This window comes from Ictidomys tridecemlineatus, chromosome 12 (assembly GCF_052094955.1).
Source record: "Ictidomys tridecemlineatus isolate mIctTri1 chromosome 12, mIctTri1.hap1, whole genome shotgun sequence".
NCBI classification, from domain to species: domain Eukaryota; kingdom Metazoa; phylum Chordata; class Mammalia; order Rodentia; family Sciuridae; genus Ictidomys; species Ictidomys tridecemlineatus.
The window spans coordinates 97,152,371-97,268,233 of record NC_135488.1 but is presented as its reverse complement, the minus strand read 5'-3'; the positions used below and the strand labels follow the sequence as shown (position 1 = coordinate 97,268,233).

Here is a 115,863-nt window from a genome sequence, read left to right as displayed (position 1 = left end):
ATCTAAGGTCTGACTGTCACCTTTCTGGATCTTTCTCTATCCATTAAACAATTCCTTTCACCTTCCTGCTACCATCAACCCTTCCCTCCACCTTTTTTCTTATGTACCACTGTATAATTTGCTTCCTTGAATGGGATTTGTATCTTTGCATTTCAAAAGCCTGCTTCTTCCGTTAGTTTGAAATGCCCCAAACTTTCTTTGTTCCTCACCCAAATGCCAAGTGTAAAAACTTAACAACTGCTACAATGATAGGTCTTTGCTGGTTGTGGAGAGTGGTTTGATCTTCAGCGATGGTATCCTGCCTAGGGATCTGAGACAGTGTTCCTCCACCCAGACAGAAAATGCAAAGTTCTAGCATAAAGGAATGACCCAATTAGCTTAACAAAAAGTGAAAGAAAATTCTTTTTTTTTTTTAGAAAGAGTGAGAAAGAGGGAGAGAGAGAGAGAATTTTTTAATATTTATTTTTTAGTATTTGGCAGACATAACATCTTTTGTCTGTATGTGGTGCTGAGGATCGAACCCGGGCCACACGCATGCCAGGCGAGCGCACTACCGCTTGAGCCACATCCCCAGCCCCAGAAAGAAAATTCTTTAACCTGAATTATCTAGGGGGGAGACTCTGAAAGAGCAGAGCACAAGCAGAAGAAGAAATAGAGGGATCTGATGACGGAAGTCATGCCCCGGGTCCCCCATGTCAGATGACCAAGTCTAACAGCCTCTGCATTGTCTCTGGTGGTCCAAGGCAGTTCTTCTTGGTAGGCTTCCACATGGAGGCCTGAGTCAAAGGAGAAAGAAAAATTGAAGTCCCAGAAGGAACAAAATGGCTCAGGGACCTTGCCAATCTAACTGGAACTGCATCCAAAAATGAGACCAAATGACAAAATAGATAATGACAAAACCAGGACAAAGTAGATAATGACAAAACCAAGACAACTTCTGGAAGCCAATGACACCTTTTGTATCATGTCACAAGTAGGTGTTACAGATGGAGCAGGGTAACCCCATGCCCAAGTTTGCTTGGGACCCTCCTGGTTTCTGCTCATTATTAATAATGCCCCTTTCACTTTCAAGAAACTCCTATTTTAGACAATAAGTTAGATGGTCGCTCTAACAGGAGGACTCCCAGTGATGTTTCTAGAAGGAAGATTGCTTTCCTTAGATGATTGAAAATATGACTCTTTGCTGTTCGTGTTATATTTGTGCTGAGTTTGGGGGTGTGCTAAGTGTTCATGTGGGACAGTAATCTGAGTAAATGATGTAAATGTCTCTTCAAAAAAGAGACAATGTGGACACCTTAAGGCAGGTTTAAATAAAGGAATAACTCTGTAGCGCACGTGAGTCAATGGTAATCTGATCCCACCCCACTCAGCTGAAGATATTTCACTCATGTAGCAGATCACCCAGCCATGGAAGCAACTGATTGTCTTCAGAGATGAGGGACTCCTGATCTCCCAACACCACTTCCTCTCACCCCCGTGCCTGCATGGGCTATGGAAGAAACGTGAATGAATGAAATGGAGCATCATCAAGGAGCCAACAACATAACCACAGCAAAAACAAAGGACCTGGGTACTCTGTCTTCATGTTGAGGACACAGTAGGGAGGGCTAGAGTCCATGTAGGACTAGCAAGAAATCAGCTCCAACTTATCATTGCCATTGGCGATCAAGTGTTCCAGAGTTTTCCACCTTCCCAAAAGACAGAAAAGTCCAGATGATGCTATGGAATCTTCTAGATTTTAAATGTTGTTAACTAATTCAATCACCTCTCCCCTTTCCTCCTCAAATGGGTAGACTAAACTAAATAAGTCCACAATCTGGATCCAACCTGCTGCTTCCCAGTTTACAAACTATATTCAGCTACACATGGTTTAACAAGCACTAAGATAGTCTTGGATACCATATCCGACCTTGGGAACAGATGCGCCTAGCTGGGGACAAAGAGGAAAGTGGACCAGGTTATCTTAGGCTCCAAGGAGGGACCTTGAGATCATCTAGTTCAAGTTCCTCATCTTGTATTTGAGAAGCATACAGACATGTGATGTGCCACAGCAAGATAAATTCATGGTAGAGCTTGGATTGTACCCAATCTATCTTATCCCCCAATGTTCCCGAGTGACATCCCTCCCTGGGTTTCACTGGCCAAGTAGAACAGGGAGCTGAGACATTTCAGGGAAAGGGAGGCTACTAAGCCCAGAAATTTCCAGATAGTCAGCAAAACAATCAACAGAGACATTATGCGCACACACTCGGAGCAATTTGCTGCAAATAAATATACGGCTTGCCCCCAGCTCTTCCAGAAAGTAGAAGCTGGAAATTTGAAAGAAAGCTTGGGTGTTAAAGATCTTTGTTCCTCTTCTTGTGTTTCTGTTGCGTGATGTTATCACTAGGTGGAGGTGCTTCAGTCCACCTGAGAAATAGCTACATTGCAACAGGAAAGTCATTTTTGGAGCCATACCCTGCACCTGTTTTCCATTTCCCTCTCTAAGTGCAATACAAATATTAATTAAACATAAGATTATTTGAAAAGTGCTTTTAGCATTTGAACTCAACGGGGCTGCATCAGAAAATGATATTAATATCATCCCCATGTTTGGCAGAATGCTGTGATTTTTTTTTTTTAAAATAAAAACGCCTTCCCTTTTGCAGTTTCCTTCATGCAGACAATTTATTTTGCCCATCCTCTGGCTATCTCACCTTTTGTGTCATCATTTTCATGAGACAAGTGAAAATAATATTTCTCTTGTGCTCCAAAGAGCCCAAATCCCTTTTTCTGGTTTGATCCAATGAAGGCTGGTTTGAGCTGTAATGGAAAGAAGCCTCATGGACAGTCAGGCACAAATCCTCAGAGAGAAATAACGCATCTCTTTGGGGGAAAGAAATCGCTTATACTTATGTGGTAGGAGATTTTCAATTTATAAAGGTTTCCTATGTCTTTTGATTACCAGGAAAACTGCATTCCAGAAAGGTTAGACTTCCCTTGTATAAGACATAACTGCCTCTTGGGTCTGGGTTGTAGATTCAAAAATGATGAGTGATAGGCATCCCTCTCCATGCCCTGACCACCACTACCCTGGGGGATTTTGAAGCAGTGCAGATCAAAGGGTTAAAATCCATTACCCAGAGAGATGGGAAAGTTCCTTTCAGTGATTTCTTCCCCCATCACTGCTCTCAGGCCTGAATTCCAAATTGATTTCCTTAATAACTATTAAAGATCTTTTTAATTAAACCAGGCATCCTCTTCCTTGGCAAACTTTTCTTGATGACATCTCTGGTTAATTAAAGGTTTAAGCTGCAAAGACGTATTACATAAGAACAAGGGAGACTACTTCACGGCAGGCCAGCCAAGGCCCCCACTGATTCCTGCAGCAGAAACCAGGCTATGCCTACAAGCTGCTCTTGTCTTCCTTACAGCATGAAAGGCCCTAGAAAGTATTAGCAATAAAGATGATGGCAGGGAGTAATTTTTTCTGTTTCCTGAGGTTCGATTTCTCCTTTTATGGTTGCCTGGTAAGTGTTCATCAAGTATTTCTCATTAAAAACATCACTCATCTTGATCACGATTCACTGATGCTGACAAAACATTTTTACCTTTTCATCCAAAATTCCTGAGGTAGTTGATACATTTGTAATCAGAGAAGAAAGAATAAAAGCTTCTTTTCACCCATCAATAACATGCGGTCACTGCTACAAGAGAATGTACCAGCTTCTCACAAGGAGAAAAAAAAATATTTTTCTTATAATAACATAAATACATATGGTATGATTGCCCTGATGCATTAGTCCATGGCTCTGATTCTTTTTGCCTTTTTTCTCCCGGTTCCCATTTCCACCAGGAACCCCATTTTGAATTGAAAGATAGGGTAAAAAATGTCACCAAGGAATAAAGCTTTTCTTCACATAGAGTTAAATAGCTCTGAAATTCGGGATGAAACCCATGACCTTGGCTTTGTCGTCACCGTGATCTAAGTAATCCATCTAATCCATCGCAAACCTAGTTGTACATTGGAATTATCTCTGTGTGTGTTAAGAATCACGTGCCTCCGTCTCACCCGAAGCTCACTGAAATTTTATGGGTGACATTCCCTAGCACCCCAGTGTGGGAACCACTGGTCTAATTGACACCTTCAAGTTGAGTAAGTAGGCTCTAGAAATGGGGAGATGGTCTACTGTTTCATCATTTTAGTGTGACCGACAACTCAGGGAGAACAAAACAAAGGGAAACAAAAACTCATTGCTAAGAAAAAGTGTTTCCAACTCTGATGAGACACAAAGGCAGAGATTTCAAAGATTTTTCTATCTTCTTTTTAAACTAGAACCAGGAGTATAGACAATCACATTTCATGATCAGTTGTATGGAAGGGGACCACTCACAGATTGCCATTGGTCAGTGGCTCACCGCTCTGCATCAGAGATTCTCAAATCATCAGAATTAGAATCACCTGGGGAACTTATTTTACTGGACATTTTATTTTAAAGTTTTTCAAGCATATATGTGGAAGAATAGAATAGTAGTACACTCAGACACACGCATAATATACCTCCAACCCAGACTCACAAATTATCGGCATTTGGCAGATATGTATGTGCCCACACATGCATGTGTATGTAATTTCTGAATTATTAAAAGGTAATTATAGCTGGGTGTGGTGGTGCACACCTGTAATCCCAGCACCTCAGGAGGCTGAGGTTGGAGGATTATGAGTTCAAAGCCAGCCTCAGCAAAAGTGAAGCGCTAAGCAACTCAGTGAGAACAGTGAGACCCTGTTTCTAGATAAAACACAAAGTAGGCTAGGGATGTGGCTCAGTGGTCAAGTGCCTCTGAGTTCAATCCCCAATACCCCCCACCAAAAAAAAAATAAAGACAATTACAGGCATTAAGGTACATAACACCTTTGTTAGCTTTCCATTACTATAACAAAGATCTAAGATAACTGACTTATAGAGAAAAGTTTTATTGTGGCTAAAAGTTTAGAAGTTCCAGTCTATGATAAATTGGCCTCAGTGCTTTGGGCCTGCAGTGAGGTAGCACATGGTGGTGGAAGCCTATAGCAGAGCAAAACCATTCACCTCATGTCCAGGAAGCAAAAGAGAGAGAAAGAGGAAGGGGCCAGGGTCTCATAATATCCTCACTTGGCATGCCCCTAGTGACCTAAAGACCTCTCACCACCTAAAGATTCTGCCATCTTTCAATAGCACCACACTGGCATACTGGGGCCTGTGGTGGATATTCCACATGCAAGCTATAGCAACACATGAACAAAAAATAACCCTAAACAACCCAGAAATATCTCAGCATGTTTTACTTAAGATTAATGACACCCTCCAACCCAACCCCTATCCCCTTATTACAGTTTACTTAATTAAAAGCAATGCCTAAAGATCATATAACACCTCGTCCATAATCAAGTTTCTAGGGAACTCAAAAACAAACAAAAAAAAAATTCAGAGCTCCCTGGGCCAGATTCTCCCAAATTTTGATTCAGTGAAGTGATGACTGTGCTTTGAGAAACACTGCCCTAGATGACTAAGAATATTTGTTTTCCCAATAACTGAAAGTGCACCTTTTGTGCTTGAAAATTGTTTGGCTATTGGCGTGGCACTTAGCAGTTATTACTTCTTCTGATGCTCTTTGTGATGGCCCCCTAAGGAATAGGAGTGAGGAGGAAATTGGAGCCAAGAATTGTTGTCACCTCCCTAGGTCCTCCAGGTAGCTCACAGTGGCAGCTTGGATCCCAACTCTGGTGCCATGGAAAGATAGCGGGGCTGGGTGTTTTTACTATGCTTGTAACGCTGCTGGTGTGATTTGCAGCAAGAGATCAAATGGTTCTGTAGATTTCAATGTCTTCATCTGTAAAGCAAAGAACTAAATCAGTGGCCTCTAAGATCCTTTCCATCTCGATCTTTCATTCAATGCATTTCTGACTCCTTTTCTAAAACTCTTTATCCATCTCCATTTGGATCCAGAGCGAATTTATATAGGAGCTTATTGAGTCAAAAGGTAAATACCTGCTATGAGAATGTTATTGAGGAAGAGATGAATTTGACAATAACCTTCCCACTTGCTATGGCCAAATATGGCCAGAATGCCAAGCATCTGCCTCCAGTGCTCATTGCCTTAAAGATGAGAGAGAGGGATCTGGAGGCTTATGCCTCCTTTTCTCCACTCCTTTGGAAGAAAACGAAGAATTAAGATTGCATTACCAAAAAAGTCACAACAATTTAGTCAGCAGGAAGGAAAAGTTCTGCAAAAACTCCCCCTTTATCTCCCAAGTAACCCCAGCTTCCCCAACCTTTCCCCATACATAAGCTTTCTGTCTCCATAAACCCCTGCCAGGTTCACTGACTTTCCACAGCTGTGCTGAGGGCTGACAGGTGAGGACCAGAGCTAGTTAAAATTCTTCACCTAGGGAGACTTTCATTTTATATGTACTGTGTGAATTTTTTACTACCAGAGCATATTCATGCATTGCTTGTGTAATTAAAAATAAATAATTAAAATCCTTGACGGCTGATGGGTTTTTCTTTCCGGTCTCTCAAAGACAAAGCAATCTCCAGGGTGCTGCAAATGGCTCTGAAGTTTTCATGGGTGATGTGCGTATGTGTATTTGAGAGAGAGTGTGTATTAGGGGAAGAGAGGTGATGTGGATCCCATTTATAGGAGCCAAATGATAATGGTCCATTGATACCAATACAACAACAATAATAATATTTAAGCTCTTAAATATAGACCAGGTGCATATTAAGGGAGAGTATGAAAACTAAGGTTGGATAACCAGGGGAAAACCTTGGCCAGTGGTGGAAGGCAGGGGAGAAACATCTGAAATGAAACTTAACTCCACTAATTCATTCATATTCTGTCTCTGCCCCCTTTCTCTTCCTCCTCTTCCTCCCTTCTCCTTCCCCCTCCCATCTAACCTATTTCTGCTGGCCACGGGTGACCTCTTTCAGAACACTGTCTTTCCTGCCAGACACTTCTGAAATGCGTCCTCTCATAATGTCCCTTATAATACTCCTATCAAGTGACAATAATGTGCTCCTTGAGCAAGTTCCTTCCTTGAAAGTCCATTTCCTTCATGAGGAGGCTAATTACCAGTAGTAGACTCTCTGTGTCCTTTAGGGAAAGAAGTTGCCAGAAGCAGGGTGACCAGCCTGAGATCATAAAACCCAGCAGCAGGTTCACAGAGGGAAATCAAAATCCTGAGGTTTCTCTCCATGACCCACACGCCTAGGTTCGCCTCCTCATGGAGAGGCAGGCATTTGAGGTCAGCTGGCTGAGAACCTCCTCTCTCTTACCTGACGCTGTGGGTCTCTGGGTGCTCTAACTTTAGTGACACCCCACTCCTCAGAATCAGCTGAGGTGAACACCATCCCTCAAAAAGATGGATCCAGAAAGACAGATTTTAAAACATTAGGACCAAATAGGAGGCTTTCAGAACAATGAAGGCAAGAAGGGGCAGGCGAGCGCCACACGAATCAGGGGAGGGACACCCAGGGTGTAGAATGGGTTTAGCTCAGTATCTGAGCTCATGGGCACCAGACTCAGAGGACTGGGTTCCAGGCTAAGCCCTGCCACCACCCACAGGATTTCCCCAAGCCACTGGATTCTCGTTTCTCAAGTTAGGAGTTGATCACACAGACCTCGGGTTCTTGGCCGGTATCTGACCTTTATTAACTGTGTGACTTGATATGTCGTGTACCTTTATGAGCCTCAGTTTCATGATCTGTGGGGGAAATGACCCTGGGAACCTTTCCTGGTAGGTTTGCTGTCAGAATTTAGAGATAATGTCCAGGAAGCACCTGACGCAGAAATCATCATAGACTAGTCACCCTTACTCTTGCTCAGGATAGGTGAGGATGAACAGGCTGTCACCGGGTGGGCAAGGACCATGTCTTTTGCATCTTTATACCCCATCGCTTAGTGATGTCAGGCCCATTGAAAATATTGGACAATATGCTCGAGGAATAGTTTGGTTTTTTTGTGGGGGTGAGTGGGGATACCAGAGATTGAACCCAGGGGCACTCAACCACTGAGCCACATCCCCAGCCCTATTTTGTATTTTATTTAGAGATAGGGTCTCACTGAGTTGCTTAATGCCTTGCTTTTGCTGAGGCTGACTTTGAACTTGTGATCTTCCTGCTTCAGCCTTCCCACTGCTGGGAATACAGGCATGCACCACTGCACATGGCAAGGAATAGTTTTAAAACAAGAATCTCCTTCTATTTCAGTGGCCCCACAGAGGGAAGTATGAAGAGGAATGATTGGGAAATCAACTCTTCCCTTCACTGGACATGTTGATGTTGGCAACTCTGGTGGGCATGTGACACTTTTTTGGCTGCTGACATCTAAACAGCTTCCTATCTCAAAAATCGCCCATCCTTAATGAGGGGCTCACACAGCCTCTCCCAGCAGAGTTGAGAAGGCTAGCTACTTCCTGTCCAGCCTCCCTTGCAGCTAGAGCCCAGATTCACACCCTGCTAATCAGAGCAATTCTGCAGTGCAGCGTTAGAAACTTAGCCCTGATTCTCGTGAGCTCCCCCAAATCCTTTTAATATTCTTCTCCTGCTTTATCAGCCAGATTAATTCTCAGTAGCTTTCAATCCAGAAGTGTTTTGCTCCATCACAGAACTTTATTTCTCTGCAGTTTAGTTTCCTCATCTTCAGAATGAAGTTCATCCCTTGAGTGTATGTCCAGGGTCTGGTACCAGGGTACTCAATAAATATTTCCCTGAAACACAAGCTAGGCAACAATCATAACCTCAGGCTGCAGTGCTACTTATATTCTTTGCTGATGTTTGTGTACCTCAAGGATTCATATATTTCTAGAGACAACCCACTTTATTGGTTTGTTTTTTAATGAAAGGAACATGAGAAGAGCAGGAATAAAGCATTCCCCAGGATTACAAGTAGAATTGCTCAGAAGTGTACGACAGTCAACTGTATAAATTGAAGTCAGGATAGGGACCAGTTCTGGCCCCTGATTCAAGAAATTGCAACTCATTTCTCCAAGATTCCCTGAACCTTCCAGCTGGAATGGAATAAGCTTGGCACAAATGCATGCTATTTGAACACTTTTGAGAATATAATTCCTTTCTATTTCAAATTTTGTTAAAACTGGAATAAGAAATAGTCGCAGAATTATTATCTCCTGTCATCTCCTTTGCCAGGCTGGGTTTTGCCCTTGTTACAGGCCCTGCACTTTAAGGATATGGCCATCGGGTGGTGATAAAGAGTCACATGCACTGATAAGGAAGCCTTGGCTGAAATTCTAGATAGCTTATAACTGCTTTAGATTTTCCTTGTCGACTGAAAAATGAAATCTGTTAACAGCAAGAAAAGGAAAACCCCTCAAACTGACTTAATCAAAAAGGAGAAATTTATTAAATGTATAGCAGGATATCTCTCACACACACATACACACACACACACACACACACACACACACACACACACACACACTCAAACAAAACAGAAACCATAGACTACACATATATATGCATGTCTTTCTTCCTGAATTCCCAATGTTCCTATAAAAGCCCTTCTAAGTGGCTCTTCTCAGGATCCCTGATTAGATGGTCAGTGTTGAAGTGAATCTGCATCTGAATTCAGCAATTGAGCTTTGCCCTTGACAGACCTTTTGATGCTGGGGTTTCCTTCTTTCCTAAGAGAATGATTGAATTTTTTGCTGCTGGTCATCTGCTTCCTTATAACATGAACTCTTTTCATCCATAACTTCCTCCACACTAGTTTTTTCTGTGTCTTTTTTTTCTAATAGGTTTAAAATGAGACCCAGACTCTTAAATTGTGCTTATCTTTAACCCATCCCTTACCAAGAAGAAAGTTATTTCCACCCATTTCCTCTTGTGTTTAGCTAGGGTTGGGTGCAACTGCTATAGCATTAATTAGTTACTAGACTCTTGGCCTGGTTGCCCTGGCAATGCCCACCAAAGCGTCAGAACCCTTCCAAGAGAACAGCACACCGAGCAGTCAACTGTTTTCTTCACACATAAAGCCAATTCCTGCAGAAATGAGCACCCAGGGGATGTTTAGCAAACTACTTTCTGACCAGCTAGCAACACCCAGACCAATGAGGTAGGTGCTGAGTCTGCAGTCTTGAACTACTGAGGGCATTTAGCTGGTGGCTGAGACTTCATCCACAGAGAAGAGCAGCCAGTGTGACTTGAGTCCCAATCTGTCCTAACCCCTTGAAAACAATCTAAAAAAGCAGGGAAGGAATCACAAGATCTTTGCTTGGCCAGGTCGCCACTTGGGGAGAGAGGGAAAAGCTGGAACTGTCCTTTTCCAGCTGGTCACTTCCACTACCAACTCTCAAGGCCACAGAGATGATTCTCCACTTTGGACCCCAGTCCTGGGGCCACTGCCACAGCATGGCTCCTCCCTCCCAGGACAGTAGGTCAACGACTGCTGGGTCAGATGTCCAATCAGGACCACCTCCTTCACTCAAAAGCACCAGACCTAACTTTCAGCTGAGTAACAGACAAGCATGATAGTTTTACCTCCTTTCTTTTAAGGCTGTGTTCTTAGCACTAGACTTTGGCAAATTTGGGTCCTCCCAAGAACATCCCAAATCCAAAGTGAAACGAAGTAGTTTCTTACTGCCTACATAATCACTGATGGCTTCTCAAATCTTTTGACTATAAGAACACAGAGAGGCCCACCTGAGTTGGACCATGCAAAGGAGGGCTTATCAAAGAGATATAGCATCAGTGACCTGACCCAGGCAGGTCTCCTGCAAATGGAATCCAAGGAATTAGAAAGCAGCTATTGTGCCCAATGCACGTAAGCCAGCACCTCTGCCTCTCTGACTTGTGCCAGCCTCTCTCTTCTGCAGAACTGTTTCCTCTTGTGGTTTATGCTCCCATAATTTCAATTTTGGCTTGCCTGGAGCTGACTCTGGCCCAGGCCCAGATTCTCTGATGAATAACTCTCTCAGTCCCTTGATAGTCCAATTTCATACTTCAGGAGAGGGGCCTGATTGACTCCACTCTGCTCAGGAACCTGCTCTAGACCAGGGGCCCAGAGCAGGTCGCAGTTAGGACTGCTTTCAACAATCCCCTGAGAAGGAAGTTTGTGGGTGAGGGCAGGCACCCCAATCTATTTCACCTGCAGGTTACATGATCAGACCCTCCTGACCCATTCCATTACCTGTCGTTTCTGTGCACGGCTGTCCTTCATTCAACACCCCTTCTTATTCTTCCACATTTTCTTTATACAACTTGAACTTTCCCTAAACTTTCCCATTACCCATGCCAGCCATATCTCCTCTTGCATTATTTTGCTAGATCTCAGAGTTGAATGCAGGGTATGAGATTTTAATCCAGAGACTCCACGTCTTTCCTCCACCACACACACACACACACACAGTCACACACAGTTACACACACCCCTAATCACAGCTGTCACCATCTCTTTCAAACATTTGTCTCCAAAATTCACATTGTCATAGTACTCTGTAGCCATCTGTCTACCAAATTCTGTTCCTTAAGTCATTTAGTCATCAAAATATAATTTCTTAGAGAATTTGAGGGCTTCAACGCAGTGAAGATTGTCTTATCACAATTACTCAGAGTAGTTACTCAGAGTCTAAGTTAAGCCATATACTAATTTTCGCAAAAATTTCAAGTCTGTCTTATAAACTAGAGGCCAACTGCCTAATTTTGATTCCCAGGACTTAGTGAAACCAGGAGCTTTCTGGGTGGATTCAGAGAAACTGGTTAGAAGAGAGGGCAGGGCCATTCTCACTAGGGAAGTTTTCATAGAGAACATGATATTTAGACTGAGATTCACAGAAAGATGGTTAGATTTGGACCTGCTATAAAGTGGGAGAAGGGGACCTTTAGCTAACCCTTAGGAAGATGTTACAAAGTTCAAATGATGGGTAACTGCACTAGTGTATTTTATGCATAGTCTTCCAATTATCCAGTTGAGGAGCAAAATTTGAAGAAATAAGTCAGGTAATATTGAAAGTGCACAGAGATACTCATTTGACATTAGTCAAGATAGATCATCTCCTCCATGACAGGCATTGTGACGATACATAGGTAACCCTACACAGGTGCTACCTTAAAAATTCTTATGGTTCAAGCTCACCCACTTCGGAGCCCATGAAACTGTTTCTAAAAGTACAGTCTGATGATCAGCAACATCAATGTGCCCCAGGCAGCTTGCTCAGATTGCACATCACCAGCCTTCTCTGCAAACCAATGGATCTTGCCTCTCTGTCCAGAGATTCCATAGTCTTCCTCAACCCCCAGGGTGGTGGTGGTGCATATACCTTCTCAAAGATGAAGATTGGAGTGAGGGGCAGAGGAGGGAACAAGCATTTTCAGAGCAACTGTCTTCAGTATGTGACAAGCATTTTGAATATTCATTCATTCAATCCTCCCTATGACTCTCCCATGTTCACATTTTCTCACTTTACAGAAAGAAAACAAAAATGCAGAGAGGCTAAGGGATTTACTAACAATACAGCTCATGTGTTATTAAGTGCAGTCTCCAAAAGAGAAATCTCTTATCTGACATTGGAAAAAAAAATCAAGTCCTCTAGCAGTCAAAAACTGAGGGCAGATTATCATAATTCAGTTCATGAAGAGGACCATATTGGTCTATCTTATAAAAAAGCCCCCATGGAGATCCACCATGATTTTCCCAACACAAACCAGCAGGTAGAGTTCCTATGGGCTCCTCTCACCTCTAGAGAAGGAGCAGAGAGCAGAGGGGGATGGACTTCCAGACTGATAAACAGAGCCAGGTGGAACTGAAAGTCACCACAAGGGCCACATGGGAAATTCCCATGCCATCAGTTGGCAAAGCCACGGATTTGCTGATAAAGCTGCCTCTCTAGCACTGAGACACAGCTGGAGTTCAGTGGGCCGGAAGCAGAGTCCCAACAAAGCCATTTCCAACAGGGAGAAACAGCAAGTGAAAGTGTTAAAACCTTTTCTTCCCCCTCTCCTGCCATTTAAATATCAGCTCCTGGGTCAGATCATGCCTTTTCCTTCCTAGATCACAGACCATTACCAGCAAAGCAGACATGAGCCTAGAGAACCAAATCTTCAATCATTGGGAGTTATAAGGAGAAAATTGCCAGGTCAAATAAACAGGCACTGGGAGTAGAGCAGATGAGAGTGGAGGTTTAATTCCATTGTGCAGGGGAAGATTGGCAAGTGCATCCCAAGTGGAGCAGATTATTGCAATGGAGTTGAAATATTTCATAGGATATTTTCAGAGGGAGATGCATGCAGAGGAAACCGTTCCAAATATACATATATTTAGAATTATCTTTGCAGTAACAAGCTAGGTAGGAGCATGTGGGTAATTGATGCATATGCATGAGTACATAATTAAGAACTATAAGACCTGGAAGAGTTTCAAGCTCTATGGCAATTATAAACTATGAAAAAATATCCCTCCTTGAGGTGTAGGGCTATTATTTAAGCATCTCCCCCTCATTATGGTAGCTGGAACTTACACAGCAATGTGCAGAAATGGAATAAACAAGGGGTGAGCTGTCATAAACTAATAATGGTTGCTGGCTTTGTGTTTTTCCAAGAGTCTTCCCACACTTTATCTTATTTGATCTCTACATGTATTAGTTTCCGGTTGCTGCTGTAACAAATTACAGCAAATTTAGAGACTTAAGATGATATAGCTGTTTTCTCTTGTAATTCCAGAGATAGAAAGCCCCAAATGGATCCTACAGGGCTAAATCAAAATGTTAGCAGAATGGTTCCTTCTGAAGGCTCAAGGGGGAGATTCTTCCTCTTCCATTCTGCAGCCTTTCTCTCTTGGCCTCTTCCTTCACCTCTAAGGTCATTCGTGTATCTTCTAGTCTCTACTTCTGCCATGACGCTGCCTCTGTCTCTATAATCTCCTGCCTCCCTCTTAGAAGGTCACCTGAGATTACATCAGATCCACCCAGATAACCCAGGAGAAGCTTCTACCTCAAGATCCTTCATGTCGTCACATCTGCAGAGTCTCTTTTACCATGGAAGGTAATGTATTCATGGGTTCTAGAGATTAGGATAGGAACCTTTTTGGGGGGGGAGGGGGGTGTTGTTCAGCCTACCATGGTACAGAAACTATGGAGTAGAAACTTAAATCCCACTGATAGATGAAGAAATTGGGATTCAGAGGGTTCCTTAACTTGCTTTTGCATGTAATTTTATTCATGTGTCCCACTCCTATTTGCTGAGCGTTCTCTGTGTGGCAGACACTGTAGTTGACAGAGTAGAGGAGCTCCTAGGCTAGTGGGGAAAGGAAACAGGTACTTAAAAATTCACACAGTTACAGATCTACTTGTGTTGTAAAAGAAAGGAATAAGATATTAGAGAAAATACAGAGGAATCATCACTTAGATCTGGGGAGGGAGGTCAGGGGAAGCCTCTTCGGGAAAATGGGGGTGATGACAAAATCCAAAGATACGTGGGAGTGTCCAAGGAGGAGGGACAGCATTTGATACTGAATCAACAGCAAGCACAGATGCCCTGAAGGGGGAAGAACGTGCAATTTTCAGGTGAGCAGTGTGGCTGCTTTATAGAGAGTCAACATCACCTCCTCCTGGGAGTTCTCCTGCATTAGGGTCCCTCCTTGGATTTGCATAGCTATTCACATTCTCCTCTCACCAGACACTGCACCAGCTTTAATCCCGGGAGGGTTTGGGTCTTCTTGACTTAGACTGAATCATGGACAGCAAAGACTGTGTCTGTTTCTCTCTACATACCCAGTCTTACACAACTCTTGGCATAAAGTAGGTGCTCAATAAATTCTCACTGACCTGATATATAAGTGAATAATGTATACATCCCTCCTTCCATAAAACTGCCTGAGCTCAAGTGTGATCTGGCCAAAAAGCTACTGACATTACAACTCTACTACACAAAAAAACACGTCCATCCTTCATCTCTCTGAGGCTGAGCTGATTCTCCTCACAAGCCCCCTCCCCTTTTCAATCCTGCCCTCTGTCTATTAGATAGTGAAGGAAAGATATTAGTTCATTTCATTCAAATTGTAGTTGATCTGTTAGCAGCCTCCTTATGTAGTGCAATGCCCTTGGGTTCATCAAGCTTTCAGATTTCTGACCCTTTTCCCCCAAGTTGGCAGCCAGGTGAAAGGAAGGGTTCCTCAGGAGATGATCCAGTAGCTCTCCCAAACCCCAGTCCAGTGAAAATTGAAATCTTCATGTTGGAATGGAAGCTGTTTGGAAACAAGGATGGATCCCATCAGATACTAAGGACAGTCAAGAAAGTCTGAAGCGAATCTCCCGTGGTTAGTTCAGTATGTTATCAGCATTATTAATAATTAGAACTGAGGGTGATAGACCACATCCCAGGAGGGTCATCCCGTAACAGATCAAATGACTCATGACGATGACACACCTCCTGGTCTCGTTTTCCTTATCTATAGAACGTAGAGAATAAGTTCCGTCCTGTCCTATAGGTTGATATTCTCCTGGGGCTCAGTTTATAAAATCAAAGTAAAAAACATGGGGTGGAGGGAAGGTGAAAGATCTAGAAGAGAAAGCACGGCATCTTCCCCCACCTCAAACCTCTAATCTGTTCATTCTAGATCAAGATCCTAAAGGAGTAATGTTCCAGCTACAGTCGTCCCTCTGTGTCCGTGGGGCATCTGTTCCAGGATCTCCCACAGATGCCAAACCCTGGATGCTGAAGACCCTCTTGTCAATGGCACAGTGTTTGCATGTAACCTACATGCTCCCGTGTCCTTTAAACCATCTCTGAATTACTTACAATACCTAATACATTGTAGGGAGTTGGTAGGCTATGTTGTTTAGGGAATAATGACAAGAAAAAAAATCAATACATGTTCAGTACAGGTGAAAATTTTCCCTAAGTATTTTCTGTCCTGGTTCAATCTAAGGTCGTGGAACCCGTGGATATGGAGGGCTGACTGTACTCCTAGATTTCTAGGACTTCTTCTGATTCTGCTGACGTTTCCAACGTCGTCTCTCAGCCTTCCTGGTTTGGGTACCTCAGGCTATCCAAGTTAACTTCTACTCCAACTTCTCCCTGCCTACCTCACTGTTAGCAGAGAACCAAGCAAACCTAACAGGTCATGGGTCAGAGGGCTGTTGTGCAGTACCCTCAGTTCCTTCCAGACTGAGAGAGGCAGGCCTTGCTATGTTAATTCCTTCCTCCAGCCTCTGCTGGGGGCCAGCACACCCTTCCCCTGGGAGGCCCCCCAGGTATCCTGCCCATCTTCAGCAGAGCAGGCAGGACGTGTTGCTTTCCAGGAAGACACCTCAGAACTCTTAGGCCATGCTTCTGTCTTCTTTCTGTCTTCTTTGCTGAGTACTCACTGTGCTAATTCTAAACAGAACTACACCTTTTAGGCTTTAATTACCTTCCATTTGTTCCATTTCACTTGTTTCCTCAACTAGCTGTGAAACCCTTGAGGACCCAGACACCTTAGTTGCAGAGAAGCACCAGAGAACCTAATTCCCACCCTCTGGCTGAAGGCAGAGAGGGCCCTCCTGTCCCAGGACCCCCAGCCCAGACCACAGGCTGAGCAAGTCAGAGCCCAGAGACTGTCCAGACACTTGGGCTCCTGCGACAGTTGGAGGCCTCTCTCAAACGGAGAAGGTGGTAAGAAAGCTGATTTGCCCAGAAGTAAATAACTGTTGTAATTATGGAAGATTATTCTCAACAGACCAGCAGACGGAAACCAATTTGCATAACAGACGTGGTTATTCATGGAAATGTTTGTGATTTGTCTACCAAAGCAGATGAAGACCCTAAAATTAATATGTGTATGCAAGCACCCGTAAACCCAACGCCACTCCTCCTCCTTCCCTCTCTTCTCCATAATGCACACGCCTTGCCCTCAGGTCAGATTCAGCATCTTGGGATCCGTTTTCAGGGGTGGGCTGGGGAGTCCTGGAGAAAATGCAAGTCCAAGAGAAGCAGAGCAGGAAGAAGAATGCCGAGGTACACAACTTACTTGGTGCTTTGCATTACTCCAAGAGGATAGGATTGCCAGTGCTCACCTGCTAGGTACCTTACAGAAGTCACATCCTGGAAACCTATGGCTGCAGCCCATCTTGGAGAGGGATAGAAGAAAGGAGAACGAACAAAGAAAAGTTGTCTGGTGGTTCCTGAAGCATTGTCCGGGTTCTGCGTGCATCAGAATCATTCAGGAGCTTTTTGCGAATTAGGGTGCCTCCCTGCACACCCAGGGAACAAGCCCCTTTAAAATTCAGCCACCATAACATCATCTGAAAACCTGAGGAATGCAACATGCCATGGAAGTGCAGCGTGTTCAGATGAAAAGGTGATCTATGGGACCCGGGAAGCTATTTAAAACCTTCCCAAGGATTTTGGTTTTTGTTACCACTGGGGAAACCCAATAAGGCATTTGGGTTTCCGACAAAATGGTACTCATCCAGACCCACTGAGCCAACTCTTTTTTTTTTTTTTAATTAGAGCATTGTAGTTATACATAGTAATTGGGTTCATTTTGATAAAATCATACATACAAGAGATTTGATTCATTACCCATTCTCCTCCCCCACATATTTTTCTTTCTCTACTCTATCCATCTTCCTTTCACTCTTTTATTTATCTATTATTTTTGATTGGCACTTCCTACATATACATAAAGGTGATCTTCTGTGATATATTCATATTTGTATAGAGCATGATTTTGTTAAATTCACTCCACATTTCCTCCCCTTTCCTCTCCTTCCTCCCTCCCTCTCAGTCTCCTTCCTCTACTCCACTGGATCTCCCTTATATCTTGATGGTATCTGATCACCCCCAACACACACACAGACATCTTTCCCTTACTTTGCTCGAGCTTCCACACCTGAAAGAACATTCGATCCTTGACTTTTCAAGCCTGGCTTACTTCTCCTAGCACGATGTTCTTCATTTTCATCCCTTTAGGGCAACTCTTTAAAACCAAGTAATCCATTAAGTCAGGAGCTCCCATTTCTAAATCACTTGCCTTATGAATGGGATGCTACAGTGAAAACTCTTACAAACAATTCAAACACTAAGCTACAGGGAGCAGACAGACCATCCTCAAAAGAATCTTTTTTAAATATGGGAGGATAATTCACACTGAAAGACAAAGTCCTGGGGTTTATCACAAAAGTTTTGTTTCTTCTAAAGATTAGCTCTTAAGGAGCTGGGGTTGTGGCTCAGCGGTATAGTGCTCACCTAGCACATGTGAGGCCCTGGATTCGATCCTCATCATCACATAAAAATACACAAATAAAATAAAAGTATTGTGTCCAACTACAATTGAAAAATAAATATTAAAAAAAAGATTAGCTCTTAAATACCTATTTTCAACGTTTAATTGTTTGCTTACCTTTTCAACAAGTCTATGAAAAGGATAGGAAACTGTTTTAAAACCTCAAACTCTTAAACTCAAAGGATTGGTTCTGATTAAGCCCCCTGAATTCTATCTGTTGTTTTTGACTTAAAAGACATTTATATTCCCCTGGGCTCCTAGCACCATTCAAGGCAGCAGCTATTAGTTAAATAAGTCAACAGTTGTGGCACATGAAGGAAGAGCAGGGTGAGGGAAGCTCTTTGATCAGGCCTAATGGGAACCCACGCTCCTGATAGGGATTAACTGTCTAAAAGGAAGCTCTCCTGGGAGTCAATCATGCTGGGGGGAGCGGGGAGGGGGGACTGCGGACTGGGAGAGAGCCACTAGGAAGCAGCCACCGGAAGATGCAGTCAACATGAAATGATCCGAAGGGCGGCCTGCCGTGGAAGCCCCCTGTGTTCCAGTGAAGGAGGCAACGTCACAGAGAGCACAGGCAGACGGAGGGAAGCTACTGACAGCCCATCGCCGTGCAGTCTTGGAAAGCAGAGCTCACTGCTGCTGCTGCGGAGGGCTGTCCAGAGGGACCAGGGCAGCGCGCATCTGGCAGCACAAATGTTTAATCACTAGAAAGGCCAGTTCTGCCCCGATCACTCCCAAGGCTTTAAGTCTGCTTAGCCATCTAATGATTTGTTTACTTTTCCAGGTGCCCAGAGGTGGCTCTTCTTAGCAGGAGATGTAAACATTTGGTCACTCCAAAGCAGCAGCATCCATTGACAACTGATGGACCAAATGCCCAGGATGCATTACAAGGATGGGAACAGGACAGGTGGGGACCCAGTTTTCCAAAGACTGGTCATTTCTGGTGCCCTAACCTAGGCATATCTGACCAGCTAAGCCTGGAGCTGTGAAGTCCCCCATCACAGGTTGGCCCCTTGAAGGCCCATCTGGGCACTGGCCTGCTTCTCTTTCCCATCTCGCCACTATCTCTCACTGAGGGTGGGATTGTCTGTGGCCTTCCGATGTCTTTTATCTGTCCAAACAAGCATGTGATCATTTTAAACTGATGAAATCAAAAGCTGCAAAAAGAAGAGAAAGGATGCTGAACATCTCTAAGAAATGACTGGGACATTTTTTTTGGGGGGGGCCAGGCAGGATGGGGATACAGAGGTGAAGTTAAGGAAACACTTAAATATGGCAAGTGAGGACATTTGGAAAGTGAAGCATCTATTCAAAGTCTGAGTTTCCTTCTGTATTTTGTGAAGGAGGAGAGACTTATCCAATTCAGGAACAACAGACCGTGCTCAGCTCTGCCCCCTACCTCCTGGGCGTGAGCAGCTGCAGAGAGGCCCAGTTCTGCTTGGCCTCTCTGGGGCCTTGCTCCTCCCCAGCCCCTCTCCTCATCCCAGGCCAGTGCTGCTGACGGATGGAGCTTTGAAATAATCAGCCCACATGCCCACTTGATTAGCAGACTGATGCTACATCCTCCAGCTAGGTCTCTTCAAGATATAAGAATGATGTTAACTTGTTAATGTCAGCTTACTAAGCATTTGGATAAGCAAGAGAGAGCTATGTATTGAGGATTCCAACAGGTTTGATGGCAAGATCCCAGGGTTTGAAGCTAGGAGTCCAATGACTGAATTGTTGTTTGGTTGCTTCCTGATGTGGGAGTCTGGACAAGTCATTTAACTCAGTCATTTAAGGGTGGTGCTTGAACCTCTGGGACTTCAGGATTCTTTCAGGGGGACTGAAGTATCACAACTATTTCACTAATAGTTCTGAGATGCTATTTTGCTTTCTCATAGTGTTGACATTTATGCTGATGGTGCAGGTCACAGTGGGTTACACTGCAGATGTCTTATCTCAAGTCAAGGCAGCAGCACAGACCCAATGACTAGTCACCATGATCCTCACGGCCACACATTCGCAGTAAAAAAGAAGGGGGAAAAAAGCCAATTTCACTTAAGAATGTCTCCGATGAAGCAGTAAAAATGATTAATTTTATTAAATCCCAACCCTTGAATACGTGTCTTTTCAATATTTTCTGTGAGGAAATGACACTTTATAAAGCAAGCTGTTTAGTAACAGAGTACCTCTGGTGAAATGTCTTTCCTTGAACAGCTTCCCCGGGTGCCTGAGGGCAGATTTCCAGCAAGTTCTGCAGCATGGCACCACAGTGACTTCTCTGCCTTTCAGTGAGCTGCAGCTGTGCCCTTTCGGAAAAGGTCTGTATTGCTCTGGGTGGCCAGAGGGTCCTCATCCACGGTGGCCTATCCCAGGGTTACCTATGCCTAATGAATGGCCCTCATACCTGCTATTACGTCTATTGTTTATCTCCCTCCTTTCATCTTACTACCTACATCCTCATTACCCTGATACTCTGTTTTAGTTTAAAGCCTTTATATTAGATTTCCCTGTTCAGCTTCCTGCGTAGCATGTCTCTCCCGGTTAGATTCAGATTGATTGTACTGGAGCCTCTAGAGCATCCCTGGTCCTTTGTCCAAAAGCCCATCAAATGTTCACTAATCTTCCATGGTAAGCCAGGCACAGTGGCCCATTCCTGTAATCCCAGTGGCTCAGGAAGCTGAGGCAGGAGGATTGCAAGTTCAAAGCCAGCCTCAGCAACTTAGTGAGGTCCTAAAGCAACCCTGCAAGACCCCATCTCTAAATAAAAATATAAAAAAGGGGGGCTGGGGATGTGGTTCAGTGGTTATGCACCCCTGGGTTCAATCCCTGGTTAAAAAAAGAAAAAAAAAATTCCATGGTAGTGGAAAGGGTGTTTTAGGTTCCTGCCCTGAGGGACTGGTCTTGTATTGGGTTAGTCCAGGTAGAAATGTCTAGTCCAGCTCATTGAATGCTCCATTTGTTTCTGGGATTGAATCCATAGTATCTGGCTTTTTTTTCCCCACAAGATGGATAGAACAAAAATACAAAAACTGCCTCTCTACGAGTGGAGGGAGCTAGAGCTGAACAGGGCTCCTCTTCCTTCCTCTTCCTTCCCTCTTGCCCTCGGGTCCCTCCTGACGTAAGCCGAGCTCAGGACACCGACTCTGCACCCACTGTGCTCGAGCTGCCTCTTCCCCATCACTCTGTCAACCTAAGCTTTGTCTGGTCTCTGGTGGTGCGACAGGGGGATGTACAATCCCGAATATAGGAACTGACGGCAGACCTGACCACAAGGACACCTATGGGGCCTCTGGGTTCTAACAAGCCTGAGGGGGGAGTCTGGGAGTGACTCATGAGGACCTGCCACTCCCTACAGTGGGTCCCTTATACTCCCTGAACTTCTTCCCATTTCTACGTTTGCTGGTATTTCCTCAGCTAAGCTACCAGAGTGACTTCTCCAAAGCGCTCTATATCCTGTTACAACTGCTTGTCATTACAACCACTTGTCCTTCTCCTGGTGAATCCTGCTGTCTAAAGCCCTGAGACTTTCCCACACTCTGCCTTCTTCCCAGAGCACCCTTCTTGTCCTGAATCTGCCTTTAGTCTTGAGTATCAGGTGCTTCCAGAAGTTTCTCCAGACTTCTCTGGCTGATGTGAGGACCCTGACCCTGGTTTTATTCCTCACTCCCTATTCTGTGCTGATTTTTTTGTATTTTTCCCCAACCACACAGCTAGCTCCCTAAGGACAGGAACTGGATTTTCATCTCTGCATCCTAGATCTAACCCAGAGCTTGTGTGTCTATTTTTTTCTTAACTGAAAAAGTATACAAATAATGAAAATAAAGTAAGGCCTATCTGTCGTGACTGTGCTTGTCTCTACTCAATAAACATCTGCTGTTACTGAATCTAGATTGATGCCATTTTGACTGATGAAGAAACCAAAGCATAAGGGGTCCAGGTGACTTGATGAAGTCACACGGCTAGTAAGTGACAGAAACTGTGCTCTGACATCAACCTCTCTCATGAATGGCCTTTGGAGAGGTCACAGGAAAATAATGGCCAGAGTACCCTTGGAATCTGGCAAGAAGGGCATGACCATCTTCCAGTTGCCTGCTGAGCCCACTTTTCTCTGCATCTTCAGGATTGGGAAGGCAGCAGGGGTCACTGGGAAGCTCTCCACAGTGTGTGGTCAGAAGCTCTGTTCTGTTTCTGTGGTCGTGGTCCACACTGATGAGGACTAGAGAGGAAGAAGGCTGAGGTGTCTCACCAGAGAAGCTGCAGAGCCCCTCAATCCCCTGCAGATATAGCGCCCACATCTCAGGAGCCAAGCTGGGCTGTTTGAAACCAAGGGTTCTCCTGCTCCAGCTCTGCCTCTGCTGATCTGCCTCCGTGTCCCAGGGGAAGTTACTTTGCTGCAATGGCAGATCCCAAGTCCACCACAGGCCCATTGTCCCAGACACCAACCGAAAGGACTTAAGACCAAAGTAAGTGACTCAAATGACATGGCTAACTAAGTCCACTTAGAACAGCAAGAAGCAAGGGGAGAGAAACGGGTGGGGACACCCTTACAGTACTGTGACGGAGGGATGGAAGGACCACCTATGGAATCCTGGGTTGCACGATGTTCCTGCATCCCGTCCCTCTGCCATGTCAGCTCCTCCTGCAGCTGGTGTGGTTATGAGAAGTAGCTGAGGTTTGAGAAAAAGCTACAAATGACAGAAAGTGCTTGAGGCCCAATCACATATATGCTCCATCTGAGAGACAAAGGACAAATACAATGACTGGACACAATTTAGTTTATTGATTCATCTGCTGAAAGCTGTGTTTGTCTGCATTTCCAGGGGCATTGCCAGTGGGTGGTTGATTGACTATTGGGTGCCCCAAGGGTCTGTGGGTGGTTGAAGTATTCTGAATATGTGTTGCTTCATGTGTCTCATGTATATTTAGTGTGGCTCATGAATATTCAGTGCCTACTCAGCTCCTTCATCCCTTCCTATCTACGTTCACACACATGTGCTTCACATTCTTTATCTAGGTCTGACATACCTCACAAGCCATTGGCTTCTACCTTTGGTTTTAACTATCCTTTTTTTTTTCTTTTCTTTCTTTCCTTTGTGGTGCTGGAGATTGAACCCAGGGCCTTGTACATGTGAGGCAAGCACTCTACCAACTGAGCTATATCCACAGCCCTTTAAATATCCTTCTTGCTTGTTTGTTTCTCTTAGTTACGAGAGAGAATTCAACAACCTCAAACAGTCCAGGGAAGGCACATTGCACCAGACCCGTCCACTAGAACAACTTGGAACCCCACTTACTACATGAGAAGGTCTTTGTCAGACTCAATCTTATTTCACCTTTGCCCCCATCCTGAAGCGGGAGTTAACACCCCAACTCAGAAGAAACCTGAGACTCAGAGGTTAAACGATTTCCCCCAAGGTCATAGCCACACACTCAGTGGGGGCACAGAGGACATAAGCTGAAGTCCTCTGGATTCTGGTCAATGTGCTTTCTGTTTCACCAGCCCACCCCGGACTCCCAAATCTCATTGCAGAGTTCACAAAATTCAGATTTCTTCTTCTAACTCCAAACCTGGGTGATCTGAGGAAACCATCATTCTGGAACCTTGGCTATCAATCTCTCTCTCTCTCTCTCTCTCTCTCTCTCTCTCTCTCTCTCTCTCTCTCCAAGCCCCCTTCCCTTCTTGCTCTCTTTCTCTTCATGGAGAGGGAGATGGGATTTGCTTCTGTGAGCAGGTCTGAGCAGCAATATCAAGGACCATTCCCAGGCCAGGCCTGCAAGCCTACTGCCTGGTCATTCTTCTATGATAGGAGTCCACAGGAAGTCCCCTGGGGCTCAGCACCCCTGAAGTTAAGGTGCTCCTGCAGAGGGGCATTGGGTGTTCCTGTAGAGGCCTGTAGCAGTTTGGGAAAAGGAGCAGCTGCACTCTGAGGTTACTACAGTCCTCTTGCACCTGCCCCTGGCCTGGGCACTCTCACAATTTCTGATTCCTCCCTTGTCAAGAAAGCCAAGCAGCAGGGGGAGATGTTCTGCATGAGTCCCACCAAGCTGCACCCAGAGAACCCACCAACATAAATGGGAGTGTGTGTAAGTGCACAGACCAGCCTTGCCATGACGCCTGACCAGGCCCAGGCCTCCTTGTGTGCAATGCCAAATGAGTGAGAGGAGGAGCTGGCCGGGTCCCTTAGCCTGCCCCACTGGGTCTGCTTGAGTGTGTTGCAGCTGGCTGGGCCACCTGGCAGGGCTGTGGCTGCTGATGAACAAATGGGTCCCCATAGCTAGATGAAGAGACAAAGACTAACAACTCAGCCTCACCTCAATCTGGGTCTGGCCCAGGACTTCCCACTATAGCCAGGGCATCCATTCTGCAACCCCCAACCTAAAAGCAACAGGCTCCAGAACTTGACCCAACTAGTCAAGCCTCCAGGGAGGATGAATTCTAGAAGTATAAGAGCAAATGATGCTCAAGTTATGAAGAATGTCATCAGATGGAGACTGTGAGGGTCTGGGGTACCCCCTCAGCCAGGGCCTAGTGTCTACACACCCAACCCTACATAACACTGGAGGGGGCTTTTCAGAGAAATGTTACATGTGTCCTTCAGCAATCACATAAGCTGATGTTTTCAGTTAGCAACTTAATAGAGACTGATTTTATTTATTTATCATTTTTTTATTTATATGGTTTTAAAAATCTATTTATTTATTTATTTTTGGTACTAGAAATGGAACCCAGGTGTGCTTAAGCACTGAGCTGCATCTCCAGCCCTTTTTATTTTATTTCTTATTTTGAGATGAGGTCTTGTTAAGTTGCTTAGAGCCTCACTTAGTTGCCGAGGCTTCCCCTGAACTTGAAATATTCCTGCTCATCTTCCCAAGCCATCAGGATTACAGGCGTACACTACCACGCCTCGCAAGACTGATTTTTAAAATGACAGGATTTACTTAAATTACCTTAAAAATCTTTCATTTAATAAATTCATAAGCACTAAACATGAGCTAAGCACTCAACCATCCCTGGGACTCAAGAGTACAACCTGGGTGACGCTGTAAGCCCCCAAGAAAATGTTCTTTAAAAGAATGATTAAATAAATGGTTTACTTTTTCTCAGAAACAAAAATGCAGGGCATAAAATACAGTACATCAACTGAAAACTAGGCAGAAGAAAAGGGCAAGAAAAAGAGAGGGAGTCCCCGTGGGGCCCAGTCAGGCTGGCAGGGAACTGAGTTAGCTAGGGTTTCCCAGGCTGACCCTGGCTGAAGCTGTCATCTCTTGTCCCACCGTCGTGAAGGAGCCCTTGTGTGTGGATCGTGCGCCATCTAGCGGTGGCATCAGCCCCGGCAGGAGCCAGTAGTGTAGAGAGGAAGGCGCTCCGTCCCCCACCCCCGCCCCGAGAAATGGGTGGAGCTCAATCAAGTTGTTCAGCGCCAAAGGCCATAAGTGCTCACGGAGGTTAAATTGTCTAGACATCACGTGAGCCCCGCGAGATGGACTCTGTTATCACCATTTTATGGATGAGGCTGAGAGATCAAGAAAGGTTAAATCACTTGATCAAAGGCCCGTGAACCAAAGATAGGGATTTGACTCAGCTCACCCTGTGCCCGGCTGAGAGGAAAGGCTGGTGCGGGCAACGCTCAGCCCCTTAGAATAGAGTCCAGATGCTATGACAAGGCGTGCAGGAGTGAGCCGCTGCCTGCCTGAGTGGCCCAGCTCATTCTGCTGTCCCCAATACCTAGCACAGTGTCTGACCCACTGTAGGAGCTTGACAAACATTTCCAAATGAATGGATGCATGCATGGACAGCAGGATGGATGGACAGAGTGTTGAGGTGAAACTCACTGCCCAACCGCTTAGCCCTTCCAGGACCTGGCCAGCGCCACATACTGACCAGCTGAGTTCATGAGGTGTCCATCAGGAGAGAGGACCTTCCTGCCCACAGAAGCCTACCAAGAGCAACTGAGTTCCAGGTTGCCTAACTTCCTTCCTGCCACTAATGTCACTTCAGTTCTAGGAAACCACATTGCCCAACAGAATTTCTGGAAAAACACCCGGTCAGTACTCAGTCTCCTCAAGTTGGTTGGTCTGTATGGTCCAGGAAACCCCTAGTTGGCAACATGGGGCTCTGAAGTCTATAGAGACCTGCTGCATCTCAGGTTAGGAGGCATGGGCCTCCTCTGACTTGCGAAGCACTATAATAAGAGATGGCCACTTTCCCAGAGGTCTCTGCAGCTGAACTTCTTCAATGGCCTGATGCCGCACTCAAGAAAGTGGTTTCATACATTCAGAGAGGGAATGTGGAGGAGGAAGAAGAGGAAAGATGTTGCATGAAAGCTTGGGTGTTTCAGAGAATGATCATTGTGAGTGACCATGTCCTTTAAAAACAGCAGTTGTAAAAATACTTTTACTGCCCAACAGGGAAAAAAATAGTAGCTTCATTTCCTGAGGGCTGCATCATGCTGGTGTTATATAATCTTCAAAATGACCCAGTGATGTGGGCGTTCTGGGCTTCATTTTACCAACGAATGAACTAAGGTTCCGTGTCCCACAGCCAGACTGTTCCTTCACAGACTCTCTTCCTTTTCATTCCTGTTAGATTTTGTACCCCTCTGTCCTAAGGACACTGGAGGAGAGATGGTAACTTAGGATCTGAGGCCAGAGATCCTAGTGGGTCCTCTTTCCAGAGCTCCCTATGACCTGGACACATGGCCTGTTCCTCCACGAAGCCAGGCAGGGCTGGCCTACTTTTACCTACTCACAGTCACAACATTCTCTCTCCCTTTTTTCCCATTATAAACACATATATTTCATTTGGGAAACACCAGATTGAAAGTCCTGGAGGCTGAAACCATTTCTCTAACCCAGCATGGTGACAGCAGGAAAGCAGTTCTATTTAGTCAGCGGCTGACGACCCTGCCCAGGCCCCACCTGGCATTTAGAAGGTTCTCTTTGGTGACTGAGCTTTTATATAAAATACGAAATAAAGACAGAAGAAAACAAAGAATAAAGAAACGATAGCTATTTTAACGGCCTCTTCTATTCCTTTTCCTTTCTACTCCTCTTCTTTTACCAGAGTCATGTATTTCCCCCTGAGATTTCTGACAGCCAGTAATGGGTATGTGCTCTGTCTGTTTGGACGGACTTGCAGACAACCTGACCTCTGGATTCGCTGACCTCCCCCACCCACCCGGCCTCAGCATGGGAGGACTGACATTTGTCCCTCATGGGCTGGCTGCACACTTGTCACTTGTTCTTGGTCACAGTAAACTAGGCTTTCAGCTTTACAGACTGTTGATGTCCACCTCCCATAGCTTCCACCTGATCCTGGTCACCTATCTTCACCCAGATCTCTGCTTGCCCCGGAATGACAGAAGATGGGGAGAGGGCCTGGCTCTGCTCCTGATCAGCTTTGAGGAACACTGGGGATAAGTAGCAGAGCACAGGTCATCTTTGAGTTGCCTTGGTGATGCATGGACTCAGGGGAGTGAGGGTGACACATGAGAGGTATAGGAGGGCAGTGCAGACCACCAAAAAGCTCTCTGACTTTACTTGGAAGTAGATCCATCCACGCAGAACACAACCAGCACATTGTCACCTGAATGTCACAAATGGAAAAATGCTATCTTCTTCCCATCACCTAAAATCTCCAAGATGTCATTCATGGATCAAGTCAATGACTACTTGACTAAGACAATATTTACAATGGCTGAATCTGAGGACAAATACACCAATAAATGAAAGGACAAAAAAATTTTAAACTATAAGTACATGATCATCATTTATAAAATCAGTGACACCTCACGTATCTTGCACTTTATGGCAAGACATACATATTATCATTTGGAATAAATGAAGATTTTTTTTTAACTAAGTAAAATACTTTTCTACCTCCTTGAAATTCGCTTTTAAAGTGTTCCATGCTTCTAGTACACTGCTCATCTATCAGGCTGTCAAATCTCCTTAGTTCTGCAAGTGACACACTCTTAGCTCCTCGTTCAGCTGCTTCCTTTAGTCCACTGTGGACTTGAAGACCCGGTAGACATGTTTATTAGACTCATTTGTATATTAAGAACAAATAGAATAGTAATGAATGGTGCTGGGATGCTAATCTGTGAGTGAAACGTGTGGGCTTTGGAAAACAGCCTTTGTTCTGGTTTTGCATTTGGGTTTGGGGTTGGTAGGGATGCCACACGTAATGACATATCATAGTAGCTGGAAAAAAAATAGATATGCCAACCATCCACTGACAAACTCTATAATTTAGCAGGGATTTGTCATTCTTCTTTGAAGGAGGAACATTGATTTCAAATGGATCCAATAGTCCCTAGGTTAAGAAAATAGACTGATGCCTGTTACAAGCAAGAAGGCCTTTGAGAACTCAGGTATCTTAAATCCACAGTGGCCCCAAATCCGGTCATCCAAAGAGATTGTCAGCAGAAGTCAAGAGTGGTCCCAGGGGCCAGAGCCAGCACATTCCACCTGGATCCAGTCAATTCTCTTATTTTCTATGTTCATGAAAGCCTGCTATGTCCCTAACTCCACCCAAAGAGTAGAAACTTAGCCTATACCTCTACCAATTTACAGATATCGAAGGATACGGCATTCCTTCTTCAAACCTTGAAACCTAGAGTGTTATCTCAAGTGTGATGATACCTGGTGCATGTAAGGTCATTTAAGTGGGACAGCCATGAAGTGTCCCATAGAGACTAAGCCCACCAGGCCCACAGTTGTATTGCTCAGGTCATGTCAGGTAACGTCTCTGATGGTGGTGGCAAGGTTATGGTCACAGGGAAGGACAGCTGGACTTAACAAATCCAATGCAATCTTTGCCACCTTCCTTTCCTTTCAGCATGTTGACCATCCAAAGGGGAGAGCTGCAGGAGAGAAATCTTCCCAGCTGAGCAGGTGACGGCTGGTGCACAGTCCTGAAGAACAGTAACTGGGGTGAGTGAGGGTTAGTTTCGGCCAAAGGTACCGGTGGCCCATATGCAGAGTCTGTAGTGAGGGCAGACAAGGTTCCAGGCTTCTCAGGAATACAGAGTCATCATCAGCCACTGGACACGAAGGGAAAACAAATCATGATCAGTTCACCCCCACCTGACTTGAGGCCCCTTTCCCTGACACCTGGGGAGTCATGGAGATGGGACATTAATGGATGGTTTAGCCCGAGGGACCACACCACCTGGTAGTAAGTATAAATCAACCTGAAATATAATCAACCTTGACTTCTCACGGTGCCTGTGAATGATGACTGTCAAGATCCGGACTGATTTTGTATTCAATTTTCAATGCATTTTTCCCCCTTGAGAACTGTGGCATGCTCACACACCGCAGGTATACAAGCCGATGGGGTAGCAGACATCATTAAAGCATTTTCTATGTGTTTACAATTAAGGTCCCTCTGATCTCTCATTGAGGGGATCTCTGGAGAAACCAAAGCAGTGCATCAAAATGACACTGCTGCTGATGAAGGTGACATTAATGAAAGGACCAGTGGTGTCAGAGAAAGCTTCACGGGGCAATGAAGCTGCACCCCACATACACATCAATTACTGGAGTGACTGTAAGGACACGTATGCTTAGGACCTCTCTATATCTTTGAATATAGGATATAAAGTAGACATTTGAGATCAAGGAAGAAATCTCAGCTTTTACTGGGGCCTTTCTAAGCAGCTCATATGGAAAAAGTGTTGCAGAATAAAAAGAACAGGTGACTCAACTCCAGACTCCAACATCCTTGCAGTGAACACTAGCTAGGACCAGCTCATAGCAGGTCCTTGATAAAGCAGAGCATTTTGAAGGATCAGAGGAGATAATTGGTGTCATGCATTTGTTTGTCTTCTCCTAAACATATCACCTTCTTCATTCAACAAACATTTGTCAAGCACCTACTGTGTGTGAAGCACTAAATGAGATTCAGAAAAAGGTCACAAGGACAGTGAATGCAGTGCTTGAACTTGGTGTAGAGCAGTTCCAGCTCTTCAGTGAGATTTATTTCTGGCCTTCAAGTTTTGCCTGATCTGACCCTGACTTTGAGACTCACCTTGAGCCAGTTCCTCTCACTCTCTTCTCTACCCAGAATTCCACACACTGATCCATTCAGCCAACGCCGCCTTTCCTTGCCAGAATACTCCCTGGCTGGCTCCTTCTTGTAAACACATAGAATATGCTTTAATCATGTTCAGCTTCAATGCCACCTCCTCCAGAGAGGCCTCGTGGAGTGCTCCATGGAGACTAGATCTCTCATTACTGTCTGTGCTAGAGTTTACTGCTAGACCCAGTTCCTCACCCATCTCTGGGTTCATGGCCTGCTATCTGCAATGTGGCATGAAAGAGGAGGAGGCTATTTGCCGGTCTGTTGAAATGGACTTGGCCATGTGACTTGCTTTGATTGACAGAAGGAGCTGCCAGGAGGGGTGTGTCAGATCAGAGCCTTGGTCTTGGAGCCTTGCGTGTTAAGCTCTCTTTCTTGTACGTCTGTCTTTGTCCTCAGAAGGCCAAGCCTGGTCAAGTTTCCCCAATTAAAGTGTCCCAGCAAAGCTCCCAGCCAGCCTACAGAAGTATGAACAAGCCAGCTGAGACCCACTGGCTCCCACTCATGTGGCTTGGGAGCTAAATAAATGATTGTCCTACATTGTTGAAAATTTATGGGGTTATCACATGGCATTGTTGTGATCAGAGCTAGTCACTCCCCGGTCCCTTCAGACATACCGGACACTAAGTGGGTACTCTGTAAATATTTCATAAATGAATGAATAAGTCCATAAATGCAGTGCCCAATCTCCAACACAATAGAATGAAGGGCCCCCAGAACCCTTCTACTTCATAAGAGCCTGGGCCTGCAAGGGCCACCTTTACCTAACCAATGACAGCTGGCTTCTTGGGGGAAGACTTACCTCGGGCTTCTGGAGGTATATCCCTTTGCCATCTTTGGTTAAGTTTTGGAAGACATCTGTGAAAAATACAGCAGAAAGGAACACAGCTACTTTGTATGTGCATGTGTGTGTGTGTGTGTGTGAAACATTATAAACTAGTTCCTTCCATACCTCCCCATACCTTAACCACATCCATGCTGAAAATGCAAGGGAAACCAATTTCCACCTCCATGTACCCACCCATGGCCACACTTCTTATAAATGAAATACCTCAAACCTCTGCCTCTGGAGCAAGGCAGGGTGTGAATTAGTTTAGACTGGCACATGACCCACAGTCCCCAGGGCTCCCCAGCCTCTTGTTTCTGGACTGGCACTAAGCTCTCTTGAGCTTGAACTAGGGGCAAGCGGGCAATCACGGGACATGAAGAGAAAGCCCCTGGTCCCCCACTCACTTACTCTCCATGTTCACTGCACGCAGCATCAAGAGGACAAAGCTGACAAAATCAATCTGAAGTCTGGGGCCACCATAGCGGAGGAGCATCAGCTGGCAGACGTCGTCCCCAAGCACGATTCCTGCATTAAGCACAGGCTCCCGTGCTGAGTGCTGGCGCTCTGGGACCCGTGTCCCCACCCATCCCTTCACTTAAGGGACTTGAATCCTGATAGCGTGGAGATCTTTTTTTAATGTCATTCATTTCAAATCTTCTAATTATCTAATCAATTCATTTCATCTCCATTCCCCATGCCTGCCCCTTTAGGCCACCAGCATGGAAATCTTTTTATCAAGTGGTCATTGGCCTCCAAGGCAGGAGGCAGACTGCTTAGTACTCAGACTTGGTGCTCAGTGCTTGACTTGGCAATCCCGGGGCCCAGTATTCCTGCATTAAAACCCCAAGCAAGTTCTTTAACTTCTCTGATCTTTAATTTCTTCCTCTGTAGGGTGGACTGAACAGGGTGTTGTTGACGATTAAATGAGAGACCAGATGTGCCAATCCTTGATAAATCTTAGCTACGATCATAACAATCAGAATACTCAATGTTTTTGATACCTGAAGATCCACACCTGTGAGCCTCTGCATTTGGGGAGCCACTTCAGAATGTCATGGGACCCCTCCTCCCTGCCCGGGGAGTGGGCACCTGTCCCGGCACCAGCTCCTCCATTCCTCTGCTTACCTGCCTCCATCACGGCAGCCTGCAGCTGCACCCAGTCCAGGAGTCCTGACCTGCTACTGTCTTGCTTGTGGAAAACTTCCTGCAAAGAACCAAAACCAAAGGCTAAGGAAGGCAGGCACGCCCAAGCACCATCTGAGCCCCTACGTGTGCAGTGTCATAGCCGTGGGGGGACCGCTGGTGGATTAAGGATTCAGCAGAGGGTCCAGGCTAGGCTCCTATCATCTCACATTATCTACAGGTTCTGAGAAAGACCAAGGTCTTCTCATGGGGTATGGATAGTCTGGGTGTGGGTCAATGTGCTTGATTTAAGTACATTTTCCATACTTTGAAGTGCTTCTAACTTCATGACTCAAGGAAAAAGTGGGAGAGTTTTAAGTAATGACTGAAAGAGTAGGAGAAGCCAGTTTCGGAAGAACTTTAAATGCACACCTTGCTAAGGATGTTGGACTGGCTCTGAAAGCAAACAGGGGTCTTTAAAAGATTTTTGCAAAGAAGCAAGCTGATCAGATGTGTGTCTTAGAAACTCAGGAGACCGCTGCAGCAGGCTGTCTGAGTTTGGGAGAGAGGAAGAGCAAGCACTCACTGCAGGAAGAGCAGAGAAGATGTGGCAAGTGGTCAGGTATAAAGGGGAGAGAGATATCTTACGTAGTGTTGAAGAATTGCCATTTCTGTACCATTCCTCAGAGGATTATGGCTAGGGCTTGTCCTTACCTGGTACAGCATCAGCTGCTTCCACAGGCTCCTGAACTCCTGGATGCTCACAGTCCCGGATGCATTAAGCTGATAACAGGTCAAGGTGAACTCTGGCAGGACAGCACTGCATCCTTGATTCTGGAAGCACTAATGGGCCCTCTATAAGCAGTGTACAATTTGTGGATGGCCCCGTTCAAGGTCCGATGTCCCTACCTGGCCTCCCTTCACTGGCCAGTCCAGCCTAGCTCTCCCTTGCCCTTGCTAGGAAAGGACAGAATGAGCCATAGCACAGTGGCTTTGGAAGAAGTGATGATGTCGAAAGTGATGACAACAGCCATCATTTAGTGAAGCAGGATATTTTATCATGGCCAATTGGATGTGATTTAAATAAAATCCAGTAACTTTTTCTCGTTAGAGTTAAAATCAATGTACGGAAGAGCTTAGGCACAAGGTGGCTAAGGCTGCTTCTTTTACTTACTCGTTTTTTGAAAAGTTAAAAGCAAAATGGGTGACCTTGTAGACAATGTCAAAATACCCAGGCATCAGAGAGACTGGGTCAAAACACCACCATGCACCTTCTCTGGGCCCTCCCGTGGCTGGCACTGAGTTGCATGCTTTCCCTGTGTTATGCGCTTTACGCCTTGTAGCATTAGCTCCCCCATAGTCTAGAAATGAGCTCCTCCTTTTCCCCTGAGCTGGGGACAAGGATGGAACCTGTCCTGTTGCCTGTACCATCCTGTACCACCTCTGAGTGTCTGCAAAGACGACTGTTTTTCACAAAATTCCTCAGATGATCCGTTCTCTGCCTCTCTGCAGTACAGATAATCAAACTTTGATTTAACTGTCCACTTGGAAAGTCAGAATGTTTGCTAGGAAAATCACAGGGTTCGGAACGAGGAAAGCCGAGGTCCTGCATGTCTTTGACTTCCCTGAGCTCTGGTTTCCTGATATGTAAATAGGGCAACCATTGCCCATCATCAGAGGAAAGACTCAGAGCCCTGTGGCTCTTGCCTTCTCTTATGAATGCTGGAGAATGACTTCTAGGCAGCACTCTGCAGATGCCTCAACCTTACTCTCAGGAAAATAAGATATGTTGGGGGGGGTTGTTGGTACTAGGAATTGAACCCAAGACCTTGCATTTGCTAGGCAAGTAGTCTACCATTGAGCTACACCCCCAGCCTATTTTATTTTACTTTTTAAAAAATTTCATTTGCTAAGTTGCCCAGGCCGGTCTTGAACTTGTAATCCTCCTGCTTCAGCCTCCTGAGGGTTAGGATCACGGGCATGGGCCACTGCACCCAGCAGATTATTGTTATTGATAGTTAACAGACGGCAGTTCTGACCTCAGCACATTACCTGAGTTATCTATTTGCATTTTTACACCAACCCTACAGAAGAGGTTTTAATACTCTCTTCACTGTATCAGATGTGTACCTGATGTGCAGGCATGATGAGGTTCAGTGATTGTCCAAGATCAAACAACTAGCAAGGGCCTGGGTGGGGATCCAAACCTGGACAGGATGAGCCAAGATCTTGACCAGCAGCACACACCCACCCACAAACCTGAAAAGATACGTCCAGGAGGGCCAGGATCCCCTGGCAGGCATCAAAGCTGAAGAAGGGCTGTCTGTTCCCCAGACCTGCAGGAAGCAAAGGAGTTTGTATAGTGGAGGGCTGGCCTAGGACTGCAGCCCCTGTTCTGAACAGAAGGAGGCAGCACTGCCCAGGGCAGACAGAGATTATGTTGACACCGTGTATGTAGGGTGGAAAGAGTAAGGAGGGAGCAGTGGAGAGACAGGGGACCTGATGGTGGCTCCTACACCCTAGAGAGGACACCCACTCCTGGCTGGGCTTTGTTCACACAGTGGGAGAAATGAACACACGCTCTGCGTCTAGGGAGGGCCAGGATCATTGCCACAGACTCCCAGTCCTGAAGGAGAACTGCGAGGCCTGCTGGTTCAAGTTCCCACCCAAACTGGGGGATTTTCTCCTCAGGCTTCACGATGGCTGCTCCGTCATTGATGAGTGCTCACCCTTCCACATAGACAGAGCTTCCAGAGAAACTTTTTGAATTTTTTTGATTCCAAAGGATCCTCCTGTAATATTCACTCACTGGCCCAGTTCTGTCTCCAGAAAAGCATAAAAATGATGTTTGTCTCCTCTGTGACTTCTCCCATCCCTCTACATAGGATCATATCCCCAACTATTGCTCAAATGGAATGGTTTCTAAACCCTTGTCGTCCCTTTCTGGAGCCTAGGCTTTGCCAGTGCTCGTCTAAAATATGACACCAAGACTTGAACATATTCCTCTGATGCAATTTGATTACGGTGGGCCTATCGCTTCCAAAGTTCTCAGTTAGCATTTCCCAAATTATTTTCCAAGGGAGATGTTCTGCAGAGAGTTTTGTGATCCTATATATAATTTGTGTCTATAGCCCCTTTCCTCCCTTCACCAAGCACCTTGGCCAATATTGAAATTATGTGTTTATTGTCCTTAAAGAAAAAGGAGATAGTAAAACATCATGTCCCTGAATGCCCCCTTTCTGCTCCCAAAAAACCTAGCCAAGTTAAGGGAATAGTGAGGGAGACCCTGGGCTGGAACATCCAGATCCATGTTATCCTGAAGGACATTGGTTTCTCTTGTACACACTGGGAACTAGGGTGAGTTAGTGTTATCTCTAGAAAGCTACTTTCTTGCTTGTATGCCAGGACAATTGCTCCTTGGGATGCTGATCATGTAAGCAAACTAAGAAAACTAATGCTGATGGTATCAGTGCTTCTGCAGCCTAACATACAAAACCCCTCTCTCATTGGCGAACTGTGGGAACTATGGAGCGGATACCTGTCACTCACACAGGTGCTGCCACTGGAAAAAGCATCATGAGGGACAGAGGCACTCTTTTCTGGACCTATGTCATGAGGGATGGAGGCACTGTGCTTGGCAAGGCACCTAGAGGGACAGAGATGCTACCTGTTCAGCCTGATTGAACTCCTCTTGGAGCAGTCACTGATCTCTTGTAAACGTTCCCCAATAAATCATAAATCTCTCATGTCACATGCAGGTACTTTCTTGGGCCTTGAAGCAGCCTACCCCACTGGTCTGACACACCTGAGCTGTGGACATGATAGTGTGATACAGAATTTCCCAAGTGTCACTGACCACAGAAATGAACTCCTTTCACTTCCTAGAATATTTACTAAAATCACTTAGTCTAATGTTACTTGGAGAACAATTTCATAAACACAGATCTAAATGCTTCCATTAAATGGAGCTGAATTTGCATTAGCTTATTTAGCAGCAAGTTGAGATTATTAGTTCAAAAGTTGAAAGTCAACTAAATTAACCAAATATCTCTCACATAAATTGTCACATACACAAAAGAAAAAAAAAGAGGTCTTTAAAAAGTTAGAAACCTGTGCAACTAATTTTTTAAAAAATAACAATGGCAGTGTTTTATGATCATCCTAATTACATTTCATCTTTTTTGCTTTGGGCCCAGATTATTGAAAACATTCTGGATTTTTATTCTTCTGTCTATTATTTAGGTGATTCTTCCCAGCTTGGTGCCATCTGCAGATGCACTGACCCTACATCCTATGTCTTCTTCTAAGCCATTGATTAAAGTTAGGGAAATAAAAGGAATTAAGGACTAAGTCTAGGATCCTCCTCTAGACACTTAAAATATACATAAATTTTCACTAATAATCAAGAATTATTTCTCTTGTTGTATATTTGCATAGCTGTGGGAATGGTGTTAAGACTTCTGAATATGTCTAATATTACTCTTTTCCAACTCACATTGTGGGAGATTTTACCAAATATTTTGTCAAAATTTATAGTAGTTCTCTGACAGAAGTTCCAGAAATCCTCACATAAGCCTAAACAAAAGCAATATGTCCACACATTTTTAGGAAAAGTGTCTTGTATACTTGCAATCGAGAAACTTAAAAATGGCACAAGCCATTTCTTTGAGATAAATTTTCTAGAATCAGCATAGAATTTTTTTCAGGTGTCTCTGATGTTCTAGAACACCTAGAGTCTTCCTTTTTGGATCTTTCACTGATAAGTAAATTAGACTTTGAGAAAACATCTGGAAACTATTTCAAACCTTGAGACATACCCTGGACTGTAATTTGTATAGGTTCAGAACCTTGGCTTCATATAAAGAGGCAATCAAATATCTTAGATAGAAAATACTCATTAATCATTTGTTTTATCTTTCTTACTCTGAAGTTCAATTGCCTCCCTGCAGAAATCAGTGTATTTCCTCCATGGTCTTCTTGTTCCAAATATGTACATGCAATGTTTTTATATGGACTTTAAGCTTTCCTAATAGTTTATCCTAGACATCATATGAAAGCTCCCATCTGCAATCCTCCTAGATGATATGCTGTATTATTCCAGATTTTTGTAGCTTGCTTAATTTAAATATAAGTTTATCAGAGAGTTCCCTGGTAGTCTAGTCAATAATTAAAATTTATAACCCAGGTTGAAGAAATGGAATTGATATGCCAAGAAAGGAGTTCTTCTTTTCAAACTAGCAAAATGGGGAAAGGTCTTCATTTTCTTAGCCATATACCTCTACACACCCAAACCAAGCAAAAAATAAGTACTTCAAAGCTCTACTGCTTTGCCAGACCACAAAACCCATCCTGGTGTCAAACATGGTTGCCAGGTGAGACCGGCTTTCACTGATTCACATATCCCACCAAGCCAAGAGAAACAGAGATGGAATATTGAAAATGTGTGTCCCCTTGTGAGTCCTACTGAATAACTCTAAGATACTTACTTGACCAGGTCATTCGGTTCAGGATCTTCTGCAGTTGAATGGCATTTATTTCTGGATACTGAATGGAAAGCAGAATGGAGAGAGAAAACCATTGTTCCTGAACATTCATTAGCAGAGGGGTCACAAGCTATTGGGGCTGGGAACATCCTGTCCTGCATAGGTTCAACATGGTATATGTGCCATTTCTGAGCAGAAATAAGTGACACCATTATATCGTACACAAGGATTGTGGCCAGACATGTAATTAAATCTGAGATTTTATAAAGACTTTACAATGCTCTTTGACTGGTTGCCAAGTCCAGAGCACACCAGCAGGGTAGAACCCTTAAGAAGCAGGTTTATAGGGAGAAGTGATTCTCTGTGGAAGTATCTTAGAATGTCAGCAATTTGCTTTGAATTTTGTTCTTCACAAAAGCTCATCAGCCAAAATTTTAGAGTTTTTATTAAAATTTGACTTTATAAAATATCAATGAAATGTATCATACACTTGAATTCATAAAATTTATACATAGTCATAATGTACAATGTTTACTCTGTGTGTGTGTGTGTGTGTGTGTGTGTGTGTGTTATATGTTTGGATTCACTATTAGATTTCATTTGATTAAAGCACTGCAGCGCAAAATGTTTAGAAACCCTGGGTATGGAGGAAAACCTTTATAAACACTACATATAAGATTCCAATTAATCTTCTTTGCTTTGCCTGTGACTAATTGATATAGCTTCCGAGAATAGATAATCATCTTAACTACTTCTAGAGACAATGCCTCTTCACACTCATCTAAAATGTGAAGACTTTAATAGAAAGTAGCAGCCGAGGGATGTTATGGTTTAGAGATGAGGTGTTCCCCAAAAGCTCATGTGTGCAACATACAAGAAGATTCAGAGGTGAAATGATTGGGTTATGACAGCCTTGATCTAATCATTGCATTATTCCATTGATCTGAATTAACTGGGCAATAACTGTAGGCAGGTGGAGAGTGATTGGAGGGGGTGGGTCACTGCCTTTGGGGTTTATATTTGCTCCTGGTGAGTGCAGCGCTCTCTCTCTCTCTCTCTCTCTCTCTCTCTCTCTCTCTCTCTCTCTCTCTCTCTCTCCTTTTGCCATGTCCTGAGCTGCTTTCCTCTACCCCACTCATCTGCCATATTGTTCTGCCTCACCCCCAGGCTCAGAACAATAGAGGCAGCCATCTATGGACAGAAGCTCCAAATAAACTTTTCCTCCCTTAAATTGTTCTTGTCAGGTGTGTTTTGGTCAAGGTGAGACAAAAGCTGACTACAACAGGGAAAGAGGAAGCCTTAAATCACATTTTACATACAGCATCAAACAAATGCAAGCCCACATTTCATAAAATTTTATGCTCTACTTTATCCCCCCCTCCCCCTCCTTCCACCCCTGCCCAACACCACCAGTCAACTAACCTTGGCAAAGAATTTGGTGAAGAATTCATTCTGCTCTTCATTTTGTTCTACTATTTCCTGTAGGAACAGAAAAACAAAAAGAGCTGTCTAAATAGACTCTCCTGCAAACGTTATTGCCTCAGGGCTCCCAGGCCTCTGAAATTGACCTTGCATTGTCTTAAATTTTGCAACACAGCATTCACAAACATCTCTGTTTCTCTGGTTCTCCCTGATGCTGGGGGAAGTAACAAATAGCAAAATGAGCCAAGGAAACACCAGGGAGAGAGAAGCAGAAGCAGAGCAAGTATAGGTATCTCCCATGCCCCTGGAGCGCTGGGCCCTGGATGATGAGAACCCAACCAGAAGGACAATTATCTATACTTTCCTGGTACAAAAACAGCTGACATGGGCACTTTGAGAGCACAACAGATGACACGTACCTTTGCCATAGAGCAGGGAAGCAGGGTACACAGATATTTGCTGACACTTTACCAGGATGAGAGGTGCCCACCACCCTGACACTGAAATAGGCCCCGTCGTGTGGACTTCCAACCAGACCTCTCACCTTGGAGTAGACCACCCTGGAATCGTTGCCAAGTTCACTGAGGAAAGAAAAAGACAGAGAGTTTCTTCTGGGGAATCATCTTGGGAACCTCTGAACCAATATTGACCCTCCTGGGGGAGCTCATGTTCTAAGTTCTGTAGCTGACGTGCCATGCAGTCCTACCGGGCTCACATCTCTCACCTCCCACGTCCCCTGGAAGTGTCCAGTCCAGCCACAGGGCATAGTTCCCCTCTCCTAACTCCCCTAAGCTCCTCTGACTACCCCTACTTAGAGTTCAAAACTCAATGGTCTGGTCTGGCAGTGAGGCCTGAGATCAACTCAAACTATTATGGCCACAACATAAAAAACAAACCAAAACAAAGCACCTGCTATTGAAAGGCCATCACATTAAATCAATCCCAGGCAAAATATTAAGTTGGGTTGGGATGAATCTATGTAGATTCAACTGCATACTAGTGGCAGCTGAGTCAGCTAACGAATGACAACCACCCTTCATCTGAACAAGCCCTGTGCCTCTCTCAGGAATCACCCCTCCCTGAAGCCATCCCTGCTCCCCCAGGACTGTGGAGTTCAGCTCACATACCTTTCTCTGATACTCCTCTAGCCTCTGGACATAGAAATGTTTATACTCAATATATTGCAATATCCACGACGGCCTATATGTCTGTGTCCTTACCACATCTTCAACTTTACAAGGGCATGGGCTATGTCTGCTCTATCCTTTTATCTCTGACATTTAAGCATGGCTCTCATCCCGTTCTCTTCCAGGGTTGGTGGAAGGAGAGTGGAAAGGGATGGCCTCTAAATAGAGAGCCACCGTGGTCCCCAGCTTTCCTTATCTCTCTCTCATCCTAGCAGCAGAGACTCCCCATTCACCATCCCCAGCCTTGTCCTCTTTGCCTGCAATGGCCCTCGCAGGCCCCAACCTGAGTCCTTACTACAAGATGTGCTTCCTGGAGAAGAGTCTGAGGAGAAACTCCGACTCCTGGTGGGCCTCGGATGCACAGGGCACGATGAGGTATGTGCCTGGTTCCAGCCACAGCTCCCGATTCACTTCCTTTTCTTTAAGGAACGCCTCAGGCCAGCTCAGGGGAGCATTTGCCCAGAAGAACTCAGCGGGCAGTTTCCTCCTGTCATTATAGTGCTGTGGGTGGGGAACAGAAGGACACCAGTGGAGGTGATCACCCAGGGCTGGTGACCAGGCCTGGGGCCCTCTTTCAGGAGCCAGGACTGAAGTGGCCTTTGATCAGGCAAATCCCATTACCCCCGTGGAGGATGAGGCTGAGGGGTGAGGGGGATGAGAACTAGAACGTGCTGGGGCACCTCTGCTGGAACTCCAGCAGGGGCTGACGTGAGTTGATTTGTCCCCGTGCCTGCAGGCTCCATTTCACCACCCAGGAGCTCAGGCTCAGCCAAGGTAAGTCATCTGTCCTGGAGAGTCCCATACAGAACTGGAATTCAGGACAGCTGAGTTCCAACGTTCTCTGTACACTCTATGTTGCCTCCATGTATGTGACATAATCTCAGGGTGACCGAGATATGACTAGGGGTCACAGGTGCATCTGGACCATCACCATTCCTCCACCTGCAGCACAGCAGCTACGTACAGATAGCGGCGGGACATGGCAGGGTCCCCCCAGCCGAAACAGTTCCCATGAGTTTCCGCATGGGAACTCAGGCCTGAAGCAGCTCTCTGCATCTCACATTGCCTGGGCATATGCTTTGTTATCTGCTTTTCTTTCTTCTTCCCTTACCTCTCTTTATTTTTATTTTTTACTTCCTCTCCCCTTTGTCCTCACTCAAGGCTATGGAGAAAGAAGAGGTCCAGGATCATGCCTTTGGTTTACATATAACTGCTAACAAAGACATCACCCATCAACACAGACCCGTTCAGCAGATTTCACCTGGGGCTGGGGAAACAAAATACATCACTTTATGATACATGTTTTCTTTTTCAGATAATGAGAACTAGAGAACCATCCAGTTGCCCTCTTTGCTTTATCTGCTAGGAATCTCAGAGCTTAATTTTATGACCCGCCCTCATCACTGTTCTGGGTTTAGTTTTTCTAAAACTAAACCTGCCTTCCTTCATTCCCTTATGACTTTTTTCTGGCCTTTTTATTTTTATAACTGGTTTGCAGTTTTCATTTGCTTACACTTTTTATTGTAAATTGACCCAAATTCCATTTAGACTGTAAGTTTAATATAAATAGGCAACTTTTTAAGTTTAATAGGCAACTTTGGGAGTACTCAGTGTTCCGGCAGGAGGGCAAAACAAACAGAAAACCAAAAACACGACCCAATGCATAATGGGTTCTTTATAAAAGTCCTTTTGCTTGATTCAATCCAATAGGAGAAAATGAGGGCTTCACTCGTTTTTCTTGGAAAACAAAATAATAGCTGTCTGTTCGCCCGCCCACCCCCCCCCCCGCTGGAATCCCTCAGGCTTCTTCTCTGGTGCCTCCACACTGGCTCCAGATGGTTCTTGTCCCCCTGCCCATTTCCCAAAGCTGCTGCTATTGTTGTTGTTGTTGTTATTATTATTATTATTAGGTACCAAGGATTGATCCCAGGGGCACTCGACCACTGAGCCACATCCCCAGCCCTTTTTTAATTTTATTTAGAGACAGGGTCTCACTGAGTTGCTTAGCACCTCACTAAGTTTCTGAGGCTGGCTTTGAACTCACCATCCTCCTGTCTCAGCCTCCAAGCTTCTGGGATTAGAAGCATGCGCCACCACACCCAGCTCCCCAAGCTTTTATCCCTTGTCCCTGAGTAGGTGGGCTGTGTGGTTCTCCTGATGTTCCGTATGTTTTAGGTCTATTTTATTATGGGCTTTATAGCTCAGGCAAGGTTGTCATTTATCATCCTTCCTATGCTGTGACAGCCTTCAATATTAGTACTAGATATTTATGCAGAGATTTAATGAATTCTGAAATTTATTGGTTCTGTGCTGGGCGAGATCTCCTTAAAGAAGTGTAAGGATTTTTCAGGATCCTCAGACAAAAAAAAAATAGCAGATGCTCTTTACTTACTCACACATGTGCGCGCGCGCGCGCACACACACACATACACACACACACACACACACACACACACACACACACACACACGGCATTATCCAGACATTCTCACAGCTCCTTGCATAGGATGCTACAGTCAAAACCAATCTCATAGTGGCTTAGTCACAAAAAATGGCATCAGTCCAAACTAGGGCTTCTGGTCAAGGTCAAGTGTGGACCTCACCTTGCTCACCTGGAAAACAAAGAAAGATTTGGTTAGGCAGTGAAGGACCCCAAACCCTGATGAAATCTGACACAGAAGACACCCCTCAAGGGTCCCTTCTCTTCCTTGGGCACTCCGATCCCTGGTGGGAAATTGGGGGGAAGCCTTGGGGAAGGAACCCCAGGCTGCTTGGGAGAGGAAAGGAGCCAACATTGTCTGCACCATCTATGAGCCAGGCACTGTGAAAAGTGCGGCCACACGGTCTTCTTTTATGCAACCTTCGCATTAACTTTGGCAGGTGGAGAAACTGATGTTCAAGTGCGAGGAGGTGACTTGTTCTAGATGGCATATTACTAAGTAAAGCGCCAAGACTTAAACCCAGTCCCAAGGACAGGGACAAATAGCTAAAAGGACAAGGACCAGAAAAAAAGTGGTATCTGTTGGAGACCCCACGCTGGACCTCACACTCTAGGCCCCAGAGGCCACCTACTCTGAACACGTAGAAGCCAATGGCCAGGCGAGACTTCCAGTTGCGGCACCTGTGCCTGGGCTTCTGCAGCAGGGACACTAGCAGGCTGCAGGTTCCCGGGGATTGCCTCCCCTCCTCAGGCTTCCAGATAGACAGCAGGAACTGTGGATTTTTCCAAAATGTATCTGGGCAAAACACAGCAAGGTGAGAACAGGACTCTGGTTCTGCTGGCATCTGGCTTCCCAAACCACTGAGAGGTGCACGGTCTGAGGACACCTTTACCAGGCTTCACACCTGAGGTCCATCTGGACAGAGTGGAGACCCTTTGTCCTCAGCTCTATGTCCCATTTACCTCCTGTTCTGCTACCTCAGGTTCTCCTACACATACCTGCCCAGAGTTGTTCCTATGCTGTCGCCCCTTTGCCCAGCAAAGCCTGGCCCAGATATCCTGCCCAAGAACAACTGCTGCTTAAATGAGTGACAGTGTTAACTTGCTCAGAGCCTTCATGCTTTAGCAAGGGTGAAGCCTGAGCATAAGGGCAGATTTAATCATTGCGAATATGGTGGCGGGAAGGGAACATCAGAGCTAAGGCCACCCTGCCCCTCTGAGATCAGACTCAGAGGTCTTTTCTTCAAAAAGGAGGCTCGCCACTTCCATCATAGAAGAAGGGACATGGTCACCAACCTCCCATCTCAAGAATTTAGGCACATTTTTCTCCTCTAACTGGAGAGTCCGGGAGTCCTGGTTGTGTGTTGCCTACCAGACTCTAGTGGGGAGATACCTGGCTGTGATTACTGTTCCAGTCCTGCCCTTCCTGGAGCGGTTACTTTGATGCATCAGTGTTCTTATCCAAAAACCGAAGAAAGATTTCACCCACTCAGTGACCACGCCTGTGTGCCTGTGTCCCCTTGGTGTGGATTAGAGGGGGCACTACTTGGGAAAGATGCAGACCCAGAGTTGAGAGCTTGCAGAGAGGACTGTACATCTGTGCAAACTGGGACCAAAGGTGGCCCCTCTTCCCTGAGGACATAGGCCAGGACTAGAGTGGGCAGCTGACAAGCACAGCCCCCTCCTCCTCAGCCACACATACAGGGCTCAGTCTACGGGACCATCTGGATGGGCTCCCCCACATGGCATCCCCAATCCTAGAGCCCAATGTGTGCCCACCTTGCCACGAGGACTTCATCCGGCCTCCAGCTGTGCTCCCTTTCTCCCATCTCCCTTCCTGCATGGTGTACATCCACTTTTGGCCCACCTCGAAGCTCAACAGGCCTGGGGTCAGTTTACAGATGACCAGAAGCACAAAATGTGCTTTAAAGTCCTGCAGAGACATCCTGGAGAAGAAGAGGAAACAGCACAGACAAGTGAGATGATGCCCTGTCCTAAGGACACACATCAGGAATGGGGCCGTGGTCTGGGCACCCCACCCTCTCTCAGACCAAGGCCCTGTCCTCCAGGCTCTGTGCAGAGCCCAGCTGGCCTTGGAGGCAGGAATGGGGTGAGCCTGATCCATGTGATGGTCCATCAGGGGAAGTGGAGCCCCAAGAAGCCCATGCCCTCTGGCTTTTAGCATTGTTAATATTGAAGATGCTGGTCCCGCTTCTGTGTGAAAGTGACTAAAGCCAAACTGAGGTGTTCTCAACTAGTCAATTGACTGATGATGTTCAATAGGCACTATGTGGGTGAGTGCCCAGTTATTAATTAAGATCTTCACCCCCACATGATAACTGTGAGCTGAGTCCTGCTACATAGGCTCTCTGGGGCTCAGTTTGCTCATCTGGAGGGTAGAAAGACAGGATTTGCAGGGCTCTAGAGTTCAGCAAAAGACTTTCGGCAGTGAGGGCCCCACAGCAGTGTGGACGGGTAAGGGGAGAACACCAGTCCACGGGACATGAGTGAGGTAAATAGAAAGGGTGGGAAACAAAGGTGGAGGGAGCAGAGGGGGCTCTGTGGGACTCCAGCAGCAGCAGGGTCCACTTGGGCTATCTTGGGAGGTAGCTTTGGGGTGACAAGGCGTAGTGTGACTCTGCTCGGCAGGGCCCAGATCAGGGGGCCTGTCATTTGACGAGACTCTGTAGTCCATTCCGTCTTCATCTCCTTTTTCAGGACAGGAAAGATAAACCTTGTGTTGAGTGTACTGAGCAGAGAGCAAAATGGAGGCCCGAGAGGCCGCTGCCTCCCAGCCCTGCTTGGAGCACACGTTGGGCTCCATGTCAAAGATCCTTCCCTCAAAATGGCATCTTCACCTGTTCCTGAAAAAGTTCAAGCTTTTTTTTTTTTTTTCCCAAAATGTAGGTGCCCTAAAATGACCTTAGAACCAAAGTCTCCAAGGGAACATAATGGAATCTGAGGAAGGAGAGCAGTGCCTGCTAGGCCTAGAGCAGAAGGGAGGGGTGCCGTCAACAGTCACAGGACAGAGCAAAATTATCATCACCTTCCACCTGGACCTGCATACAAGACTCTGGCTGCAACCTGTCAACCCCGTTTCCCTTAACCTTGGGATGCTTAAATTCCTCCCCTACTTGTGGATCAGGGAGATGAACTTGCTACCTGCCCCCTTGTTTGGTGGCCTCCAGTGAAAGGTCTTGTTATAAAAACTGGGGACCACAGAGTTGGCTTCTAGGTGTGTTGGGCACTGAGCCGTTGTTGAGTGTTGGTTCTGATCCCAGGGACTGTGACAGTGTATTTCCCTTTTGGCCCTGCTGGACTGGCAGCCCGTTAAGGGAGTGTGCCTTACTGACCTCTTTATATGAGATGCCTGGCATATATGAGGCACCCAGAAAATATTTGCTGAATGTAAGCCAGGGCATGTGTCCCAAAATCCCCAAGTCAAATACCAGAATTCTCCATCATTATCTTTCCTCAGAAGCAGAAGCTTCTCCTTGGGGCTCAGCAGCTCCCATTTTCTCGAACTGAAAATAGAAAAGATACATTTTCATGAGGAATGACAAGATTGTGAAGAACATGCCAGAAATTCTTTAGTAAATGCTCAGTGGAGTCATTATTTAGTATTATTTTCAGACTGTTTTGCAGACAACTAAATCTTACAGTCTGCACTATGAGATCAACATGTAACATTAGTCAATCACTTACTCTAAGCCCAGCACCAGGCGAGGCTCTTGATGTACTTTATTTCATTTAAGGCTAGCATCACTTAAGGCTAACAACAACTTTGACAGAGAGACATTGATCTCCATTTTGGAGATCAGGCAACTGAGATTAAGAGCGATCAAGTCACTGGCTTGAAGTCACAAAACTCTTCAATGTCACAGCTGGCATTTGAGTCTGGAATTGCTTATTTTCAGAGCTCGTCATATTAAACTTCTACTTCTGGCTATGAAGGAGTAAAACTGTCCTATATTAGCCTCCTGCCACAAGCAACCAAAAGTGGGACAAAATATAAGAAATGATTCTCAGACACTGGGCAGTGTTCAGCACAGGACTGTGATCCTGGGAGGAAGGAAGCCCTGGGCTGAGCCCTCACATCACCTGGGCTTCTTCCTGAGGGAGTTTCCGGGATAGTGATACAGGAAGTGGAATACAAAAAGAACCTGTCAGTCCTGCCGAATGGAGAAGATAGAGTCCGGAGTTCCAGGAAACCAAGGCAGCTAAAATGTACTGGGCCAAGTGCCTGGGGGGAGTGGGGTGGGGGCGCTCCATAAAGAAGCTCCAGAAAACTTCACAGGGGTTCCCTTGAGCCTGTGCCTGAAATTTTATCTGTGCTTTCTTCAAATGAAACTGCATAAGGCTGGTCTATAGACAGAACAATACTCAGAGGTGAGCCAGAGCTGGGAATCATGTGAACTTCCAACAGCTAGAGTTCAAAGACCCTTTAGAATACATAAAGTCTTCACTAGAGATCCCAGAGGGTCTTCAGGTTAGTAGTGGAGTCAAATTATCACTGAAATAAAAGTTTCTCTTAACCTGCCCTACAAGTGCTTGAAAACTTCAAAGTATCCAAACCATCCCTAAACAATGTGACGACCTGGCAGGAAAAGCCTAACTTTTTAAAAGAATACAATAGAATTCCACATTCAGAAAATAAAATTTACAATGTCTAGCACCCAATTTTTTTAAAAAAAATTACTGGTCACATGAAGAAGCAGAAAAGTGATCCATGACCAGGAATAAAAACAGTCAGTAGAAACCAATATAGATAAAGTTAACAGATAATTAAGATGGAAATAACAGGTAAGCATGTGAAGATAGCTTTTATAACCATACTCCGTATTCTCAAGGATGTAAAAGGAAATACAGACATATTGGGAGATGAAATGGGAGATTTGGAAAAGGAATTTCTAGAATTGAAAAATATAGTATTTGAAATGGAAAATACACTGGATGGGATTAGCAGCAGATAAAACATTATAGAATAAAAGTCCCTATTTTTATTTATTTTTATTTTTTTTTAAGAGAGAGGGAGAGAGAGAGAGAGAGAGAGAATTTTTTAATATTTATTTTTTTAGTATTTGGCGGTCACAACATCTTTGTATGTATGTGGTGCTGAGGATCGAACCCGGGGCTGCACGCATGCCAGGCAAGCGCACTATGGCTTGAGCCACATCCCCAGCCTATCCCTATTTTTATTTAATCTTCACCACACCTCTAGTTCAGAAAAATTATGAAACTTGCCTTAGATGATATAGATAGAAAGTAACAAAACGATAATTTGACTCATCGCCTATCTCTAATGTTAGTACTTGTCCTAGGAAGTGAACAGTCACCACCAACACTATGATGATATATTTCTGTAGCACTTTAGAATTTAAGCATTTTGGGAGGGTGACATTTTTCCACATAGACTCAGTTCTTCTGTCACCTCTGTCAATTTATTCAAAGCAGCACATACTATTGGGGCAAAATTCAACCTGCTTTTCCAAGTCTTAATTTATTCATCTACAAAAATGGTCAAGTATAATGTAGATGTGGACATATTTGTGTACTCTGTAGTGTTACACAGGGTTAAAAATGGCAACTCTTCATAATGAGCAGAAAGACTCTCACACTTGGCCTCTCTTCCTATCTATGCCCTATACCCAGTCTGTTCCCTGTAAAACCCACATCTCTTTTAAGCTTCCTTAAGGCAAAAACAACCTAAATGTAGGCTTTCAGTCAGAATGCCCAGAGGTCACTAAGGTAACTAGACAGCAGCTATCAATTCAAATTTCTCTAACTTTGACTCAACAAGCGCAAGAATGCATTGGACACTCCAGAGATAGAACACTAGACTGAGGTACGGTAGACCTTCATTGAGTCATGCTATGTGACCGGAAGCAAATCTTCATCTAAGCATCTGTTTTTTTCCATTAGTAAAGTGGAAATGCAGCTACAGACCTTATATCGCACTGTCTGGGGAAACTGAATAGGTAGTAAAAGATCAAAGGATTTAGCATATCTCTAGCAAGTCCTCAATAAACATTGACTTTAATTATTCTAACAAAACAGAATGTGATGGGGGTGGGGGGTGCAGGCTGGGGTTGTGGCTCAGTGGCAGAGCACTTGCCTGGCATGTGTAAGGCACTGAGTTCAATCCTCAGCACCACATATAAACAAATAAAAATTAGAGGTACATCAACAACTGAAAAATATTTTTAAAAAAGAGAAAGTGATCTATATACCATAAAGCATCTTTTAAATTGTGAGAGATGGAGCTTCACACTCTGAAAGCTTTCTAAATCCAGCCTAAGGCCAAAGGAAGCACACATCTGAATTTGTGTGCAAATGGCAGCCTCCTTTTTCACCTGATTCTTCCCATTCCCCAGCAGTCCAAACCTGTCACTCCAGTCTCCTTGCCATTCTACCTTCCCCCAGGGGTTCCGTAGTTTCACTAGATATTCGGGTCCATATTTGCAGGTCACCTACATAAAATGAGAAGCAGTTTAGTGGTTTCACTAGATATTCGGGTCCATATTTGCAGGTCACCTACATAAAATGAGAAGCAGTTTAGTGGCTTGGCTAAGTGCCAAGTTTTCCGGATATCTGGGTGAGACTCAGACCTGCAGCTGAGAACTTCCAAAGGAAAATCAAAGACCTGAAGAGTGGGTACGGTAGAAAGTGGCCCTGCTACTTGCACTTGCTAGCTGCGGGACCCAGAACAGATGATTTAACCTCCTGTCTCTCAGTTTCTGGATCTATAAAATGAAGCTAACCGTCACGGCTATGGTAGTGGCTTACATGGTGGATCCCCAAAGCATCTGACCACCTAGAACATGTGAATGTGATCCTGTTTGGAAGGATCTTGAGATGAGAGCATCCTGGATTAGGAAGTGGGTCCTAAATCCAAAGATTATCATCATTCTTGCAAGATAAGAGAAAGGGAGAAGACACCGAAGGAGAAGGTCACGTAAAAACAGAGGCAGAAATTAATGTAGCCCAACACCTAAAATAGTACTTAGCACACAGCAAGTGCTATATGAATTTGTTAAATAAATATGAAAATAAATGAAAGTTGATGGCTGTTGGAGATCAAGAAGTATGAAGTTACAAAAGAGTTGATTGCAAGAAATTTGAAACAGTTAAAGGAAAGTTTTGGGGGACTCTGGCTCTCAAGGGAATGTCAGAGGATCTTAAAGATTTCTTACCTCCATGCTTTGCCCATGCAGCATCCCTGCCCCACTAGAATGCCCTTCTCTTTCTTAGGGATCTACCCATCTTGTGGGAGCCCATCCATGCCATCTCTTCTGTGGAGCCTTTTCTGACTTCTCCCCAAGCCAACTGGTGAATGTCTTCTCTTCTACTTCTGGGCCCTCAAAGTCTTCCCTGTATGCTCTCCTCTCTCCATTTTTACTTTGCTTCTTTAGCCTTCTCAAGGTGTCCATATTTGACACTAAGCAATTTGTGGGCAGAGTGCCTGTCTGATCCTTCTTCTCAGTGCACTGTGAAGCTTAAAAGATGAATATCAATTGGAGGAACCTGAGAGACTATTGGAGAGTAGCATGAGAGAGAGAAGCGGTAACCTGGGAGGGAAGAACCGGGCCAAAGGCTGCCATCAGCCATCCAGTGAAGTGAAGCACAGCAGGGCTGATTAGCTAAGGGGTGACCCATTAGGAGAGGCTGAAATGATGCATTGGGAGTGGCAAAGCTTAGGCCCAACACTTTATCCCCCAAAATAGGTACAGAGTTACTGGAAGTCCACCACCAGTTTTGGCAGGCCCTGGAGGATCCTTGATTACTTTAATACAAGACTGGGCACAAATAGCATTCACCAAGATGAGCCAAGGCTTTGGTAAGAAGCCTTGGGAAAGGAGGAGGCTGAGAGGGATATGAGAAACCTAGTTAACCCCACCTTCCTGATTGCTGTGAGAGTATAGGCATGGCCATCCACCAGCCCATTCTCCTGCACTCTCTCCTCCTGAAAAGACAAAAGAGAGACCCCAGTCAGTCATTAGTTGCGTGCAGCTCATTCCAGGAATTGTGGGAGGCCTGGAATGAACTTGGAGGGAGCAGCGGTTTTTGGAGAGAGAAGTAGAAGAGAATCAAAATGATGTGGTACCTCACAGCTTTCAAAACTCTTCACCATCCATAGTCTCATTTGACCTTTTCAACAACAAATGAGCCACTTGGAAGTGATTGTAACCTACGTTTTACAGAGGACAAACTCCGATCAATTGCTAAGTCACTGTGTGAGGTTACAGGGATCATTGAGGTAGGTCTGAACTGAGGGCTCTCTATGCTGGTTCTCAGTTCTTTGTTGTAGTTGAATTGGACGTGGATGTTGCATGTAGTTGATATTTAATACCTCTCTTCTCTACACACCATTTTTATTCTACCATGCCCTGAAGACTTAGCTCCACTGCCCTGGCTTGAAGATCAGGACTCTAGGTGGTATTGGATGGAAGCCCTGGGTCCCACGCAGGAGAGAGCAGCAGCAGGCAGATGAAGGGAGCTGGTGGGAGCAGGAGAGGCTGCCCTGTGCCACCTCACATCCCACTCTCACCCCTATACGAGTCTGGCAGCCAATGAGGGTTCTGCTGTAGGTGGTTTTGTTTAGGATGCCCCAGAGGTTGATAGGGTCTTCTACCAGGTTGATGGTCATTGTCACCCCTCCAGTGAAGTCCACAAAGGCTTCAGACACCTGTCCACATTGCAAGTCTTCATAGGAACCAGAAAGCCTGCCCAGAGAAGGAATTAACGTGAGAAGGAAAGGCAAAGGGTATTTATAAATAGATGGGAGGGCCCAAATGAGCAGGGAACCCATTCCTGGGTTGCTCTTTGGCACGTATCTGCCAAGCCTTCCTTCCAGCCCAGGATCAAAAGAAAGAATGCATACTAAGAGTTCCTGTCCCTCGTAAACCCCTCTATCCATTAGAGAAAGGTAAAATTCCTGACTACTTCTTCAGCTGACTCCTACAGAAAACACCTGAAGATGTTCTCACTTCTCCATTGGCTGAGCATCACACTTCATTAGCTTTACCTGATTCCACTCTCCGCCCTCAACACTGAGAGAGAGAAAAAAAAAAAAAGAGAGGGGAGGGGGAATACTTGTAGTGGTTTTCTTACTTAGCGTAGGCCTTTTCCAGAAGAGCTCCCCAGAACAAGTTCTTGTAAGTAGAGGAGACAAACACCAGCTGGCCAGCCTCATTCACGGGCAATCGGTCATCTATCACCACAGGAACCCATTTCCCAAAGTGCCAGAACTGGAGGGAGAGAGCGCCCACTGGTGAATGAGGACTGCCGAGGAAGATAGCCCAGAGGCAAAGACATGGCCCTTCTATGAGCCCTGTTTTCCAAAGGCCCTCTTCAGGCTGAGGAACCAGGGAGACACTCACCCAGAACTGGAAGATGCCAGCATAGTTCTCAGTGAAACTCTGATTCAGGGGAACAACCCGGCTCAAGATGTCCTGGTGCAAAGTCAGCGCATGCACAGCAGCCAAGAACCAGCAGTCTCCTGCACCAGAGAGCACGCTGTGGCTGCGGGAATCTGTGCACGCATGCACATTCTGCCAGCATCTCCGTGCGCCTACTGAGGATGTCTTGCGTGCAACAAAAACACCTAGTTCCAATTGCTATCCTCCCTGGGCTTAGCCTAGTTTAGGAGACGGGAATTATACACTAGGAAGGGGTACAGCGAAGGACCAGAGCAGGGGGTAAGGAACATTGCCTGTAATCTAAACTTGACACCAATAATTGAACCACATTATTGGATCAGCTTTCAGCTTCCTAAATGTGCCATCCTCAGGAATTTGGACCCAAACACAACCAACTTTTTCTAAATCCTACTGGTGATTGATCTATGTTCTTCTGAGAAAGTCTCACTTCTCCAGGACCCAATTTCCCATCTGCAAAATGGGTAACAATGTATGTGTGCCTTCCCTGAGGGCCAACAGTTGTTTCCGTTTACTATTTTAAAAAGCCAAGTTGATGATAGCCCTGCTAGAACCTAATCTAGAGAGTCTAATAACTGGCGTCCCAAGGACTCACTATGGGGAGTGAAATAAAAGGCTCATTTTTCTCAAACAAAATTTAGACCTATAAACTGACACTGAGGATGATCTGGGGTCCTGGGCAAAGTTTGAGTTTTCCACACATCCTGAGAGGAAGTTTCTATAAACTTCCAGCAAAGGACAGAGCTCATCCAGGTACAGTTAGGTAGAGTCGCTGCTGAGTGACATTTGCAACCTGCCTGCCCCTGTGCTGTTGGGATCTCTGGAGTCCCCTGCTTACCACCCCTGGCTTGGTGGAGCCAGGCTCGCAGGTGGCCAGGGCTGGGTGCAGACTTACCTACAACTCCCTGGCACAAATCCATCCTTTTAGCCTTGGTAGAATAGAACTGGGGGTTGCTGTGCAGCTCCTAAAGGGATAGACAGAATTGTCATCATGTTCGAGAACAAGGAAACTCAGGAGCTACAATGACCATATTTTCTCATTTCCTACAACTGAACTTCACAGGACAAAGATGAAGAATCTATGTGAAATCAGTGCTGTCCCAGAAAAATCTGGGATATAGACTCTGTCCATTTTATTTCTAAGTCCTTCTTACAGCTCATAAAATTCAGAGTCCTGGAGAACTCTGTGTAGTCAGGGCCTGAGAGATAAGCTACCTCTTAGACCACTCTCAGGTTCACCTGGTCCCGTCAACTGGAAAAGGGGAATGTGAGAACTTACCCAATACCCATCTCTTGGGGATTAATGACAGCAAGTAAAACCTGGTGTGATAGTGTGAAGTATACACTTGGTCTCCCTCCTCTTTCACAACATTTAGTTCCTAAAACCATTGAAATCACCATCAGGATGATGACTGTCTTTTGTATGCTAATGAGAAGACTGGAGTAGATTCAGGATGGGGGATGATCTCTGGGAAAGACTAAGGGCTCATCAGCCTTACTCTCCTGGACTTCTAGGGAGTGAAGAGGGGCTGAAGGTTGAGTTGATCACCAAATGTAATGATCTACTCAATTGTGCCTTTGTAATGAAGTCTCTATAACCCCCCAACCCTACCCCATACCCTGAAAGTCAGAGTTTGTGGAGCCTCTGGACAGCTGAACCATGAAGGTTCCCAGAGTGGGCACAGAAGCTCCATGACTCCTTCCTACATCCTCTCCCTATCTCTTCCATCTGGCTGTTCATCAGTATCCTTTATAATATCCTTAATAATAAACACTGTGTTTCCCTGAGATCCATGAATCTCTCTAGCAAATGAAGAGAACCCAAAGAGTGGATCATGGTAATACTGAGCTGTAGTCCAGGGTCAAAAGCACAGGTTATCCAAGGTGGGTGCCAACCTTACAAGACTGAGCCCTCCAGTTCCCAGAAAAGTCACAGATTCTGCCATGTCTGCCATGCTTCAAGAGTGTGTGAGGCACCCTCTCAGAGACCTGGAATCTTGCACACATCACGATCACTGACTACAAGTGGGGGTCCATAAGTGGGGTCTGCCTTACAGACGAGTCGCCAGGCTCCATGGACTAGAAGGTGTGTCAGGCAGTCCCTGCATTAGACAGATCCACATCTCTGTATACCAAAACCAAGTACTTTAGGGTGAGTTTTCCTCTGCAACTTGCAAAGTTCCCTCCGGCATTCTCTGGGTGGGGTTGGGGAGCAAGGAACAGAGGAGCTCAGCTTGTGTGTTCCACTAACAGGGCAGTCTGTGTTTGGGCTAAAGCAGATAAGGAAACAGCTAGATGAGAATTGCTTACTTCCCCGAAACCCCCCAAAGCTATATGTTTCTAAAATTAGAAATCCTGGACATTTCCATTTCCATTACATTCGTATAAGGGAAGTCTGGAGGGGGTGGGGGGGACTGAGCCCTCATCCTGTGAGATCCGATGCAAGGGCAGCGTAGATAATGTCAGAACTGGACTGAATCAGAGGACACTCAGCTGGTGACCACTGAAGAACTATCTGGTGGGAGGGGGGTCTTCCCCATAATTTGGTGTCAGAAGCATTTGCTGTGTTGAGTGGAGAGGAGAGAGTAGGAAAAGCCCTTTTATCCTGTGTTTCTTAGACCTGTTCTCCACTAGCCCCGAGCCCTGGGCACTGCCACATCGTGTGGCTGTTCATGGGCCCTGCCGTCCTTACGGGGGGCCTCCTCCACTGCAGGTGCGGTGGCAGCTTCTGGAGCAGAGGCCCGCTGCCGATGGAGCTCTGGGTGGCCGGGAAGCTGCTGTCTTCAAAGAGACAGTGGTCCTTCAGGCAGCGGTCCCGCAGGGCCTCGTAGTCCTCTTGGGGTTGCTGCAAAGAGCCCCCCGTGGAGTCCTTCCACCCCTGCTTCCATCTGCCTCGGATAGATGGCCACACAGACATGGCAAAGGCCCCCGCGCGTCTTCAAGAAGTGTCTCTGCTGAAACAAAGTGTGGACACTCAGTTTACTCCCTCCTGGGGAGGATGGAAAGAATGCGACAGAAGAAAAGAGCCCGTGGGAAAGGCTGGAGCAGCTGGTTGCATTCTTGCCCCCGGAAGTGGGTGTCCTTGAGCATTGACTCAGGTGCTTAGGTCCTGGTGGGGGACCTGGAATCATAGAGCAGCAGCCTCTGTGAAGGGCAGGGTCTCAACAGCCTGGGCCACCGCCTGGGCTAATGTCGCAGGGGCAGCTTGGAGCTAGAAAGCAGGGAGAAGAGAAACAAGAAGCTGAAGCTCAGCTCTGGGGCTCAGGGCCCAGGTGCCATGGGCCCCCGGCAGCGGGCAGCAATGGTGGTTGCCTGGTCAGTCCCACACACAGGGTGGTTGGCACACGTGGTCCCTCCGACTCCAATATCTTCTTCATTTTTCTGGGCAAAGCCTCCTACATTTTTTTAAAGTGAGCTCCTTCTGTAAAGGGTTTTTGTTTGTTTGTTTTTGCAAGGTAAAATGAAACACACAGGGGCATTATGGTAAATATCAACAGTTACCTATTCTATGATTTTCCTTATTCACAAAACTAGAGTTTCAATCACACAGTTATGAAATTTGATTTCTTGGTCTTTGTCCAGGATACACTGAGCACACAATATAATTCTAGCCAATGAAACAAAGTGCTAAGGCCTTTGAAAAACTGATTTTTCCAGCAAAAAAAAAAAAAAATCAGACTCTACTGGCACCACCCTGATTTTCCCTTCCACCAGCACCCCCCGCCCCCAACTCCTAATCCCTCACCACTCACACCATTTTCCCTTGCTGAAAAGCAGATGCAATGTCCAGGATGGAGCAACTGTCTTAGGACCTTAAAGAAAAAAGCCACATGCTAGAAGCAGATTGGATCTTGATGGCTTTTTTGAACAAATGCCCCAGCCTTGGGTCCTCTTCCTCTAGACTTCTTGTTACAGGACAGACCATTTACTTACTTGAATCACTGAAATGGCTAGACTTTCCTGTAGTGTTCTTTCTGTCTGTCACCACATGCATGTCTGCTAAGCAAAGCCGTTAGCTCTCTTAACTGAGAAACAATGACACGTAAAATTACATACAACTTGAGAGGACAAGGGGTCCCTCTTCTAAAGTCTTCTCGTGAGCTTTGTATTAAGAATTCTGTAAGCCAGCTTGGCCCTGCGGACCCCAATACTGTAGCATCAATTTATTGTTCAGCAGGGATTGGTTAAGTCAACAACTTTATAGCCTCTATTATGTGCATTTTTATCTACTTAGAATAAATAGAAGTCAGAGTTAGAAGAGGCCTTAGAAACCATCTAGTTTAGTATTTCTCAAAATAGCCTTGGAATTCTTTCATCATCCTACAGAGACTCATGGTAGAGGCTTGAGTTTATAAGTTGGACCACAGGGCAACTTCACAAAGTTTCTCATTGTATAATTTGGAAGCCACCTATCTATCCTGTGCCCTCAGGTTTTTTAGACGTTAAAACTGAAAAACCTATTCCTTCGTTTATTCACCAAAACTTTTGTTGGGAGTTACCTTCTGCCAGGCTTGAGCTGGGTATCATTCACCAGAGACTGTCCCTGTCCTCATTGCCCTTTCAGTCTAAGGGGAGAGAAAATATTCTTCTGGGTGCCATAAAGGTAGATTTCATCAGAGCCAGAATGCCGGGCTCTGACTCCTGTAACAGTACTCAGTGCTCAGTCCTCAGTGCCAACATCTGCCTATTGTGCCTAGTGCAGAGATGGGGGCAGAATGTCTCAAACAAGTTTATACCAAGAGTGAGTACTCTCTCATAGCTGTAGGAGTGATCTGAGGATCCTCCGCATTTGTTAAGATTTTACACATCCTCCAAAGATCAACCTGAGTACCTCCCTCAGGAAGCTGTCCTTGCAAACCTGGGCCCCACTGAGTCCCACTCATCCTGCAAATTGACCCATTGCACTCAGAGATCCTGCTGTTCTTGAAGGGAGGGTGCTTCTCGAATTATCACCCGAGGAGGATCTGTATTTTTAACTTTTTATTTCTGATTTGTCACAGAAACACAATGAAAATGAACTAGGAGAAATAAAATTTTGAAAAATATAGAAAATGGAGCCCTTTCTTTTAAGTATTTTCAGATTCAACAGAAATGAAATTATTTGATTCCATCTCTGTACACGTATCTAATACCCGCAGTTTCATTTTTGGGCCACGGTGTGCTGCTAACAACCAGTTGTGAGATGGCCCTGTCTTCAGATCCATGTTGGTTTCTGCTCTGAGTTATTCATGCACAAAACCTTCCTCTGTCCAGTGCTATTTCTTTGTTGTTGTTGTTTGTTTGTTTTGTTTTGTTTATCCCCCATGGAGTTGGAATGGTGCCTGCCTAAAACCTTATCACTCTGTGTGTTTAGGAAAGCCTATTGGAGGCTACTCTTTGTTACAGTGGGTGCACACTTCCTGGGGGAAGACCCAGCACTTCTAACCCAGGTTACAAAGACCCAAAAGCTGTTGCTCCCCTCTTCTGTTTCTTCCTGTTAAAGACAATGGACAACTAGGCGAAGCTTCCTCCAGCCCCACCCCATTTTCTTCCCAACAAGTTTCTCCACCGCATGTACATTTATAAACAAACTCAAGAATATACAAAGGCAAGGTCTTACTTTTTTGTCCCTCTAAGCCTGAACATCAGGCTTTACTGCTTGTGATGCTTGTAACAAATGATAGAAGGTCCCTTGGCTTCAAAACTGACTCAGGCTCCTGTCCTCCTCAACAAGTCCTGGGTCACACTCAGGTTCCTCTCCGAGCCTGAAAACATGTCAAGTGTGCCTCAGAGGACAAAATGTTCTTCACAAGATCCTCTCATTTTCTAAATTTCAACATACACTAATATCTTATTTTTAAATAAACATTCCTAAGTCATTTTAAAGACACTCTAGGCCCAGATGTGGGTGGCTGGCAGTTCTTGTGTGTCTCATGTGTGTTATAAGCTGTGAATGAAACTGACTCATGCCCAGATTGGCACACCTCTCTGCAAAGCACCGATGGGTCAGGGTCATATTTGGAAATTCATTTTGACTATTGTAAGTGAAGAGTGTTGGAGCAAGCACATGAAATATGACTGTGCAGACGGAAAGGGGAAGGCCAACTAGCGCAAGATATTTGAATATGCATCCTGCCGGGGCCTGAGAGCTCTTTGCTTGGCTCCCCAAAGGGGCTAGCCTGCTCTGCAGTGTGCTTCAGGTCGGGATTCCTTTGCATTCAGGGAACAGAGCGTCAGAGCCTCAATCTTCACTTTTCCCATGTTGACTATTCTCACCTTGGCTATAGATGTTGGGTGCCAGGGAGCAGGTTGTGATGGTGAGGGGGATTCCTGGTGCCTGCGAGCCTCGGCTCCTTGATCCAGAGAACTAATACTTATTTAAAATAAATACCCGCTAAATCACTTTAAAGAGAATCTAGACCCAGATGTGGGTGGTTGACAGTTCTTGTGTGTTTCCTGTGCTGCTAGCTGAACATCAATAGAGCATCACCAAGCAAGACTTCTGCAGGTATACTCAGCCCGCAGTGCAATTCCTGTCTCCCAGCTCCCGAGTGCAGGAGCGGTTTTCTCATCTCTCTAACAATGCTCTGTCTACTTGACATGTTAGCGTTTATGGTACAGGTAACGGGACATTTTTAAATGGGGAAAACTGAGGTTACACTTTTTTTGTTAAAATTTACCTCTTGGGGTTGATGAGCTCAGTGGTATTTCAGTAGCTGGTATGTATAGGACCATAAGCCAGTTTTGCATCTCTTTCCAAGCCTGCTTTCAGGGATGTTATATTAGTAGTTTGTAACTGGTCACGATGGGGATATTTTTACTCAGAATTGGCAAATTGGAGCTACTTTGCTTTTGAAAAAAATATTTTAGAGCTGTTTGTTACCAACACAACACTGGTAAGAGAGCAGATGGCCTGCTCCTGTGAGCCTGGCCTCTGAGCATTTCCCTGAGCCCCAGGAACAGAGAGAGTCCACAGCCTTGTGGTGAGAATCCTGGAAGGGTTTACTGATGGTGGTGTCTCAATGCTCTTGGGAGGAGGGGTCAACCTCTGACAAGGTGGACAGAGGTAATTATATCCCTACTGTGTAATGTTTAGTCAGACTATAGGTCTTTATATATCCATCCTAAAGATTTTAAATGCAGAATAACTTTTCACTTTGCAATGAGTTTTTTTTTCCAAAACACAAATATGTATTGTAGGAACATTAGGAGAAAAATATAAAATAAAATTATCCATATTTCTACTACTCAGAGATAGCCATGACTAACATTTTAACTTTTAGAAAAATGTTTTCTATGCTTAATTACACATTTTTAAAGTGAGATAATATTATCCATTTTGTGGTACACCGTTTTTTAAACTTGACACTACCTAAATCAACTATTTTGGGAATTTCATGTTTTTGCCAGTTTTCCATTGCCCTATATAGCACCAGAATTACTACCTCTTAACTATGTAGTTGAGCACATCTTTAATTGTTTTCCTAAGACAAATTAGAAATGTAGTGAAATTTCTTTATCCTTTTATAGTATGTGCATGTATGTATCATCATATTGACTCTGGATAATGTGACTCCCTGAGGTTTTATTTTTCTCTGTTGTATTTTTAAAATATTTCTGAACTCTGCAATTAGCATGAATTGCTTTTATCATGAGGGAGAAATGGGCTTAACAAAAATGCAATAATATAATATAGATGCAGAACTGACTGGGCAGAGGTATAGGGGAACTTTCAGGGTAGTGGAAATGTTCTATATTGTTTGTGGTGATGGCTGGACAGGGATATACAGGTTAAAATTCATCAAGTCATACACAACATACTTAAAAACCCCACAGTACAATTAATTATACATAATTATAGAATAAAGTTAATTGGAATTGAAATTTTTAAAGCTAATATAGAAAAAAACAAGGAATCAGTTTTCCATTGTAGAAGAATGAGACTAGATTCTTATCTCTCATCCACATAAACGTCAACTCAAAATAGATCAAAGACCTAAGAATTAGACCAGAAATTATGCAACTCCTTGAAGTAAATGTAGAGGTCCACACTCCAACATATAGACACAGGCAATGATTTTCTCAATATAGGACCCTAAAGCTCAGTAAATAATTCCAAGTGTTATTAAATGGTACAGCACCAAATTAAAAAGCTTCTACACAGCAAAGAAAACAATTAAAAATGTGAAGAGAGAACCCACAGAATGGGAGAAAATCTTTGCTAGCTAGTCTTCTGACAGAGGATTAACATCAAGAATATTTAAGAGCTCAAAAAACACAAATAGCCCAACCAATAAATGGGCAAATGAATTAAGCAGACATTTTTCAAGAAAGAGATACAAACAGCCCACCAATATATTTTTTAAAAGTTCAGCATCTTTGCAATTAGGAAAATGCAAATCAAAACTACACTGAGATTTCATCCCACTCCATTCAGAATGGCAGTCATCAAGAATACAAACAATAATCAATGCTGGAGAAAATGTGGAAAGAAAAAAGCACTTTTACCCTGTTGGTGGGATTGCAAATTAATATGAGCACTATGGAAATAGGTATGAAGTTTCCTCAAAAGATTAGGCATGGAACCACCTATAACCCAGCTATACTACTCCTCAGTATTTATTAGAAGTGAAGTCATCATACACGCATACCCGTGTTTATAGAGGCACTTTACACAGTAGTCAAACTGTGGAATCAGCCTATGTGTCCATCATTGGATGAATGGATAGAGAAATGAGGTATATATGCACAATGGAGTTGCATTCAGTTGTAAGGCAAAACGGAATTTTATTGTTTGCATGAAAATTTTGATGGAAGTTAAGAAGTTGATGTTAAGTGAAATAAGCCAAACTCAGAAAGTCAAGGGTCATATGTTTTCTCTCATTCATATGTAGAAGCTAGGGAGGAAGGGGGGTGGTTGTGGGGAAGGTGGTGGTGATGGGAGAGGGGGAAGTCTCATGAAAACTGAAGGTAGATCAGTGGAGCAGAGGAAAAGGACTAGGGGAGAGAGCAGAGGAGGGAAAGATAAATCACTGGAGAATGATATTGGCCAAATTATATTGCTATATTGTGTGAATGTAGGAATATGTAATAACAAATCCCACCATTAAGGACAACCATAATGCACAAATTTAAAAAATATGGGAAACAAAAAAAAAAAAGGAATCATTTTGACACCTGTTCCATCGGCATCATTATGGTAAACAATTGTCTTAATTTTGATTAAGAACATCTGGCATTTGTTTGTGGTGGCTACTTGTACAACCACCTCTGAAGCATTTGAGAATTGTGAGCTCCATTTTAAATCTGAGGAAACTGAGATTCAAAGAAATAAAAACAAATTTTCCCAAATCTCAATAGAGTAAAAAATAAATAAAAAGATAAATCCCCGGAATGTAGCCCATGTTTGGAGTCCCTGTGCTGATGATCAATTTATTTGGATGTTAACGAAACACCTACTATATGCTAGATATTGTGCTCTAGGCTGAGCATCAACATAGGCCCTTGTTTCACCTCTAAGGGTAAAGCTAGGTCACTGAAACGGAAACAAAAGAAGTAAGTACCACACCTTTTCCTCCCAGGTACTGTGACCTATAGAGTCCTCCTAGGGGATGATGGATTTCTAAAGAAGTCTGGCATCTTGCCCCAACACACTGTATTGTTGAAGGTGAAATTGGAATAGAAATCCAAGCCCCTCGCACAGTGCCTCTGTCTGCATGATAAAAAGCTCTAGATTGGAAAAAATGATTAATTCCCTGCTCTTGAGAGTTGGAACAAAAGAACAAGACTAACTATGTGCTCCGCCTGATTTATCTTGAGTGGGGACTGTGTTTCTTCTGTTATAAGCAGTACATAGCAATCACAGAGGGCGAGGTTTGGAATTAGAAAACCCAGGAGGCAGTTGGGTTTTCTACGTACTTACCTTGCAAACGTGAGCCCCCTCTGATCCTATGTCCTCACCATAATTACGGGGTGCGGCTGACCGCGTCTACTCTCAGAACTCAGAAGAGATAATGTATGAAAGGGCTTAATAAAACTCTGAAGTCGGAGTCGACAAATTGGGCCAAATCTGGCAGCAGTGCGACTTGTAAATGAAGTTTTGTGAAACAGAGCCACATCTGCCTGTTTAAGATGGTCTGTGGCTGTGTTTGGATAACAACTACAGCAGCTAGTAGATGCCACCGGGATCTTATGGCCAGCAAGATTAAAACGTTTATTCTCTAGCATTTTGCAAATGTTGCAGATCCCTCCTTTAAAGCACTGTCAACCCTGGGGCCGACTGCACAGGGCTACACGCAGAGGCAGGCTGCAGGGAGAAGCTCAGGATCAAATGTGGTTGGTAGAAATCATCACCAAGAATTTAATCTTAGTGAAGCAGAATTTTATCTGTCATTGATTCATTGACTTTTTATACTTTTAACATTTACAGTTACATTCATGTCTCAAAACACTTGAAGGTGTGGCCTGCTATTTCTGTAAAGTTTGTCTTTAACCAAGTTTTTTTTTTTTTAACCTGCAGTGACTACAGTCATTCCTGGGCAGTTTCCAGATGGTTCTGTGCTTACTCATTATAAACAGGAAAACTCACATTTCTACATCCACATCATCACCTGGGCATAGAAGGGGAAATGGTTTGAAAAGCCTCCATCTCATTTATTTATTTGTTTGTTTGTTTGTTTATACTATTAACACATCTGTCAGTGTTTAGACTGAGTTTCTTTTTTAAAAAATATTTTTATAGTAGATGGACACAATACCTTTATTTTATTTTGATGTGGTGCTGAGGATAGAACCCAGTGTCTCACACATGCTAGGCAAGCGCTCTACTACTGAGCTTCAGCCCCAGCCCTAGTCTGAGTTTCTAACAGAAGACGCCAAAAGCATTCTTCATTAATCAGAGCAGACATTTGCCTTTCAGGAAACCCTGAAGAATGTGGCCTAGGAACTCCAGAAGGCAAGCATGGTGACTCTTGGGGCGATGCGCACAGCCTGGCGTCGTATCATGAACACATAGATGCTTGCCGGCTGGCCAGCTGAATGCATGGATGTTTCCTCGTTGGTAAAACGTAAAGAGACATCAAGCCTTCCCTGTCCTGACTGCCCTGCCCTGCCCTGCCCTCCTATGGTGAAGCTGAAAGGAGACAGAGGATGTGTAAGGTTGTGTGGACTGTTAGCCCTTTGACTCCTCTGCTCAGAGACCACATCTCTGAGAACTGATCCAGGCCAAGGGCCTCCTTTGCCCTCCAGGTTTACCTTAAGGACTCCTTGTCATAGGAAGGGGAGATCCAGGGCAAGGCACCCCGAGGAAGTATAATCAAAGTCAACCCGAGTCCAGAGTCATTTCCTATTCTCAGTTCTCCATCATCTCCCACACTTTGGGGTCCAACCCTTTCCTTTTCACCCTTCTAACCATGTGAAAATGCAATTGGACAGGAAAGAGTTTTAACAGATGTAAATTAATACTTCTTGTCTGACACGGGTATTTGTGCCTTAAATGAGTCATGGAATTTGAGCTGCATTATGTGGTCAGATATAATGGGGTAGCTATTCTCCCCACCCTAATCTGGCAGTCTCCTCCTGACTGACCTCTCATTGCTCCCCTCAGAACCACACAGCCCACAGGGTAAGCCTCCCTTTCTGTGTAAACAGCTTCCAGGAACTCACCCTCTGCCTGTCCAGACACCTGAAAACACATTTGGACAATGAAGAAACATTAACCTATAAAGTGTTTCTTCCTTCTTAGCCTCTGTCCCTGGTCATGCATCCTTCAAAGCTCAGCATATATTTCCGCTCCAGGGAACCTTCTCTGGCCACTTCTTACCTTCTCCTCATGGTGAATTCCTCACGACTACCCAGATGTTTTCACAGAAAAGGTATTGTGAGGACTAGTGAGCTCGTGTGATATTGGGGGGTCTGATGTAAAAGGAGCCGCCAGGAAGAAAGAGCCTTGTATCTGCTGTGACCATGAGCAGGTCCCCTGGGCCAGCTCACAGACTGCAGAGGGGGCTGCCAGGTAATGGCACGCCCCACTCTGAGGCTCACTCCTGGGCTGGAGAAATCCACGGCCTCTCATTTTAACCTACCACGTATACTACTCCAGAATATCAAGCCATGCATCTAGAAAGGAAGTCAATCAAAAACATCTTGTAGGAGAAATGACAGTAAAGACTAAAGCTAACCATAGGTATACCCTATGACACAGGAACTCCATTCCTGGATATTGACCCACAGAAGTGCTTGAATTTATGCACAAAAAGACATGTAGAAGAACATTCAAAATAGAACTATTCAAAATAGCTCTGGCCTGGAAACTACCCAAGTCCTCACGAACAGGAGTATACAATTTTGAGGTACATTCACACAATAGAATGATACACTGAATCAAGAATGAACAGACAAGAACTAGACACTACAAAAGCAATCAGATTCACAAACATAATACCGAGTGGGAGGGTGGGGGAAATAGACACAAAACCTATAATTCCATTTACGAAACTTCCAAAAATAGGCTAAACCAATGTATGTGTTACAAATCAGCTTAGTGGTTACCTTTGAAGTAGAGTGATTTATCACCAAACCAATTATACCACTAATTGTTAAATCAGTTCTATTATTTTTCTATTGATTGTTTTGATGATCAGGAGAGATATTCATAAGGGAATTTGAAAAATGGTAGATTCTATTGATTTAATCAAAGGTTTATGGGTACCTCCCTCCCCGCAACCAGGGGTTGTCCTAGATGGGAAAGGTGCAGGATGATTTAGGCAGAGCTTCTAGACTCAGGGAAGTCACTGTCCAGTGCTGGGCTCCCACATTAGAGGTGCCCCTCTTTCTTCACTCTGTATAATGACCAATACCCAACTTACCCAAGAATCTTAAAAATCCAGAAAGCCAAAGATACTCTCATCCTGTCAGACCTGGAAGGTGTCCCCCAGTCTGAAGAACCTAGGTTCACTTCTCTGGCTCAAGCTAGGATTCACAGCTAGGCTTCTAGCCACGAGCACCTGTAGATGGGATTTGACATTTCTGGAACACAAAGGTCTAACCCAAGCCCAGGCTGCATCCCACACCAGCATCGTTACCTCCTGCCTCCCTAAGAGAGAGAGTCAGAAGCACACCTGAGACCTGGCTGCCATGCTCCATAGTAATATCCAGTGTCCAGAGACCAGCAAAGGGCTCAGACAATGGCAATTTCTAGTTGAGGTGAAGGCAGCCCCCAGTACTACACTGAAAACTGTCCTACCAGGAATACTTCACTCTTACAGAATGTGGTCATCGTCCTCAGCATCTTCATCTTGTCTCATTAAAGAACTCAAGCCAGGCTTGCTTCCCTACAGAATGAACCAGAGAGCAGCCTGTTCCTTTGACCTTGGAAATCCTAAAGACCATGGGCAGGAGTTAGCCACCTCCAGATCATTCCCAACTAGGAGCTCACAGAAATCCGCTGGACCGGTCTAGGACTGGAAAATGACAGCACCTAGCAGCATCAGCAACTCTACAAAGTAGCATCAACAGAAATCACACCTGCAAGGGACATCAGAGATAGGCACAAAGATACTTCCATTTTTTTTTTTTACCTTTTTTTCTGTACCTTTTAAGAATAGACTGAAACCAAAGGACTGAAGTTTATTCCTTAGGATCATATTAATATATAAGCTGAGCCCAAAATTTGGATCCCCATAATCTGCAGCTCTTTCCACGTACACTCTGACCAGCAAAGTTCAAACCAGGAGAACAAAGACCTTCCCTTCACCTTCTGAACCCAGACTTTGTGGAGGCCCACAGGGGCTCTGGGCCCAAGTAGACACATACTTGGAACTAAAGAAATTTACCTGCACAAGAGATCTTGCTTCTTTAAGCAACGGTCAGGATACAGTCCTGAGGCAGCCAGAAGCCTGCTTCCTGACACCTCCTCTTATATGTGGGTCCTTTCCACATGGGTGCTTGGCAGAGATCTCACCTGGAGCCTTGGCTCCTCCCACTGTAAGTTCTCTGGAAGGGAGGGGAGCACCAGGGCTTTGTAAAGTTATGATACAAACCCATTTCTTTACACACTCTACAAATAGAATTTCTTTCCGTAATGCCTTAACGAGAGAGACAGAGAATTAGTCATCCTCTCATTTACAATCCTAGGGAGGGCATCAGGAGATGGGACTTGGAGCATTATTTAGTTGCAGGAGGACATCATCCCACTTGCTCACGTTCTCACTCACAGGCTGCCAAAAAGCAAAGACGGAGATTCCCAAGTATTCCTGTGTTTAGAGTAGACACCAGCAGAAGACAGGCAAGCATCACCAAGGGGAAACTCTGGGTTTTCTTTTGCGATCTTCCGAGTCTGATGTATCTATCCCTCAGGGAAGTTTCCCTAAGGAGGGTTTTTGCGACTCTTTGGGGCTGTTAAGAGATCTCCTTCTTCCTTCTCTCACCTGCCTCTTCTAAATCCCTCCATTTGGGCTGATTTTATCTTCATGTCTTTTGGCCACTCAGCTAGAAACAAGGGCCCTTCTTGATGGTGTCCTCACATTTCATCCTGAGTTAAGTTGCTTCAGTCTGATGATTTCCCCTTCATAACACCTTGCATTCAGGTGCCACTCTAGTGTGACGACCTCTCGACTCTTCCAGGATTCTTCTCCTAGTCTCCACCACCACATTATCGTTACGGCAATTAAGTCAGTTCTAGCTTGCCTGCCTCCATGACTACACACTTTGGATCCAGGACTTAGAGCCACCCTTGGTCCCCAGTAGGTGCTCCATCCACGTCCGTGGAGTCAGAGTCCTTACCCCTGGAACTCCTCCATTCACTCCCTCCCCACCCGCTCCTCTGCCTTTTCTGTTTCTGATCTCTCTTGCCTTGATCTTTTTGTATGACTGACACTTCACTCATTTTCATAGTGCTACCAATAAGTGATATTGATGAAGTAACCAACATCTATTAAGCCCTTATAACATGCCAGGTACACAGTGGAGCATACGTGTGAGAAACAAGCTCACTGCTCAAACCCAAAGACAGGACTAAAAGAGACACAGAAGGTAAAGCAAAAAGCAAGGTTTTTAATAATGGTTTTGCAGTATCAGGTGTGTGAAGAGCAGGCACATTCAGGGCAGTCACAATCAGCATTTTGTCAGCAGACAGTTCCTCCCTGGTTTCTCATTGGTTGAGTACTATGGGATGTACGATCTTCCCAAACATGGCCTAGGTTATACTGTCTCCGATCGGGTTATTTAAAGAAATGTGCTTTAGTTATCCCCATCTCTCTTCTTTGTTCTCTTGTGGTGGGAAGGCCTTCTTGGGTTGTGGGTGCATTTTTGGCACATACTTGGTTTGTTTCTTTTTCTTACAACATGCATGCTGTATCTCATCGAATCTTTTCAATTTTGAGAGGTGGTCCTATTATTATCCCCATTTTATAGAAAGGAAACTAAGATACTGAATATCACTTGCTCAAGATAATCACAGCTAACAAAGAGCAGAAATGGGACCAAGCCCCAAGCATATCATATTCCATGAACTTTTGGTCAAGAAATTAAGTCTTCCTATCACGAAGTCAAATCCAAAGCATTCCTCCAAAGTCCAAAGCTCTTGGATCCTTGTCCCTACCTCTCCTTGTGTTGTTTTGCTTCAGAAAATTATGGTAATGGAAAGAGACAAATGATACTTGGAGATGCCTAAGAGCAAGGTTTATGCAGCCCTGGTGTGGGCTCAGCGGAGTCTTTTCAAAAGACTGAGCACCGCCCTTTGGTCTCAGTATCTTTTATTTAGTACAGAATTAACCCTGACCCCTTCCCCTTTCCCCAGGCAGCTCTGGTTCCTGCCACAGCTGCTGAGTAAGCAAGATTACCGAGGCAGAAGCTATCAGGCTGTAGCTGTTAACAGGGATAAAAAGAAACATCTTAGGAAGGAGTTGCCACTTCATTTTGTCTCCGGTGGTGTGGGGATAGCATAAGCCAATTTGAGAATCAAGAGACTAAGAGTAAAAATCTGCTTAGTTTAGCAATTTTCAAACTTTCTTTTCTGAAGAACTGGAATAATAATTCATCTCTAACTTGAGGCTCACATCAAGTCACGAATGTGAAAGCATTCTGTAAAAACTCGAACAAAGCTGTCTACACCCAGGTAAGGCTCATTGTTATTATTGATCTCTGTCTCACGGACATAAGGTTCTCATTTTCATCTTCTCATCTTGACATTTCATTATCTTCCTTCTGTTCTTTATTATGTCTGAACATTTGGTGGTGGGGAGGGCTCCATCTTGTTCCTTGGGATACCACCCCACACCTAAGGCGGGGCTGGGATGCACTCTGTGGCTGAGTCATTTTGCATTGTGGTCATCATTGGGTTTACCCTGGGTTGTCCCAAGGATCCGCAGATCCCAAGGTTCATTTCCTCCCATGACAACTCTTGGAATGATTGTCCCGGGTGACAGGAAACAGGCGGTTAGGGAGGCTCACTGGCCTCTCACACCAGCCCTGTGAACTTTTAACATTTCAGAAATCATCCAACCCCTCCCCAGGCTTCCATTTCTCACCCAGGACAGACTGGTATTCCTGAGATGAAGTAAGTCCACATGGGAGCAGCCTTCTGTCTCCGTAGGCAGAGGCAGTCTCCAACCCACCGGTGGGCTGTGGAACAAAAGTGGATTGAAAGTTTGTGATTGATGACCAAGAATCCACTTCCCGTGGAAACAAGCCAAGAGGAGTGGTGACGTTCCCACGAGGGCTCCAGCAGTCTGCATGAGCTCTGGGGAAGCTTGCTGGGCTCTGGATCCTGGGGCAGGGCAGAGGGAGAAAGGAAGTAACTTCTCAGCAGGGTGGTGCAGCAGAGGCTTGAAGAAAGAGCATTGGATCAGGGTCAAGAAATAGGAATTCGGGTCCACAGACCACAGGAGGTAGGTAAGCCATCCTCTTTCTGGACCTCAATGGAATAGGGAAGTTGTGTTCATCATCTCCGAACTTTCTATTATGACTTTCTGTTTGGGGACCAGTCTTGTGAAAATATTCAAAAAAGGTCATGAGTATCAGGAATTGAGCTCATGAATCCTCAACCACTGAGCCACATCCCCAGCCCTATTTTGTTTTATTTAGAGACAGGGTCTCACTGAGTTGCTTAGTGCCTCACTTTTGCTGAGGCTGACTTTGAACTCTCTAACCTCCTATTTCCCATTTCCAGATACTTCTCCTCCAGGAGAGTCTAAGTGCCCTAAGCAACTAGCCCTCCCACCAACTAGGTGCACACTCCCAGGTGTCTCCTTCTGTTCCTCCAATATAAATTCCCGTTCCTTCCAAGCACTGGAAAGCAATCTGTTTAAACTCGTTCTCATTGGTGTGTGAGTGGCTCACAAGTGCTTTACCAGAAGTTTGCACTTAAAAATAATCCCTTAGGGGCTGGGGTTGTGGATTAGTGGTAGAGCACTTGCCTGGTATGTGTAAGGCACTGAGTTCGATCCCCAGCACCAAATAAAAATAAATTAAATAAAAATAATGTGTCACATTATAACTAAATAAGAAAAATTTAAAAAAATCCCTGATTGTTAGAATTTCAGCAGTGAAATAAGGAATCAAAACTTCTAGTTGAGGAATAAATTAAAGTATCAGGTATAATAAACAATACTCACTCAAAGGTATTCATTCATGCTCACATAGTCCTTTATGTCATTTTATTAGATTCAGAATAAAAGTCAAGTAAAGCACTTATGTGCCCAACACAACTGTAAATGGGAAATCTATTGACATACTTATGCGTGAGCTCTAAACACTAAATCTCCTTGTTTTGCAGAGATAAGAATAAAGCATCAAAGCTGTGGGATACCACTGCTCTACAAAGGGTCACTTTGTGCAGTGCTGTTGGTGGATTTCAGGCTCTGGTGAAATTCCACAGCACCAGAACTTCATAAGATCAACTGACAAGTTTTACTCTTTCTTTCTTTTTCTTTTTTTTTGTTGGGAAGGAGTGTCAGGGATTAAACTCATGAACCCCCAACCACTGAGCCACATCCCCAGCCCTATTTTGTGTTTTATTTAGAGACAGGGTCTCACTGAGTTGCTTAGTGCCTCACTTTTGCTGAGGCTGGCTTTGAACTCTCCATCCTCCTGCCTCAGCCTCCTGAGCCCCTGGGATTATAAGCATGTACCACCACGCTGGGAAAGTTTTACTATTTTTTGATGTTGTTTCTCCACTTCATTTTTTGTTCGTTTGTATACATATATTTTCTACCTGGAATCTGACAAGGAAAAGAGAGGGGCTTTGATTTATGAGTACGAGAAAGGATAATAAGAAGTTTAGAAGACTGAAAGGAATAATTGGTGGTTCCACATAGACCTTTCAAGTGTTACGAATTTATCCACAAACTAAGATAATAAAAAGAGACTTTGTAGGCAAGCTCATAAATTAGAAGTCATCTTCAAGGTTCCAAATTAAATTCTAAGACCCAAGTTATTAATTCCTTCATACTCCCAATGTTTTCAGAATGTCAGGAAAATATTTTTTAAGAAATTCATTGTGAAATTTGGAAAGAAAAACAGATGAGCTATTTTCTCAATCAGAGGAGTGTTTTTCTAAATTATAAGAGAGTTTATTTGAATTTTGAGAACACATTTTTTTTTAATAATCCATAACCTAATTGAAGTCAAAATGAGCACATGTGTTCTTTATGGGTAGGGTGTAGGACCACACCATGCCCCAGCAAGGCAAGGCAGGCACAGGGTGCCATCTGAGCACCAGCAAAGAGCAAGAGGGTCTGAGGCAGGTGCAGGCAAGAAGATGCAAAATACACCGAGGTCAAGCTCTAGACATGCAACAACATCAGATAGCGTCCAAATCAGCTGTGGCAGCTGGCCATGGAACACAGCTGGATTCTTAGAAAGGCAGCTGAGGCAAGACTGACCTCAGTTACTGGAAAAGGGGGCACTAGGCAGAGAGCCCTGAGTAGCATCAGCATGCTAGGCAGCTGCTTGATCATAAGAAATCTAACAAGTAAAGAGCAAAATTATTGAAACAAGGTCTCAAGGAACCTTCAGGATACCTAGATGAGCCTTAGATATTTACCCAGTCTTGGACCAGAATTGGCCACTAAATCTTGAGTAGATAGAGGTTAAATGGAGAAAGGCAGGGGCCTCCCTCTGTCACCCTCTATTTGGGTTATTGTTTTTTTCCTACCCTATCTTCTCTGCTCTAACATTGGTCCAGGGAGGCAGGTTTATGCAGCACTCCGAGTTCTACTTGAGATTTATGTATACAACAGGCACATAACATTTCAGTTAGATGGCTGGTGCACTTGGGCACTTGTCCAACATGCTCATGAAACTGGCATTCATCCAGCACTCTGGCCTTTGGTTTCGTTTTGAGCATGCTCTCTTCCATGACCGTTGGAAAGAATCTGATAACTAATTCACCAAAAGATGCTCATAATTCCTAATAGTTTCATTGGCAAAGGCCAATAAAAGACCAAAGTTTTTTTAAAAAAAAAAAAATAGACCTGGAACTGTATCCATCAACAATAAGGCACAGAGAGAGATGCTTCCAGAATGATGGACCTTCCTAGTATGGCGGGAAATCACACAATCGCATGGTGATGGCCTCTTCTCCCAATAAAGGCTGTCCAAAGAGAGAAAACAGAAAAAACTTTGCAGTGTGGTCTGTTTTTTTATTTCCTTCTACGTCCTAGTCCAGCTCCCTGCCAGATTCAAGTTTTGTCTAGGCTTGTTTTTTTCAGCCTCTTATTTTCGGCCTTGATTCCTAATTGTGAACTTGGCACTGTCAAACCTATGCAGATCGATATGCTGCTACAAAGGAACACGTTTCGAACTCTTCTTCCTGTTCCTGACGTCATTTTCCCCAAGTGTCTTACAGTTCTGCTTCTGCTTACCCTTTCTTTGGTTTGTTGATTTTTTTTTTTTTAATACTTATGACCTGGCATATCTTTCTTGGCAGGAGAAGGTAGCTGCAGTTATAACACCCACGCAGGGAAGTTCCATTGCAGGAATGGCTTCTGCATTTCCTCCCATGAGGTGTCGGCGGAATTTCTGGTTCATGTCACTGGAAATACAGTTAGGATAGAAGCCCCCATGGTAAATGAAGCGTCACCGTTCTCAAGGGTGCAAGAGTGAGTGGGACACTGTGCATGTTGCCCAGAAGATGCAAGAAAGGAAGCGCAAAGAGTCCTGAGGTCCACAGCAGCCCATCCAGAGTGGTGAGTTCAGTGATGAGTGATGAGTCCTTTATGAAACTCTGTGAGCTACAATTTTCAAAAGGGATTTATGGCAGGGATTTAGGTTGAAGTATGTTTTCTACCAACGACAGTTCCCTGGAAAGGTTTGGCTTTACCTTTCAAAGCGTAAAAGACCAAACACCCCTTTAACTGAAAAGCATAATCTCTGATAATCCTTTGATTCTTGGCTCTCTGGAATGAGGAAGCAGCTCTGATAACATTAGTCAGCTGGGTGGACTCAGACCTGGACTCCCCAACCTGTGGTGTGTTCCATCTTGATTTGCCCTTTCTAGAATTGTGGAGTCCACACCCTACAAAGAGATTATGGAACCAGATAAACCTGGGATTTAACCCTGATTTAATCTCTTACCAGCTGGACAGCCTCTGGCCACTAATTCACCTCTGAAGTCACCAGTTTTATCATCTAAAAAATGAGAGTAATAGATACTTTGAAGTTTTGGTGGAAAAAATGCGGTTTTTCATTTTGTAGCGAATATAAAGCATTTCGCCCAGACGCTGGTACGTAATAAGAACTTAATACATTTTTGAAAAATAATTATGATCATTCCTAAATGACTGGATTTTGTGCTTACTGAGAGGGTTGGGGGAGCCCTTAACCACTGGAACTGAGTGTGATTTGCTTAGAGGTCTTCCAAGATGCTATGGACTGTATATTCTTGTTCCACCCGACTCATCTGCAATATTCATATGTGGAAATCTTAACTCCAATGTGATGGTACTTGGCAATGAGGTAGGCCCTTCAGAAGGTGAGTAGGGTGGAGTCCTTATGAATAGGACCCCAGACCACTCTCCTGCCTACTTTCTGCCATGTGAGGATACAAGAAATCGGCAGTCTGCAACCAGAAAGAGGGCCCTCACCAGAGCCCAACTCTCAGACTTCCACCCTCCAGAACTGTGAGAAATAAATGTCTCCTTACAGATCACCCAATCTATGGGGCTTCGTGACAGCAGCTCAGGCTGACAAAGACAGAAGAGAAGACAGAGGCTGGAGATGCACAAGAATGTTCAAGATTGTCAGCCTGCAGACAGTCATTGGAATCTGGCAAGTGGGTGATGTCACCTGGTAGATGAACTGTTCTTGGCTCAGCCTCTACCCAGTATTTGCCCTCCCTGGTGACAGCTCTTCAAATAGCACTTTTTAAAATTTTAGCTCCTCCTATTAGTCACAACACAGTTTAGTGACCTGCTCCTTCACTGTCAAACATGCCACCACAGACCCCATCTGCAGCATCTCGGTCAGCTCTGTGCCCATGCTGTGTCCAGAAAACTAGCACCTCCCTGCGCTTCCTTGGTCTAGGTCCCAAGCTTCCATTTCTTTTGGGGGGAAGAATAGTGACATATGTGAACAAGAAATGAAGTTCTGTGTGAGAACACCTCACACAACGGTTGACGTGGAGCAGGCTTTCCATTGGCATCAATAGCTGTTTTTTCCTAGGTTTGTGTTCATGCGGCTAGAACCTTGTAAACAGTCTGGCAACTACATCAGTGTTGATGCATATGGAGTTTCCTGTCAGTTAATCTGATGTCCCTTTAACATGTGACTAGCATTTTCATCCTGCAAATGAAAAACCCGTTGAGAAGATGCCAGGACAGAGCTTCAACCCTGAGGCTCTCAGTAGACAACTCCTCAGACCTCCTGCCTCCTTACATTCTCAGGTCCTAGGGATAGAGTCACCAGCTACTCTGACTTCCAAGTACACCTCATCACGTGCGTATGTACTGAAGTATGTAGGATTCCACATATACTCAAACACATATGGCTGTTAAATTTGAGAAGATGCTATGTGCCAGATGCCTTCTTTTGGTAAAATATTTTTTACCAACCAAAAGGAAAAAAAAATGATTGTTGGAAGAGATCATAACTCACAAGTCAAGTGGTACAAAAGAAAAAAGGAATCCAGATAGGCACCAGAAAATCACTGAAATCAGGAATAAAACAAGAATGTGCACTTCCCTTTTATTTTCAAACTGTTCTTAAAATTCTAACCAAAATATGAATGTAAATTATAAACCAAAATGGTGGTGATAAAGAGAAAAAAACACAAGCTGATGATCCCATGTAATGGAAAACTTAAGAGTGAACTAAACAATTATGTAAGATAACAAGTAATGAGTAACATAACTATATCCAAGATAAATATTTTTTAAATTAGTGGTATTCCTAAATATGATAATAAATGAGTTGCCATAATAGAATATATCTCATTTACAGCCAAAATGAAATATAAAATAACTGGGAGTAATCTTAAAAATGTTCTTAATGTATTTGAGGGAAACTACAAAAAGTTTTTAGGGGATTAAAAGATGTTTTAAAAAATAGAGAGTCATGCCATGTTTCTCGGTGGAAAGATTAAGTATTAATAAGATGCCACTCCTCCTAAAATTAATTTATAATTTTAATGAGATTCTGATAAGAAATTCTAATGAAAATGCTTTGTGGGGAAGAGAAGACACAAAGGGAAGGTAATTGGCAAAAATTCTTTAAGATTGACCTGGATTAAAAACAAACAAAAGGTCAATGTCCGTATGATAAAAATAAGGAGTTCTTTCAAAACAATAAAGAAAACATTAAATGTTTTTAGAGAAATGAGATCAAAGTAGACAATTGGAAGAAATATAAATTATTAATAAATAAAAATCAAACTTTCTGTAATGAAATATACAAAATTTTAAAAATAATCTATCATTTCTTATTTTCCAAAGGGGTGAATATTTTAAAATAGTAATGTTTAGATTATTAAATAAAATGAATTAATAAATTTTTATAAAATAAAAATAATTTCAACCAATAATATATAGTGCCAGAATAGAAAAAAAAAAGAAAAAGAAAGAAAGAAAGAAAAGAGAAAACTAGGAGCTCCAATATCATTGTGGTAAAGATATAAACTGATGTACTTCCTCTGGAAAACAATTTGTTGATAAATATGAAAAGCATTAATGCTCTCCCTACTAATTCCCTTTATAAAACATATACCAATAAGGAGAAACTTTAGTGAAATTTATGTACAGAAATGTTTGTCTTTCGATGATGATCACAAAACTGAAAGGAAAAATCTGAAATAGAGCTTTTATTATTGTTAACAATAATTTTGCAATCGATTTAGTTGTCCATCATTGAGTGTGCTAAATTAAATTAAGGAATTTCCATATAGTCGATATTAACATTCCCTCCAAATTAATCGTGTAATTTTTTCAAGATATGTGAAAATATCTTTGGTATGTTGTTGACTGCGAGAAAAAAAGCAGATAGCAAGTAAATATATATGCACAGAATGAAGCAAAATTATCCCCAAATTTTCATAACTACTTTTTTTTTTCCCTTGGGTACCAGGGATTGAACCCAGGGTCACTTAACCACTGAGCCACCTCCTGTGTGAAGCTCAGGGAAGGGCTGATGCAGGCACCAAACTTGACTCCATTGTTAAGCAAACAGGAAGACTAGAAATGTGAATTGCCTGTGGTTGACCAATGACTATAAAACAATAGGCTGTGACTATTATAAAAATGCTTATGAGCACAGAGAGAATCTGATAAATGTAGAAGATAGGATCCTGTGGATTATTTAAACATACAAAAGGGGTGGGGTTGGAGTGCTTGCAGCCTGTGGCCTTGAAGCCACCCATATCTTTAAAAAGCCTGCTACTCAGCAGCCACCTCTCACTTTTTTTCTATTAATTTTTACATTATTTTGTTTGTCTTCTCTGGGAGGTCTCTCTAGCTCCCCCTAGCTGGGAGACAGACTCAGTAACCACACACCACCCAAGAAACATGTTCAGAAATTTGTATTGGTTCTGGATCATTCTGCTCCAGATTTTTGTGCCTCTGGTGTTTCTTAAAATCAAGATCTTGCCTGTGGGACAGACTTGTACACCTGGGCTTAGGACCAAGAACTTGTTTCTGGTTTTGCTTTGAACAAGAATCCTGTTCCAAGTCAAAATGTGAAACTCACCTGTAGGGAGGACAAATGTTCTCTTGTTCTCGTCCCCACCTCCCTCTCTGAACATTATATGTGCCACCTACCTTCCCATGGCACTCATAGCTGATGAGTCCAGGGTTAACTAATGTATTTATTTATTTTAGAATTCCATAGATTTGGGCACACTGCCTCAGACCTTTCCCAGGTTGAGGGGGGAAGTAGGCAGATGACAGATAGCTTAATAAAGGATGCCTGTGTGGACAAAGTTTTCAGCCTCTTGGGGCTTGAGTTTCCCTCTGGGAAACATCCCTCCCTTTCCCTTCAGCATCGCCATGAGGACTGACATTGCAATAACAATGCCATCCTCCAGGAATAACACATGCCACAAACACAGAAACGGACATTAAGGTGATAAGCAGGAAGTTTTCTAATCAGAGATCACGTTTTGTAGGATACAAATATCCTCTCTTTGAGAGTTGAGATTCTTGGAGAGAAACCTGAACTCATCAAACAGGCATTTTAATAAAACCAGACACACACCCTCTGCAATGCCTCCTGTAATGTGGGCCCTTCTCATTGAAATGGAGGGTTTCTCCAGAGAGCACTGCTCTGCTGCACCTGGGGGTGAAGCCAGGAGACAGCCATGCCCCCGCAGTTTCGTACAGATGGTAATCATGGCATGAATGGAGAATGCTATTCCTGGACAGTTGGACAACTGCCCAACCTTTTTTTTTCTTGATCTCTTTTCCACTGTATAAATTTCCTAAGCACAATTTCCCCATGTCCTTGTTTTTATTCCAGATCTTCTTTCCCTTGTGCACATTCAGTATTCATTTATTTGGTAGGGGTGTGAATTATTATTAATTGAAGACTGTTTTAGTCAGCTATTTTTGCTGCTGTGACTAAAGAACCCAACCAGAACAACTGTAGAGGAGGAAAAGTTTATTTGAAGGCTCCCAGTTTCAGAGGTCTCAGTCTGTAGACAGCAGGCTTCATTCCTTGGGGCTTGAGGTGAGGCTGAACATCATGGTGGAGTGTGTTGTAGAGGGAAGCAACTCACATGGTGATCAGAAAGCAGAGAGAGAGTCTTCACTCGCCAGATACAGTATATACCCCAAAGCCCCAATTCCCACCTTCTCCAGCCACACCCCACCACTTCACTTACCACTCAGTAAATCCCCATTAGGGGATTAATTACATGATGGGGTTAAGATTATTACAACTCAATCATTTCTCCTCTGAACCTTCGTGCACTGTCTCACATGTGAGCTTTTGAGGACACCTCACATTCAAACCATAACAAGGACATACTACATGAAGATACATGAAAATCAGGTCCTTGACCTACTTATCTTATTTTATCCTCTCTAGCTCCCCCTAGCTGGGAGACAGACTCGGATATCACACACCACCCAAGACGGATGTTCAGGAATTGGTACTGGTTCTGAATTATTCCACTTCAGACTTCTTGCCTCTGGTGTTTCTCTTACAATCCAGATCTTGTTTGTGGGACAGACTGATACACCTGCGCTTGGGACCAAGAACTTGTTTCTGGTTTTGTTTTGAACGAGAATTCTGCTCAGAGCCAAATGTGACGCTCACCTCTAAGGAGGTGGTTTCACCTATGAATACATTTTCATGAAAATAGGTTAAATAATTCCTGTGGCTTGAATATGTACCCCCAAAAGTAGGTGTTGAAAACTTAATCTCCAATGCGAAGTGTTTGGGAGGTGAGGCATCATGGGAAGTGTTTAGGGAGTGAGGATTTCACCCTTGTGATGCTGATTATAAAGGGCTGAGGTTGTACGTTTTATCTCCTGCTCTCTCACCTTCTCTTTGCCCTTCTGCCATGAGATGATGCAGCAGGAAGGCCCTTGCCAAATGGCTGCCCCTCAGTCTTGCATTTGCCAGCTCCAGAACTGCAAGTCAATACACTTCTCTTCATTATGAATTACCCAGTCTCCAGTATTCTGTTATGGCAGCACAAAACAGACCAAGACAATAATTCAGCCTGATTCTCAGCAGTAGAAATTGGCTGGCTGAGGTACCTTCCCCCCCAACCGAGCAAATGAGTAAAATACAGTGTCATACTGAGGACAAGCGCTATCTAGTTGGGAGGCAAATAATTTCGCCATATAATTATAGTAAATTCAGTAAGAGGTTTGTTGGGGGGTGTTGGGTGTTGGGAGTGGAGAGAAGGGAGCAGCTTACTCAGCTCTTGGGAAGGGAGAGCCACACAGTGAGTCTCAAGGGATAGGTGGGCTCAAGTTTTACTCCAGGTTGCCTCATCCCTTCCTTCTACCCAGGCTTTGATGGTCATAGTGAGAAAGGGGTGAAAAGAGGGAAGAGAAGAAAAGTCCCCTGTTTGGTGGTGATACCCCCAAAGAGCTGTGGCAAATGCCACAGATCCTACTATTGGCCACTAGATTCAAGTCAGTGAGCCATCCTCAATTAAGATACAAATGAACCAAGAGAAGCTACTCATTAACTTATTAGGCACTGGCTTATTAAGTAGCTTATTAAATATTAAAATTATTAAGTATTAACCTTACTCAATAGCCCACTAAATAGCTTACTAAATAAGACGAAGGCAGCACCATGTAGTGAACAAAAGTAATAGTGATTTTAATATTAAGAGTCAACAATATATATTGAATACCCTCAGCAGACCAGGCCCTGTGCTAAGTGCACTACATACATTGCCTCTTTTAATTCGGAAAAAAGAAAATTTGTCATCTTACAGAGACCGGGAAGCTGAGGTTTGAGAGAGAAGCTGCTTCCCCGCCAAGTCACAGAGTGAAGACATGGGGGAACAAGGACTCCATCTACTGTGGGTCGCCTGATTGGAAGCACACACCCGCCCCCACTCCAGCCCTGCAGTCAGGTGGCAGAGCAGAGGTGCCATGCTGGGTTGGGAGAGGCACCTGGCAGGAACAAGGCTCAGAGGAGCCAGAGGGGGCAAAATGTTGAGTGGGAGAGAAGTTGATTTCCAGGGAACCACATGCCACAGGATATGCTTTTTATAAAATCCCAACACAAACTGCGAAAAAATGTTCTTCAGGCTTGCAAATATATATATGTGATAACAGAATTTTAAAACAAGACAACAATACACTCTCAATTCAGGGAGGGTTTTCCTCCAGGAATGGAGAAGGGGCAGGGAACAGGATAGGAGAGGAACTCATAGATAGATATAAATTGTCGCTAATTTTTCCAGTCCTCGGATTGGATGATGGGTTCACCAGGGTTCATTATATTATTTTAGAATTTATTTTTTAAAGAAAAAAAATATAAGAAAAAAAGCCAGGCACATTTTGTCTTAAACCAATAATTATGGGAAAAATAACCTTGAATTTTGTGCATTTAAGGACCAGATTTGTTTGGGAAATAAAGGATGGGGAGAATAATAAGTGAACAGCCAATTTCCCATTTTCAAATTTTAGAAAAAAAAAAAACACGGCAACTATAGTCAAATCTGTGGACCCATTTTTAATTCCTTTTACCTTTTTTGTCCCCAAAGGACATTACACTCCTTAATAGCATTTTATATTCCCTTGCTTCTCTTTTAAAAATCTTCCATACATACCTGTGCATCCATGAACAACAGATAGTAAGAGGTATATGATTTTCAAATGTAAAGAAATGGCCTTGTGCCGTGTCTAAGAGCCTTCTTCTGACTTTATTCACTTAGGACTGCTTGGCATTGGTAGTTCTAGTTCCCTCAACTTTTTATCCGTATAGTATGTATTTTATTATGTGAATATACCACAATTTGTCCACTTGCTCAGTGAGAAACATTTGGTTGTTTATAACATTTTGCTTCTCAGATAATGCTGTTGTCCACATTCTTATGCTTATCTCCCTTTGCACATGTGTGAGAGTTTCTCTAGATAATGCCTTGCAATGGAATTGCAGGACATAGGACGTGTACATCTTCAGCTTCACTAAACAATGCCAAATTCTTTCCCAAAGCAGTTGGGCCAATCTGTGTTTCCACCAGAGTCGAAAGAGAGCCACCATTGTTACGCATCCTCACTGACAGTTGGTATGGTCCTGCCTTTTTAGGTTTTTCCATTTTGGTGAGCACAAAGTACTTTTGTGGTTTGGCATTTCTCTAATTATTAATGAGCCCCACCATCTTTTTCTTAATATTTATAGGACATCTGTGTGGCTTCTTTTGTGTCTTTTATCAATCTTATTTCTAGTGGATTGTCTATCTTGATGATCAAAGTATAGGTATTTATTATATTTTTTCGGATATGCTTTTGTTAGGTGTATGTATTGTAAATATCTTTTCACTCTCCTTTGTTATCTATAGTTGAGCAAAAAGTTCTTAATTTTAACATTGCCAAACTTCTGAATGCTTTTCCTTTGCATTTTGTACTTTGGGTGTCTTATTTAAGGGTTTCTTCCCAGCCTTGCTGTAATATATGTGTGTTCTCTATTGCAATTTCTGCATCTACCAGTTTCCATGCTTGCTGGCCTTTTTCCTGCATCATGTTTTGTTTGTCTACCTCCATACTAAAACCACCCCATCTTAACCTCCGAAGCTTTGTAATGATATCCACCAGGGCAAGTTCACTTCCCTGAGTTATTCTATTGCTCTCACTGTTTTCTTCTCCTTCTCTTCCTCCCGCACCTTCCCATCTTTCTTATGATAGCATTTATAGGCTATTTGTGAACCATTGTTCTATATACATTTTAGAATCACCTTGTTAATTTCCATAGAAAACACTGTTTGGCTATTGATTTAAATTATACCTATTAATTATTGAATCTATCAATCACAAACAAGACTGACAATATTTGGGGTGATCCTAACTTAATCTTCTTAAAACTCATAACAATGACTTTGTCTTTGCTTGTATAGTCAGGTAAAATTTTTCTGTATGACTAATTCTAGCCAACACTTTTTCTAAACACCAGTAAATTCCAGAACAGAGTGGTAGGTCTAAGAAAACTTTATATTTACTAACTAATATAGTAATTTTCTAAGGTCACCTGAAGAAGCAAGACAGTCATGACAGTAAAAAAGAAGGAATGTACACATTAGGAGAAAAGTGTGTGAGAAATATTAATAACTTATTGACATAAATATAGCAAGCTTATGCCTTAGAAATCAAATATATATATATATATATATATATATATATTGATTTTATGCATATTTGTCCTTTATCCTTTCTTCTTTCTCTATGAGTTTTGTTCTTTCTTTCTTTTTCCATTCTCTTCCAGAATACTGATAAAGTAGTCTAAAAAACTAACTTCAAATGTTCAAAAATCAGTATTCTGATATATATCCTAAAATTTCAAGAAATAAAATTATTTAGGGAGACAACATATAAGAAAACATACATTATTACCTGTTCAGAAAATATCCATGTTTATCATGTCTCATAAAATTGTTCCATGATGGAATGTGGCATGTCTCTCCAACTTACTTAGGACTTCTATAATTTTTTTCCATAAAGTTTTATTATCATCCACATATTATGTCTAACACCTCTTTTGTTAGATTTATCCCTAGCTTTTTGTTCTTTTGAAAATAGTATCCTTTGTAACATTCTCTGTTATAACTCCTTTTTGCTAGTGTTTAGAAATGCTGCATTATTACTTACTTTCTTTTAAAAACAAGATACATTTCTAACTATTCAGAGTTGATGTGTCAGCAGGCTCTGGGTAAATTAGATATTCAGAGCTGGCATTCAGTGGTACACAATAGCAGGGCTGCCTGAACACAATATTGAAACTTTCCCTCATTGGAGTTCCTCATACTCCCTGCTGCCACCCTGAACACATCTGGCACAACACAGGGCTTCTGGCTTTGCTCACCTGGGAAGGCCAGTCTGTTCTGACCGTTCAATTCCCATGCCACGTGAGTTGTTGAATATCTGTAATATTACCTCCTACGCTTATATGTTGGGTAGAATTAGAATCTGAGTGGCTTCTCGGGGATACAGAGATCAGAAAGAGATGATCAGCTTTGGGATTCAAGGAGGGTCAGGAGACCTAAGCTCTAATAAGGAAATTCCATTTATCACTTGCCTCTCAAAATCCCCACAGAAGTCCCCACATCTTCAGCACACTCCTCCACCTGTTGTTCGCGCAGGCATTTCAAATGCAACACGCTTCAGCCAGAACCTGTCATCTATCTGCTAAATCTGCTCTCTTCCTAACTTTCCTGATTAGTGGAAGAGCTTCTCCAACTGTTTTGTCCCCTGCAGTAGAAAATTAGGAATCAGCTTAGGCTTTGTTTCATTCTGATTTCCTCTTACTGCTTACCAAGATCTGCCCATTCTATGTCATAAAAAAATCTCTTGAATCTGACCTCTTCCCCATTCCTATTGCTGCTGTCCTCTAGTTGTGATTATTTTCCTAACCTGTCTCTTGGCCTCCAGCCTTTTGCTCCTCCAATTCCTGTGTGTTTCCAGTATCACCAATCCCACCTGGTCCATGAGCTCTTTTTTTTGGGGGGGGTACTAGGGATTGAACTCAGCAGTATTAAACCACTAAGCCACATCCCCAGCCCTAATTTTGCATTTTATGTAGAGACAGGGTCTCACTCAGTTGCTTAGTGCCTTACCATTGCTGAGGCTGGCTTTGAATTCACAGTCCTCCTGTCTCAGCATCCTGAGCCGCTGGGATTACAGATGTGCGCCACCACTCCCTGCAGTCCATGAGCTCTTTATCTCCTCTTCTACTGAAGGGGGGACAGTGGGAACCCTCTGCTTTGTCAGGGAGTAGTGGTTTAGCATCACACAATTTAGGTGGTGATAATATAAAACAGATGAGACTTTGAGTCGGTTTATTATTGCATTTAAATTCTTTACAAAAAATGCACCCCCTTTTGCCTAACATGGCTGTTGCTCCCACCCACTGTCCTTGGTTAGATGCTGGAGATAATATGCTCTACTGCACAAGAGTTATAATGAAAGTTAGAAGAAGCAATGCTTGCTGTAGGTCTTAGCCGAGAGACCTGCACATGGTGAACATTTTGTTAATTTAATGATTATTAATAATAATATTGTTATGGGTTCCCCATTCTTTTCTTGGTTTCTGCCTTGGCATGCACAGCCTCTCTTGTCTGGCCTCACTTACCTCTTCCATCTTCCTGAATCCTACATTCCAGCTATGCTAAACTGTTTACACTGCCCTGCACACACCAAGTTTTTCCAAATTCCAGGCCTTTGCAAATGCTCTTTACTTGGCTTGGAATGGCTTCCTTTCTTCTTGGTTCAGCACTGAAGATCCATCTCTCTATTCTACCTCCTCAAATTATCCATACACGAGTAAGAACTCCCCCCATTGCTTCCATGGCCCTCTGCTCTGGTCTGCTCTGTAAGGTCTGCCTTGATTGCAGTTTCTGGAAGAGAGACTCCATATAGTGTTCACCTTTGTATCCACAGTTGTCAAAATTATGTCTGGCTTAGAATATGGGCTAAATATGCATAGAATTTTGCTTGTTTGCTTGTTTTGTTTTATTGGAAGGAATGAATGGGAACAGTTTGGACTTCATCCCAAGCCCAGTACAAACTTTAATGACAGTTTGGGTATTTTATGCAGCCTAATACTGGACCCTTCTTTCCGTGCCCCAGGAAAAATATTCCCTAATACTAGAGTGCCTGCATTCTTTGGGAATTAACCTCATGACTAAAGGAACAGGGGATATCAAAGAAGGGAGAGCAAGAGTAGCTCAATGCCATCTTCACAGCAGTCCCTGAGAGGGCGCTGTTCCCAAATCAAACCCCCAGAGGCGGGGACTGAAACGCCAGCGCTTTCCCACGGGAGCCGGCCAGCATCCTTTCCCAGGCAGTGGCCTCCCGGCCGCAGAGCGCCTGCCCACAGACATGGCGGCGCCCTGCTCGGCTTCGCGTCACGGGGACCGTGGGTCCGGGCAGGCCGTGCCAGTACTCAGGGACTTCCTCCACGCACCGGCTTCCTGCACCGCTGGCATTTAAACGCGCGCCTGGGGCTGAGGGATGCTGCTACGGATGCGGAGCTGTCCTCCGGCTGTGGCGCGCTGACACCTGCCCCGAGCGGTCTCGGCCAGGCAGGAGCACAACCCAAGCATCCCCTAACCGAGGGCCGGGCAGAGCAGGCGAGGGCTGGGGGAGATAGGAGACCCCCGCACAGTCCCAGCATCTGGCAGTTCGTCACAAGTCGGGCTCGAGGTTGCAACCCTCCTCCCGCAGCCCAGATCATTTTCCGGGGCTGCCGGATGAAGCGGGGGCTGGGCTGGGTCCCAGTCGCCGGGGCAGAAGAAGCGCCCGGGCCATGGTGCGGCTGAGCCCCGCGCTCCGGTGAGGCGGCGGCGCGGCTCGAGCCCGGAGGGGCGCCTTCCCCAGGAGCCTTCCCCGCGGAGCCTTCCAGGGGGCCGCGATGTTCAGCTGGCTGGGTACCGACGACCGCCGGAGGAAGGACCCCGAGGTCTTCCAGACGGTCAGCGAGGGGCTCAAGAAACTCTACAAGAGCAAGCTGCTGCCGCTGGAAGAGTATTACCGCTTCCACGAGTTCCACTCGCCTGCCCTGGAGGATGCCGATTTTGACAACAAGCCTATGGTCCTGCTGGTGGGCCAGTACTCCACCGGGAAGACCACCTTCATCAGGTGAGCAGCCCCAGGGCCTGGCAGCCCACCCCGTACCCCTGCGTGGAGTCCTCAGGTCTCTGGCCTGGGGATAAACTGGAAGTCTTCACTTAAGGGCTCTGACTAAAGCCTTGTGTGTGGTCTCAAAGGCGACCCCCACAATTTCCCTACTGGTCCCCCCTCTGCTTACTACATGGGGCTTCTGTACTTAGCCCTTGGTTCAGGTGGTGGATTTTAAGTGTTCAAGTTTAGAACCATCGCAGTTCTCCCCATATTCTCAATGATGAAACCAAGGCCTAGGAAGAAAAAACTGGCAGAGCGCTTGGTCTCACTTTTTAGGGACCTATCCTTCAGGGCCAGAATCACTTTCCTTGCCTTTTAAATGGCTCAGCACTCACTTGGAGGCCTTCTGGCTGCAGCGAGGAGTTCTGATGACCGCAGGCCTGGAAATGAAGGTGGTGCCAGGTAGTGCTACTTGTCCTGTTATTTTCTTCCTCTGGGGTAGTACTCTTAGATATATCTCTTGGTGACAAAACAGATGCAGAGTTGAGAAGCGGAATGCTTTTAATCTCTTTTCTTCTTTGACCTTAATGGCTCAATAATGATTTTAAAGACTTTTGGAAGTGGTAGGGATACTACAGCATCTCATCCAGTCCCCTGACTTTGCAATTAAGATATCTGAGGCAATAGAGAAATTAAATGAATTGCCCAAAGTCATATAATGGGCGGCCACAAACCTGGGATACAAATCTTGAGGAGATGGTTGGCTAAATGCCTATAACTTTGAGGGTGAGTCATCCATTCCCTTGAATGACAGAATCCTTGGGCTGGAAGTTTGTCCAGTCTGCATTGATAGAGGTCTGTATATTGTCGACCAGAGTAATGAGCATCCTTCCTGTCTTCAGAGAACAAGCTCTGCTTCAGTGGTAAATGCAGCCTATAAAGTCAGGCTGCTTTTCCTGGCCTCATTTGAAGACATGCCAAACTGTTGAGGAGTTAAGAGTCAGTGTGGGGATGGGGTTTAGTTGGTACCCCTTCCAAGTCAAGCGTACTTATCTCCTGCAGAGGGTTTGAAGCAGGAGTCCCCTTATTTCCATTCATTGGCTATTTGAGTATCTGAAGAAAGCAAAGCCTTGCTTGTTTGGTGATGAAAGCAGAAAAACAGACAGTCTAGTTACTAATTTTCTAGGTACTAATTTTCTCTAATGCTTAGCTTATACTAGGCTTATAACACACCTCCTGAGAGCAGGACGTGCACCAAGCTAGCATGTCATGTCTGAACAGAACACCAGATCAAGTTTGTTTTTAAGCCGTGGACAGCCTTGAGCTCAGGAGCTTTGAGAGTTCAAATGATTTCTGAATCACTTGGGGTCTAGGGCTGATGTTTTGTTGACTCTTACATATGTTATATTGTTAGAACTTCAGGATCCCTGAGAGATTAATCCAATCGTTGCTTCTTAACTTTTTAAAAGGTCAGAACTTCCTTTGAAAATCTAATAAAAGCTGTGGGCCTACTCTTTAGAAAAATGCACATGTATCCTAAATTTACATTTAATGCTGGGGGTCTAAGAGCCATCCTTGGACCTTAAGGTAAGAACCCTGATCCATTCCCAGCCCCTCACTTTATTAAAATTGCTGCCAAGGCACTGCAGAGATACTTGGATTGTGCACAAGGTTTCCTTTGTGATTTCTGTCCACCTGTCCTGGATTCACCTTACAGGAAGCACAGGCCATTTGCAGGCTGCTCCTGTGCGGCACAGCCTTCCCTGGCTCTCTGGACATTCCTTGGTCATGAGTCTTAGTATGTCCTATTATTGGAACTTCTCCGCCCAAGGCACAAGTTCTTACAAGGCAGAATCAGTGTCCTAGCCTCTCCCAGGTCTCAGCTACAGGAGATGTTTTGAATAGGAGGGAAGATGAAGAAGGTGAGAGTCCCTAGGGTCTCTGAGTAGCAGACAGGTTTAAGTGCTTTTGTCTGAGAGGCCCTCTTGGCTTTGTCTGAGTCATCGCTGGCTGTTATGGGTCTAAGAAAGTGACCCAGTGCATTGCCCCAGATTATTCCTTATCTGAGGGAGACAGAAGACAGGGAGAGGCAGACCTCTTTTCTTTTTTATCCTCCAAAGTCCAAGAGTTCCCCTCCCAACTCAGACCAGTAACTGAATTTAGCCCATTCATCAAAAGCTCTTTCCCCTTAAGGGAGAGTCAACCAACAGACTAGGCCATTTGTAGCCCAAGGAGCCCTCTTGAACCAAATTATGTATTTTTCTTTCTTCTCATTAAATCCAGCGGTTTATTTTTAATGGAAAAATGCAGACATGAATAAATTTGAAGAAATAAAATCATCCCTAATCCCATAACTCGGGGGAAAACATTTTAAATAACATGCAAATTTTTCTTTCTAGTATTTTTAACTATTTTATACCACATTTGAGATTATGCCATATATATATAAAAATATATTATATATAATATATTTACATATAATTATATATATATATATACAAATATATATATATATATATATATATAATTTTGTAGGCTGGAATTTTTTTTTTACTTATAAGCATTCCCATGAAATTATTATTCTTAACAGCTATATAATATTTTACTTCACATGGATGCAATTATTCTCCTAACCAGCTACTTCTTTGGAATGTTTCAGGTTTTCTTCTCATTTGTTTGTCATTGTAGGATCACCCTGAAGGTCCCTGCTCATAACATTTTCCCACATATTGGGCTCTTTTCCCACAGATTCCCAGAATACCACTATCAGGCCAAAGGTTACACAGCATTTTTCATTTTTTAATATCTCTATTTTTTTTTTGTATTGAGTCCTATTTCACAGGTGTTTTCCAAAAGGGCAAGTGGGCACATTACCCTTTCTCCACAGTGAGCAAAGGTCCCCGGGGTGGGCAAGTCCACCCCTGCCTGGTTCTCTGCACTTCTTGCCTTGATTCTCCTCTCTGGCTCAGGCGTGAACCTGCAAGGGACCTTTCCCTCCAAAACAAAGGCTTGCCTCTTCATTCCCCCAGTACTTGGCTCTTTGCCTCCAGACTGTGCATCTACTTTCAGTTCTATGTGCCTGCCACGGGGCCTATTCCTTGTCTCAGGAAGAACACACAGAAAGGATATTCTTCTAATAACTAATTAATGCGCTATGATCTTTGCCTGAAATAACTTCCCTGGCCTGAGGCCCAGCAACCCAGAGTAATAAAATAAACAATAAACGGGGCTGGCGGCCGCTCTCTCCAACACAGCCTGCCTCTTTGGAGTACAGTAGCTCTGTGTCCCCCCAGCCCTGGCAACCTTTTCTCCTGCCTCTGCTATTTTTCTCTCTTTGCAGCCTCAAACTCCTCTTCCTCTGGGCCAGTTGGCCCCCTGGCCACCCCTCTTGCTGCCTACTTTCTGTGGCTCCTCTGTCTATGGGTAGTGAAGGTGAACAGAGGAAGCCCGGTGTGCTCCTGTGGATTGTAAGGGAGGCCCTCTGGACTGCAGTTGGGCTGAAGTAGAGGACCCTGGGGACTGGGGAAGGCCTTGAGATGGCAGAGCCAATCTGCCCGAGCCCTGCAGGAAGGTCTGGGCTGGTCTCCAGGCTGGCATGGCCCTTCTTTAGTGTGACTTGGCCTCTGAGGCCTGAGCACAAGGCAGGCCAGCTGAGGCAAGGCCTAGTCAGCTGGCCCGTTCCACCTTCTGCACTTCTGGGACTCTGCATCCTTCCCCAAAGATGTCTGCCTCCATTTGCTCAAAGCTGTTCCATCTCGTATCACCCACCCCAGGCCTCACTCTGGGATTTACAGCATTACTACCTGGAAAGATGATTCTCTGGGAAGCCAAAGGGTTAGAGAAAGGAGGCCGCCATCCTAGGGAGACCCACTGACTTCTGTCCTACCAGCCGTGGTCCCTGTGCTGGTCAGCCCCCTCCCACCCTCTGAGATCAGGGGATGCCCTTTTATTGCTAGGGATCCCATCTGCTGGTGCCAAAGTAGGACCATGTGAAAATTAACCTGCTTCTTCCAAGGTCTGACTGTTATTTGAGGAAGCAGAAAACCCTAGGCCAGAGAAACTGTATCTGTCTGCCTCAGGTCCAGCTTAGGATCTGCCTTGAAAGTCGGGTGTTTGGAAACCATTGCAAAAGGCATGTACTGGAAGAAAGATACCTCTGGAGAAAGGTCTGCATCCCATTCCCGCTGAACCTGGACTAGGTCAGCAGAACCCAGGCTCCACCACTTCCTAGCCAAGAGACCAAATTAGGAAGACTACCAAAGGCCAGGCCTCCCAGCCTTTCTGACCCAGCCCTCAGTTTCTTTATCTATACAATGTGTGTAGACCATCTCAAAGGGTCTAGAAGAGGATCCGGTTTAGAAGAGGACAGACCCAAGTTAGTACCTTGAGTTTCAGGCACCATACTTGGGGCTTGATCATTCCCTTCCTCTTTGTACCTTGATTTGCTACCAGGAGATTTAGAGGCAGACCCTCAGGCGGGGGAGGCAGCCTCTCTTTGGCACCACCACAGTCAAGTTGGAGGGAGACCCTGCCTCTCCCCACCTCTGAGGCTTGAAGGAGGAGCATGGTGCCAGGCTGTGTGGACAGACAGTAGTGCCCTAGGCAGGCTGGTCTGTTGCAAAGTAAGGCCAGGCAAGGGGAGCTAGATAGTTAGCCACTAACTTCTCCTTCATGCTGGAATAGCTTCTTTCCATGGATAAGGGTACTGTGTCCCAGAGACTATGGCAGGTGCTATAGGGAACACTGAGCCAACTCATCCCATCTTGTCCAAGAGTCTCCCACCTCACTTTGTGTCTGTGGGCCACATTACAGTCTCCCTAAAGCCCTGTGAGGTTGATGAGGCAAATACTGTTACCCTGACCTCATATTAAAGCTGACGAACCTGTGTCTTAGGGACCCAAAGTTACTGATATATAACATGAATACCTGTGATATAGGCAGAGAGTGACATGCACTTTTAGAGTGTACCTAAAATATATGCAAAGTAAGAACTGTGAGACTCTCAGGGAAGAATGAACACATCGGGCTTAGGTGAGGGGGTAATGAATCAGTTGAAGCTGCACGGGGAGGCATTTGAATTGGGTTTGGACACTGGGTAGGAATGTGCTGAGCACCCACCGGCAACATGGAGGGCTTCATTTTCTCTAATTATTGTCTCTGCCAATGTGGGCCAATGTCAGCAGTAGCATTTGCTTTTCCCGAACCCTTATATATTCCCTCAAAAACTTTCACTTTCTGAGTTAGTTAGAAACCAAGTATTTTCTCCATTTTAAAAACCAGGGAGACCAGTGTTGTTGGGCTTTTGGGCCATTGTCCACAGTTATGTTGGTGATGGAAGTATCCTCCCTAGAGGGTGTATTCTTCATCTGAGCTGGGGGACCTGTCTCAGCCCAAAGCCTCCAGAAGCAGATCCCCAACCTCTGTTTCTCTCCCCTGCACTTGGTTCCAGCAGCAACCTGAAGTCTGGGCTCCCCTATTACAGAAATGGGTAGTTAGAAACAGCTAGGTTAAGATCCTTGGCTCCACACCGTACCCTGGGTACTTAGGTCACAGTAAAATAGGCCACATACTAGGATCGCCATCTAAGCAGTGCATAAAAAATGAAAACAATGTGGAGCTGGGCTTGGTAGTGCACACCTGTAATCCCAGCAGCTCAGGAGGCTGAGGCAGGAAGATCGAGAGTTCAAAGCCAGCCTCAGCAAAAGCGAGGCACTAAGCAACTCAGTGAGACCCTGTCTCTGAATAAAATACAAAATAGGGCTTGGGGATGTGACTTATGGTTGAGTGTCCTGAGTTTGCTCTCTAGTACCCTACTCCCACAAAAAAAAAAAAAAAAGAAAGAAAAGAAAAGAAAAAAAGAAACGTGGAGAAAAGTAGTCTCATGAGAAAAATCAGAATTGCGTTGGCTTTTCCCACACCTATTTTATGATTTATAATTTATTTATTTTGCATTAGATGGCAAGGAAAAGGGGCCCACCCTTATCTTTTTAGCTCTTAAGACCTCTAAATATGTTAACTTGGCTCTGAACTTTACTCAATGGTAAAACTGAAATGATGCTACCTTGCCACAGAGCCCATGGGGCTGATTAGTAGAGTAATACAGTGCTGGCGGCACAGGGGAAGCTTAGCCCATCCTGTTCCTCCTTATCCTGTGTGTCCCCATCTCAGCTGATCCCACCCAGGCTTGAATTAACTTTTCTTTTTTTACACTGCTGTGGGAATGTTTTCACCCGGGAACAGAGGCGATCTGTCTTGCCTCCCATAAAGAGGCAGTGCATGAGATTCCTCAATAGATTTTCCTTTCTGGACACAGTGGTAGCTTTGTTAGAGGGGCACTGGATGCCTCAAGCCATACCCAAATGTCCCTGAGAATTTACCCAGCCCCAGGCTCTCTGCATGACCTGACTGTGCCCCGTGGACTTGCTGTTGGCCTCCTTAGACTCTATGTTTCCCCAGGTCCACAGCGGTCAGCAAGTTTTGGGTCATGTGAGCTCTGCAGGACAGCAGATCCTACCCGAGGCCCTTTTTTTGTGGCCATCTCAGGTAGCACTCTGTGACTTCCCAGGAAGCCATCCTGTTAAACCAGGCAGCGTAGCCCTTTGTCTGCTGGGTACATCCAACCTCTCAGGGAGGAATTTGAGAAGCCTGTGTAAGAAGGATCCCTCTTCACTGTTGATTGGCCCTGCTCATTTCGGACATTTTGGAAGCTGCCTCAGAATGGTTCTTCCCACCCCTCTCTATTTCGGCTGTTCCTGGAGCCTTTTTGACTCCCTCTCACCCCAACAACTCATTCTTGCAGCAAGAAACTTCTCAAACAAGCACATTCCCAAATCACAGAGTGGTGCTCCTGGATAATCTGGTCCTACAGTGAGCCCGTGGGCCTGTGTCCTGCTTTGGTCACCTAATAGAAACTGCTTTTGCATGTCTTTGGAGCAAAAGTGCCCTGAGTTGGCAGGTGTCTCCCTCCTCTTATCTAGGAGGATGCTGCAGAATCCCAACGGCTGGCCCCAAGCCACTGAGATTCCCAGCCTCTCCCTCGAGACCTAGTGAAGGCGCACAAGAAAGCAGGAAGCGCCATGCACGTGTGTAACTGTGTGCTTATTCTCATCCCAGGCTGGTGCCAGCTCCAACCTGACCCTCTGACCAGAGGAAATCCTGCCTTCACACCCTGATTGTTGGGCTGGATTTCTGGAGGAATGAGGAGCTCCCCACCCAGTACCCAGGGTGCAGCCTCCCAGGCAGCAGGGCTGCAGGTTCTAAAGCAGATCAACAACTTCCTTGCAGCTGCCACAGCTCTTCCTCAGGCTCCCTGGGGAGGCAGTGCATAGCAACCCAGTTTATACTGCTATGGAACTGCAGGGTAAAGTGCAGCTCCAATTGCCTTTCACTTTTCCAAGGCACAAGTAGCATGTTGAGAATCCGAAGACAGCCAGCATGCCTCCCTGGCTCCACCCAATCTATTGGATATCAGCATGTAGTCTCAGGAAAATGAAAGGGTTGATGGGGAGCAAATTAGAAATCCTGGCTGCATGGTGGAGCCATCTGGGGAACTTCTAAAAGGTGGCAATTGCTAGGACCCTGCCCCTGACTGAACAGGTTAGAAGCTCTGGGTCAGCCCAACACCATCAGCTAATGCTTCATAGAGCTCTTGAATTGCAGCCAGGGCCAAGGACCACAGAGCAGGAGACCTCCCCAGTTCTCTTCTCAACTGAATAGTCTCCAACTTGACATCTCTTCTGAGGACTCCCTGAGCATGAATGCCGACCCCAGCCCTCAGGTTATAAAGAGGTTCCCAGGGCTCCTAAGGGCTCACCCCATGGATGTGGGTTTCTTGGGTGCTGTCCTTTAGATCCTGTCCATCAGCACCTTGGAAGATGCTCCTGGGACTCTCCTGCAGCCACTCCCACTCCAAGGCAGTTCCAGGCTTCTTCCTTCAGTCCAGCCTCCTGCTGTCTGTGCTCAAAGCTGTCCTGGGCTCCCAAAGGGCTCCCTTGTCCTTAGAGGCAGTTTCCTTGGTTTCCTGGCTCACAGTGCCATTGCTCTTGGTCTCTAGAAGGAGCCTGCAGAGAGAGGCAGGTGGCCTCGGGTTCTCACTGCCTGGGCCCAGATAAGAGGAGGGAGGCACCTGCCAACTCAGGGCACAGTAGAAGCTCAGGGGCAGGCAGCTCACCACCCCTCTCCCCTTTCCAGAGGGGCTTGGGTAGCACAGACTTTTTGAACAGGAGAAACCCTGGAGATCACATGGCCCAGTCTCCTAATGCACAGGTAGCAATGTCCAGAGAGGAGAGGGACCTGCCTGAGGACTGACCCATGGTGAGCCAGTGGGATGAGCTCTTTGGTATTTCCCGCCACCTCCTGGCTCACATTCAGGTTCAGGAAGGGGATGTGTTACAAATTCATCCCATAACAAACACTCTCCTTCTCCTCTCTGGTTGACACGGTGTTTAAAATCCTCTACCACCATTTTCTTCCATCTAGGCAATGGAAAGTGTTAAAAGGTAGTAAAATTTTCACTAAAAACAACTTGTGATATCTATATAATGGAATTCTACATTGTTACCAAGAGGAATAAAGTAGGTCTTGGCTACTCTCTGCCAAACACATTAAGCATGAAAAGAAACATACATGGATATTATCTGCAAAATCATTGCAGGCCCTGAGTTCCTACCCTTGCTCATATCCTTTGTGGTTACAAATTGCATTTGTTGGGGGGAGGGCTTGTGGGGGGATGTCATGTACAATCAAAAAGCATCGGTAGATAAAAGATAAGGTTTGACACCTCTCTCAGTGGAGCAGATAAAAAATAAAAGCATTTTAAAACAAAGCACAGGGTTGGGGTTGTAGCTTAGCAGTAGAGTGCTTGCTTAGCACATGTGAGGCACTGGGTTCCATCCTCAGCACGGTGTAAAAATAAAATAAAAGGTATATTTTAAAAGATGAGATGCTGCTGGGGATGTGACTGAATGGTTGAACACCTCTAGGTTCAATCCTTGGTACCAAAAAAAAAAAAAAAAAAAAAAAACAACCTACACACACAATTAAAATCTCCATCAGGGAATCCCAACATGGTCTATAATATTGAAAATCAAACTTCTTGATGCCCAAGGGCAAAAAGAATCTGTGTTGTGCCAGGTACCGTGCATGGCATTTTGAATATAGTTTCGTGCTTGAAAGTTTGAATTAAATGCATGTGACAAGAAAGACAAAGAGAAGGAAAGATGTGCAGTCTGCTCTGTGTTTAAAAAATTCAGTCCTCTCTGTGTCTGTTTCTGTGCATAACACGTGTGCAAATGAGACAGTTCTAAAAGGATACAGAATGCAAAGTTTAGAGAGTGGGACCAGAAGTCTAGGTTGGGGATGTAGATTTGCTTTTCATAGTTGACCCTTCACACTGTTTTTATTTTACATTATATACAAGCTAATTTTATATTGAATAACTATCCAGACATAAGAATAATAACCTATGAAAAGCCAGCATCGTCTATGACTGGTCTGATTCTTACTATGCCTTTGTTTAGAAATGTCAGCAGGTTACCTACCTTTCAGCTGGGAAGTCTACAGTACTCTAGGTAGGATTCAGTTTCAATGCAGTCTTTATTCCTGAGTTCAAACCTGGCTTTCCTTCACCTGCCCCCGCTACTAATTCAAGGAGGGAAAAGGACCAAGAAGTACAGGATATCTGAAGTTAAGCTGTATTCCACCTCTTCTGCAAAGTCCTTGGGATTCGTGAAATCTCATTGCTCTGGATCCCTACTGTGACTTGCATATTGTCAGCCCTGTGGTAGATACACGGTGGTGATCTGAAAGCAGAATCCCTGCGTCATGACTTCTCCTTTTTGCCAGGTACCTGCTGGAACAGGATTTTCCAGGCATGAGGATTGGACCTGAGCCAACCACTGACTCCTTCATTGCGGTGATGCAAGGAGACACGGAGGGGATCATCCCTGGGAATGCCCTGGTAGTGGATCCTAAGAAACCCTTCAGGAAACTCAACGTTTTTGGCAACGCCTTCTTGAACAGGTGAGTGTGGAGGGGAACCCACACCTTGGGGTGTTTTCCTTGCCACTTCTTGGAATATGGGAGGTGAATGGACAGGCAGCACAGTCTTGGGAGGCTCACTGCTTTTTCCATACCAGAATCTCTTGATCATCCCATCCTTCCTAGAACTGTAACTGAGACAGTCGCCATCGCAGATGTGGGAACTGCAAATGCTGGACTGATACCTTCTGATGGGGGGGAGCTGGTGAGGGTATAATGATTTAGATCACATTCCCAACCAACCTGCCTCGACCTCCAATAAAAAAGGAGGGTACTGTGTATTTCTTGGCATTTGCCTATATCATGGCTGCCATTTGCACCCAGTTGAAAGGGTCTCTTTTCTGTTTCTGGAGGTTGCTTTACTTGGAGGAAGGACCTGAACTTAGGGAGAGGCTTGGATTTGAATATACACTCTCCTACTACTACCTGGGACAAGTTCAGCCTGTAGACACCAAAGTCATCATGAGGATTCAAGTGGAGAAAGCTCTAAGGAGTGCTTGACAAGACAATCTGGGCATTCTGGGCATTATCCTGCTTAACTAGAGTGCAGGCCCATCCCCCATCACATTAGTTAGACTTACAAGTCCCGTTTTACACATGCATTGCACTTAATTTTAAAATGACCCTTTCTAATTGGAGGGGTATAAAGGCTTTGACTTCAGATAGATGTGGGTTCACTTCCTGCCTTTTACTGTGGATCTTGAACAAGCCACCAAATTCCTTTGTGTCTGACTTCCCCTTCTGTAAAGGAGATAGTAGTAATATCTTTTTTCAAGGAGTTAAAGGAGAGAGAAGCGAAATAATGAACAGAAAACATTTTGTATCCAGCACACAGGAGCCACCAAAACTGTTGTAGTAGTAGTATTATCATTTTGTGGGGAAGGGGTGTTACCTGGGATTGAACTCAGGGGCACTCAACCACTGAGCTACATCCCCAGCTCTATTTTGTATTTTATTTAGGAACAGTATCTCACTGAGTTGCTTAACACCTCATTTTTGCTGAGGCTGGCTTTCAACTCTTGATCCTCCTGCCTCAGCCTCCTCAACTGCTGGGATTACAGGCATGTGCCACCACACCTGGAATTACCATGTATTTTTAAAATTTGATTCCTCAATTATTCATTGAGGGAAATGGGCAGCCGCAGTTGTAGAAGTTGAGACTCATTGGCCAAAGAATTTTCAACATCTCTTGTGTGAGATTTTCTATAAGACAATTTCTGGCCTTTCGTATAGTGACTTGGAGTCAATTGAGACAGGGATGAGCAGGGGATCATGTGGGTAATGTGGCATTGCAGGCTGGCAGGTGTGCTCCCAAAGCAGGGATGCAGAGGGACGGTCGTGTTGAGAAACGGAGGGGATTGGCCTGGCAGAGAGCATGGCACAGGAGGCTGGCTGTGTTGACATAGGGCGGGAAGCTTGGGTCAGTGTAATATTGGGACACTAGTGGGATTAAGGTGAGTTGGGACAGGTGTCCTGGAGTTCAAGAGTGTCTCTGATTCTGGAGCTGGGTGAGGAGGTTCTGGTCCAGGGTAGAGGGGAGGGTGAACACCCAGGATGCTGAGACACAGAAATGGGTGGAGGCAAGGTGAGCCTGATGGAGAGGAACATGGCAGCAGTGGTGAACCGAGGTGGGGACATCTGGGAAGGGCTTGAGGAATTTGAGTTTGCAGTGATTGACTCTGAGTGAGCTGAGGGCATCATCCATCTGAAGGCTAGAGCCCAGGCCAGAGGGGAGTAAAGCCCGGGCATGTAAGAGGCAGCTGGGATCATGGGAAGGATGAGTGTAGGGTTAGTGGGTAACTCCTTCTGAGCAATTGTGCTCATAACGATAATAACATATGGTGTAATATGATACAGCATATAGTCTATTATGTGTGCCAGATGTTGGGTGCCCTCTGAGAGCAAAGGGCTCTTTGTGTCATTAATCAAACCAGCTGGTGTCACCAACCCTGTTGTTTTAGTCCGCTTTTTTTGACGCTGTGACTAAAAGACCCAACCAACACAACTACAGAGGAGGAAAAGTTTATTTGGGGGCTCACAGTTTCAGAGGTCTCAATCCACAGGCAGCAGGCTCTATTCCTTGGGGCTCGAGGTGAGGCAGAACATCATGGCAGAAGAGCGTAGTGGAGGGAAGCAGCTCATGTGATGATCGGGAAGCACAGAGAGAGACTCCATTTGCCAGATACAAATACACACCCCAAAGCCACACCCCCAGTGCCCACACCCTACCCGCCTTCATTTACCACTCAATCTCATCAGGTAATTAATTCACTGATTGGGTTAAGGCTCTTGCAACCCAATCCTTTCTTTTCTGAACCCTCTCACATTGTCTCACAGGTGAGCTTTAGAGTGACATCTCACATCCAAACCACAACACCTGTGGTTAGACATATGGAAACCAGGAGGTTGGGTGGGGGCGAAGACATTTAACTTCTTTCAGTCTTACTGTCTGCATCTATAAAAGGATAGAATGCATAGTGCAAATTCCCTGCGCTTCTATCTCTTCCTGCAAATGTTGTATAAAGAAAATCCAAGAGAGAAAAACAAAAACAACTATAGAGTCGTTCCTATGATTGTTGACATTTAGGTAGTAGAACAGACAGGGGAGAAGGATGGGGGAGAGAGATACCTTTATATTTCATTGTATGCCTTGCTAAAAAAAATTTTTGACCATAAAAGTATAACGTAAAATATTATTAAAAACAATTTAGAGAGAATATGTGTGAAAGCTCATGAAAAGAATAGCATGATCTTCTAGGGGAACACTGTTAAGGGATGTGGAATTTCTTTTTAAATCTGGGGTTTCCCTGATTAGACTGTTCAGCCTCAGGAAACAGAGTCAGGCAGATCCCGCTTGGCCAGAGAGGCCTGGGCACCGCCTGCAAGAAGGCACACGAGCAAGGTGGCCATACAGAGGGCTGCACCCTGTCTCCCTCCTGGATACTTTCATGCAGGATGAAATTCAGGGTTTATTTCAACAGATACCAGGCCCCGCTCTAGGAGCCAGGAGTCCACTCTGCCGGACACGGTGGGACTGGGCAGGCAGACGCAGCGGATCAGGCGTGCAGAGGGCCAGGGGTCACACGGGCAGGGGGTAATCCAGTTGAGGGGCCTTTGAGGGAAAGTTAGCATTTGGCCTGAGCATTAACAAGACAGATAAAATGACACTGAAAGGAGAAAAGAAAGGACATTCCAGGCGGGGGAAACTAAGGAGAGAAGAAACTACAAGCAGGAAGGAATGAAAGGCCCGGCTCCGTGACTGCACACTAGATGGCTTTGTAAGTTCTGGGATTTTCTCCAGGAGCACTCACCACTGAGGTGGTGGCTGACCAGGCTGACGCAGGGTCTCAGCGGCTGAAAGCACATCTTCATTTGTTGAAAGGACAGCAGGGAACAGGGAAGCCTTCTTCCATTTGCTGCCAGCTTCACTGCGTCCTGCACCAAGTGCTGCGCCGGAGACTTCTAGTTGCTTCTCCAAGCTGCTTCATGCCAGAGGCTCCCCTGCCCCTCCAGAGTAAGGCCCAGCTGTTGCCCTAGAGCAATGCTTGGCAGTTGAGTCGTATTTTAGCTGCCCAGATCAATGTTCCTGGGTGTTGTGACCCATCCTTCCAGGCCAGTCCCAGTGCCTCTCCTGGAGAAGCCTCCCTGAAGCCCATCTGGCCGCCTTGGATCTTCCAAGGTGCAGGCTTCAGGGCGCACCCTGGACTGTGGTCGCCTGTGGGTGGGCTTCCTCTCCTCCACCAGGCTCTGCTCCTTGAGGGCAGGGATTGAAATCTGGGCATCTTGGTGGCCCAGCAGCAGGGGTTTAAAAGCATGAGCCACGGCTGCCTGGGATCACCCAGGAGCTCCTCACAGTACAGATCCCTAGGCCCATGGCTGGTGCTGTCAGTCTGGCCTGCTGCCAGTCAGGCTTGTGATCCTCTGTCTGGTGACACCGCGTACTGTCATGCACAGGGTACAGTTCATGAATGAGGACACATTCAGGAGGCACAGGGACTGCCTGCCACTGGGAGTGGGTTAGAAGGGGGTTCCCCACACACTGACCACAGACCCCGTAGTCCCCGCTGTCCTGTCCCTAGGGGCCCATTACAAAGAGGAGGCAGGGGTCCTCTGATTGGCTGAGGGTCTGAGAGAAGGCCAAGCGGAGGGAAGCCGCTCAAGGAAGGAAGTGGCTGACCAAAGCCCAACTAGAGTTGGAGCCATAAGAATCGAGTCACACCTGGGGATGGGCTGTCACCATGGAATAGCCCTATTGGCCAGGCAGCGTTTGACACAAACCGGAGGTGAACAGACAAGAGAACTGGGGCTCAGCCTCTAGATCAGCTGTCGCCCACACCCTGTACGGGCAGGCCCACGCTGGGGAATTGAGACCCCTGGGCACACAGCTGTGGTTCCTGTCCGGGAGGCAGGTGAGTCCTGGGAAGAGCCTGAGTGGCTCTCTGGCCTTGCCCTCCCCCACGCAGGTTCGTGTGTGCCCAGCTGCCCAATGCCGTGCTGGAGAGCATCAGCGTCATCGACACGCCCGGGATCCTCTCTGGGGAGAAGCAGAGGATCAGCAGAGGTAAGTGAGAGGCCAGGCGGGTGTTGACTCCGGGCTGTGTGGCACATTCGGATATGTTCTGGAATGTTCACTCTTCCATGTCAGAAGGAAAGCACCCAGGGTCTTGCTGTCCCTTAGGCCAGTACCGATATGCTGCACGGGGCCATTTTACATGGGGCAGCCCTGGGCAGGAGCCAGCTGATGAGTTCAGGTCCCATGGAGCCGAGGAGACAGTCAGCCTCAGTCTTTTCATCTGTAAAATGGAAAGTCAGCATCCGCCTTCCTCAGGGAGTTTTTGACTCCTCCACAAGGCACTTAGCCAGGCTTCTCCAGCGCCCGTAGCTCTGAGGGGAGGGCTTCAGCCCAGCTGGCCCGGGTGAATGCAGTGGCAGGTTGTGACAGCGTGCTAGAGTCATTAGAGGAGGGAACCGGTGTGTGAAAATACGTGGAAAACTGTTCCCTGCAGACAGATACGGGGTGATTGCTTGTGAAGGAAGGTCACCAGCACAGTAGGCAGGGGACAGAAGGCCAGGGCCAACTGGCAAGTCCTAAACCTGCCTCTGTCCTTTCCTGGCAGAGTGGCCTGGTTTCTTTATCTTCACTTCTGTCGAAATTTGTCTTGTTTGAGGATTAAAACGTAACAGTGTAGGTAAAAATGACTCTGCCTGGCACACAGCCAGCGTCCAGGAAACACAAGCTTCTGTAGCTCATCATCATCACTGTCACCACCGTCTCGACTTTTCTAGCCCTAAAATGCAAGGCCAATCATGCAGAAAGAAAAAAAAACCCTGCCCTGGGGTCCCCACCCCAGTCTCTCCTGCCACATTTGCTGTGTGCCCTGGGTGGTCCCTACCCTCTCTGGCAAGAAAGTCATAGGAGCCACACACACCCCCCCCCCCGCCCCCGGCACTCTAGCTGGGAGCCGGGAGTGGAAACCAAATCAGCTGTGGAACGGATGACTTCGGACCGGCAGCTCTCTTTGGGAAGCGGCCAGAATGCTCCTCCGGTAACATCTGCCTCCGGGTGACATGTGCCTTGCCCTCTGTGCCCCATGGCTCTGCCTAGAGCAGATACTGCTCTGTCCTGTCTTATGTCTGTGCCACCATTGTGGGGGCCCAGAAACCCCTTCATGGCCTGCCTAGGCCAGCATGTGCTCACCCCAGGACCCTGAAAGTCACAGGGTGACAGGCAAGTACTCCTGAGGCTGTGTATCAGTGAAACCCAGTGGCGCAGGCCCTGGGCCAGGTCAGGCCTCTGGTGCCAGAACTGGGCTTCTGTCTAGCATTCCTGGGGGCCGCCTGGGCTTCCTCTCTGAGGAAAGCAGCTCTCCCCAGGTGAGGGCAGGTGCGGGGCAGGCTCAGCCCTTTACACCGTGGCGTGTGAATGGGCAAAGCCAGCCCTGGCTGCGGTGGAGAGGAGAGAGCGGAGAGGCCGCCTAGTAGTCGCCTGCTGGAGAAGCGAGGCCAGTAACCCCGTAGGTCCTTAAGGGGCACTTCATCCTGGAGGGAGCAGGGGGAGGGTGCTGAGAGTCCTGAGCAGGAAAGCCCCGCACGCACGGGTGTGCGCACACACACACACACACACACACACACACACACTCTGGGAAGCACAGGGGAAGGAAGGAGCTGAGTCAGGAGGGTCTTTGTTCCCTGTAAGTTCCTGTAAGTTCCTGGCCTTTGAACCCTGGGACTTCATGATGTCCCCTGTGAAAGGGTCGGGCAGCCCTGGGAAGAGTAGGCACCTCCACCTCCTCCCTCCTGCCTAGATGCACCTGGCTCCCTGCCCAGCGCCCTGTGGAGGGGCAGCTGGGGTGGTTCTCTGTCCCTCCCTCCTACCCCATCCCTGCCCCCAAGTGGCTCATCTGAGTGTAGGCCTAGAGGGGCTCTGCTGTTTCCCAGGCAGCCCATGTCCACTCACCAAAGACTGTGAGAACCAGCACCTCTCAAGTCCAGGTGTGGCTGCTGCAGGCTCCTGCAGCCTGACAGCCCAGGTGGGGCCAGAGTGGACCCCAAGGACACTGAACGAGGGGCTCAGAATTCTGTGCTTCAGAACGCTGTGGGTCTCAATCGGTTCCATTGTCTCCCTGAGCCTCAGGGTCCTCATGAGGAGTGGGGGAAATAACATGTATTACCTGGCCTTCTTGTGAGGTCCGCAGACCATAACGGAAACACAGACCTCAGACCTCTGCATCATGGCGAGCTCCCTCTTTCCCTCCTTGCCTGCCATCCAGGACCCCCATTCTACAACCCTGTGTGAACCATCTCCTTTGCCCTTGTACAGTGCACAGACTGTGCAGCTGGAGGCAGCACCTTCTTCAGTCCCTATTCCATTCTGGTTTTCTCCTGTTCTTCCACCTTCTCTCCTGCCTTTGTCTCTGGACCCCAGAGGCTCTCCTTCATAAACTGGGTATTGATGTTCTTGTCTGCGCTTCCTTGTCACCTCCCCTCCCATGCTGATTAAGCACCAGGCAGCTCACCGCTGGGAGAAGCAATGGCCCCAGGCCTGGCTCTGCAGGCCAGTGTGCTCTCTGCCCTCCTGAGCCCAGGCTGCAAAGGCAGCTGCTGGCAAAAGCAGACTGTGGTGGAAACAAGAGCTGGCAGTGGCCGCAGCACCACGTTGCCAGCCTGGGGCAGCCTCAGCACCCTGAGGCTGGAGTCAAGGGCAGGTCTCGGACACCCTCAGTTATCAGGGGCAGTCCAGAGGGGGAAAGTTTCCAGTGTGCAGAGCCCCTCCCATCCTTCCTCACTATCGGCCACAGAACCCAGAGTTCCGGTGCAAACCTACACACGCAGCCCTCCCCCTGCCTCCCTGCACCCACCCACAAGCTCATATGCAGAGCCGAATCCCCATTCTCCCCACCCAGGTACCCTTCCTCCCCACCTGGGCTCACAGTATGTCCTCAGGACTGATCTGGCTTTGTCAGGGCCTTTGCCTGGGCCTTCTGGATCTCTGAGTTTGACCTCAGAGCGGATCTAGTGCTTTTTCCCTTTCTCTGACCAGCACAGCGCAGGCCAGAGCCCTGTGGATTGTCCCGCAGACCAGGCCCTGCAAGAGGAGTGCATAGAACCTGAAATTCAGCCCGTGTTGCACTCGCCAAGCCTCAAGCTGGCACAGGGCTGGTCTCACCAGCAAGGAACATCAGTGTCACTTCAGCACAAAGGCACTTTCTGGAAAGTGAGCTGCTCCCAAGGGATCCCGAGATCTAGGCTCCATGCTGAGGAGCACTGGGGCCCCAGGGAAAGTGTGGTCCCTGCTCAGGGGGTGGCCCCTTTGCCGGGGGCTGGGGAAATGCATGAGTCTTATTCAGGGAGGCCAGTGTGGAGGGTTCCAGGCCAGTTCTTATCTCTGGATGAAGATGCACTGGGGTGGGCAGGAGAGGCAGGCAGGGTGGCAGTTCCTGGAAGTGACCGGATGTGCCCTGTCCGGGAACATTACTGGGAAGAAGCGAGGATGCAGCAGAAAGGGGAGGGCTCCAGAAGGCTGCCAGTTCTCACACTTAGGAACCACAGTTCTTGGCTGCTTCTGGGCTAGAAATGCCCTTCAGCCTGGAGCTTTGAGCTCACATCCCCCGCTGCACAGCTGCATGCCTCCTCCCAGCAGGTGCCTTCTTGTGCCCTATAAGCTCAGCAAACCCAGAGCAGGTACCAGTGTGCCAAGGTCACACAACTGGAGTGGGAACCCTGGTCTCCCTGATTCCCAGCCTGGTGGCTTTTTATCATCACCTGCCCAGGAAGAGTGCAGCGGGAGGAGTGAGAGCAAACTTCTCATCCAGGAGTTGCGTCTGGAGATCTGACTCAGACCATGGGGCATCTTGGGTGGCTCCTCACAGCCTCATACAGGCCAGTCCCTGGTGCCCACTGGAGCTGGATCTGCACTTAGGGCCCCCTGGGGCTCGCTGACTGTGTGCTGGCAAGTCCATGCCCGGGCAGAGCAGCAGAGCCCCGACACCCTTCAAGGGCCTGGGGAAGGCTTTGTGGTTGTCTGGAGGCCTATGACACATCAACTTAGGCCACTCTTTGTGGTCACATCCAGGAGACATCCTGGGTGGCATTTATTCCCTGATGTCAGCCAAACTCTGCCCACATTTTGGAGATGGCTGACTTTTTATTTCATTTTTTCTATAATATCTCGAATTTGACAGATTTGAGGGGGAGTAGTATCTGGCTGGGAGCTCCGTCCTCTGAGCTCCAGGGCCTGTGAGCTAACACCACGTGGATCTGGGTTCTAGGCTGGACTTGGCCACTGCCAGCTTCGTGAGTTTCAGCAAGCCCCTTAACTGCCTGCCCCAGTCCTCCCCTGTAAGAAGGGATGATCTGTTCACCTCCTGGCATACAGAGTTTCGAGGGTCACGTGAGGTCTGTTGTGTGGCTGAAAGTGTAGAGAAGTGCCGCCTGGTCTGTGCCCCGCCCTGCGTTTCAGACTGTAAAGGAAGCCACCAGGTGATCCAGGAGTTCCTTGCCTGTTGGGTCTGTCTCATTGATTTCCTCCTGCCTGGCATTACTTAGAAAGCTTTCCAGTCCTCCAGAGCCTGGCCAGTGAGCCAGGGTCCCTGTAGGCTGCCCAGTCTCCGATGTGGAGCCTGCCCCCCAAATCTCCTGGAGCCAGCAGACCCACGAGGAGGAATTCCAAGCAGGGCAGCTTGTGCCCTCTGTGTCCCCAACTCATGAACCCGGGCTGCCACAGGTGCTCAAGAGCAGCTATGATAAGACTCAGAGCCATTCATGGGACCAAGGAGGAGAAAGGGGCCTGTCACTGGGCATGTCATTCACCCTGGACAGTAGGGCTGTCTCCAGACAAAGTCCACGCCTATGTCCACTGTTGGATCTTTTTTCCACGGCTCCTCCACAAACTCCTTATTCAGCCAATCATTGTTATCCTCATTTTACAACTAAGAAAATGAAGGTTCAGGCTTACCCAAGACCACACAGAAAGTCAACGGGGGAGCTAATCCTGTGCCCCTTTCCTCACTGGGTCCAGTCTGTGCCTTTGAGATGCCTCCATTTCTAGTTACGCACGTAAATCCAGGCCATGGGAGCAACTACATATCTTCTCAGAGGTCCCACAGGCTCAGGAGCAGTCAGGGCACACTTCAGAGGGGACCCCAAGAGCCCATACAAAGGCATCTTTGTGCCTGATCATCATCCACCCCACTGTGCTCTCCATCTGCACTCCTGTAATCTTAGAAGCAAAAAAGAATTTTGAACCAAGAATGGAAGTCAGAGATCATCCAACTTATTCCTCTGTTTTGACAAACAAAGAGATCAGGGATCAGAGAGGGGAAGCTGTTTGCCCAGGATGCACAGCAAGTTAATGGCCAAGCAGAAACTGGAGGTCACTCACCCAGACCAGTGCTCCTCTGATGACTCATTTAGAGCACATCCCCTCTCTTGGGAACTGGTGTATAGGAGTTCTTAATAAAGGGAGCAGGGCGACATGAATTACCTGGTCACAGCTAAATAGTTTCTCCAGCATCTTCTTCTTTGACTTTATCCTCACGACGACCCTATGACCAAAGCACTCGTGGATTCTAATTTAGAAACCAGAAAAACAAAGCGCAGAGATGACTTGTTCACTGTCTCCCAGAAGTGAAATGCAGAACAGAGCTCCCATTTCAGGTCTGACCAGCAAACACTGATGGAACATCTGCTATGTGCCAGGCTCTGCACTGGGTATAGGGGAAACCAAGGAGGGGGCTTCCCCTGTCCTGCCCAGCGTCCAAGGCAGTGGGGGACAATTCCATGGAGTGAGCAGAGGACAGGCAGGCACATGAGTGCCAAGAGACCACAGGGGCACCTGGCCCAGCTGGTTTAGGTGCTACTCCCCCCCTGTCCCAGAGCAGGGGGTAGCCAGGTGGCAGGGATCCCCCCTCCCCCCAGAGACACAACCTCCTCCTGTGTGCCTGTGTCATCGGGACCAGAGCCAGGTTGGAGGGGTGGAGCCTCTCTCCTCTCTGCAGCTTCTCTGATGTCTTTGCTGTCCCCAGTCCCCTGAAGGGGTGGCTACAGTGCTGGGCTTGAGGTTGGACGCCTGAGGTCCTGGCTCTGACCCCTGCTGCCGCGTGGCCTTGGGTCTCTGCCTTCTCTAAGCCTGCATTCCTTGTCATTTAAGGGCCCAGGCTGGCTGCCTTGGCTGGTTATGAGCAGCAGAGCCAAGGTGTGCCCCTGAGGCCCTGAGGGTGAGATCTGCTGACGGGCAGAGGAAACAGCAGCAAGCTCTTCCTGGGGCCCCTCCCTGCATCCTGCCCTGCCACTGCCACCACCAAAATCCATGTCAGGGTTGGGGAACAGGTGTCGGCAGAATGCAGAGGCTCTGAACCCAGGGCCCTTCCCACCTGCAATGCAGGCAGGGCCGAGCTCACTGGCTCTAGGCACCGGGCCCCAAGGCTGGGACCTGTTTTCAGGGGGTGGGGGTTGGAACAGGGGGATCCAGTGGCCCTGCTTTTCTTTGCCCTCTGACCCTCTTTCCAGCAGCGGCTGTGAGGAGACCGCCTTGGGAGGTGAGCTGCCCCTCTGCAGGCTCTGACGGAGGAGAGATAAAAAGAGGCTGGTGCCTCTTGCAGAGGGAGAGAGGGAGCAGCTGCAGCCCACCTGGAACCCGAGGGCTTGGCTGGGTCTTTGTTCAGGGGAGAGGGTGACCCGTGTGGAAATGCTGCCTCGAGGTCCTGTGTGCCCTGAGCCCAGGTCCAGCCCAGCCACCACTCTCCAACTGTTTGACCCCCTCCTCTCCAATCTCAGCCCTCCCCTCTGGAAACGAGAATGCTGTTCCTCTCACTGTCTTCTTCAGAAGAGTGTGGGGAAGGTGAAGTGAGGCCAGGGCAGGAACCTGCCAGCTGGAGCTAGCATTGAACTTGGAGGTCTGAGGTCCTTGTCCCTGAGCTGCTTCCCACAGAGCGTGGTCTTGACTGACTCACTGAACCTTGCAGAGCTGGCGCGGCCATCTCTGAAGAGGCACTGATAATGGCCCTGCCTGGCTACCAGATGCAGTCGGCCCTGAGGCATTTTCCTGGGCCTTGTTCCTCAGCAATGAGATACCTCTCCTTGGAGGAGAAGGCGGAGTCTAGTTTGCACCAGGCCTGCGCTGGACAGGAGCCTTCCTGGGTTGGTACATAGGCCTGCTCTTCCCTTCTCCAGTCTCAGTTCCCTGATTTTTGGACCATTGTTCCCGAAGCTTCCCCAGGCCTTGTGATTTACCCTACATGAGCAGAGAGAGAGAAAGCCTGAGTTAACTGAGCCCAGGTAGAGAAAGTCCGCTAAGATGGGTATGCCTGGAGGCAGTTCATCCACCCAAGACTGGAGAGTTGAAGACAGAGGGGAGTGTCCAAAGGAACCAACCTTCCTTTGTTGGTTCAGTTTCCCTTATGGCACCAGGGTAGCATTAAGGGGCCCTCTGGGACCCCTTAATGGGAAGTGTCGGGGCAGCAGGCTATCCCGTCCACACTAAGTCTATCCCCAACCCCAAGATAGTGCTTTAACATGCCCTAAGTATGTCTCAGGGCATTCAGAAGATGTCATAAGTAGAAAATGCCTCTAAAACCCAGCCCACCTCCCCAGCCTGCCCCATGCATCCTCATCCCCTGACCTCTGCCATCGAAGTCTGTGGCTTAGTCTGAAATGGCAGCCTCCAGAAGCCAGGTCAGGGTAGCAGCTGATGGCACTGTCTGCAGCCACACCACCTGGATTTGGATCCCAGCCCCATCACCTGTTAGCTGGGTGACCTTAGACAGGTTACTTCACCTTCTTGTGTCTCTGGGTATTCATTTTAAAACTGGGTCTCATATTAGTTATTGGTTATTAATGACCTCATAGGGTCATTTTGAAGCTTAAGGAGTTACTGATTATAAAGTACTTAGAGCAGTGCTGGGTGCCTAGTGAATGCTGTATAAGCAGTAGCTATTATTGTTATGCAACAGTGGTTCTCAAAGTGAGATCCTTGATGAGCTGCAGCCGCACCTCCTGGGAACTTATTAGAAATGCCCACTCTAGGCCCAGTGCAGTGGCACATGCCTGTAATCCCAGCCACTTGGGAGGCTGAGGAAGAAGGATCCCAAGTTCAAAGCCAGCCTCAGCAATTTAGCAAAGCCCTAGCAACTCAGTGAGACTCTGTTTCTAAATAAAATACCAAAAAAGGGCTGGGGATGTGGCTCAGTGGTTAAGGGCTTCTGAGTTCAATCTCCAGTGCCAAAAAAAAAAAAAAAAGAAAAGAAAAAGAAATTCCCACCCCAGACCACTGGTGTGGGATAGGATTAGGCCACCTGGGTTTTAACAAGCCCTGCAGGGGATTCTGATTGGGCTCCAGTTGAGGATCCCTGTTACAGACAGACCATCAGAGCTTCCTACATCTGACTCAATCACAAGGCAGTTGCATAATGACCTTGCCTGGTCTTTGGCCTCCCTCTGTGAGGCAGGGCCAGGACTAATGGCATTTCCCTTAATAGCTTGATTTCCTGCACAATAGTGGCTAAGAGTTTTTGGTCCCCATGGTGTAATCCCTGATAACCCTGTGCAGACAGGAGCCAGGACTGTTAGTCACACAGAACCCAAGGAAAGGCCCCTGCCTTGGAGCCAGAGGCTGCCATGGGGAAGTGGCAGAAGGAGGCCCTGGAGCCCTGCTCAGACTCCCACAGGAAAGCCCGGCACTTCCATTCTCATCAAGAGCCGTGGACGTTTGAATGCGTCATTTAACTCCTTAGCCTGTCTTCTTCATCTGTCATCCCTGTTTCATGGAGGAGGGTTATGAGGCACGGGGAGCTAAGGCTTCTTCCAGCTCTGTGTGTCTGTACAGCGAATGTATGAACTTGGGACATCTTCTCCCTCTGCTTCCCCAGATCCATGATGACCTGGAGTTGAGCAAAGCAAGGCCTCTGGAGTTCCAGACATGAAGCAGCTCAGCGCTGGGTAACCCAGAGCCTGAGCTGAGTCACACACTGTTGTAATGAGAACTCAGATTTCTTCCAGGCCAGCAATGGGTGTGGTCTGAACCATGCATCAGTGACTTGTACATTCTGCCTTGTTTGGGGGGGACTTTGTAAAGAATTTCTGAGTCTTGATTCAAATTAGGTATCTAGAGTTCCTTTTCCAGCAGGGCCTCTGGCTGCCAAATGCAATAAGTGAGAATAGGAGAGCCAGATGATCAGTGTTCTTCATGGGAATAGTGGTGTTCACAGTAATATCTGCTAAGTGCTGGGCTCAGAGGAGATTTAATCCTCATCATTCTATCAATCAGGTTCTACATTCTGTTAGTCAGCTTTTTGTTGCTATGACCAAAACACCTGACAAGAACAACTTGGAGAAAGAAATATTCCAAGGCAGAAATATGGCGGAAGGGCATGGCAGCGCAAACCCGCTCAACTCATGGCAGCCAGGGAGCAGAGAGAAAGAGAGGAGCCAGGGATAAAATTTAATCCCCAAGAGTATGACCCCAGATAACCCAGTATTTCATTCATATTATCAGTCCTTCAAATGGATTAATCCACTGTGGAGGGTGCAGCTCTCAGGATCCAATCACTGCCTAAAAGCCCACCTGTGAACCTTGCTATACGGGGGACGATGTTTCAACCTGTGAGCTTTCAAGGGACATTGCAGGCCCAAACCCTAACAGGTATTCTGCCCATTTTCTAGATGAAAAGACATAGGCCCACCGAGTAACTTACTCAAAGCCAAACAGTCACCATGTGGAGGAGCCAGGATCTGAACTCAGATGGATTCCTAAGACCATGTTTTTCCTACTGTCCCTGATGCCTCTCCCCACTGCCATGCCCCCAACGCCCCTCACCTGACTCTTCCTCTGCTCGCAGGGTATGACTTTGCCGTGGTCCTGGAGTGGTTTGCCGAGCGGGTGGACCGCATCATCCTGCTCTTTGATGCCCACAAACTGGACATCTCGGATGAGTTCTCGGAAGTCATCAAGGCCCTCAAGAACCACGAGGACAAGATGCGGGTGGTGCTGAACAAGGCCGACCAGATCGAGACGCAGCAGCTGATGCGGGTGTACGGGGCCCTCATGTGGTCCCTGGGGAAGATCGTGAACACCCCGGAGGTGATCCGGGTCTACATCGGCTCCTTCTGGTCCCACCCCCTCCTCATCCCTGACAATCGGAAGCTCTTTGAGGCCGAGGAGCAGGACCTGTTCAGGGACATCCAGAGTTTGCCTCGAAATGCCGCCCTGCGCAAACTCAATGACCTCATCAAGAGAGCCAGGCTGGCCAAGGTGAGCCTGACCCTGGGGAGCTGATAGCATGGGCAGGGCCATGAGTCTGGGGGGTCAGCTGCAAGAGCTGAAACTTGTTGCCTGCAACAACTGGGCTACTTCCTGCCATAGCCATGGCACCAGGAGCTTCAGCTGAACCGCTGCACACTGGGGGTGGGAAAATGGGGTGGTGGTGGCTGTAGGCTCTGGGTCAGAGGCCAGGCTGGAGCTCGGCCCTACCACCTGTGTGATCCTCAGGCATGGCCAGGCCTTTGGTCTCTCCTCCTCTTTCCACATCTATTAAATGAAAGTCATTGGAGGACAAAGTGGAACCAAGAATGTGAAGGCCCCATCCCAGCACCTGGTCCACAGCATTCCCACCCCCTGGCTGCCTTGACCTTGGCTTCCCCACATCCTCACCTTGCCCAGCCTAGCCCTGCAAGAGGGTCAGGGGGAGAAATGATTTCAGAAGCAGGAGGAGGAGGAGGGGAGGGCTCTTGGGAAGGGGCAGAGTGAGAGAAACCCCAAGAGGGGAATAGACCAGGGTCCTGATGCCCTGTGGCCCTGTTTGTCAGGTTCACGCCTACATCATCAGCTCTCTGAAGAAGGAGATGCCCTCAGTGTTTGGGAAGGACAACAAGAAGAAGGAGCTGGTGAACAACCTGGCTGAGATTTATGGCCGCATCGAGCGGGAGCACCAGATCTCACCTGGGGATTTCCCTAACCTGAAAAGGATGCAGGTAACTAGGCTCAGGGGCTCTAAGACAAGGGGTCACATGAGCTGGTGGCGGAGTGTGGAGGAGCTACCCTCAGAGCTCCCAGGGGGACTCAAGTCAGAACCAGAGGCACGGAGGAGGCCCCAGGCCTGTCCTCACTGCCGCACCTATGGCACAGCAGGTGCCACATTTGAAACTGAGCCCAGTCCCCGCCCCAGGGGACAGGTGTATTAGGGGATGTGTAGAGCGCCATCACCTCAAGTTTAAGACCTTCCCCAGTTGTGCCACCACAGGCTTGACAGCACCACCATCTCCTGTGTAATGGGACATGTCACCTGACTTATGTTCTCCAGGCCCTTGGGTGCTCTCCCTTGGGAGCAATTCAGGACTCACACCATGGAGAGGCAGGGAGCCTGCCATCTTTGTGACACACTGCAGGCGCCTATCCTGGACCAGGGGCTATTGTTCATGATTCCTCAGATTTTTCACCAGGGCAGACCTCAGAGAGAGGCATTTTTGTCTGTCTTTAACCAAAGAGGAAGCTGAGGTCTCAGTGTTTCCCAAGGTCAATATTCACATAGGGTACAGGTACCAAGGCCAAGAGCTGCTCCAAAGTCAAAGCAGAAAGCTACAGCATCATACTGACAGGATCCTCTAAGCCTCCATCTCTTCCTCTATAAACAGAAGCCACAAAGGCCCCCTGTACACAGGTGTGGGGAACATCAGGGAGGTCACTGCAAGGCCCCTGGCAGAGAGCCCTTACACTCCTATCCGTCACTGGGCAGGATGTCACAGTAGGTAGCACTGTGTGGTGAGCCCAGAATACCCTCTATATGATTCTTGCAACTTCTTATGAGTCTATGATTATTTTGCAATTAAAGAGCTGTTTTTTTTAATTATCTGAATTAAAAAGGCAAAAATAAAGCAGCCATGGATGTATCACAAATAGACGTTGCCATTCTTGTTTTGATCTTCAGGCTGAGAACCAGTGTCTCATTTTAAGGCTAGGATTATTCAAAATACCACTAGTCCCAAATAGGCATTTTTAGTTTTCTATCTAATAAAAATAATACTAGGGCCGGGATTGTTGCTCATTGGTAGAACACTTGCCTAGCATGTGTGAGGCAGCAGGTTCCATCCCCAGCACCACATAAAAGTAAACAAATAAAATAAAGGTATTGGGCCCATCTATAACTTAAAACAAAATATTTTTAAAAATAAATAAGATGAATAAAAGTAAATACCCGTTCCAATTTTGCATATGTCCTTGGATCCATTCCTTCATATAGCCACCTACCATGAGCCTTCATGATCCAGAACTGCTTTAGTGGAATCCAGGGTTCTCACTCAGTCATGTCCTAGGACCCTTCAGCCTTCTTTTCCTCTTGTGGAGAATGTGATGAACTGAGAGCTAACATTTGGAAAGGTGACACTTGAACCAGACCATGTGACCCTTTTTTAACGTGAAGAATCCTTGTAACAAATGATTTTCACTTTCCCATTTGTTTGCCAGCCTGATATTCTGTTCTGTAGGTCTGCTGGCCATTCCCCACTGGGAGACATGGGGACCCCTACATGGGAGCCCACCAGACCCACCTTGGGCTGAACAGGCTGGGAGAGACAGAAGGAACTAGAGGTGGGAGGGACCTGGAAAGTTGTGTTCTAAGGCAAGAGAAAGGCCATCATCTGCTCTGCCCTCCACACCCTCTTCCTCATCATGTCCCTGGCTCAGCCCTAGAAGGGAGGCGAGAAGCGTCCATCTCACACTTGCTCTTGAAATGTGACTATGGGTGTTCTCTGAATTTTTCTACAGTGAACTCGATGTGCTTGTGCCTGTGCTCTGGCCTTTTCCTAGCATGCTGAGACAGCTGTGGGCAGGCCAGGGCAGGAGGACAGCACTTCCTTGCCACCCTCTAGAGGCCAAGGAGGAGGCAGAGTTCGAGACTCAGGTCCTGTCAAAATTGCAAACATGAAAAGTGGAGCATCTTTCTTTGCTGACGTGGGTGGGTGGCATGAGACGGCGAAAGGGGACACCTTTACGAAATCTGAGGACCTGCCTGTGCCTACTGTGTCCAAATCCCCCAAGGTGGGGGTAATCTTTAAAACACTCTCCAGGCAATTCCAGTGAGTGCCCTGATTAAGAACTGTGGGTTTGAGGTTGATCTTGGCTTTTATTATGATTTGTTTTTTAGTTGCCTTAATTTTTCTTCAGTAAATGTGGGTGGACTATGATTCCCTACCTCGGAGCGCAACAGTGGGGAAGGCGGGGGCAGGGGTAGGTCACGGGAGCACTTTCCCCCTTGTTCAAGGGTAACCCATGTTACAGGTCCACATGACTCAGTCTCAGTTGCCACTGAGAGTCGTTGCCACTCAATAGCCAAAACCAACTTAAGGAGAAACATAATGATTTATTTTCTGGAATAACATTAAAAGGAGTCTAAATAGATAGACCAATGTTTGTTAAAATCCCTTTCTTCCCCAGCCTCTACTGCCTCCTGGAAAACCTTATCCTCAGCCCCAGTGGCCGGTGTCTCTTCCTCCCCTCTCACATTGGTGATATTTTTTGTGATGTAGCTCAGCTTAGCCTCTTGGCCAAACTCTCTTCATTGGAAAGGAGCAGGGCTCTCAACGTTCCAGCAGGACAAATGGAGGATCACCTTTGCTTGCATTCTATCTCTAGCTTTCCTCCTCTCTCTTCCCAGGACCAGCTGCAGGCCCAGGACTTTAGCAAGTTCCAGCCACTGAAGAGCAAGCTGCTGGAGGTGGTGGATGATATGCTGGCGCACGACATTGCCAAGCTGATGGTGCTGGTGCGCCAGGAGGAGACCCAGCATCCTGTCCAGATGGTGAAGGGCGGAGCATTCGAGGGCACCCTGCATGGCCCCTTCGGGCATGGCTATGGGGAGGGGGCCGAGGAGGGGATTGATGATGTTGAGTGGGTGGTCGCCCGGGACAAGCCCATGTACGACGAGATCTTCTACACCCTGTCCCCCGTGGACGGCAAGATCACAGGCGCTAATGCCAAGAAGGAGATGGTGCGCTCCAAGCTGCCCAACAGCGTGCTGGGCAAGATCTGGAAGCTCGCCGACATTGACAAGGATGGCATGTTGGATGACGAGGAGTTCGCACTGGCCAATCACCTCATCAAGGTCAAGCTGGAGGGGCACGAGCTGCCCAATGAGCTGCCCGCCCACCTGGTGCCCCCATCCAAGAGGAAAGTTGCCGAGTGATGGGGGAAAGGGGCTTCACACGGGCAGTGTTAGAGAAGGGATGGGAGCAGAAACCACACGCATACACACACACACACACACACACACACACACACACACATCTTGACAACTGCACTGTAGATGGGAAGGGACCAAGATCCCTACGTTTCAGGCTGAGCCTCGTTTGGGCACATCTCCAAGTTCTCAGGATTGGTAGAAAGACAGACAGCAGCACCTCCAGGTCCCAGAGTGCAAACCTGTGTCTCGGCATCTCTTTCCCATCCTTTTTCCCTTCCCCAGAGACCTGAAGCAATTCACTGGCCCACAGATGGCCCACCCTCCCTGATTCCCCAGTGCCTCTGTGCCCGAGCTCTGAGCAGATGGAAAAGGCTTTACATTTAATAGGCAATTTGCTTTATTTTCTATGCTTTTATTTTTCCCTCTTTGGCTTCCTAATAAGAAAGCTACCCAGGGGCTAGGGAGGGGACAGCTGTGGGAGGAGAGGTAAGTGGAGAAGCATCCTCCAAGGCACCGTATTCCAGACTATTTGAGATGTTGGCCTGTTCACTCTTCTCTCCAAACCTGAGGTTTGTCCTCCTCAGCAAGCCTGGCTTTGAACTCTGCCTGCAGTTCATCTCAAAGAATCCCAGAGTAAGAGAGAAGAAAAAAAAACTTGGTAGAAAAAATCAAGGAAACAATCTTATAGTCGTCTACTCAAAATTAGTCAGAGTGATGCTAGTCCATGATTCTGCCCGATTCGTGTTCTTTCTACCTGGCCTAGGATATTTGGGTGTTCCGACTTGCCTCAGTTAATCCAGCCCCTCCCGTGTGTGCCAGGAGCTGTGTTAGGCACTTTATATATTCTCTGTGGGCCTCATTAATGTCTCAGGTAGGTGTGCATTTTGAAAAGATAAAAACCTGAGACTCAGAAGAGATGAGGTGACCTTCCCAAACTTGCAGAGGTTGCACATGATGGAGTGAGGTTTCAAAGCCAGGGTCTTTGAAGACCCACAGACTTGTCCCTGTGCTATGACGTATGTAAATCCCAGCACTGCTGCCCAGTGACAAACCACAGAGAGCCACCCAGGCATGCAGGCCCCCTTGCAGCATCCCAGAGCAGGCTGGCAAGGCAGGAGGGCTAGCCAGCTTTTTGTGAGCCATCAGTCTGGCCATCTGTCCCCTCATAGAAGCAAACTGTGCCTTCTGGCTGTGTGCCCCAAGTTCCCAACATCAGAGAAGCCCAACGCCGCCAGCAGGGGAGTGGGATGGCCTGCTGAGTGCTGGCAGTACTGATCCTTGCTTACCTCCCCCCACACACACACACCCTGAGTCATCCCAGCTTAAATGCAGCCACTAGCTCTTATCAGGCAGTTCCTCGGGCTGGCTCTCAGAAGGCTGATTCAAGAGGATTGGGGTCTTGTGCCCTGTAAGGTCCCCAGAAACTCTACAGTGTCCTTGGCAAGTCCCCTCCATACTCAGTGCCCTATACCCTCCTTTGTGGTCTCTCCCCCGGCTTGCTCCATGGCCACTGATCCAGTCACTTTGTTGCCTATGCTCCTACTGTGATGGAAAATGAAACAAGTATAACTTATTTTATATCTATGTTCAGACTATATGAGAGAATGTTCTATGTATCTATGATGTGCTTACTACTGCAGTGCGTTTGTCATTAGGATTCATGTTAATACAGCACATTTATCCTTTGGTACCTGTTTGTCCACAGAGCATCATTCTGTGGGGCTGGGTTCTTACTTGGGCTCTTGGCAGTGTCTTGGGAGGGAATTACTCACGGAGACTTAAAAAAAAAAAAAAGCCAGCGCTCACAAACATTATCCCATGGCCTGGTGCTCCTCTCCCCTGGACTGGTGACCAGCCCAGATGGAGCTGGTGAGGTCACAGTTCCCTGCCCCTCTGGTGTGGAGATGGTCCCCAAACCTTTGGGCTTCCTTCTACAAACACACATGTCTTTCATATAAAATGAACAGCAAAGAAAGGCCAAGGCAGAGAGAGCTCTCCTCTGGACACAACGCCACCGTGCCAAGACCAGCAGAGGAACCGTCCCTAGCATCTTAACTTTGGGCTGATAGCAAAATGGGAAAGAAATAGCAAACAATGGAGATGTCTCTTGCTTTTTTTTATTTTAAAGGAAAAAGGGACATCTAAGTCCCTGTCCCCACCTTCACCTGGATACGCACACCACATTCCTGCCCTTCTACATCTCCCTGCCTCCCCCGCCTCAT

The 115,863-nt window shown here is 46.0% G+C and overlaps 2 protein-coding genes and 1 long non-coding RNA gene across 4 annotated transcripts; 2 read left to right on the top strand and 1 right to left on the bottom strand.

Annotated features, from left to right (window-relative positions):
- Positions 1-28,889: 28,889 nt before the first annotated feature.
- On the bottom strand, positions 28,890-55,144 carry Capn14 (calpain 14). Of its 2 annotated transcripts, XM_021724538.3 has the most exons (21): positions 54,920-55,144; positions 53,123-53,192; positions 52,171-52,289; positions 51,902-52,038; positions 51,339-51,513; positions 50,688-50,750; positions 49,175-49,260; positions 46,240-46,314; positions 44,570-44,736; positions 43,423-43,586; positions 42,954-42,962; positions 40,646-40,851; positions 39,708-39,744; positions 39,164-39,220; positions 37,745-37,802; positions 34,530-34,594; positions 32,973-33,041; positions 32,262-32,340; positions 31,545-31,661; positions 31,110-31,165; positions 28,890-29,267 (listed from the first exon to the last, which is right to left on the bottom strand). In XM_021724538.3, the coding sequence occupies exons 1-21, from the start codon at positions 55,142-55,144 to the stop codon at positions 29,241-29,243; spliced, it is 2,061 nt and encodes a 686-aa protein (XP_021580213.3). In that variant the 3' UTR covers positions 28,890-29,240. The 2 variants fall into 2 exon arrangements, with proteins under 2 accessions (XP_021580213.3, XP_040127087.1); XM_040271153.2 differs by lacking the exons at positions 51,902-52,038; positions 53,123-53,192; positions 54,920-55,144 and having other exon boundaries at positions 52,171-52,193.
- A 12,887-nt stretch (positions 55,145-68,031) lies between these two features.
- Positions 68,032-77,120, top strand: LOC144369408 (uncharacterized). The gene is made up of 2 exons (XR_013429112.1): positions 68,032-68,320; positions 72,134-77,120. It is a non-coding gene; the product is annotated as an uncharacterized LOC144369408 (long non-coding RNA).
- A 7,015-nt stretch (positions 77,121-84,135) lies between these two features.
- Ehd3 (EH domain containing 3) lies at positions 84,136-115,331 on the top strand. The gene is made up of 6 exons (XM_005322477.5): positions 84,136-84,953; positions 94,779-94,955; positions 99,437-99,534; positions 109,307-109,719; positions 110,274-110,438; positions 113,117-115,331. Exons 1-6 carry the CDS (start codon positions 84,727-84,729, stop codon positions 113,642-113,644), a joined length of 1,608 nt encoding a protein of 535 aa, XP_005322534.2. The 5' UTR covers positions 84,136-84,726; the 3' UTR covers positions 113,645-115,331.
- The last annotated feature ends 532 nt before the right edge of the window (positions 115,332-115,863 follow it).

Excerpts from the sequence above, each read along its gene's own strand:
- Ehd3 (XM_005322477.5), top strand. The coding sequence starts at position 84,727 with ATGTTCAGCTGGCTGGGTACCGACGACCGCCGGAGGAAGGACCCCGAG. Across the intron at positions 84,954-94,778 it reads GGGAAGACCACCTTCATCAG|GTACCTGCTGGAACAGGATT; the intron begins GTGAGCAGCCCC and ends CCTTTTTGCCAG. Across the intron at positions 110,439-113,116 it reads CTAACCTGAAAAGGATGCAG|GACCAGCTGCAGGCCCAGGA; the intron begins GTAACTAGGCTC and ends CTCTCTTCCCAG.
- Capn14 (XM_021724538.3), bottom strand. The coding sequence starts at position 55,144 with ATGTCTGTGTGGCCATCTATCCGAGGCAGATGGAAGCAGGGGTGGAAG. Across the intron at positions 44,737-46,239 it reads GATAATGATGGAGAATTCTG|GATGTCTCTGCAGGACTTTA; the intron begins GTATTTGACTTG and ends CTTCTTCTCCAG. Across the intron at positions 31,662-32,261 it reads GGCTGCCGTGATGGAGGCAG|GAATCGTGCTTGGGGACGAC; the intron begins GTAAGCAGAGGA and ends TGCTTAATGCAG.